General features: G+C 43.7%; 1 protein-coding gene across 1 annotated transcript; it reads right to left on the reverse strand.

Moving 5' to 3' along the window:
* Positions 1–33,974: 33,974 nt before the first annotated feature.
* On the reverse strand, positions 33,975–112,078 carry LOC147665700 (peptidase inhibitor R3HDML-like). The gene is made up of 6 exons (XM_086949590.1): positions 111,965–112,078; positions 110,967–111,294; positions 80,636–80,754; positions 77,961–78,093; positions 53,561–53,676; positions 33,975–36,459 (listed from the first exon to the last, which is right to left on the reverse strand). The coding sequence occupies exons 2-6, from the start codon at positions 111,225–111,227 to the stop codon at positions 36,327–36,329; spliced, it is 762 nt and encodes a 253-aa protein (XP_086805716.1). The 5' UTR covers positions 111,228–111,294; positions 111,965–112,078; the 3' UTR covers positions 33,975–36,326.
* Between the last annotated feature and the right edge of the window lie 32,101 nt (positions 112,079–144,179).

Below are 144,179 nucleotides of genomic sequence, written 5' to 3' on the forward strand. Positions count from 1 at the left end.
TTGCCCATCAGTCTCCAGGCCTCCGCTGTGGTGTCCACAGTGTTGATGTCACGTTCGTGGAGCCTTGGGCGTCTGTGTAGTAATATGTTTGCTAGCGGTATCGGTTCCGTGTCCCCTGCTTCCACTGCCACATGCGTCAAGAAGGGTACCTCGTGGTGCCAATAATGCGCGAATTGCGCCTGAGCGCATAAGTAGTAAAGATATAAATCCGGCACCTTGAAGCCCCCCCTGGCATACGGGAGTGTCATGGTGTGCAATTCCATTCTCGCCTGCTTTCCGGCCCAGAGCAAACTAATCACCAAGGTGTTTATATTGCGGAACACTGCCGCCGGTGGTTTAATTGGGATGTTGTTGAATAAGTACAGGAACTTGGGCAGGAGCACCATTTTAACGATAGCGGCCCGGCCTGCTAGGGACAGCGGTAGTTTGTTCCATCGTTTAATTTTATCCTCCAAGGCCGCTATAGCTCTCCCATAGTTAGTGCGTATGACTATTTCTGGGTCCCTGTGAAACCATACCCCTAAGTACTTAGTAGGGTCTTCCTGCCACGCGAGTGGGTAGTCGAGGGGTGTGGGAAGTGTGCTGTCCGTCAGTGCTAGGACAAGAGATTTATCCCAGTTTATCTGTAATCCGGAGTGATTCCCGAACTTGATGTACTCCCTCATCAGCGGATTTAGGTTTTGTGCCGGGTTCTTGACATAAAGCACCATGTCATCCGCATATAGTGATATGTGTATGGGCCGCGATGGCATCTGTATGGCTGAGTAGTGATGGTGTTGTCTGATTTTACAGGCCAGCGGCTCCAGGACCAACGCAAAGAGCATCGGCGAGAGCGGACAGCCCTGCCTAGTGCCTCTGCATATCTTAATGGGCTCTGATATATGTCTATTTATTCTTATGCGTGCCGACAGGCTGTTATATAGCATGGAGATCCACCCAAGGAACATCAGGGGAAATCCCATGCGCACTAGGATCGCCTGAATGAAGGACCATCCTATGGTGTTGAACGCCTTGGCAGCGTCAAGTAGCACTGCCACAGCTTTCGTGTCTGGAGTTAAGTAGTGGGCCAGGGCAAATAGTGTGCGGGTGTTGTGTGTGGTGGCTCTGTCAGGTATAAATCCAGATTGGTCTGGCCGTATTAAAAGAGGCATCAGTGGTTGTAGCCTGTCTGCCAGTAGACTGGCGATTATTTTCGTGTCTACATTCAATAGGGACAGGGGGCGGTATGAGTCACATTTATCTTCCTCCTTACCCGGCTTTAAGAGCGCAATGAGTAAGGCTTCTCTCATGGAGTCGGGCAGGGTTTGGGCCTCATGTGCCGCCCCATAAAGTCTAACCAAGTGGGGGGCAAGCAGATCCGCATATTCTTTGTAGAATTCTGTTACATACCCATCTGGCCCCGGGGCTTTGTTGTTCGGTAAGCGTTTGATAGTATCTGTAACCTCCTCTACCGTGACAGGCCTTGCTAAGTATGCTCTATGGCCATCCGACAGCCATGCTAGTTCCACATCTTCCATATAAGCGAGCAAGTCTTCCTGCGCGGGTGAGGGGCGTGTTGCGTATAGGGCGCCGTAGTGTATCATAAATTCCTTTGTAATCCCTTTAACGTCCTCAACCTTTTCACCAGTGGCCTTACAGATGGTCCGTATGTGTTGAGGGGCCCTCCCCGAGCATATCTTGTCTGCCAGTGCCTTGCCCGGTCTGCCGCCCTCCCCATAGCGCCTGGCCGTTGCCCGTTTAGTGACATATTTGAGTTCGTCAGAGGCGAACTGTCTATGTTCAGTCAGAAGGGTCTGTATGTCTCCCAGTACCTTGGTGTCCCCTGTGTGCGTGTATGTTTGCTCCAGTCCCTGAATGGCCTCTTCGCGTGTGCGCAGTTGTTGTCGGATGTCCTTCAGTATACCCGAGGACGTGCTAATGCATATCCCCCTGATTGTGGCCTTGAACGCTTCCCACAGAAGACAAGGGTCGTCCGTTGTCGGGCCGTTTATGTCGAAGTAGTCTACGATCGCTGTGTGTATAGTGGTGACATATAGCGGGTCTTTCAGGGCAGCCGCGTTGAAACGCCAGGTGAAGGGCGGTGGCTCATAATGTGGGACCATAATCCTTAGCAAAACTGGGTTGTGATCTGATAGCGTCCTGGGCAGATGCGAAATGTGTTGAACCCAGGTCAGCACCTCCCGTGTACCCAACCAATAGTCCAGACGCGCCCAGCTATTGTTCGCCGCATTTATGTGAGTCGCAGCCGTGACCCCCGGGTTCTTATTCCTCCATATGTCAGTTAGTTGGAGGTCTTCCATCGCTTCCTGCAACATGTGCCGTGCATTGCCATGGTGTTCCGTAGTATGTGTAGCGCGGTCTAACTGGTCTTGCTGTGTTACATTAAAATCTCCTCCCCACAGTATGTGATCTACCTGTTTTTCTGTGAGTGCCTGCCATAGCTTCCTGTAAAATCCCGGGTCATCTACGTTAGGGCCATATCTGTTACCCAATGTAGGTGCTTGGGTGGTGGCCTGGTGTGTTTCCTGTAAGAAAACTATATCCACATGCATCCTGTCAAAGTAAGCAAACATCTGCCTGATCTTTTTCGGGTTGCCTAGCCCCCTTACATTCCACGTGAGCAGGGTCAATGCGTTAACTCTCGACATTGTGACATGCATTCATCAGGATGTATCGCATGTGGTGTAACCACATTGTACGGTGTGGTGCAGACATTGAACAATGGAGTGTGTGGTGCGTGATCCGCGTCAGATCTGTGAAGCTGATATAACTGTTTGCATGTGTACGTATATTCCAGGAGGTCGCCATGCTTCTCAGACACAGTGTTCGTGATTCGGACAACCCCGGTTCCCCCTCTTCCCCCCCACCCACTTTAGCACCCGAACTTCGCCAAAGCCATCCCTTAACAAACTGTTCCCTCAATTGAAAACTCGGTGTGGGGCGCACCCTCTTGGGGGTGTCGCCAGGTTCACACATCTCCATCCACGTAGTGGACGTGGACAGACGCCTATTCCGACTTCAATGTCGTATGTAAAATCTTGCACCCCTCTCCCTCCATTTGCCTTCCCACTGTAAGAGTATGACATCGTGTACCTCACAACAACTCAATACGACATACCCCAGTCTCGCATGTCAGCGGATGTGCAGGGCAGTGCCAGTAATAAGGTCCAGCCCGAGGGCCATCTAGTGTTCGCACTCCTGGTACACACTTAACTGTCTGGCGAGTCAGTTAGCCTCTCGACCATGTAGTCTCTCTGTGTACCTTCCGGAGGTCACCTGTCCCCCAAATACTCACTGCGAGGACAGACATCCCGGGTCCCAGCGCTGTGATGTCCAGTGTGCACGCCGTTGTAGTCCCGCTGTGTCTAGCTGAGCGCCCCGGTGCAGTCACTCACTTGCCAGTCGTATCCTCCTGCGGCCCAATGTAGTCCCTGGGCTGTTCCAGGGGCACCGTAGCTTCTAGTCCGCTCCACTTTTCATTCCACGTCGCTCGTCGATTCCGCTCTGTTCTGCTCTTTTCGTTGCTTCCCTTGCTGCTTGATGAAGTCATGTGCCGCCTGTACTGTCGGCAAAATGACCGGTTTGCCCAAGTTCGTGATTTTAAGTTTGGCTGGGTACAGCATGGCGTATTCGAGACCCATGTCTCGTAGCTTCTTTTTCAAATTCTTTCCGTGCCAGTTGCACCGCCATGGTGTGGTCGGGGTAGAATTCCAGAGTGTTCCCCTGGTGAGTTATTTTGCCCATGTCCCTTGCGAGTCGTAGGACTGTGTCTCTGTCTCTGTAGTTAAGTGTCCGCGCTATTATCATTCTTGGAGCAGCCCCCGGTTTCGGTACTGGTGCCAGGGAGCGATGAGCCCTTTCAATCAGAAACACCGAGGATAGTTTGTCGGCTCCAAAGATATCTTTCAGGAGTGTCTCGATATATGTTTCCATCTTCCCTGTGTTGGTGGATTCCGGCAGGCCCGAAATTCGGAGGTTGTTCCGCCTGGATCTGGCTTCCTGATCCTCCACTTTTGCTCGAAGGGCCTCCACAGTTTTCTCCAGTCCCCCACAGACTTTCGTCGTGGTTTTTTGCTCATCTTCCACTTGCGAGATCCTCTGTTCTGCCTCTACCAGCCTTCCGTCGTGGTTCTCTATTTTGGCCGCCATATTATCCACTCTCTGCATTACATTATCCAGTTTCCCGTTCATTTCCTGCAAACTCTGCTGGATTGCGCGGAGCACCGATTCCATGGCAGACCCCTCTGCCACGTCTCCGTCACCATCAGCTTCGGGGGTGGTCGTCACGTTTTTGGGCTGTTTCCTAGCTTCAAAGGGGAGCTTTGACTGCTGTTTCTCTGGCTTCCCCATGGTTCGCTGTGGCCAAGGTGGGGTGTGCCCGGCCGTGTTAGGGCTGCTAGCCGTCTGTGTGCTTTGCCTCGCTGGTGTCTGGGCCCCCCACCTCAGGGCTCGTCTGCTCATCGATGGGGGCTGCTGCCAGGCGCGGTGTCGATGGTAATTTTCTCTTGTCGGCGAACCTGTGGCTGAGTCCTTAGCGGGACCGCGTAATCTCGCGCTATATTACCGGGTGCGGACTGGATGTGGAGCAATGTGCTGGGCTGCACCGCATCTGGGGGACCGTCATGCGTCTCTGTGCCCACGGAGCGCCGCACACCTTCCCCGAGCGCGCTGTGTTGTTGGCGCGCTATCCCGGTGTACAGCTGTCTGGTTCCCACAGATTCAAGCGCTGGACCGGCTCACCTCATGCGTGCTTTCTCCGACGTCTGCTTCTATTGCACCGTGTGCCGAGGCTCCGCTTCGCTCGCCCTGGCGGCAGCCGACACTGCCGGTCTTATGCGTTCCAGCGCCGCCGCCATTTTGGATCCGGTGGAACGCATCTCGCAAGTTACCGCAGTCTGGCTCAGCCACCGGCAAACGCTGTCCCTCGGTCCCGCAGTCCTCACAGCATCCCCATCGTGGCTTGACAATGTCGCGTGGCAGTCCACAGCATTCCGCAGGCAGCGTTTCGTCTTAAAGCCGGCAACCGCCGATCGCGGCCATTTCGTGCGCGCCCCGGTGGTGCCTCGTTTGTCCGCTGTTTTCTCGCTGTGTGGCGCATAAACTTCCTCCAATTTTATAGCATCGTGTCGGCCTCACTTTCCGACACCGGACGCTGCCTTTTGATCAGTGGAAACGGCGGCTGAGAGAGGAGAAGGGCCGTTATGGTCGCGTCTGTCCGGCGGAGCCGACAGTTCAGCCAGCCATCCCGCAGTGCGCCCTCTAGCGCCCCCCAAATACCGATTCATCTTTACCGAACCAGAAATACCCAATCTGTAATTACCAAATTCTTATTTACCGATTTGGTAAATAAGAAACGGAAAAGATGAGATTTGAGATATAGGTAACTTCTAAAATTCTGAATTGCATGAAAATCGGTATTTAAGAGTAAGTAATTACCATGGATTGAAAGCAGGTGGTAACCATGTGCAGGCCATAAAATAGGCCCCAAAATGCAACAGTGTGACCAGAATGGCGGCATTCTATGTGATAGCAAGGCGGCTACAGCTACAGGCAGAAGGAGAGAGGATCTGGAGACGGGAGGAGCAAGTCTACAGACAGCGGATCACACTCTTTCAACTTACTGAGGCTGAGATCCATGAAAGGTAAAGGCTACACCCCCACACCATCCTGGACTTGATAAGGGACCTACACCCACTCCTGGAGCACCCAACACCAAGGGCGCACGCCACACCACCACATGTTCAGGTGCTCTGTAGCCTACACCTGCTTGCATCGGGCAGTTACTGATAGCTGTGATAGGTGGTGTGTCCCAGAGCTGCCTGTCCCTTTTCTTCAGAAAGTTCCTGAAGGCCATGATGCAGAGAATGCATCATTACATCAGCTTCCCTGACACACATGCAGAACTGTTAAAGACCAAGACTGACTTCTACCAAATGGCAAACTTCCCAAATGTCATCGGCACACACATCCCAATCTGCCCACGTGCAGCCACAGAGTACATTTACAGGAACAGAAAGTGCACCCACTCAATAAATGTGCAGGTAATCTGTGATGCCAACAACATAATCACAGAAATTGTGGCCAAATTCCCAAGAAGCACCCACAACTCCTACATCCTTCAGAACAGTTGGATCTACACACGCCTGACAGCGGGGGAATTCGGAGAAGGATACCTACTAGATAAAACACTGTACCGCACCCTGATAGATATTGCAGATGTAGGTGTTGTTGTGCATGTGATTAATGGCTCTCTCATTTCCACATAGGTGATAGCGCATATGCCATCCGCTCGTTCATCCTGACACCCTACCTGAACCCATCAACCCTGAGTGAGAGACGATACAACGTGGCACACAAATCTACTCGCAACGTTGTGGAGCGCACCTTTGGGCTGTTAAAAAGCAGGTTCTGCTGCCTCCACAAAAGTAAAGGCGCACATCAGTACTCACCCCTCATCTGCTGTAAGATCACCGCAACTTGCGCAATGTTGCACAACCTTGCTACAAAGAAAGGTACAGAAGTGGAGTTAAGTGATTATGAGGACTATGATAATGAATGTGCACAGCCTGAGCCCAACACAGCAGGAGTGGTGCCAGCAACAGATGGAAGACAGAGACGGGCAGAGATCACACACAACTATTTCTAAGTAAGTAATGAGACACAGCCAGTTGTAGTATGCACACAACATAGTTTAATTTGTTGGCACTACACCAGTATACAAAGGCACAAATGTGCAAGACCAATTGTAGCCATCCATTCTGGAAGTCCTGGGTTTCTTCACCCATTCCAGGTCAGGGAGTGTGGGCAGCATCAGTTTTTGCAGCCACGCTTACTGGTGCTGGATGACATTGGCTAGCTGTCCTCACTGGGTGCGTGGGCAGTGGCAGCCCCATGGAGTCTGCTGCTCCTCTGTGTGTCAGTAATAGGGGGGGTTGTCATGCTGCTCCTACTGGTGCTCTCCTCGCTCTCACCCACATCCAGAGCAACAGTATGTGCCAACTGCGCAGTCAGCAGCACCTCAACAGCACTTGTCACGCTCACAAGGCCCCTGGAGACTTCACTGCTGCTGTGTGCCAGTCCCTCCTGCATGTTTACACATCGGAAAGTGGCAGTGGCCAGGCGGTTGACTGCCCTTGTATGTCGTTCTGCCCGCTGCCTCTCCTTCCGTCTTGCTGCCCTGTCCTGGTCAAGCTTGCTGCACATGAGCAGTACAGAATGGGACATGTCGGGTATGCCCGCAGCCATCTCTTTCATGCCCGCAGCCATCTCTCTACTCCCCTCCACCATTGACCTGATGCCCTTTTCAATGTTTGTCGTATTCTCATTCAGGTGCCTCATCTGGCGTTGTACCAACTGGATGGCCTTTCCCTGCATGCGCTGTACTTTGACCATGCTACTCTCCAGTCCACAGAAGACACTGGGACCCTCACCATGTGGCAATTCACTGCTGTCTCTGGCCCTGCAGCAACTGACACCTGTGCGGGCCCCATCAGTGCTGGACTGCTGATTGGCAGTGCTGTCCTCACCGGCCACGGTTGATGTATCACCCCCCGCCGTGTCTCCTGCTGATGACTCCATTAGTGTGGCAACTACATGACTCTTGTGTTTTTTAAACTGCAGGTATTGTGACAGCCGGTGACGCAAGCAGTTCAGGCGAGGACAGGAGTAGAGGGGAGCCAAAACGCTCTGTGGAGGCCTGAAGCTGTGGTGATGCTGGAAGGTCTTGGGAGGCTGGCTGTGCTGGTGGTGCAGCAGTTTCCTGGGTGGTACTCCCGGCACTTGTGCTCGCCTCCTGTGTGTCTTCCCTCTGTGGTGCACTGCCTTCCTTCTCCTTGGTACACCTGCGAGATGTCTCGCCTGTGGACAGAAATTCGTACATTAGCTCTGTGGTCTTGCAGCCCTGATTATACAATAAAATTCTGATCTCTGAAACACTGTTGATATTGTCTCAGCTTGCTTATCACTGATGTTTGTTGCATGCCTTGTTGTGTGGTGTGCTGTCTGACATGGTAGATGTTTCTATGACTACATCTCCCATAATGCATTACTGGTGTATGTTGCTACCTGTACTGGAGTGGGGTTAACACTACCACATAGGGGAAGGGGAAAGAGAAGGGGAAGGGGATGGGGTGGGGGTGATTGATATGCATGTTTCTTACCTTTTCTGGTGACAGCTCGGGCTGAGCTGTCTGCATCTCCCACACCACAGACGCTGTCTGGTTCGACGGTGGACTCCACCAGTGCCTCGAGCTCAGTCAGGGAAGGTGCCCTGTTCTTCCCTCCTCCAGTCAGGTTTGCCCGTTTGTGTAGCTCAGCCATTGTTCACTTAATCAAGCTCCGGAGGTCGTACCACCTCTTCTTCAGGTCGTCAATCCCCTGTGTGGTCACTTCGAAGGCATTAACTTTTGACTGTATTGCTAGCCAAATCTTCCTTTTGGCAGATTCTGCCACCAGCAGGGACTGCTTCCCAAACAATGTATTGTGTTCCTTTACTACCTCTTCCACGAGGACCTGCAGCTCCATGGTGCTGAATTTAATTTTCCCTTTTCTGTCTGCAGCTTCACTCTCAGTGTCTTCGCTTGCCATTATTTCACATTCCCAGGAGTAAAGTTTTCCAGTGACTCAAGGGCTCTGCTCTGCTCTGCTTTCACAGCCTCTCCAGCAGCTTCAGATTGCTTGCACCTGCATAGGTGTGGCCACTTCCTGGTTGGAAGGAGGGGTGGTTGCACCTGTTTGGCTGAATCCTGGGTTTTTCCAGATTTGGAATAGCCGATTTGGTATTTACTGATTCGGTATTTACCGATCGTGTTGGGGATTCGGTATTTATTTACCGAATTGAACCGATTCGGTAATTGTTACCAAATTATTACCTACATCCAAAATACCGATTTCTTATTACCGATTCGGTAAAATGCGTTAAAAATCGGTATTTAACGAACGGTATTTGGGATTTACCTACATATGGCCCTAAATCTGAACCTAAAACATAGCCTAAAGCATTTGTCATGTGGTAAACTAGGGAGAATCATAAAAAGATAACCTGTGCACCCTGCCACTGACACGGTCTGTCATATTACCTACTTATATGTCCTAATTGTATCAGTCGTAAGGCGGCCTCTGGGGAATTCCCATTGAAGTCTCATTTGTTTGAAAGCTGAGTGAACGTAGTTTAATAATGTGTATAGCTCTTGATAAACTCCCAAAACACAGATTTTTTGTGACCTAGCCATACTGATCGGACGGTGTTGACACCTCAGTCTCATAGGTTTTTAATATGAAAGGAATGTTGGGAGGTGCATCTAGCTTGACTCAGGGCACTATAGGGCGGAATTCGTATAGGAAAAACTTGAAACCAGGAAACTGAGAGTAACGTGTGTGGCCAACAGGGGTCAGTGATTCCAGAGTTGTTACCAAATGGTTTCTATGATTACCTCCATTGTCTGGAAGCGGGTAGTGGCAGACTATCCAGTTCACTTAGGAACTTGTTCAATGCTAGTCTTCTCTTGTTTGATATAAAAATTGTAAGTGCTGAGCTCATAATACCTAATGTGTAAGAGTGCGCAATGTACGAATTGCCCTATGATTCAGCAAACAAAGTTAGGAAAATGTTGTTTGTACAGTCTCATGGGTTTCCCACTGTAGCAGTGTCGGTTCTCCAAACAGATACAAAATGTAATAGGTATTGCATAGAGTAGAATTTACACACAAAGGCACACACATTTCCCTGGAACATTTGACACAAATATAATTGAGCACACTAAAACACATATAAAAATCAGATATACAGGACAGAAGAGAGACAAAAGGGATTCAGTGTTATCATTGTGGGATATCTTTGAAGAGGCTCAATCTGATAACCCTGTGATGCCAATAGCGAGTGAGGCATTGGCACCTCCCAACCATATGGGAACAGATGTACTCACACCAGCTCCCCTTGTATTGGGATATTAGAAACCAATAATAGTAGAAGCCAGTGAGCCCCCCACTAAAAAAAGGTCAGTCAGGTCTAAGCCCAAGAAATCTAAAAGCAAGCTAGCATTGTCATTAGTATAGCCCACGTTCCGAGGGAAGGGCCGCATCAACTCGACTCCCCGTCCACCAAACTCGACATGTGACACCTCAAAGGTGGGTAAAATATACATTCCCACTGGGTCAGGCAAGCGCATATGTGTTTCAGGGAAGTTTGTGACAGTTCTTGTTAATGACACAGTGATCTCTGGATATGAAGGGAGCTCCAGTCCCAGGGAACCGATGATGATGGTGGTGGGGCTACAGGATTTGCCCAGGTGGCAGAGGAGAGCAAATTTGAGGTTGAAACCAGGCTAACTAAAGCAGCACGTAGATCTGAGCAAAAGGGACAGGCCAGACGGTGCAAGGTAGAAAGTGAGAACGAGAGAATAGGACAGCACCCGCCCCTCATGAAGAAAGTGAAGCGAGGTACAGGGTGCCGTCCTGGGAAGAATCGGAGGTCAATGAAAAGCTATTAGTAGGGCTCAGAGCCACATCGTTCGGTACACATAGGCTGACCATGAGATTAAGGAGCAAGGCCACCAGGTAAGTACCCACCTGCGATGCAGGAAGATCAGAATGGCACCAGTGCGTGTTCACGAGGACGCAGCGACGAGGGTACACGTTGCTCCTCATGGGTGCACGACAACGATACCCCAACCCAGAGGGAGATAATAGCTAAAAGTGAAGGCAAGACCTTTGTGTTCCCTTTTTGCAACCTTCTAGCGGATTTTACTGAGGAGAGGGACCAATATGACAGGTCTTGGCCAATGGAGGATTGTTTGAGCCAGAGGACATAGCAGTAGCATACGACTGCATCATGTTTGAAGGAGGACACTCTTAGTGGTACTTCCTCTACATGCATCGATGCCTCACAAGATGGGAGCACTATGTTGAAGGAAATCCCATAGAGTCACCTAGCATGAGAGTGTGCCCTTTACTACAGGTGTGCAGGGATTATGTATGTGCCATGGTCCCAAATGGATAAAGAGGGGTTGAGGACAAAGTTACGGTCATTACTGGATAGGGCAGGAAAATGAATTACATGTTTCAAGAAAAACACTGCAGGTATCAATCTAGCGGTAGGAGACATGAATTCCTTGCTAAGCAGTCTGATTGGGGAGCAGACTAACACAGTGTTTGCCCAAGTTCACTATACATCATGCTAACAGATACCCAGCATGACGGGCTGCATTTAATATGCACATACACTGGATCCGGAAGTACTTCTTGACTGCCCAGATGTAAGAGGGCTAATGGTAGAGATCAGGAAGCCAGAGGAAAGCATAAGCGATTTCAGAAATAGAATGAGGGAAAGATGGTGAAATTAAACCAGACAGCAGTGGACCAATACGGGCTCACAAGGCACATTTGTTTACAATATTATTAAGAAAGGGTTACCCACTGAGATACAGAGCGGGCTGGACAGCGTAGTTGGTTTAGATACCAAACTCTGGCAGGAGATACAAGCTCATACACTCCACTGCCTTAAGAAAAAGCAAGAGAAAGATAGCGAGAAGCAGGAGAAGGCCCAAAGAGACACAGCAAAGCTAGTTTAACACAAGTTGAAAAAGACCGCCCTTGAGGGGGCAGCAATGGCCACAACCGTATAGATGGCACCAGTCACAACGGGGTTTCCACTGCAAAACATCATAGGATTCCAAACAGGCAGTCCGTGAGCGCAACTAGATTATGGTAGTGAAGACTAGGAAGGCTGGCGGCAGCCACGCCCTAGAGAATGCTACCACTGCCAAAGGTGGGGTCACCTCGTAGCGAGATGCCGGATAAAGGCATATTATGAGAAGCAAATGCAGCAGAAGTTAATGAACCATAGCCAGCCACCACAACCCCCCATGAGTGTCCCTCCTGAGTACCAAGCACAGGGTAATCTCAGAACGTACCATTTGCACAGTCGCAGGGAGGCCTGCCGGTTGCCACACAATGGCAGCAGGGATCCAGCAACTGGGGAAGCACGTGGCAGTAGCAGCCACAGTCAGGGAACCAGCTCAAAAGGGACTGGGTCCACCACCCCAGCAGGGAGGAATGACAGTGTGGGGAGGTAGAAATAATAATAAAACCAATGACCTAACCCCCATTAGTTCACCTCCAATTTTAAAGATAAACAGCACCTCCCTTGCCCCTGTTTCAGAAAAGAAAGGGCTACAAATAGCATTGGAGGCTCAACACATTTTACTCACTTACAGGAATTCTGGGCTTCTGTGGGTAGCCCTCCAAGAATTCAGCTGGTTCACCCCCGCCATCCATGAGTCCAGACAGACCTGCAGATGACTAGAGAAACCCACACAGCCTTCAAAGCAGCGGTCACCACACACCACCTCCTCCTCAAAACCACTAAGAAGACAACCCTGCAGGACAGAATAAACACCAACGCACACAACAGTAAAGAACATTTTGCCATTGTCAAGGAGTTCCCCATGCCCAACAGTGAGTCTACGGATGTGTCACCCTCCCAAGACCTCTGCGACAAACTTGGCACCTTCTTCCATCACAAGATTAGGCTTATCTATGAGAGTTTCAACACCCACGTCGCTCCCACCAAGCCCAACACTACTGCACCCGACCACTCCGCGCCCCAAAAGATCCTGCACAACTGGACTCGGCTCATCATGAACGACACTCTCAAGACCATGAAAAGCATCCACTCTGGAGCTCCCTTGGACCCATGCCTGCACCACATCTTCCACAGAGCAGCCACCACCATCACCCCCGGGCTGCGTCGGACTATCAACTGCTCCCTTGAGACCACCACCTTCCCTGACGACTGGAAACATGCCAAGATCAACCCTCTACTCAGTGCTTAATTTGTAAAGACATAATTTTATGGCCCTGGTCAGGAGGCTACTACAGCTCGCACCACACAGTGCTCCTCCCAGCGCTTCTAATTGCTGTACCAACACAATTACTAAACATCACACTCCTACAAGTATGACAGTAGAGCCCAATCCAGGCCCTCAAAGCTATAAGAATGGCTTGGGTGACAATCAATATATATTTTTAATATATATTGAATTAATAAACAACTATTCTTGTGCTCATATTTAAACTAGACAGACAGCGCCACCATGTGGCAGACTGTTTCAAGCCATGGTGTTGACAATTAAGTGCTCGTGCCGAGCACCGGAAAGCACTGGCACAAAGAAAGCACTGCCTCTACTAAAGAAACCATCCACCGACCAGAAAGACCACAAGCACTTCAGACCCATCTCCGTGCTCCGCTTCCCAGCCAAGGTCATGGAGAAGGCCATCAATGCCCAACTGTCTGATTTCATTGAAGCTAACCACATCCTGGACATCTCCCAATCTGGATTCAGAAGCAACCACAGCACCGAGACTGCACTCCTCACTGCCACTGACGACATCCCCTCCCTCCCTGACCGAGGCTAAGCCGCAGCCCTGATCCTCCTGGACCTCTTGGCCGCCTTCGACAGCATCTCACACCGCCACCCTAATCAAAAGACTTCACAATGCTGGCATTCGCAACAAGGCCGTGGACTGGATCCAATCCTTCCTCACCGAACAAACACAGCGAGTCAGACTACCTAAGTTTGTTTCCGAACCCACAAAGACAAGCTTCGGAGTTCCCCAGATTTCCTCCCTGATCCCACCCTCTTCAACGTCTTCATGGTCCATCTCTCAACCATCGTCAGGAACTATGGACTCAACATCGTCTCCTATGCTGACAACACCCAACTGACCCTCTCCCTCACCAAAGAACCAACAACAGCCAGAAACAACTTCACAGAGGAATGAAGGCCGTTGTTGCCTGGATAAAGAGCAGCTGCCACAAACTGAATTCAGACAAGACTGAAGTCCTCATCCTAGGACCATCATCCTCAGCATAGAACGACTCTTGGTGACTTGCCACTCTGGGAATCTCGCCTACCCCAACAGACCATGCACAAAACCTATGCATCATATTGTACTCCTCACTCACAATGAACCATCAGATCAACGCTGTCACCTCATCTTGCTTCCACACACTCTGCCTGCTTTGAAAGACATTCAGATAGATCCTCACAGAATCCAGAAAAATAGTCACCCACACCCTCATCGGCATCAGACTTGATTACGGCAAGGCACCTTATGCCGGCATCACCCAGAAACCTTCAGAACATTCAAAACACCGCAACCAGACTGGACCACAACATCCCTCACTGCAGCCACATCTCCAAGAACTTCACTACCTTCCAGTCAACAAAAGGATAAGCTTCTTACACACGCCTACAAAGCCCTCCATGATGCAGGACCAGCATACCTGAACCACCGTCTCTCATTCCTTGTCCCTACCAGACACCTCTGATCTTCTCAGATGGCCCTGGCCACTGTCCCCCAGATCCAGAAGACAAGAACCGGAGGAAGATCCTTCTACTACCTCGCCACCAAGCCTGGAACATTCTTCCGACCCAGCTCAGAAAATCCCTGTTGCTGACCCAATTCAGGAAGCACCTCAAGACCGGACTCTTCAGCTGAACACCTTAGCGGAGACGGGTCAGAGGCCCCCCTCCCAAAGCCTTGGGATCCTCATGGGTGAGTAGCCACACTTCACAAACCCTGATTGATTGATTGATCGGGCTGCGAAATGAGGTGTCCACATTAGGTCGGGCATTGATGATGAGTCAGTGGAAGAACAGAGTGATAAAGTTGTCTAAATCGCTTACAGAAACCAACCCCCACTCTGCTGCTAATCCCCCAGGGAGGGGGTTGCAGGGGGAACAGGGCTGTCTGACAAGGGGGCAGAGAAAAAAATAAACCTGGTTCCCAGGTCCTACAGTCAAAGGCTAATGGAATGTATTCCAACCATTTGACCAACAGGTTCTCATTTCCTCGGGCCTCACGCCCAAGCTTGACATTTCCTTCATGGTGCCCCCAAAATGCTCCAAGGCCTCCAATTCAATGGAGGCCTCCCTTTCGTTTATGAATTAAGCCATCCTCAGTCACAGGAACCAATGTTCTTCTCGCACCTAGGATGGTAAGACCTTAACACCTTGAATGCTACAGCAATTCATCCCGGATGCTGACCTCCCTTGAATCCCATTGTTCATGACGACCTCAGCTCGTCATGAGCACACAAGCAGTGTACTGCATGACGAGCTGAGCAAGGAAGGGGTTAAAACTCCATAGGCCCCCTCTCCACATGCATGAGTCAATAACCCAAGAGGCCTTGGTGTAGGGTGACCAGAGATCTTAAATTTGCCCTAACCGTCCCTGGTTATCTTTATTGTGATCTATTCCAGCAGATTGTGGGAGGCCACACTGGACTAGCCTTTTGTGCCCGTAGGCAGTCTATGTTCTGTAGCACCCAGGCATTCTGCGACCCTCTGTGATGTGAAATTTTAGTCCTACTTCAGTTTCTGTCAAATGTTCCTTTTTATTTTGGGCTTGGGAAATTTGGTCGCCCTAGTGTAATGACAAGCCCAAGACTCTAGTTGGGAGTTCTCTGAGCCTCACTCCACACAGAGAATGTGGCTGCTGAGCTGCTTAGAGAGCGACATGAAAAAGGAAGCACCCCAAACCAGTTCTGCTGTTTGCAGAATTTAAAAAAATGCTGATTTTCTGTGGAAAGAAAAGCTACTTTCTGGCCTCTGGTATGAGACCAATAACTGACCTCACAGAAGCTTTCACACCCTTCAATGAGGAATGACTGAACCATAAACTGATAGCCACGTCCCAAGGGTGTGATTATAACACCTGTAAATCCATCTTATGAACTGTCAAAAAGACCTCCTTAATGACAATGCTGTACACCTAACTTCAATGGGTAAACGTGCCTACAAGGGGTTCTTTTCTTTATGTTATCTAATGTTATTAAGCAAACATTGGTTGTAAGCTCTATACAGTAGCTTACATCAATTTATTTCAGAAGCTTAATTTAGTTATTTCAAAATGAACAAATCGACCCGAAGTTTTTTCAAACGGGGTTATGCTTTTTGAAACACAAATGTATGTTGAAAACATATTGGAGTGTACAGACAATTGTTACATATATGAACATACACCAACACATTGTGACTGAGATTCAAAAATGATTTGTTATTGTAGGCATCTCGTTATCACTGATGTGGACACCTATTCCAAACAATATGTACAAAAGGAAATTGTGTCTGATTATGCTGAAAACAAATCATTTAGTGAAACAATTCACAAAGAAAATAGATGCAATTGTCGACGTTTCGGTCTAGGAAGTGAAGCCATCTGTTAGACCATCTTCAGGACGGTATATTCATATGTTGATTGACCCTAAGAAGACTATATTGGTAATTATAGAATTGTCGATGTAGTCTGGTTCATTAAAAATCGTGTGATCAAAGTCAAAATTACAGTTAATGAATAGCTGGCGATGATCCAAGAATGTCTCAGGAATGTGAAGCACACAGGTGCTTTCACTCCTCGAGCGGTCCAAACGGACAAACCGGTTCAAGTGTCGGCGTGGCTGATCACTTCGTATAATACCGAAAGACGTGCACTGCTCCGTGTAACGATCCGCTGCCTCCGCAGGGACCCTGAGGGTGTCATTTAAACACCTTTAAATCCATCTTATGATTTGTCAAAAAGACCTCCTTAATGACAATGCTGACACATAACTTGTGCTCAAGTTATACCCACTTAACCTATATAAACGTGTCTCCCATGGTATGACCACTGCACACAGTAAGGCCCACATTTATCAATGTTTTGCATCAGCCTTGCACCATGTTAGGGGGCACTGGCGATGCAAAGCCTAAGTGAGGTTTATCAAGCCCGCACATCGCTGCCTTGCATGCTTTCATGAGTCACAAGGTCAAGACTGATTTCCATATGACCAGGTCTAAACTGGGGTGGCATGGTGAGCAAAAGAATGATGGATTTAACCCAGATTTGTTGACTGGGGGTGAATGTTTTGATTTGTTCTGCATTCCGTTCATCAATAGTGTGTCTTTTGTTGCATTACTCTGCAGCAAGGAGGCGATCCATGGGTGGAGTGTGGGTGTCCCAATGCATCCATAGATTTTGGCGCTTTCGGAGATTTACTATTAGTGGTTGAGCTGGTAATGCATCAAAATGCTATGCCTCACCAGGTGGGGATTAACGAGAAGAAATATGTATATTTCTCTCACTTTTTCCTCTTTTGACGTGGGCTGGATACTGCAGCACACGCACAAAGAGGATAATGTCTCTCATGATTGCTTTTGTGGAGGAAGTGAGTGAGTGAGGGAGTGAGTGAGCGAGTGAGTTAGTTAGTTAGTTAGTTAGTTATTTAGTTAGTTAGTCCTCTCTTTCCCCTTACCGCTAGGAGGGCCCTGAACAATGCCACCCTGGGTACAAGGAAGTAAGTAGTAAGGCAATTAAAATACCACCCACTTCGATCCAACGCTCTCATGGCTCTAAGCAAATGAGGCAAGTCATTATAACCCGCCCCAGAAGAACTTGCTTGTCTCTTCCATCCAGTCATCTATCCATTCATCCATTCCTGCTTCCATCTACCTGCTGATATCCACATTTTCACCTTTAAAACCTATCATTCGTTCATTCTATCATTTAACCTTTCATTATTCGACGATCCACACATCCATAGCAAACCTATGCATCCTTCTCAAAACTAATCCATCCAAACAGCAAGCCATCCATCCTTTAACTCATCCATCTCTCCAGCCACCCTTTAACTAACTAACTAACTAACTAACTAACTAACTAACTAACTAACTAACTAACTAACTAACTAACTAACTCACTCACTCACTCACTCACTCACTCACTCACTCACTCACTCACTGAACCATTCACTTACCCTTTAATTTTATTTATGAGCCTTTGTTTGTTGAGTTCCAGAAAGAAAAGGCCTGTCAAGTTTTCCACCACTGGTAGCTGCTAAAGCTGGGGGTTGACGATGCCCCTGCCTGGGTCCCTTACCCTCATGCCTCTATCACGCTGTTCACTTCAGTTCATGTAGCCGTTTCTGTACCTGTCGCCACTTCTGAGTGCTCTCTGGGTTAAATATCTGCAGACTGCTGCTCCATACAGTAGTAGGATTAGGGACTGCTTTGCTTGGAGCAGTGTGCAATACACAGGCTTTATGTAAGGACTTCAGATAGCTGTATTTTCCAAGTCGGTACAAAAGGAAGTTAAATACAATGAAAAAAAATCTTTAATGTACAAAGAGTGAAGTCCAAAGAATAAATTATAAAGGAAAAAAAGAATATGGAACAATATAAAAGGGAACAGATGAAGTGAAACAATCTAAGAACTGTGAAACTCTTGCAGTGTCTGTTTTGCCCTCTGTTGCATCATTACATGAAGGTAATTCTGTCTCAGCTTCTGATTTGACTCTTGGAACCAAGCATGACCACCGGCATTGCCCTCCCTAATATTATGCTACCTTGCCCACCTTTATTAAAGAGAATAATTCCTGCCATAGGCAATTGTTGAAAGGGGTGCATCAAGGACTACTGTGGATTTCTACTCACCATTCGGAAATGCAGCTCTACTTACTCAGGTACATATTTACTGGAATTGTGGTTAGGGCAGTGCAGCAAGTTACCTTGCTGTGCTGCCCTGCGCCACAGGGAAAGGGCAGGAATGCACCGTATTCATCCAACACTGTGTATTTCTTTCCTCTACCCCTGGGCTGGCACCGATTTGGCAGACTAGCACCAACGCTGGCTCCCTTGCACCAATATTTTTGTGTCAGAAGTGGCACCCTCCTCCACAAAAACAATCCATAAGGTTGTTTTCCTCTTCCTACATGTGCAGCAGAATGCAGCGCATGCAGAAAGAGGGAAGAACGAGGAGAAGAAAAGATATTTCTCCTCGTTGTGCCTCACCTACCGAGACGTAACATTTTGAGACATTCCCAGAATAACAAGTCCTTGTAAGTCTAGGAATGCGTCAAAAACCATGGGAGTTGTGTGGAAATAACCATTGCAATGGCCATGGAATACCATCCTTGCTCAGATTAAGGCATTGCATTGCTCCATATTTGTAAAGCCATTCTGCGTAGAGAGGTTTGCGTTGTGCAAGTAACACGTTGCGTGGTGCAAGCATGATGCAAGGCCCTCATAAATATGCCCCACAGTGAGCAGCCAGCATCCCTGTGTTTTCTTCTGTCGTTTCCATGCTCTGTACAGGAGAAATGGCACAATCCCTTCCCTCCTGACCATTTCTCCAAATAGGCAACAGGTAGAGCAGTTGCCGTTACAAGCTGGACGAAGACAGACTTCTCTCTTCCACCTTTTTACCAGATGCGTGGTGGAAGTGGGGTGCCTAAAATAGTAAGTCTCGCTGGGGATCTCTTGGGACAATAAGGTATTTGATCGTTCCATGTAAGCATTTTTAAGAAATGCCTTAATAAAATATGCTGCACCTGCAACGAAGTTACAGCTGATACTGTCCAACACATGCTAGGGTTAGACCTCTCTCATAGTATTATCACTGTTCCAAAACTTTCATAGCAGACTAAGCTTCATTATTCTCATCAGCTAGTGAATGAATTTGGTGCTAAAAGTGTAAAGGTTCTAATGTACTGTCAGTTGCATTTTATATATATTTTTAAGGATTTTTTATGCATTTTTAGGTTTTGCATTTTAAGTATGTATTCTACTGCTTTATTTTATAGTTTCTTTGAAATCGAATAACAATTAATTGAATTGAATTGTTGATAATTGTTTTCAACTATTCTATGCACTACGGACTAAAGCAAAAATGAAGCAAATGTTCTTTGCACTTTCTTATGTCATAGAGAGCGAAGCTCTAGTCTATATCGCCTAAAGATTTTGCACCAAGTCAAAAAATTGAACAACTTGATTTTGCTATATTTTTACTGTGTTTTCATCAGTTAGTCTAGAACGAATATGTATTTCTCCACTTAAAATGTGATAGATGGATGGATCTAAATGTGGGCAACATCAGTTTGTCCTATTTCCTATCACAAAAGCAGCATAATCATTAGAAAATCGAGTTGATTTATTTTCTTAAAAAACGTTGTTCATAAATCAGATCTTTATGTGTTAATAAAAGCGATTATCAAGCAAAATGTATTTTTTGTAAATTAAACAATATGCATTTTTAAATTTTAACCCTAACACAAAAAAAACGTATGCAATCTGGAATATATGTTGGAACTTAACCGTGGTATTCAGTAGAGGGAAATTACTTTGCTGATTTGCTAAGCGTAAAGTGTGTGTAATATTGCTTGTTACCTCTTATTATAGCCATAAACAGTTTTTCACAAAATGATTTTCAAAGTATAGACTTAAATTTGGCCAAGATGAAAACGGTCAAAATGTCCACTAGGTGGCAGGTTTCCCTAATAAACGTAATGCCCACGAATTATTAGTAAATTTAAATTGCACCAAGGTAACAGTGAAAACTACAAGAATCGTCGTGTATTTAAACTAAATGTGAATATGAAACATCTTTATGATTAAGCATCATGATGATATTAGTTATCGAAGCTTCAAGCCTCTATATACTTAAATATGTCAAACCTAAGTACCAATCCTCAGTTTTGGAAACTTGCCCATCATGACTCTAATTTGTTTAAACTTTGTGACTACCCGTTGGATCCTTGTACATTTCCTGAGGCATTGCATTTATAATCGTGGGGTCCTCATTAAAAGTGAAGAAGGAACCCCCAATGGTAATTCTGCATCTGCTTTTATGAATACCAAATCGGACGGAAATTCCTGGGTTCTGTAACTCTGCCATATTTCAAAATGTTCCTTCAGGGATGAGGATTCACGACGGAAATCCGTGTTTATGAACCATTGCATGTAGGTTTAGCTCCTTTTCCAGACCCTTTGCCTCACTGCCATTTTTCCAAGATGAGATGAGAACCAGGTAAAATATGTAGGTGTGGTTTTCCTGCACCACTTGCAACTCTGACAGGTGGACACCCGTGTTTCAGACCAAGTTGCAATTACATTGACACTTGCAAGGACAGCAATGTCCCCATTATACATTTTGCAAGGCTAATACCTCAGTAATGCACACCCAAAACTATCCTAACGAGAGTATGGCAATTCACGGTTGCTGTTCCCACAGGGGCAGATTTACAAGAAAGTGACTCAGTGCAGAACGCAAGCCATTTGGCTGCGCCGCACTGAGTCAGAAGTGGCAGATCGTCATTATTTAATGATTGTTTATGGGCAGGAAGGAACAGGAAGGAACACCTTCCTACACATAAACAATCATTAATGGCGTTGTGCTCTTTCTGTGTGTGCTGAAGAATGCAGCACACATAGAAAAAGCAAAAACTAGGAGAAATAAAGGTATTTCTTCTTGTTGCACCATTCTAATGCGTGCTATTGCATAACATTCGTTTTCGGTGCTGCCTCAGATTTACAGATGCTTATAAATCTGGGTGTTGCTGTGGAATGCCTACAGCAACACACATTGCATGAAAGGGTACCATATTTACAAATGGAATGGAATATACACTTATATTGTGCATGGTTACCCGTCCCATCCCTGCGCATTAGGATAACTAGAACGCCAGACCACTCAAGGGAAAAGGAAGGTCTTCAGCTGTGTCCTGAATTGTAAACAGTTGGATTCAAAACTAATCGATTCGGGGAGTTGATTCCAGAGTCTTGCTGCGTGAAGCGCAAATCTGCGTCCGCCAGAGCGGGCCTGGCGAAACCTCGGAACTGTCAGCAACATTTTGTGATTGGATCTGAGAGTCCGTAATACCGGAAGGCGTTGAAACATCGGGAGAAGAAGCGATGGACCATTACCGGTAAGAGATTTATCTACGGTACACATAGATTTAAACACAATTCTTTGTTGCACAGGAAGACAGTGTAGCGGACGAAGTGCTGGCGTAGCAGAGTTACGTCTCGTAACCTTTAAAAGTAGACGAGCCGCGCAGTTCTGGACCAGCTGTAGGATCTTGATAGTCCCCTGTGGAGCACCCAAATAAATTGCATTAGAATAGTCAAGTCGCGATAGAATAAGGGCTTGTACCAACAGGCGTCTAGCATCAAACGGGAGAAGAGGGAGGATCTTCCTCAGCGTTCTGATCATGCCATAACATGTGGCCGCCACCTTGCGAGCCTGTACCAGAAAGCTTAGACTAGGATCGATCCACACACCCAGACTCTTGATCTGGCTCTTCGGCAAAGGGCTAGGGCCCAGCACTGTTGGCCAACTAAGATCAAGATTAGTGGGAGGGGCTTGACCCAGTAACATGACAAAGCAGTGTTAAGCCCCAAAAAGTGGCTTAACACCACTTCCAGAAACATATAGTCGCGTCACCCATGCATCACACATTGACTCTTGTTTAAAAAATGCACTTTAATAAATGTACTGCATGCAATGTCAATGTAAAGATTAATCAAATTTCACACAAAATTTAAATAATTGTAATACATCTTCTCAATTCTAAATACGTAGTGGAAAATGTGTTATGAAAGAGCATTAACAGTCGGTCAATAATAAGTTTACCAATGTGTAGTTAAAGTAAGCAGTGAGTGCCTTAGCTATAATTGCAAAACAAGTTCTTAATTCCACACTTTCATTGCATGTTTCTTGCGGTCTGAATATTTTAATATTCTACTGATCCTCCCTGATAAAGTGTTAAAACTGTGCCTGACCCAAAATCACCTCTAGTGCAACTATTTACTGTACAAACACAATATTTATTTGACTGGCAGTATTAAATTGACTTATAGTCCCTCATTAGAATAGTCTTTTGATCGGGTGTGCTAATTATTTTGAGGGAATAACATGCAGGGTTTGCTGCTTAGTGCAGCAAAATCCACGTGTTCCAGTAATTACTGAGTATTTTTCCTTAGGTAAAATTCAGCAAGTTTAGCGAGAAAACTTTTGATTCCAGTATGTGATGTAACAGAAGTTACTGCAGATACATCATTTTTAACATGCTGCTTGTAAAGAGGCTCTCAGGAGAATAGCACATAATGTTTACAGTTAGTTTCCAGCTTAGTGTACCAATGCTGACCAATTAGAGCTGTCATTTGCCTGGCTGGGTAGGACAGGAATGTTACCATTGTGGATGGAGGCTTTAAGTCTAATCTAGTGTATGAAACGTTTGTGTTGCCTTGATTAAAATTTAATTCCAGTATGTTTCTATTAAGACACCGTTTTTAGAGGACAAGGAAACCCAAAAGGGGGCCTTTGGACCATGGGTTTCCAACTATTATCAATGGTAACACTGAGTCCCTCCGAAACTGACACCATTCCCATCTTCAATCTTACTACTCACTTGCTGACGCAAGACGAACTCTCCCTCCTTAAGAAGGGCCTTACTTTTGTTCCAACGGTGGCACCCAACTTCATGGAGTTACACACCGAACTCCTAAGATTCTTCAGGCGTGTTCGCCTGAAGGCATTTTTTCAAATCCACCCATCGCCCGAAGTCAATGCACACACTCCCTTTCGCCCTCCTTCAACCTTTTTACCATCTGCGGGTTTAATACCACCAGAAGTAATCACATTCGAGAAACTGGTTCTTAAAGACCTCACGAGCATGAAACAACAAAAAAGATTTCTACCATATAACATTACACTTAAGGAGAAACAGGCCATCTGCTCCTTGAAAACTAATGATTCAATAGTTATTAAAAGTGCAGACAAGGGGGGCGGGATTGTCATACAGGAGCTTGACTCTTACACGGCTGAAATCCAGAGACAATTAGATAATACAGATCATTATCTGAGGCTTGCATCTAACCCCACCAAGGTAATTCAGGAACTGATACGTAAGGTAACAACGGAAGCAGTATCAGAAGGTTTTCTGACAAAAAAATAATTCAACTATTTAAATGTGAAAAGTCCCAGGACCCCAGTAATATATACTTTACCAAAGATTCACAAGAATTTAAGCACCCCCCCAGGTCGCCCAATTGTATCAGCATGTGGTTCAATTTTGGAACCCCTAGGGGCATTTGTTGATTTCTTTATAAAAGAATTTGTCCCTTCAACAGCTTGCTATGTACGTGACTCCATGTCCATGATCAATCTGATCGAGCACCATCCCTTCAACCCCTTAACCGATACCCTCTGCACCATGGACGTGGAGTCTCTGTATACTAATATCCCGCAAACCGCGGCTCTGCTTATTATACAGAAGACTTTAGATGGACGTCCACGACCACATGCCATTCCCACATCATTTATTTGCAAATTACTGGAACTCTGCCTTACCAGAAATTTCTTTACGTTTCAAGGCCTCTTTTATCAGCAAATAAAGGGGACTTCTATGGGCGCGATTTTTGCCCCAAACCAGGCCATATTGTTTTTGGACGAAATAGAAAGGCAGGTAATTCTGTTACCATCTAATCCCTTCTTCTCCGGTATCATCATGTGGTGCAGATACATTGATGACATCTTCATGATATGGAGATTAGACACCAATGTACTGCGCCACTTTTTGCACTGGATGAATAACAACTGTTTGGGCCTCAAATTCATCTCCACATCTGATAACACTTCCATAAATTTCTTGGATTTGACAATCTTTCATCAGGAAGGCGAACTACTCACAAGGCTATTTAGAAAACCCACTGAGAGGAACACTTTGTTAGAATACACGAGTAATCACCCCAGGGCACTGAGGGATTCTTTACCATTCTCCCAATTCCTACGGATTAGGAGAAACTGTTCCCACAGGGAGGACTATTTTAGAGAAAGTACCATCTTGGCCAACAAACTCAAAGACAGGGGATACCCAAAGAAAATTGTAAAAAATGCCCTGAAAAGGGCTTGGTATCGCCCACGTGAAACACTGCTTGTCCCAAACCCAAAGAAAAACATGGACAGAATAGCATGCATTACAACTTTCTCTCCCATTTCTAACAATTTGAGAAAAAATGATTCTAAAACACTGGCCAGTGATTAATGCAGGCATTCTAGAAATCGAGCGAACCCTTTTCGCTTTCAAAAAAAGTAAGAATCTAATGGACCATCTGGTCCGCGCCGCGCTCCCCAGTCCTAACCACTCTTCTACACTTGAGACAGCATGGGGTCTGTCCCCCATAGTTGAACATGTCAAATGTGGTGGATGCACAGTATGTAATTTGACAATTGAAGGTAAAACGTTTGTGTTCAATAATGTCACTTTTAAATGTAACACCCTCACAAATTGTAACACAAGCAATGTAATTTATCTTATCCAATGTCCTTGCAACAAAAACTATGTGGGCCAAACCTCACAAAAAATTAAGACCCGTATTTGCCAGCATAGGAGCCGCATCATGTGTAGGACACCGAATGCCCCACATGTCCAGCCTCCTTAACAAAGAGGAATTGAAGTGCATAATAATGCTGGACTCTATTCGAAATGGACTGAACCGGACAGAGGATTGGACTTCGTTAATCTAGATTTCTATGGACTCTTTGCTAGCAGTTTTGCTCATTCAAAGATAAAGCAACTCATGACAAGTAACATAAAAAGACTTGTACATATTCTCTCTGAAAACCACACAAGCCTTGAGGTTTGAAGAAAATAGAAAATGATATAGAACCTATTGACTTTGAATGGTTTACCACTACCAGGCCGAAAATCATTTGTTTTATATTCTTATGTGTATGACTGTAGAGCACAAAAGGCCCTCACACCTCACGGTTATGAGCACACAACTGCACTTTAATCACTTTATACCACCACAGAACTCACGATAACCATTGGCCGATGTTAAAATCGCTATTGGCCCAAAATATCGCTTCCCCCTCTTTATGGCCGCTGCAACACAACCGGATTGCACAGCCCCTGGTCAGTCAATTCCACCACTCCATCATGGCCGCCAAACACAAGGAAGCTGTGCCTAGTCCTCCCTCAGTTTTGGCACTTCACCAGCCTTAACGACCCAACACAACGAGGCACACTTGATCAGCGGACTCGCGCTGTCACAGCAGAGGGAGAAGACCATCGTGTTTCTTCCTCCCATCCTCCGCCGCTTCCATTGTGAAGAAAGGTAAGCGGTTTTCCAAGTCCGCCCCAAATCACAAGCCCCAACTGTGAAGGGGATTCTCTAAATGTCAATCATTTTTACTATTTAGCATCGAGGTTGCGGACCAAAATTCCAAGGAGCCAACCCACTCCGCCAACTAACAAGGGAGAAGACCCTCGTGTCCCTGCCTCCCACCCACCGCAGCTTCCATTATGAAGCAAGGTAAGCGCCCATCTCCACCCGTCATTCACGCCAGCTTAGACCGTGAAGTGCCCGTCCTTATTGGTAAAAACAATTTTCTAACCATATAGCATCTCGCTCCCGAAAATTAAAGGAGTAAACTCAACCCCCCCACAAAGGAAGAATTGTGACCTCACGACCCCGATCTTGGACCCGTGAAGGTAACTACCCCCTGTTCTAGCAATAACAATAACTGCATGATCGTAACTAGCCCCAACTTTATGATCACTCGTTCTATCTCAGGTCTCAGACGGCTCGGCAACTGCCCGACTGCAGTCCCATGTCCAACCAAGCCTCTCACGGACTTGGCAGGTCAGTGCTCCGCTCACCAACGTTCACTACCACCCCACCTCACCTACGTCAACCGCAATCCTTCCAAATTCGCTCGGCATGCAGGATCATATTTAGGCAATTCATTTTGAATCTCACTGCTTTACCACCGTCACGAGCACCCCATGTTAGATAAGCTCTGTCTCCGCCCAACCTAAATCACAGACATCTCGCTGCCCACCATTATATGCACTAGTGAACAAACTACTAAAGAATGACCATCTAATCACTAAGTCACCGCGCCGTTTTTTCACTTTGCTACATTGAAAATGCACGCATGCATAAGGAACCACGACGAAGCATCTTGTCACTTATATGACATCACCACTCACCGTTTTTTCAGATAAATAATTCACTATGAGATGTATTTAAGAGTGGCCCTTATTTATACATGAACCTTGCTGAATGTTTTCTAACTCTATGATCTCAGGCAAATGCCTTATGTTGTTTCTCCATTTTTTCCCCCTTTTTTTCACTTTTACAGGCGTTCGTATAATTTAAACAGGCAGTGATTTAAAACAGTCCTGATGATGATCCCGGTTCATTAGGAGCCTTAGGGATCAAAACGTTGACGCTCTAAAAACAGTGCTACATGTAACTTATTGTACATATCAACCTGTATACACTGTTTGTTGAGACTTGCGGATTGATCATTTACTTCGCAAGCCACTTTTGGCTCCAAAGAAATTTCTACTTGTCTGTTAAACCTTTCTTTTTACTTACCTTTTCTCTTATTCTATGGTTTTTCTATGCTCTTGGGATAGGTACAGGATTGTGCCCTATCTAAATGTTCTTATGTGACCCCCTCCAGGTCAATTAATCTCTTGTTATCTCTAAAAATAAAATACTCCTCGCCCGGCTGGGCTTGGAAGCTAAAATATAGCACTTATTGTGGTCTATATTTTCATCTACTTCTATATTGCAACTCCTTAGGACCCCTGTTCCTTTTAATATATCTATTAAGACACCAGCATACCTGGGTGTAGTCTTACGTGGCTTTGCATTCCATGCTTAGGGACCGATTCTGATCTCGTAAGGAAGGAGTCCGAATAGTGTACAGAATTGCTTAAACCTTTACGGTGTCCTTGTTCCTGACCAAACCATCCCCCATTCCAAACGACCAAGTACAATGCGAATATTGGGACCGCATTGACCAAATCGTTTACGAACCCGATCCAGTCTGTACGACTCGTGCAGAGACGATTCATACAGCTCTATGGACTCTGTTTACAAGCGAGCAAGTACGATGAAGAATTCGGACAGCCTTCATGATACGGTATGTCCGGATTGAAAAGGCTGCCGGAATCGGGTGCCCGTAGCAGGCCCCTCCCATCACCTGGAGCCCTCCGATTCGGACCCGTATGGGTGTCCATGGGTCCCCCCGATCCAAGCATGCACAGTGTGGCAGGCACCATGGGGTGCCTGCCACAGGGTCTACGCTTTTCCCCAATAACCCTTTTTTGCTATGGGATCCTGTGTACGCGTCCAGTATACAGTCTCCCATAGAGCTCAATAGTAGTCCGAGCGAACCGAGTCCGTAAGCATGCGGCTGCATCGTACTCGCTCGGCCGGACTCCAGCACGCTGGACCGCTCGGAAAGCATTCCAGATCCGAATCAGTCGGTGATGCTTTTCGCACGAGATCAGAATCGTGCCCTTAGATGCAGCTGAAACATTGGTAACTGTATTACATTTTGGGTCACACTGCTAATTTTTTGCAGGTTATTGCTGCACTAAATAAAAGAGTAAGCTTCAGAAGATATACCTTTCTGCCGCTCTCAAAATAGCTTCACCCTTCCTTTAGTTGCCAATGGCCTAACTCATTGGGCAGATGAGGCGACAGAGCTTTAGTTAGTGCTGATTTACAGTGTAGCAGACAAGTTACTCCATTACAAACATGACTGATATCTCCTCAGCCTTATTACAAATGCATTACATCCTAAGGGACTTGTAATAATGCAGATGGGATATCTTTAAAGTTTGTGATGTAGGAGCCCCTCTGCCGAACTCCAAATCAGGCCTGATTAGAGTTCGATGGATGAGTTACTCAGTTAGAAATTGTGAAGGATATCCTGTATCCCTTATTACAAGTGCCTATATATCCAGTGGTTAAATTGTAAAAAAAATAAGTGCTGGGGCTCTTGTCAGGAGGCAGCTTTCACCAGCCCATTTCTCCTGTTAGCGCAGCCTAAAACAGAACCAACTGCTGACCATGAAAGTGGGGAGAGAATGTGGCGTGATGTCCAGAGCTGCAGATTTCGGAGCTGGGGAACCAGGTTCAAGTCTCCGTATCAGCTCAACATTCTGTGATTCTGAGCAAATCACTTATCTCCCCGTAAATTAATGTGTACTTAACTGGTGCTCATGAAAAGCTCTGATGTTGATGATTAAGTGCCGGTGCACTGCATTTATCCTATGACGCTAGTAATAATACGGATGGGATAGCTGTCAAGTTTGTAGTGGGGCACATCTATTACCTTTTCACATGTTCATTATTCAGTGTGGCACAGTATAATAACCTTACAAATGTAGCTGGTAATGAGATGAGATTTGTACAATTGAAATTGCTATCTTGGGATACACTCGAAATGACGAACACTTATTCTCCTTGTTCATGACTTGAACTTTGAACAAGGGTGAGAGCTAAGCTCACAGCAGGCACACAGGAACAATTATGTAAGGCTGGTAACATTTCCCCACAAAAGTGAAAAATAAGACAAGGGGGCATATTACCAACAACTAGCGATAATTATCGCTATGTTGGCTTAGCGGCAATATTTTTATCGCCGAGCTGCGGCGATTTGTATCGCTTAGGAACCTTGCTATTATCAAGGTTTATCTCCTAAGCGATAAAAATCGGCCGAAATGCATGAATATCGCTGAAAAGTCCGCGATATTCATGCATTACCGAGCTAATTCTCTTAGCCATGTTATCCACCTACCATTGGATAACATGGCTGAGAACTGCTCAGGGGCAGGCGTTAGCTTTTGGAGATAATTGCGCTTAGCGCAAATATCTCCAAAAGTTGGTTATAGGAGATAGCGATGTTAGCGACTGTTTCCAGTCGCTAACATCTTGGCACGGCCTCTTTGCATGTCATTAGTGATAAATATCACTGACATGCAAAGCGGGGCCCAAGATGGCCGCTATCTCCTACTAGCTGTCGCTAACTGGTGTTAGCGACAGCTAGGTAATAGGGAGATAATTTTATCTCCGCTTTCCTGGCTTTTAAAGCCAAAAAAGCGGAGATAAACCCCCTTGATAATATGGCCCAAGATTCCGTTATACTGTTTTATCGACTGTTGGGATCTTCGCCTCATTCTCTTTTTTATTACTTACCTGTGCTAATTCTCTAATAATCATCACAAAAATTGCTTGTCACTTTGTCTATACTAGAGTAGTATGTAATACAGATAGCATATCGTTGAGATGGATGCAAAGGCACCTTTCCATGGCATGCTCGTTACCCCTGGGGAGAGAGCTGTGATGTACCAGGCGTGCAGTGCAGGCCTCAACTGCTCCCTTTGCTCTCTGTACCCCATACGCTGCCCCATCCACTACACACTGCCCCTCCCTAACAGATTGGTGGCCACACAGCCCATGCCCAATTGCCCCACAGACTTGTGTTACCCCATCTCACTGCCCTTATAGCATGTTGCCACACACAGATCTTTGCAGACAGACACACAAACATACAGAAACACACTCCCCTATCATTAAGAAGAACTTTCACATGTTTAAAAAAAGGCAGACTTATTAGCTTGGCCACTCCTGTACTTTCTGGTAGGCTGCATTAACCCTATCCATGCTGACGGAACCGCTCCGTCATCAGCCGCGGTGGCGCTGTGCTGATGACGGAGCGGTTCCGTCATGGCCCGGCCGCCACACCTGCGCGGCGCTGATTTCGCGCCTGCGCGGCGCGTTCTATTGAGCGGGCGGGGCCATGACGGAACCGCTCCGTCATGAGCACAGCTCAACCGCGGCTGGTGACGAAGCAATTCCGTCACCAGCATGCACCCGCCGTGCCACCCCCCGCCCCCTTAGCGCTGCGGCGGAATAGGCGCCGCAGCGATGTGGTTAACAAGCACATTGTAGAACTGCTTTCTCCCATATTGCATTTCTGTGTCTCAAACCTAAAGAATTAACCTTCAGCAGCAGTAAGTTGGCACCCTTCTTTGATCAGAGAGTTTTCATTTATTCCCTGTGCTTCGCTACATATTGCTCAACATGCGGTAATAGCAACTATCAGAGCCCAGGCAATAACTCAAAGAATTTGTTTAGATTTATTGTTTATTTAAAAATACATAACACAGTTTATTACACACATCAACATATGCAGCGGAGTGCAAGGTATCCTCTCACAGTCTTATTCCATCCAGTGTTTTTTAGTCACTGAGCTTATTCTCATATTAGCCTTATCATTAATACTAAATTCAGTGAACACCATCATTGCTGAATTTTTCCATTACATTCAGTACATGTCACTGAGTTTATGGTGACAATACAAATCACTAAAATATACAGTGGATGACATCTGTTCAACTATACACCTATTGAGGACATCAACATTTTATAGTACCATTGTATTCGAAGCATACCATTTTCTGACCAATAAGCTAATATAAAGTGAGAAACTGTATATGTGATAACTAGCTAGCTAGATAGAGAGATAGATGGATAGATATAGATAAATAGATGGATAGATAGATAGAGAGATAGATAGATAGATAGATAGATAGATAGATAGATAGATAGATAGATAGATAGATAGATAGATAGATAGATAGATAGATAGATAGATAGATAGATAGATGTCAAATCTATCAGTGTGGGGATGGGCTATGACTTACGAGAGGTGAAGCCTCAAGTGAATCATGATGCCAATTCCCGCCCTCAACAATGAAAACTCTCTGTGCATCTACAGGTATGGTTTAAGCCATATTGTTTGCTTACATGTACAGGAGTTACCTCATTAGAAATTGCAGATCTGTAGGCTAAAAGACATTGTTTTTTTTTGGGAGACTTGCTCAACTCTGAGAAAAGTACTTCACACAAAGAAGTTAACAAGAAACTGCAGAGCATATTGTCTAGAAACAGGTGGAGCAAGGTTTTATGGCAAAATTGGTAACATTGTGCTCCGTCATTTTCAAAACGCTGGTATGCGCCGTATTTACAAAAATGTGGCACACTCCTCTCTGGAACTAAAGAAGCTGCCTAGTGCCAGTGCAGGCACTCTTGTGCCATGTTGAAAGGGTGCCTGCGCTGCAAGAGAACACTTTCCTTCACATAAAGAATCCTTACAGGTGAGTCCTGTTTCTATGTGTGCTGCAGAATGCAGCTCACATGGAAACAGCAAAATACTAGGAGAAATGAAAAATGTCTCCTCCTACATCCTGCTTAAGACCAGGTATTCCCTGGCGATATTTCTGTTGCTGCTCCATACCTTAAATTTTGGGCAGTGTAAAAAAGCAATGGGTGTTGAGCAGAACACCCATTGCATGCCCGTTTCATGCTAAGTGCTGAGTGAATAGGGGCATTATTTACAAGGCTGCGTTAAGCCATGTTAATAAGGCGAAGGACTTATCGCCACAAGATAATCGGAAAAAGTGACATACTGGTGGAGTTAATTCCTTCGAAATATGCCCCTGCACGTCTTTACTGAGGAATGAAGAAAGAAAAGTCCGGGATAGTAATTTAATAGTTTTGGGAGTAGTTTATAGAGTTCCTTTAATACACTGGGTCTCTCTTCCAGAGAAATGTGAATATTCGGAACATCCATGTTTGCTTATGAAATTGTATTTATGATTTTATTAAGGACTTGCTTAGCTTTAGTTTTACTTACAGAGTACTGTAATATTCTGAAAGGGCATCAATTAAATGAAAAGAAGTCTTCTTTTGGCCCTATGATCTAAATACTCTCCTTATATTGGACAATAAATCTGGTATATAAGTAAAATAAATCAAGCAACTCTTGTATTTTCCCCTCAAATGAATTCCTTTTGGTTTCTGTCGCTATTAGTAGTTTTGAAAGCTACAAACTTTGCAAAGCAAGGCACTGGCAGTCCTCCAGAAAGGTTCATGACCAATTGGCAGTTAGCTAATGGATGATTTGCTTTGTATGCTGGCTTTGAAATAAGATGTTAAGAGCAGTGGACTTCAGTGAGTTTTGAAGCTACTCAGGCCAGACTTTAGGTATAACATGGCAAAAGACCTCTCCACTGTGACAATACATTCTACTCTTCATAACATGGTTTATTGGGGCAAAATATATATATATATATATATATATATATATATATATATATATATATATATATATATATATATATATATATATATATATATATATATATATATATATATATATATATATATATATATATATATATACTGGGTAAAGCCTCATGTTGGTCATGATGCCCCTCCCCTCTCTAAACAATGGTAATAGCTTTTTATACTCTGTGTACCTGCATATATTGTTTATGACATGGAATTTTTTCCTGTTTACATGTTTTAACAAAATGGATTTAAACAACACCAAAATGCAGGAGATTACATTTGTGCAGTAGGGAAAAACCACATTATTGCTATTAGAAGAGTATTTCTTAATGTAAAGTATTTGTAACACACAATCTTTTGGGCAGTGAACAATGATATTTATCATCGGTATTTTAGGCTGCTGTGGTACTAAACTGTAATTCAGTCTCTGCACTGTGGAAATAAATGTGTGAATGTGTTTGTATTGGTACAGTTGCTCTAAATAACAGGAGTTGTTGGGCCATGGCATAAATAAAAATATCTGTTACCTATCATTATTGCTACTTTAGGGATGTTTGAAGCTTTTCTCTTGAACGTAATTCTCTGAAATACTTCGATTACTACACATGTGTTAGGAAGTTTTCTGCAAGGAGTTTTGCACATTAAAATCAGTAACTTCATACCCCTTTCAATATGGTTCGCTATGCGGAACTCCGCATAGTGACAAAAAACCCTGCCGAGCTCAGTAAGAGGTGATCTTCTTGCTGCTCGGGTAGAAATTCTACCCAAGTGGCAGCTCGCGCTCGTCCACTTACCATTGCCGATCGTGAGTTGGGGAGCTGATCTTCCTGCATCTCGGGTAGAAATTCTACCTGAGTGGCAGATCTCGCTCACCAACTTAACGTTGTTGACCGTGAGCAGGGGAAAAACTCACCTCCACTATGGGGAGCAGAGTTTTTTGCACTTCGCAAGCTCCGTGTGCTGAAAACTTAGAAAACTTCGCGAACTGAGCAGAGTTCACCACCCAGGTTTACTAGAGCATGAATCGGCAGCTATTGCAAAAATCTTTAAGAAAAACAAAAAATGTAACTGTGAACCTGGCTCTGGTAATTCATAAGTCAAAACTACTGTAGTCCACTCTTTACGGGGTAGAGCTGTGAGAGAATGAGAAGGCCAATAGGCTGTCAGTAATGGAAAATACATTTCCATAGTCTCTTTTGAATCTCCCTCAGAGTGCACATCTTATACTGTTTCTTATTGATCTGGGTCATCGCCCTATTGAACACGTCTTAAAATTGAGATCCATGCTGTATTGGTGCAGATTACATCACATACCTGAACTAGCCCCATTAAAACAACATCGGAGGATCTCAATTATCGCAGAAACTACCATACCATTCCTTGGTTTGTGCACATAAAAGATTCTCTGCATCAAGTAGGGCTGGTAGACCTTTAAAAGCCTTTGACTTGAGCAACTTGGGTAACAACATTTGTTCCCAAATAAAGATTGTATTGCTTTCTATGGGAATATGAACTGAACAAATGCAAACATGGTTCAACAACAGACAAATATCTGAACCACAAGTGTTCCCCTTCTTTTGAGCCTTTTCTAGGTGATATATCGTCTTTTGTGTCCAAGCAGCTTAATGTCAAATTTAGGCATGGAATGTTGTTTTCAATGGTGTTTTTTTTTTAATTGGGGCAGAGCAAATACCGGGAGTGATTGCAGCCCCCGACATGTGGGAAAGCTTTCGAAATGGTGCTGCATCTGTTTTTCTTCTGCAAAGTCCATAATACTCTGCGTAGAAAATGGATCTTACCAATTTGCCATCAGCAAGGAGTCAGGCAGCACTTAAAGGCTCTTAAAATTCTTAGAACATGCACAGATGACTTTATAGTCCACAGCATGGCCACATTTTCCACCACTGTGTGGATAATGTGGATAATGTGGAAGAAGATTTGCACAAGCCGTTGATAAATTAGGTCTTCTTCTTTACTACATTTTCTTACATGGCTCCATTCGTTCTATGTTTGTACTATTATTAAGTGTTGGCCTGCCCTTGATCTTGATGAGCTTTGATGAATTTGCTTTTATAGTTTTATTGGCAAATGAAATGTCTGTTTTTTATATTTATATTATTCATTTTGCTGTGGTTTAAGGATTTTTTCTGAAATAAGAGTACATTGTTTAGAAACTTGATTTGATCATTAAAGTGACGTTGTACCCAAATTGGGATTTGCAAGGAGTTGGAATGAGTCTTAAATGTAATGTCATATAGTGAATGATACCCAGCAAGATGTAGTGCAGCAGCCCGACAATATTTGGATAGTCCACCACAAGAAATGAGCCTCCCTGTCTGTCAGACTGATTCAGAGCCGAGCAATAATGGAAAATACATACACAGTGGCAGATGCAATGAATTTCCCAGAAATGGCAAATCCACCAATTATGAATTTGCCTGGTCAGAATAAACATTACTGTGATGGCTTTTCTACAACCACCAATTCTTCTAGTGTGAGCAGATGGAAAGCTGTTAAAATGGATAAGATAATCTGACATACACTGAGGCGAACACTGTTTGTGATATAAAAAGAATTGTGTTATGAAAAGCGTTTCATTGAAATATTTGTGAAAATTGTATTCAAATGTTGGCATGATGAGACAGGCCTGTGTGTTCATGGGATGAGACATGTGGGTACTCACAATGTAGATGGTCATAGGAAGTACATTTCAGGTGCCCGGCCTTGCAGGTGAATATTGAGCATTGTCAAAAGTCTACTCATCGATTGACAGCCAGTGAGAAAACCTGTGATTATGGCAGCAGATTTACTGCATTGCTGCCATAGTTTTGATATCAAATGGATTTTCTACATTCTTCACAGTGAGGTGGGACATGCATTGACAATGGTGTATAGTCATCATGCAGCATTTTATGTTTGCCCCTTCATAATTCTAGAATTGAAATTATTCTCCATCTTAATAATATAAATTAGATACAAAAATAATACCCTTTCCAAAGCACTGTTTTTATATCCACCCCTCTGTGACACTATCTCAAATGGCACCCTATGTATGCCTACCTCTATGCGATACTAAAATTACAAAAAAACATAAGAACTCAGTGCAAGTCAGTCTTTTTACAACTTCTACGAACTGACTCCACATTTTGACATTAAAGCATATTTCTTTTTTTACACAAATGAAAAATAAATGAGTCATCTTATATAAATATTTTCTAGCTTTTACAGGTATTATACATGGTAAATACTGTAATTACTTCTTCGTGCATAACTCAAAATCAGTGTAATACTGATATCTATATATAGGGTAGCATTTAAATTCTCTCAAAGAGAAACTAGATCATGGAACAATACAAATACATTGATTGCCCCAAAACAAAATGAAGAAACTGGTGTGTGTTTGGGGTCACCAGTGTCTTTAAATTAACTGTTAATTTGAAATGTGCATGAGCTGGAATTTATAGAATGTTATTTCATATAAATTTATGAAAATTCACAATACTTAAAAAATTGTGCTACACTTGAATACATGTTAATTCTTCATAAGTCAAAAACATAATTAAGCTACTAAAACCAGTTGACTTTGTTGGATTTCGCTCCTGAGAAGCAAAGGTTGTTGCTGCAAACACCACCATAACTCGGAGGGCAAGCTGAACAAGGTCTTCCCATCTTGTAAGGGGCTTCTCCTATCCAATTGCCTCTGAAAAATACAGAAATGGGTACATAGTTAGTGGTGCTGCTAAATAATAATGCTTTGAGGAGAGTTTTTAATCTTTTTTGTTTTAATTTCTTTATACTTGTTTATTTTTTTGCAATGGAGGCAAAACAAAAGCAGATACATCAGCATATTATATTTTTCAATACACATACAGTCTTATCACCAGGGGAATAGAGCACAACAGGGAAAAAAAGAAAGGAAAAAAAAGGAAAATTTATTGCATACTAAAGTGCCACAGAATTTAACAGTCAATCTTGACTCATTCCATGTCAAACCCCATTAAATCTCTGCATTGACTTTAAGCCTCTAACTTTAGCCAAGGTCTTCTCCCTTTGAAAGACCTCCATAACAATAGCCCACCATTCTACTGCATTGCAAGGTCTTGGGGAAATCCAAGCTCTGGAGAAGGCTAATCCACAGTCTTCAGATAGCTTTCCCTTTTTCAGGAAGAAAACTAACTATGGTAGTCGCACAATACCCGATCACCTATTTCTATGATGACCTTAATGAAAAGTGGGATTATAATGCTCTTGAAGATTTTGTAAAATTCAACCTGTATCTGATCTTCACCTGAGGCTTTACCTGAAGGAAGTGAAGACAGAGCCGTCCGTATATCTTCTGACAATATCTCTGAATTGAGCTGGGTAACATCCTCAGCTAATAATGAGGGGAGTTGTGCCCTAGCTAGATAACTAGAGACCTCCTCTACCATTTTTGGATCTGACGAGGCATAGAGATCTTCATAAAAAGAAGCAAATTGTGTAAGTATTGTATGAGTTTCTGTATAAAAAACATTACCCACACCTTCAATTGCAGTAATTAAGCTCTTAGCCTTATTATCAGCTATTGTATAAGCTAATATCCTGCCCACCTGTTGGCTATATTGATATTGCGTAGAACTATATTTATTATAGGCAATAGCCACTCTCTCCTTGAGTATCCCTACTACTAACTCTCTTGCTTCTGTCAATTTAATGTAAGCGTGGGATTGATCTCCATCTTGTTGTCTAATAGCCATTGCATGGGACAGTTCTAAATTAGTTAATGCTATGCGAGCCGCTTTAATAGAGGCCTCCCTAATTTGTTTTTTTGCTAGTATGAATTGCTGAGTGATACCCCTAATAAATGCCTTCTTAGCATCCCAAGCCATATAAGATGAAGAGGTATTGAAAATAAAATGTATAAATTCCGCCAGCAGTTTCCCCATATATGAAATATAATCATCATCCACCAACAAGTAATGTGGAAAAGAAAAAGAGCGCCTTGACTTTATAGCCGGTAACTGTTGAATAGATAACAAAATGGGGTTGTGATCATACGTAATCTTAGGGCAGACCTCCATCTTAGCTGTACGCAATACTACGCCACTAACCCAGGCCATGTCTATCCGTGAATATTGTCTGTGCGGATATGAGTAATGTGTAAATCCTGGGAGATTCGGATATAAATTCGTTATATAAGCATGCAAGCTCCAAAATTGATGCTCGTACTTTCGGCATTCTTAAAGTTGACCGCCAGGTAGTAGAATCAATAATTTGATTCATAACTCAATTAAAATCACCCATGACTAGCAAAACCCCTTGTAGTTCCAATAAAGTTAGCATGAGTGTATTGAACACCTCAGGATATTACACATTAGGCCCATAAACAACAGCTAAAACATATTTAATTCCAATAATTTCAAGTTGAACAATAGCACACCTCCCCCTAGAATCAGCTAGCCCTTTATGAGCTGTTTATACAAACGTCCTACTAGCCAAAATAGCAACACCCCTGATTGAGCATGCAACTATATTGTATCCAAGCTATTTAAGCAATGCCCAATCTTTATATGCTGAGTGAGTTTCCGTTAGAAATATAAGATGGGGTCGATACATCTTTAGCTCCTCATGCACCAGTTGACGTTTATGTCTGGCATTTAACCCAGATACCTTTCGACATAAACATTTTATTATCCCGATAGTATAACTATAAATACTTCTCAATTACTAAGTACTCCTACAATACCACCAATTAAGAACACCCCCCAAACTCAAAAAAATTCAATTCAATGCCCCCATGCTTTTTATCCAACAACAACACACCTAGAATAACCCCCTTCTCTGCGCCCCTCCCAGCACCCCCCATCTACAGAAAGGAATCACCCACCTAATTGCTACCAAATAGACAGACTTGGAGGAAGGTCGCACACAGAGTGCCACCGAGCCATTTGTCTTACCCAGTTGACCAGAAACAGAGAGGAAAAAAATAAAAGAAGGTATATATAATCTAAAGATTCCCTGCAAATAAGGAGATCACTAGTAAGAAAAAATAATCTAGATTTAAGTAAGAAGACAGAAAAAAGAGAAAAAAAATAAGGTAAAAAGAGGAGGAAGAAGTTATCAATTCTGATTATTTGGAAGTCCCCTGTCACCATTTGTTCAGAACTTCTTGGGCCTCTTGTTCAGTGTCCACCTTTAATAATCTTTAAGCGTCCAGGCTCCTGCAGATAAACTTGTGCTCCTTCAGTTTTTAAAGTGCCCATGAACTGACGTAGCTTCCATCGGCTGTCCATTGTGGCCTTACAAAAATCGGATCTTACAAACACTGAAAAGGAATCTAGTCGGATAGGAGAAGTAGGGTTAGCCTTAATACAGACCCATTGCCTTAATAAAAAGTTTTCAAAGTGGATTAGAAAAGACCTGGGGAAACGTCCTGAAGGTTTATTAGAAAACAATGTTAGCCTACGTGCATGTTGAATCTGGCCATACCAATCAGAAAAATCTGGAAAGATTTTCTGAAAAAGCTGAATAATATATGCACGAGAATCCACGCCCTCCATTCCTTCTGGGACCCCAAAACGTCAAAGATTATTTTGCCGTTGGCGATTCTCTAAATCCTCAATTTTTACTTGCATCGATCTAAGCTTGATGTCATGCGCCTCTGAGATTTTAACTGCAGTATTCAGATGATCTTCTGTGTCAGATACCCACTGCTGCAGCTTCGTCATATCAAATGTAAGAGAGACAACATGGCTTTTTACCTCAGAGAGAGATTGTTTGATTACAAAGCTATCAGCCCTCGCATGAGTATAGTGATCATGAGCCTCTGCCATCTGTGCCTGCAGTTCATGAAGAATAACTGTAAGTGAAGCCTCATCCGGTGTTGCCTGTAAGCCAGTTTGGTCATGTCCCTCTGTGGGCATAGAAGTAGCTGAGGAAGCCAAGGGAGAAAGATGTACAGTTTGTACCAAGCTGCTAGAACCACTGCCACTAATGTTGAGATCCTTCTGTACACAAGTTGCCTTTCCTTGTCCGGCAGCCGAAGGTCCCTGAAGTGTTTGCTTGGGTTGGATACTTGTTGCTAAGCCAGAACCTGAAAGCCATGAGATTAGGTTCTTAACTTCTCCCTTTTTCGTAACCCACTTCCGAAGAGGGCTATTAGTTGAAGCTCATTTGCCATAATTAAAATTGCACTGTTTATCAACTCCCTTTTCCTTATGCAATCTCTGAGTCTTAGGTTTAGCTCCCCCTTCCTTACATCTAGATAATGAATCTGCAAGTTCAATAGGCACTGTCTGTCCTCCTTCATTGTTGATTGATCTAGTAGCCCAACAATCATTAGCAGTATTAGGAGCATGGGGACCCCCCCTTATCCCCAGTACTGATCTCTAGCGAGCCATCATTGATAAGAAGAGAGGAACTAATAGGGTATTGTAACTGTTGCGGTGTAGAAGTTACTTCCACATCCATATCAGCTTGTGGAGGTTCAGAATCTGTATCTAGCTCCATGTCTAGGTCTGCTGGGTTCACTATGATAGCACATCCCTGGGGCAGCGCCTCCTCCTGTTGTTCCTGTAGAGCTAAACTAATATTCAACGGTGCAACTATTTGATTGCCAGATCGCGTTTCTGAGAGGTCTCCTAACAATTCATTACTAATGATAACCATATCCCTGGGAAACATTGCTGTATCTATTTGTTGCATAATACCTATATTTTCAGGCTCATATTGAGAAAATGGTAGCGGTAATTCCATAGCAGTTCTGGTTTCAAGATTCACAAGCTCTTTGTTCCGAGCAAGTAACAATACTGACCTCATCAATGCCTCAACCATTGCAGTCTCTGGGAGTAAAGCAGCAGCCCCCCCAACCACCCAGGTTAATGACTTCAGAGGTTTTTGCTGACTGTAAAAGGTTCAAAATATGGCAGCCAACTCTAGAGGTAGACCGTATTAGGTTACCTTTAGTTGAGAAAAGATGCATGTCTTTCTCAGCATCGGATACTCCAACCGTCTCCCCAGCTACATCAATGGAGCACGTCTCAGCGCGGCCATCTCTCTGACCGCTCACCTTCGGTGGTCTATTCACACGCAGCTGTGCCGAGTTGATTGACTCCAAAAGCACACAGCCCCAGGAAAACCACAAGAGCGATGAACATCGTGAGTCTGTCAAGCCACGTCGGGCCAAAAGTCAAACCTGCGACAGCTTCTGAGTGATGGTCAGGATCATGCAGGTAAGCTCACGTTTTTTTCATTCTTTCTTTAAAAAAATCTCCCTCCTCCTCCCTTTTCCAATCTTCTTTGGTTTCTTCAGTGCAGTGTTCTTTTTCTTCCCCCACTTAGCAATGGAGCGTATGCATAGCGCTGCAACATGGAATGGGAGCAGCTCTGTGTGTGAGCTTCACAGCAGCGGCTTCAACCCACCATCTTCCTCTTCTCAACCCCCAGGGAATAGTTTTTAGGAACAAAAATGAATCGGAGAGTTTTTAATCTTTCAACTGTGATGATTTATTAATTCAAGAACATTTCAATTGGTTTCCTGCCTGTGCATATTAGTATTGCAGAAGAAACTGCCAGAGTATGTCAGAACATTTACTCTTGAAGTATGTATTCTTTGCTCTGGTGCATACCTTCCTGCAAATAAGCCTATGCAAAAAGTCACTAGTTCCTTCGAGATTGCAGACTAAACCAGGGCACTCACACTCTATCAAAGATAGTGATTTTTACACCACGTGGTAGCCAAAATTGTAACTTAGTTGTTTTCAACTGACCCTCTGTTCAACCCTGATGGAGGTCCCATTGTATTTGTCACAGCCAACATATGGTGGGGATGCCCTGAAATAGACACCTAAAGTCCATGGTCTGGATTCACAGATGTTTTCATAGATCTGAGAATCAAAGATTCACATCTTTGATATGTGTAGATTTCCACATAATTGCAAATTCACAAGCATCCCCTGGGCAGTGCATGAATTTGTTACACAACATCAGAAATTGAGGTATTAATTACCAACTCAATAAACACACCCGCAATGCGTCTCAACTCAAGTCTCAGAAAAACTCTTCTTAGTCCATAGCACCTGCTGCACTAGCAGCAATCAATTCCTCTGAGAAATGCAGCTTAGGTTCAATTAGTATCAACAAGTATTAAGTAAAGCACACAACACAATAATAATCCCTGTACAATTTAGAAAACTACTGAACACTGTAATAAGTAAAAAGACAGTACCATTATTTAAAATTAATAAGGGGGAGTAAAGATATAAACTTTTAAGGCAAAAAGCAGCAAGAAAAAATAAAGCACCATAGAATATCAACACTTCACAGTTGACTGGGACCTACATGAGATATCAGACTGGCTGCAATTGATCAAAGGTCGGATACCCCTTAGTGTGTTGTCCAGGCCAAAGTTTTTAACTTGCAGAAATTAGGTACTTAGCCTCTGAATTAGAAGTCACAAATTCTTCAGAAGGGCAAGGTCCAAGACTGAGATCGGTGGGGGTGTCTCAATATCTCATTATCATATTTCACGCCTATGAGCTCCCAGTGAGGCTTTTGATTTTGGGGTCAAAAACTCCAAATGGGAAGAAACTGGATTTCGTAGCCACTCAGGTATCTTTGTCATTCAGAAAAATGTGCCATTTTGCTACAATCCAAGGTTTTACCTTTGGACTGAGCCACTTTTTTGGTTCTCGGTATCCCACAGTGTTACATGGCTGGAAGCTGTAGTTGGACAGAGCTCCACAAGGATGAATACTTTCAAAGTGAGCTACCACAAAACCTATGTTCTTTTTTTTTAAAAAACATATTTTTATTAAATAAACACACCAGGCAATATATCTTACTGTAAGTACATTTCTGGGCAAAAGCATCACTACCAATTCCACGTGACAACATTTTTTACATACCGCCCAAAATCCACATGACAAGGCATGGTCCAGTACATATTTATACATTGCAGCATTATAAATCCCCCAATTCCCACACACAATAAAAAATAACTTATGATTAAAGTCCCATATACTGTACCCAGTCCCCCATATCTTATCCCACTTCTTTGGGCACCCTCTTCCCTTGTATATCACATTCTCAGTAGTGCAGCACCAATCTGAATCTTCCTGCCATTTCAGCACACTTGGGGGTTGGCTCGCCCCCCATTCCCTTGCTATGTTCTATTTAGCTACTATGCTAGCAATCATAAGCCATATCCTAGAATATTTTGGCCATTTTACCTCCCCCGTCACACAGAGGATTTGCCACCCCACCTCACTTGGAAACACCTGCTAAGTTACTGCCGACAAGACCTGGATGGCCTTTTTCAAAACTGTTATATCTTAGGGCAGGACCATAAAATATTAAAGAATGTACCCGCTTCCCCACAATTCTGTATGCATAGATCAGCATCCCTCCTCCCTATCCGATGCAATAGCACTGACGAGGTGTATGATCTGTGTAGTATGAGCAACTGTGTTAATCGAAATCACGCCTGTATCGCCACCACCCATGGTCTCTTTATTGCTTCAATCCAATCATCATCTTCCAACATTTCTAATCTCTTGTCCAGGCCTCCCGAAGGGGCAATAAGATGTCTGGGGAGTTATTCATTCGTTTTTTTTATACCAATGAAACCGCCTTTTCGGGTATGGGGTCCATGAGACTTCTATTCTCCAGTGGGGCATATTCTGCTATTTGATCTCCATCCAGTACAAGTTTCATTAGCGCATGTCTCAATTATAGGTATCTTAAGAATTACGTATCTGACATCTGATACTTCTCTTTTAAAGTCTCGAAACAGTTTACCCCCTCTCAAGACATCTCCCAGGAAATCAATCCCTATAATTTGCCATCACCTGAATCCTGCTAACCTACCCAATTCTTTTAGGTGAGTGCTAAACCAGAGTGGCGTACGCTCCGTCAGCCTATCTTTCAACCCCAGGAACATGGTGGCTCACTTCCAAATCTGCACCATCACCCTCCTATGCATGGGTAGCTCACCAATCCCCCTATTCCAATACAACACCACTAAGTAGCCTCCCTCCACTATCACATGTCAGTCCATTCTGTAGGCAGGTTCTTCCAGCCTCGCAAACACCCAATTATTAATAGTCATCAATTGCGCTGCCCAGTAGTACTTTTTAATATCAGGGATCGCTAGGCCTCCTTCATAGACACTTCGCCGCAACTTACATAACGCAATTCTGGCCTGACCTACATTCCACAAAAGTAGCCTCAACTCAGAATCAATTTGCCTAAAAAACGCAGCTGGTACCTTACACGGGGTGTTCAGAAGAACATAAAGGAACCTTGGCAGCGCCATCATTTTGAATAATGATGCACGTCCCATCAGGGACAGTGGTAGTTTCCTCCAGTGCACAATGTCCCTTTGCACTCTATCCAATTGGGGGAACAGATTACTTCAAAATCTGCACCATCGCCTTCGTATGCATGGGTAGCGCACCAATCCCCCTATTCCCATACAACGCCACTAAGTAGCCTCCCTCCCCTATCCCATGTCAGTCCATTCTGTAGGCCGGTTCTTCCCGCCCCGCAAGCACCCAATTATTAATAGTCATCAATTCGCTGCCCAGCAGTACATTTTAATATCAGGGATCGCCAGGCCTCCTTCATAGACACTACGCCACAACTTACATAACGCAATTGTGCCCTGACCTCCATCCCACAAAAGTAGCCTTAACTCAGAATCAATTTGCCTAAAAAACACAGATGGTACCTTGCACGGGGTGTTTAGCAGAACATAAAGGAGCCTTGGCAGCGCCATCATTTTGAATAATGATGCACGTCCCATCAGGGACAGTGGTAGTTTCCTCCAGTGCATGATGTCCCTTTGCACTCTATTCAATTGGGGGAACAGATTATCTCCCAGGAACCGAGTGTGTCCTTTAGATATTATTATACCCAGATATTTAAATGTCTCCCGTATCTCCAACGAGCGAGCACGAGTGGGTAATATCGGCACTGCGCCTGCCAATACATACAATAGAGATTTGTTCCAATTTATTCTATATCCTGAGTAGGTTCCGAACAGAAGAAAGATGTGCATAATTCGATCAACAGAAGACGCAGGATTTGTGATATATAGTAGTATGTTGTCTCCATACAGAGATGTCTTTTCAACCCAGTCTCCATCTCCGCTTATTCCTCGGATAAAAGGGTCCATCCTAACCCAGGCCGCTAAGGGCTCTGGTTCCAGCGCGAACAACATGGGAGAGAGTGGACTGCCCTGCCTCATACCTTTGTGTAACTATATGACCCTTAAGGTGACTCCATTCACTCGCACCCTCGCTAATGGGCCCTCATAGAGCAGCCGTACCCATGCACAGAAGCCTGGACTAAAGCCAAACCGTTCCAACACCGCATGCAAGTACGGCCATTCTATATTATCAAAAGCCATACAGGCATCTAGGGACAGCAGCGCTGCGTCTTCCCCAATTTCAGTCCCCGTAGCTTACAATACCCTGTATAATCGTCTTAGGTTAAGCCTTGTGGTTCTATGGGGCATAAATCTGGATTGTTCTGTGTGTATCACTGAGGAGATGACCACCCCCAACCTATTTGCCAATACCTTAGCCAATAGCTTAACTTCTACGTTGAGCAAAGATATTGGTTGGTAAGACCTGCAATCATCCGGTGGCTTACCCCGCGTTGATATCACCACAATTGTGGCCAGTCTCTGGTCTATTGGTAAAATGCCATCTTTGAAGGCTGTCTTATACATGGCTAGCATGCGTGGGGATACCTTATATGCTGTCCCCTTGTAGAATTCTATAGGTATTCCGTTCAGGTCAGCCGCTTTACCCACGAAACCTATTTTCAGAGCGAAAGAGAGATCTGAGTGGGTCAAGCCTGTTTCGTTTTGCTGCTTTGTGTTTTACCTCCTGGGCATACCTTGGCAACCTACGTCAGTTCCACAGAGTTAAAAAAATTCCAAGTCCTACTTTCTTAAACTACTGGGAAGTTTACTTCTGGCCACTCCCACTCCCAGAGCCTCCCAGGTGCTCAGGGCAGACTTCTATGTACCAGGCAGCTGTCACCAGAGATGCTAGAAATTCCTTTCTCTTCAGTAGGGAAAAAGTTCATAGGTTCCTGTGCATGCTGCTGTCATCTTATCAGGAATATTACCACTCTCAGCATGCATCGCGCGCCCCTGAGCTCATCAGCTCGCAGCTCGTGGGAGCCTTTTAAACAGTCAAGGGGGGTTGGGCACGCCGCAGACTGAAGAGAAAGGAATTTCGAAACACGTGTATAGGGATACGGGCACTGGCCATGAAATTTGACAAACCAGCAACTTTGAAAACTACATTTACCATGATGCAAAAGGTAATTTCGTTGTGCATGTTCGCGGCGTGCCCCACCCCCCCTTGACTGTTTACCACCTTGGCTGCTAAGGATTTTTCCCGCTGTGCGCTGGAAAGTGATATATACCATTGTTTGTGACAAGGTCAACTCGTCATAAGCACAGGGCAGGTAAAACCCATGACGAGTTGACCATGTCATGAGCACTGAAGGGGTTAAAAGGCTCCCACGAGCCGCGAGCTGACAATCTCAGGGGCGCGCGACGCATGCTGAGAGTGGTAATATTCCTGATAAGATGATGGCAGCATGCACAGGAACCTATGAACTTTTTCCCTACTGAAGAGAAAGGAATTTCGAAACACGTGTATAGGGATACAGGCACTGGCCATGAAATTTGACAAACCAGCAACTTTGAAAACTACATTTACCATGATGCAAAAGGTAATTTCGTTGTGCATGTCCGCGGCGTGCCCCACCCCCCTTGACTGTTTAAAAGGCTCCCACGAGCCGCGAGCTGACGAGCTCAGGGACGCGCGACGCATGCTGAGAGTGGTAATATTCCTGATAAGATGTAGGCAGCATGGACAGGAACCTATGAACTTTTTCCCTACTGAAGAGAAAGGAATTTCGAAACACGTGTATAGGGATACGGGCACTGGCCATGAAATTTGACAAACCAGCAACTTTGAAAACTACATTTACCATGATGCAAAAGGTAATTTCGTTGTGCATGTCTGCGGCGTGCCCCACCCCCCTTGACTGTTTAAAAGGCTCCCACGAGCCGCGAGCTGACGAGCTCAGGGGCGCGCGACGCATGCTGAGAGTGGTAATATTCCTGATAAGATGACGGCAGCATGCACAGGAATCTATGAAATTTTTCCCTACTGAAGAGAAAGGAATTTCGAAACACGTGTATAGGGATACGGGCACTGGCCATGAAATTCGACAAACCAGCAACTTTGAAAACTACATTTACCATGATGCAAAAGGTAATTTCGTTGTGCATGTCCGCGGCGTGCCCCACCCCCTTGACTGTTTAAAAGGCTCCCACGAGCCGCGAGCTGACGAGCTCAGGGGCGGCGACACATGCTGAGAGTGGTAATATTCCTGATAAGATGACGGCAGCATGCACAGGAACCTATGAACTTTTTCCCTACTGAAGAGGAAGGAATTTCGAAACACGTGTATAGGGATACGGGCACTGGCCATGAAATTTGACAAACCAGCAACTTTGAAAACTACATTTACCATGATGCAAAAGGTAATTTTGTTGTGCATATCCGCGGCGTGCTCCACCCCCCTTGACTGTTTAAAAGGCTCCCACGAGCTGACAAGCTCAGGGGCGGAAACGCATGCTGAGAGTGGTAATATTCCTGATAAGATGACGGCAGCATACACAGGAACCTATGAATTTTTTCCCTACTGAAGAGAAAGGAATTTCAAAACACGTGTATAGGGATACGGGCACTGGCCATGAAATTTGACAAACCAGCAACTTTGATAACTACATTTACCATGATGCAAAAGGTAATTTTGTAGTGCATGTCCGCGGCGCGCCCCACCATCCTTGACTGTTTAAAAGGCTCCCACGAGCCGCGAGCTGACGAGCTCAGGGGCGCGCGACGCATGCTGAGAGTGGTAATATTCCTGATAAGATGACGGCAGCATGCACAGGAACCTATGAACTTTTTCCCTACTGAAGAGAAAGGAATTTCGGAACACGTGTATAGGGATACGGGCACTGGCCATGAAATTTTACAAACCAGCAACTTTGAAAACTACATTTACCATGATGCAAAAGGTAATTTTGTTGTGCATGTCTGCGGCGTGCCCCACCCCCCCTTGACTGTTTAAAAGGCTCCCACGAGCCGCGAGCTGACGAGCTCAGGGGCGCGAGGCGCATGGTGAGAGTGGCAATATTCCTGATAAGATGGCAGCAGCATGCACAGGAACCTATGAACTTTTTCCCTACTGAAGAGAAAGGAATTTCGAAACACGTGTATAGGGATACGGGCACTGGCCATGAAATTTGACAAACCAGCAACTTTGAAAACTACATTTACCATGATGCAAAAGGTAATTTCGTTGTGCATGTCCGCGGCGTGCCCCACCCCCCTTGAATGTGTGTGAACACGCCTGCAAGGGAAAAGTCATGCAAGCAAAAGTGTAATACAGTATTCTATGCAGGATGGAAAACAGGCCTATGAAGGGCAATTTTAGAATATTAAGTCAATGGTGCACATTTAATATGCGTGTGCACTTTAAACGCTGATTAATATAACTTGCTAGTACACTAGATTCATATTGCTTATGTCATATAGTATATCCTTTAATAAACATGTGTAAGAATGGCTAGGAGCTATATTTTATATGAAATATACATGAAACATTAGTGCACACACTACATAAATCCATTGTCGTTCGTAGAATAAACACACTCTAAATACGTGAGAATGGTTTATTAATCAAGTCTCCAAAGAATATCTCATTTACTACGGTTAAGGCACACAATGCTATTTATAGATTCTCTAATTCTACAGTGAATTCTCTTCAATAATGATGTCACGTGTAACATCTTGAGTGAATGTCATTAGGCCACACAGGAAACGTGCTAAACGAATTTTATGCAATAGTGAGGTGCAAAGATAGAGTAAACATTTTCTCTGCTCCAGCTCACTCTTTCAGATTCTTTGGCATTTCTGATTTCTCCCTTTATCACTTTTTTACAGTCTTTCTCTTCCTCCTTGTCCCCCCCCCCCTTTTGTTATTTTGGCTCTCTTAGTTTTGGTTGAAAGTCTAATGAGGAAAAATAAATGCTGGTCCCCAACAATGAGTGCTGTTGAAACTAATGGCTCACATTTTAACATTGTCCTCTCTTGGGATGTTGTTTTTTTTAAACTCTTTCAGAGTGGTCTAAAATCTGCTTTTCCTAATTGGGCATAGCCTGCCATAGCATTTGCATAATTTGCATAGAGCTAAATCATTAACACTAGAAATTCGCTACTACAATTAGGAGCTGGATTATCTCTGTACAGAAGTGACATTGAGGGTCCAGGGTACCCACTTAACCACTGGAAATCGCAATTTCAAGAATAGGTTGAAGAAGAATCAAGCTTCTGTAAAAGAATTACAGGCTCTCGTGCCAATTAGCCCGGTACATTTGCAACCACGGGAGGGTCTTCTTGCTTCTTCTGTATTCTGCTAATATTGCATACATTGCGCACAGTAAACATAGACCATATTTGCCAACTTTGAAGTTCTGTATTAGCAGCACTTCAATGTTATGGGAACCTAACATACTTTAAGCAGTTAGACAGCTAAGAAACAGGTCCATTTTAATAACACTCCTAGGCAAGTTCTTAAAGCCCACAGAATCTTAGCTAGTTCTTTAATAACAGTAGAGCTCATTTTTGAAGGACTCAGAATTTTAGCTACTTCTTTAATAAGACTCCTAGGACTCATCATTGAAGGTCCCAAAATTTTAGCTAGTTCTTTAATAACAGTCCTAGGATTAATTCTAAAAGTCCTCTGAATCTTAGCTAGTTCTTCAATAACACTCCTAGGAATAATTCTTTAAGCACTCCAAATCTTATCTAGTACTATAATAACACTCCTGGGATTCATTCTTGAAGGACTCCGAATCTTATCTAGTTCTATTATGACACTCCTAGGATTCATTCTTAAAGCACTCCGAATCTTAGCTAGTTATTTAATGACACTCCTAAGATTCATTCTTGAAGCACTCCATATCTTAGCTAGTTTTCCTGAATTTATTTTGTTGTCATTCATTAGTGATGACTGTTTTGTATTTAGGAAGGATTATTGCCCAGGTAGTGGTGCAATGTTTCACCAGCAGGTCCAACTTAACTAAATTGCATTGGTGAAGGAGTTGGGTTGCAAGGACACTTGCACCAGCTGAAAGTAAACAAATAACGACTTCTGAACCAAGTGGCCAACGCAAACGTTACTTGAAAAAGTGAAAAGCACACCAAGGCAAAACTTGCTACAAAAGAAGATGAAAACCGACAATAAAAGAATGGTATTCGTGTCAAAGTACTCATCTGCTTCAAAAGACATTCAAAGGATAATCTGCAAAAGATGGGAAATCATAACAGCCGAAAAAGACTTCGAAACACTTTTCCAAGAGAAACCACTGTTCGCATATAAAAGGTCGCAGAACCTTAAAGAACTATTGAATAAACCCAGCATTGACGAAACGACATCAAAAAAGACTTACAAGGGAACTCAAAAGTGCTACAATTGCAAAAACTGTAACAACGTCATCCTAGGAGATACCCTACTTCACCCGCGCACGGGTGAAAAAATACAGTTGAGACACACAACAAATTGCAACTCGGAGCATGTGGTCTACTCCATAAAATGTCCTTGTGGATTATTATATGTCGGCAAAACAGATCGAAAATTGAAACTCAGGCTGACAGAACATAAAAGTCGCATCCGCAATAAGAATTTGACTGCACCTCTTGCAAAACATTGGATCGAAGCAGGGCATTCCATTGCCCAATTGAGATTTCAAATTATTGAAATTGTTCCTCAAAGACCAGACATAGACAATGCTAAAATTCTAATTCAAAGAGAAACTTTCTGGATTCGACGACTGCAAACCCTTACCCCGAAGGGTTTGAATGATAAACTGGATCTGCTATGTTTCTTATAGGTACCTCAACTTCATCGATCGCTAACCTCCACATTTCCAAGCAATACTCCAGAACACTGACCTATCACATATAGTCACACACTTTTAACAAGGCCCTTCTCTTAGTCCCTAACCAGTCACCGTTTCTTTTGGTTACCTTTATGTTTCCACAACAACATCTCCTTCATTCAATACAGGAAGACAGTCTACCTAGATTAAGCATGATTCCTTGTCTTAGAATGTAAATAGGCAGGAAATATTGGTTTTATATTATCTTTAATCAATAGTAGCTACTGTCAACCAAGATACAAATGACAATGATACGCTTAAATAGTAAGCACCGACTAGTTTGAACCTCCATATTCGCACCAAACTCTTGTTCTCTTTTTTCTTTTTTCGTTTCCTTTTATTCTAATTTTCCATTATTGTTGTATAATATGACAACGCCCAAGTTGTCATCTACCCTCCCAATCATTCAACAATGTTTCATGCATCTAAACAGATTACGTTGGTTTCTGAGACACCATTCCAAGATGGCGTTTCATGCAAGCGCCAGAGCGCTAGTTTATTCGAATACAAATGCCTCATATGCTAATTGACGGAATTCATCGTCATACGGTTTTTATTAACTAGCCGTCAGTTTCTATACACGCATCCACTTCACATATGGCAATATCGCATTCTAGATAATCTACTCCTTATAGCTCGCATCTCCGCGATATAGTCCGTTTTCTATTCTCATGCAGTCCAACTTCCCATTAAAAGAAGGACTCATCGTGTTCACGCGTACGCTAGCCGAGACGCCGAGACAGGATTCTCTAACACTCTACTTCGGTAAGGCTCGTTTCCAAACCTTGCGCTTAGCTCGTTAATCGCAATGCGATCCCATCAGTTTGTACACTGACCAGGATCCTAAGATATACTTCCTTTATCTCTCTTGGCAGGTCTCTTCACTTTGTTGAGCACCCGCTGAGTCTGAAGCGCCATTCTTAGGACTCACAGGTAAACTCCGACATTATTTGGAGTTTCCATTTTCCGTCGTCATTTTATATGTGCCGACCTTTGATCATAATTTTGTTCATTTCCACATAGGCTCTCTACGTTAAAGTCAGCATACATAAGGTGAGGTCGCTTTTACATCTATTAACCTCATGATTAATTCAACTCCAAGTTGTTGTCATATAAATAGCCCGTTTTTTTCACCCCTAACCCCGCCTCTCACTACTTTGTTATTTTTGCAGACTATATCAACCCAAGTGCACAGGTAATTTTAACCCCCAATTCAGTGCCTATGAACGCACCATATTGTTCATAATAAATCACCATATTCACACGCAGTTCTTCCTTATCTACAGATCTTTTCGATCTTCATTCAGAAATGTAACTTTGTATTACTCCTCCATCTAGCTTGCGGTAAGAAACATAAATAATTTAATTACTTACCCTCATTGATGATAGTGCATCATTAGTAACAAGATTCCTTTATTTTCTTCTCTTTTCTTTTTTACATCTACAGACCCCTGACGAAGGGGCTCGCGCCCCGAAATGCATTGGGTGGAATTAAATGTATTGTCACTGTGATGTATAAATACATAGTAAATGACAGTTATGTATATGTTGACTAATTTATATGCACTTTAAACAAATGTAACATGGATATAAATGTTATGCTGATTTAAGTTAACTCATTGATGAAACTTGAAATAAATGTATTAACGACCAAATCGTAAATTGAGTAGTGCGTGCTGGTGTCCTGGTTCTCAACCAGGCCTAACATACTTCACACGTTATAGTTTGCAGGCTATATACCAACACAGCACACATACCGAATTAACGCTCTTAAACTGATTCTAAAGAGTGCAGTTGCCCTTCTAAATTCAACGCAAACGTTACTGCATGCCCCTGTGGGCCAGTCCATATGTTGCTGAAAAAGTCAGTTTGTTGTTGTCCCGACCACTGGTGGTCATCACATTTTTCTTTTACCGCTTTCTGAGCTGAAGGTGTCCTGTTCTACATAAATCTCCAAGCATGGGCAGACAGGTCATGGAAACCATCTAAGCACATGGCAGTATTTGCAACAATTGACAAGATATAAGGTGCTTTTGAGGTGCTTACATGTAAGATAGACGTCCTTTGGAGCTATACAAATGGAAATGAGATAAATACATTGTGCCTGATGTTCAAAGGCCTCCACCCTGTTGGCGGTGGGCCTGAAAAGTAGCAGGGTGTCTCCGCACATGGGGCGGAATCTACGCAATGAGAATCCTTGTGGTGAGGCCTCCGCCAACAAAAGTGTGGAGCCTCTTTGTGAATCAGTCCCATTATTTCTACAGAACATTTGTTAATGTATTGCAAGCTTTTAAGCTTAAATGAAAAACATCATTTGTCTAGGACCAGTGGTAAATGAAACATTTTAAACAAAAATACACAGAATATATGCATATCTGTTAGTCACCTGTTTCTCCATTAGATTTTGCATATAATTGTCATTTTTAAATATATCTGTGAAGACACAAATTACCGGAGGAAATGGGAAGATCTAGACAGGGAGAAGTTATACATCTTTGAAGCATGTCTTTGAACCTCACTCACCTCAGGTCAACAGGTCCCTCATTGGTCTTACTCTGTCCACCACCCTTTTAACAACAGACCTCCAAAAGAGCACGCAGGGACTTGGAGGCTTCGGCCGGGGTATTATAGTAGTATACACTGCCATGTTATGTTATGTTATGTTAATTAAATTTATTGAGCGCAGCGGTTACCCTGGGGTGTCCTGGCGCTATATATTGCCTGGCCGTGTTAGGGAGAGGATCATTGAGTAAACATACCATATTTTATTTGAATGTGAACTTACTTGATGGCATAGTTGCAAACTAAATAAACAGCTCGGCGCCACGTGCTTCCCCAGACGTTCATGTTAGCGCAGGTGTGAACCGCGCAGCCCATTCGGTTGGTTGAGGCCCAAACCATCTGCAAAAAACACATTTGTGGTTTATTGTATTTTAATTTTATTTAAAAACTGCAGATGCAATTTAAAAACAACACGGTTCATCCTGTCTACAACATTCTATCTACAAGTATTTTAAAAATTAAACAAAAACTAAGATTTATGTTTTCATATCATAGGTGTTCAAAAGAGAATTCATTGTTTCCTTGCAAAAACAGTTCCACCCAGGGTTTAAGCGGGATGAAAAAACTGGGGGGTCTCTCAAAGGGGCGTGGCAATGTAATTAAGGACGTGGCTTAAAACACATAAGCTTAAAATCTGAGCTTAACATAGTGTACCACCAACAAGTCAGGGCTATTGGCTTTGTCAATGGTTGTTAGTTGCATAAGATAAATAAGCAGATACTATGGATTGTATATAATATTGAAAAAGCTTCCACTTAAAGCCCTGGTGACACCACGACAATGTTGCTGCTCCTGAGTTTCAAAAAGAGAAAGGAAATCCAGAGAGAAAATGACTCTCTTTAAAGGATTTCCCTTCCCCTCCAACGCTCACCTAGCATAACGTCATGCCGTAACTTCTCCACTAGTGAGGAGTGAGCAGTGTGAGCCCCGCACAGCGCTGTGCCTGATGTCACTGCAGTCCGGAAAAAAACGGACCGCCTGTGCCAGGGCAACAAACAGAGCCCGATATAGACCAGTTTCGAGACCCACTTTAAAAAACTGCCGGTGCCCAGCACCGGTGGGACCCGGCCCACTTAAAGCCCTGGTTCCACCTACACACGAAAACTCCTAGAGGTGCATAACACCCCTGAAGTTTAACAAATTGTGTACAGTTGTGATTATTATTTGCACCTTGATGCGAAGTAGTGCAAAGCAGTGCAGCGTACTACTGTGCATTACTATACGTAATTTTCCATCTTCCCAAAAAGTTTTGCACTGGAAAGTAATTCACGAATCAACACTTAGTGCTACTTTGTGTCCCTTAGGCGTCTTAGTGCTTGCTTGTTGATAAATTTGCTTGAAGTGCAGAGTAGTGGAAGAAATAGGTATTAGATTAAATCAAGGCGAGGCAGCCTTTGTATTTGGCAAAGCTGGCTTAATCAGCGCTGGCAGTGAGCTCATAAGAAAATGTTTGGGGCCCTGCAATTATTTATTTTGTGAATTAAGTACTGACAAAGCAATTCCGGTGTTTTTCTCTCTCGGGGATCACACTGCAGATAATACAGACTGAGATATGAACCTCAAGCTCCCATCAGATGGTTGACATAGGGCTTTCGGAAAGAAAACTACAGTCAGTTCCGCAAGCCACAAATGTTCAATTTTTATGCGTGTCCTCTCACATCACTGTCAGTCATGGCTGGCACCACTAGAGAGTGGTTGGGCGGGCAAATGGGTGGGGGACACATTAAATAAAGAAAAAAACATACTTAACTGCACAAACGTCCTCCGCACTCCGGTTTTCATCTTCTTGTCTTCACCTCCAGCGCAGGACCCTCAACAACTCCCCAACCAATCCTGGTGCTGCTCTCATGCTGCATGAGAGCAGCACCAGGATTGGAGGGAGCAGCCTCCTGAGGACACTGGAGCCCTGCACTTGCTCCGACCCAGCTGTTTTAAGACAGCTAGGTTAGAGCTTTCAAAGTGTGCATGTCGGGCTGGGGGTCACAAGACAGCCGGTCAAAGGGACATGCACACTTTGAAAAGTGCACAGGCAGCTCACCCTCCTCCATGCTGCTACTACGTAACAAGCCCCACCCCATCCTTATACACGGAAGATGAAAAATAAAGTGGTAATAAATGAACTTTATTAACATTTTATTTTTAATCTCTGGTTTTATTTTGGTGAATTTCGGTTAGTGGAGCAACGCTCCTCCGCTCAAATGGACGAGCCGCCCCTGCAATGTGCAGCACAGACAGGAGCCCACGTCTCCAATATCTGCAAATTATTTTTAACATATCTATAAACGTTCATCTGAAATAGCTAAGCATTTTGCATAGTTTCAGATCTGTGCACCCACGGTCCGGTGCCATGGTGCGTGGTATCATTTAATGTGCTAAAATAGTTCAGTAATACTCAAGTCAGTAATGTGTAAATGTTATAAAACAAAATAGCCCAGCACACTTTTGAGTATCAAACGTGTTAAATACACAGTGAAATGGATTTACAACAAACACTTGTTTTCCCAAGAAAAAAGATAATGTGATCTTTTGATATTGAAGTTCATTCTTTATTCATGTTCTTTTTAAAATTTGCAACCGCCAACGCGTTTCGTCTTCAATCAGACTTCTTCAGGGCTCAAAATATAGGCTATGCTCATTCGTAAAGCTGTTGCCAGTGTGTTAAATCAATTGATTTGAAACTACGTATGTCCAAACAATTATATTGTATCAGTTCAAGGGCTCGCTGATAAAAGTGTGTCGGTGAATGGTAAACAGACAAAATATCGACTACAAAATATCGAATGGACATAATATCGAGTACAAAATATAGGCTGGACAGAATATCGAATGGACAGAATATAGACATCAAAAATATTGTTTTGAAGGTAAGTAATGTAATATCGAATTTTAAAATATAGATTGTCAAAATATCGAAGTACATAATATAGGTTAAGAAAAATATCGAACTTTTAATAATATCAATTTTTTTATAGTGTATTTTATGTGTTAAAAGTGTTTATTTATGTTATAATGTAATTTCATTAATGAATTTAATGTTATTTAAATTTTGCATAATTTAATTCTGTAGCGGGTTGTGGGTTTATAGGGGAATAGGGTGGGAAGTAATTTAACTATAATTAATTAAAATGTAAATGTATTTATTGGTATTTGTTTATAATTAATTGTTAATTAATTTTTATTCTGTAATTAATAACATTTTAATTGCCAATACATTTTATTTATTGATTAATTGATAATTATGTTAATTTAACTAATTTAATTTTTGTAGCGGGCTGTGGGTTTATAGGGGAGTAGGGTGGGAAGTAATTTAATTATAATTAATTAAATATGTAAATTTATTTATTGGTATTTGTTTATAATTAATTGTTAATTAATTTATATTTAGTAATTAATCATATTTTAATTGCCAATTAATTTTATTTAATTGATTAATTGATAATTATGTTAATTTACGTAATTTAATTTCTGCAGCGGGTTGTGGGTTCATAGGGGAATAGGGTGGGAAGTAATTTAATTATAACTAATTACATATATTAATTTTTTTGTGTATTTATTAGATTTTAATTGTTAAGTAACTGTTTAATTACTAATTAATTAATTGTTAATCTGTAATTAATTAGTGCTAATAGATAACTAATTGTAATGATTAAATTAAATTAGTATTTGTAAATAATTAATTATTATATTATATTAAAGTGGTAATTACTTTTAATGAATTTTTTATAGATATTAATATATATATATATATATATATATATATTTAACTAATATATGAAGTATCTATTTTCCCTACTGTTGCACTCACCGGAGTGGGAATAGTAATTTTTACCCCTACGCTATCCAACGCTTTCCCTACTGTTGCACTTTCTGGAGTAGGAATAGTAATTTTAACCCCTACGCTATCCAACGCTTTCCCTACTGTTGCACTCTTTGGAGTGGGAATAGTAATTTTTACCCCTACGCTATCCAACGTTTTCCCTACTGTTGCACTCTCTGGAGTGGGAATAGTACGTTTTACCCCTACGCTATCCAACTCTTCCTTACTGATGCACTCTCTGGAGTGGGAATAGTAATTTTTACCCCTACGCTATCCAACGCTTTCCCTACTGTTGCACTCTCTGGAGTAGGAATAGTAAGTTTTACCCCTACGCTATCCAACGCTTTCCCTACTGTTGCACTCTCTGGAGTGGGAATAGTAATTTTTATCCCTACGCTATCCAACGCTTTCCCTACTGTTGCACTCTCTGGAGTGGGAATAGTAATTTTTACCCCTACTCTATCCAACACTTTCCCTACTGTTGCACTCTCTGGAGTGGGAATAGTAATTTTTACCCCTACGCTATCCAACACTTTCCCTACTGTTGCACTCTCTGGAGTGGGAATAGTAATTTTTACCTCTACGCTATCCAACGCTTTCCCTACTGTTGCACTCTCTGGAGTGGGAATAGTAAGTTTTACCCCTACGCTATCCAAGCCTTTCCCTACTGTTGCACTCTCTGGAGTGGGAATAGTAATTTTTACCCCTACGCTATCCAACGCTTTCCCTACTGTTGCACTCTCTGGAGTGGGAATAGTATTTTTTACCTCTACGCTATCCAACGCCTTATCTACTGTTGTACTCTCTGGAGTGGGAATAGTAATTTTACACTTCCGCCATCCTATGGTAATAATATTGGATATTTTTTAATTATATTATGTTACTATATATATATATGTTTTAACAAATATAATTGTTAAAAAAGTTTTATAACTTTACTTAATTATTTAATATTATAAGGTAATTTAATTATTTTTAAGTATATTTTAGTAAATAATTTTTAATATTAATTTAATTTAACATTGTTTTGAATAAAGTCGATATTTTTACAAACTATATTTTTGTAAACGATATTTTTTATTCGATATTTTTGTACTTACCTGTTTGTCGATACAAAGTCGATATTCTGTCTGTCGATATTTTGTCACCCATATTTTTGGTAGTCGATATTATGTCCCTCGATATTATGTCAGTGATCCCGGTGAATATTACACCCGTCTCCGTGCGGTCATCTGGCTCAAAAAAGAATCTTTTCGAGCCAGATGACCGCATGGAGACAGGTGTAATATTCACTGAAACACTTTTATCAGCGAGCCCTTGAACTGATACAATATAATTGTTTGGACATACGTAGTTTCAAATCAATTGGTTTAACACACTGGCAACAGCTTTACGAATGAGCACAGCTCAGCTTATATTTTGAGCCCTGAAGAAGTCCGATTGAGGACGAAAAGCGTTGGCGGTTGCAAATTTTAAAAAGAACATGAATAAAGAATGAACTTCAATATCACAAGATCACATTTACTTTTTTCTTGAGAAAACAAGTGTTTGTTGTAAATCCATTTATTGTGTATTTAACACGTTTGATACTCAAAAGTGTGCTGGGCTATTTTGTTTTATGGTACTAGAGAGACCAGGTAGGTTCCTTCTGGTTTCTCTATATTGGGACCTAGGGGATTGTGTCCCAAGCTCTTTGCACCTTGTTTCTATATGACATAACTCTTAGGGACGTCAAGACTGGTGCAGAAATCTATGCTTTGATCCCCAAACTTGTATGACATATAATGTGGAAATGTTATCTTAATACCTCGAAATCCGTGCTCTTTGAAAGGATACAAGAACTCATTTGTAGTTTATATCTATCATTTAGAACCTTTGGAGATTCCAGGTAGCTGAATGTCATCATACTTGTTTTTAGTGCAGCATTTATCCTATTGCTCTGAGCAACATGAGTGTGTTTTTTTCTAGAAATAAACTTCCACTTACTTGGGGATCGCTATAAAATAAATACCTGCTGTAGGCTCTATTTTTTATGTTTAAGAATGTCTGCTCCCAGAAAAGAAAAGAAATAGTTTGGCTCTTAAACTTTATAGAACAAGGGCTTAATTTGTGGTGGGTATTTGTATGCGGTGGCCACCGGCACGTAGTTTTGGGGTCGCCGGATTTTTCATCATCTTACTTTGACCCAGAACAATTGAGAGAGAGAGAAAGGCAGCAAAGGGGAAAAAAGGAACAAGGAAAAATAGGAAACCATTGATAAAGGGAGAAAGCACGAACATAAAAAATCTGCAAAGCAAGATAAAGTATCATGAGGGGTAGATTGGTGGAAAAGATAACATTCGGAGGACTGAAGTCTTGGTATTCTGAAACCCCGGGATTCAGCAGCCCAGGCATTTAGTTGTGTCGGGTAAGGGCTCCTAAGAAAAACTTTAGACAGCTGTGTGGTGAGCTACCTGACCACTATCGGGGCTGACCTTTGCCCCGGATACTCGTGCATCGCCCTCTGGCTGGGTGCGGCAATAAGTAAAAGGGACGGGGACCACAAGTGGTCTTCTTCCCGCACTGAGACACCAGTGTATGTGCGTTATTTCATGATCAGTACCAGGCCCTGACAGCTGCCTGACATCATATGGGATCCCGGAACACATGGCAATGAGGGCTTTACACACGCAGAGCAGCCAGACTCCTGCAGCAGTATCGATGCTTGGAACCTGCGACCCCACCGTGTGGTTCCTTGTCGGCGCGGAGGTGTGTTTATCAAGGCCCGCAAATCTTGTCAGAGCATCAGGCCTGCTGAAGAGTGCTGACGTGGCCACCCTGAACAACTCAAGAAGGGCATCCAGAGGCATCACGGCCATGGTGGCCCCCTGCAAGCACACCCTGTCCAGTAAAGACTAGTCTGGAGGGAGGTGAGCTTGCTTCAGGTCCTAGTTCACCCAGGGCCATTTTTAAGGACACCAGTGACTGGAAAGGCTAAGCCAAAGCTGTGGAGGGTCGTGTTCTGTTCAGGACAGCAGGAGCACTTGGCACATGGACTACTTAAGGGGAGGAGGCAATAAGGTATTTAAGACACAGCACAGGCATATACAGTGCCAAGGGGCACTGCCTGGTCAAGAACCATTTGGTGGGCTGATCTGCATTCACTTCATCAGTGTCATGGCAGATGATGCCAATGCTACGTGTGCTCAAGGCCTGCCTCTGCGACCTGTACCTCAACAACACACCCTGGAGGATTTTCTGCAGCCATTCCGTGAACTGAGTGATCCGGCAACAGCTGCGCCCAGGTGGAAGATGTGGGTTGGAGGCTGAACAAATATATCATGGCCACCAGCAATAATGATGGTCCAGTCAAGCGTTCCCTGCTACTCCTCTATGCGGGAGAGGAGATCTACAAACTGTTCGAGGTCTCCCTAACACAGGAGCAGCGGATGACTACAAAGCAGCAGTGAGTACCTCAACACTTATGTTGCCCCACACCTAAATCCCAAATTTGAATGCTTTAAGCTCCTCCAGACACACCAGAGTAAAGGAGAATCAATTAACACTTTCTATATCCACCTTCGCAAGCTGGACAGCATGCATGCAGTGGACAATCAGCCTAAGGAGATCAGGGTGCAGTTCATCCGGGGGTGCAGAAAGACCCTGATATGCCTAATATTATGACAGCCCAACATCACCTTGGATGACATGCTCATCATGGCGCGGTCACATGATCTCTCATTCGTGAGGGCCACAAGGATGGACATCGACATGTAACAAACCACTCGGCAAGACGTACAGTGTTAAAGTAGAGCATGTGGATGCCATCTCCGCAATAATTAAAACAGCCAGGCCCAAGGTGAGTGTGTCAGCACCATCAGGGGTGTAATGCACGAACTGTGGCTGAGAGGAACACCCCCTGGAAAATTGCCTGCCCCAGAGCAGGACAGGTTTGAGCTGTGGTAAGCCTAACCACGTTTCCATGGTGTGAAGGAGAGGACCAAGTGGCTGAGGAGTCCGTTGGTGGTGAACAGCAATAAAAGCCATCTGTCAGCTCTCGCTGGATGGCCCACTACAACAGGGAGTGGCAAAGTGCCAACACGTGCAGGAGAGTGGCCAGCAGAATGAATCACCCTCGGAAAAAGAGAAGGAGGTCTTCCTCATCTCAGTCACGAAGCATCTCAAACGGCACTGGAGGCCACAACTCCCCTGCGTGATCCAAATAAGTGGATCGTCTGTCAAGGCCTTCATTGATGCAAGGGCCTCCGTGAACGTAATGGGGGTGCAACAGTACTGAAGCCTCCATCTGAGACCTGCCCTGTCACCGTCAAACATGAAGATCTACACTTAAAGTAGGGAAATGCTGCTGCCGCTCAAGCAACTCATGAAGGTGTGTGTCCGATCAAACAACCAGGATATCACTGCAGCTTTCCATGTTGTCAACAAGGAAGCAGACGCCCTGCTGGAATGTCACACAGCCAAAGACTTGGGCTTAGTGTCATTCACCCAGAACGTGCAAGCATGCCAAGTGGATGAGCTGCTGGACCAATTCCCTGGACTTCTCAAGGGATTAGACTGTCTGTGAGCACTGCCAATTAGCCTGCACATCAACAAAAAGTCAAACAAGTGGCACTACATCATCCCCGTGTGTCTTTCCACCTGCAGCCGCTGGTAGAACAAGAGATGGACAAACTGGAGATACTTTGGGTGATTAAAAAAGTATCTGGCCCAACACAACACCATGAGTGTGACTATTGATGATCATCGAGGAGCAAGAACAACCTGGCAAGTTATGCCTATGAATCGTCATGCGCCTCCTGATCAAGGCCATTAAGAGGGAGAGGCACATCACGACCACAATGGATGATATTATAGCGGATCTTAATAGGGCCAGATGGTTCTCCAAATTGGATCTCCTTGCTAGATGCCACGAGTTCCAGCTGGATGAAGGGCGCAAGTAAATCACCACTTTCTCTATGCACTTGAGCCTGCGATGCTACAAATGCCTATGTTTTGGGATATCGTCTGACATGGAGGTATTTCAAAATGCAATAAGGGAAGTGCTATCATGCTTACAAGGTATAGTGAATGTCAGCAATGACATCTTGATATACTCCACAACGGCGGAGGAACATCATCAGTCCCTGAGGGCCACCCTGTGTGAGTATGGAATCACTCTTCACTGGAAACAATGTTCTTTCTTCCAGATGAACATTGAGTTCTCCGGGTTTGTGTTCACACAGGAAGGAGTGCAAGTCAACCCAAGGAAGTCACATGTCATCAAATAAGCCGCAGTGCCATGCAATGCCTCAGAGGTATGGAGATTCTTAGAGATTACCACCTATTGTGGACAATTTACCCCCAGTCTGGCAACCATTGCAGAGCCCATGAGGGTGCTGATGAAAGCGGATGCTCAATGGATTTGGGGCCCCAAGGTAGTGGAGGAATTCTAGAAAGTGAAATCGGCAATTTTGAGCAAGGCGATCAAGTCCTACTTTGATCCCAAAAAAAGGCCAGGGCTGGTGGTTAAAGCAAGCCCGGTAGGACTCTTGGCATTGCTCATGCAAGAAATTGAGCCTGGAAGCAGAAGCAAGATATGCACAGATCGAGAGGGAGGCCCTTGCCATAAAGTGGGACTGTGGACATTTTCACTAATATCTATGTGGGCGTTCATTAAGTATGGTCACCGATCATCAACCACTAGTGCTGCTGTCCAAGGGACTGTGACCCATCCATCGCTGTGGATTGAACGCTGGGAAACACAGCTGCAGCACTAACAATTCAAAATGGTAAACAGACAGGGATGCAGGAATCTGGAGGATTTATTATCTCAGCACCCTCAGCAAGTAGACAGTGAGATGGAAGGGAGGCTGGGTACACCAAGGAGTATGTCCAACTGGTGAGCCATGGGACTTGTCTAAGGGCATTGAGTCTCCTGGAAATCAGTGAAGTGACTGTAATGATGTGGTACTCAAGCTGTACTGTGTGTTGAGTCATTAGAACTGGTTTCTGTTTTTTCTTTGTAAAATGAAAATGGAATAAAGAGAAGAAATTGAGGAACCTTCTCTTTTTTTGTATATGGACTTCATAATTGTTCTTATTGACCTAATTTTGTTGGGTGTTGGTGCGTCTGTGCTTTTGGTTTAGATTCTGGAGGCACTGCAACAGGTGTCAAGGAACTAATTTCTACAAGATGTGAACAATTGGAGTGGTCCAGACAAACAGTGGCTCACGCAGTTTTGGAGGGTCCAACACACACTTTGTGCCATGCAAGAGGGTTTCATTCTGCAGGGCCACAGAGTAGTCATTCCAGAGAGCCTGACAAGGCAGATTGCTGTACTGGCCCATGGTTGACACCAAGGGACAGCAAAAATGAAATCTCAACTGCAATGGAAGGTGGTATTCCCAGGGCAGGTGGCGATGGTGGATGACCTCGTACGGCAATTTGCAGCATGTCAAGTCAATAGCAGCCCGGAGCGCCTGCACCCGTCATAATAGGGGAGCCGTGCGACACTCCATCCCCATAAGTTAGCATGGACTTTGGCTGTTTTTTGGATCTAAGGATGATGATGATCCTTGTGGATAACCACTCGAAGTACCCCATTGTGGAACTCATCGAGTCAATGGCGTTCACAAATGTTGCCCCAGTGCTGTAGAAGATACTGGCCCTGTTCGGCCTTCCAGAAGAAATCAAGATGGATAGTGGAACACGGTTTCCGGGGAGTGAGTTCCAAGGCCTGCTAAGCCAACTGGGGATAAAACACTGCCGAATTACACTGCCGTGACCACAATCTAATGGGTAGACTGATCAATTATTGCGGACACTAAACGTTCCTGCAGAAGTACCAAGGCACGCCACATTTGTACCACGCAGTGCCCGCCGTGGACACTTATGCTGAAGGGTTACTACTTGTGGGACATAGCTCCAGTGCACACAGAATGGGTTCAATCTGAGTATGATTCTGAGGTCACCCAAAATAGGCGGGTGCAAAACAACATGAGAGCCAGTGCCAGGAGGAGAGCAGCTCACTGCCGACTCACACAGGGAGATCAGGCGCTCCTCAAGTTTTGCAGGCCTGGCTAGATGTTCAGAACCCCATTTGAATTAGGCATATGGGAAGTTGTCACAGCCACAGGAACGATGGTGACTGCTCTAAAAGGGGAAGAGACAGCAACTCAAAACATCTCTTGGGTTAAGAAGGTTAAAATCTCAGGCCACGGGGAAGGTGAGGAGGTAGAAGTCTGGGAGACAGGAGTCCTCACCGTGACAGAGAGGCCCCAAGAACAACAGAGAGGTCACTCGTCTTGTGAACAGGGCATGTCTGAAGGGCCCCTGATGGAGTCACAAGAAGGAGGTTTAAGCAGTTCCCAAAATAAACATATATGATCTTCAACCCCACCCAAGCTGAAACAGAGAATGAAGTGAGCCACCTGGCCACTATCGGGGCTGACCTGTGCCCCGGATGTACCCGCACGTCACCCTCTGGCCAGGCGCGGCCAGCGGCTACAAATAAAAGGGCTGGGACCACACGCTGTCTTCCACCCATACTGAGACCCAGTGTGAAATGAAATGAAATGAAATGAAATGAAATGAAAATGTGATTTGTAGAGCGCTGCTGCTGCCCTGAGGCGTCCAGGCGCTAAAAAACAGAGAAAGCCCTCATAAGGTTACTTTGTTAAGCATTGAACAGGAGGGTTTTTAGCTGTTTGCGAAAACTAGTCAGGTTGGGGTTGTTTCTCAGCGCAGAGGGAGGGTGTTCCAAAGTTTGGAGACATTATACGAAAAGGAGCGTCCTCCTGCTCTGGCTCTACGGATTCTGGGAATCTTAGCCAGGAATGCCGTTGAGGAGCGGAGGGACTTGTTGGGCCTGTAGGGAGAAATCAGGGAGCGGTTGATGTCTGGGCCTGTTTCCCAGAATGTCTGGTGGGCAATGCAGAGCGCTTTGAATTTTACTCTGTCCCTAACAGGTAACCAATGTAAGGTCTTTAGGCCAGTTTTTATTGAGGTTCTCCGAGGGATTCCCAGCAGCGCCCTGGCAGCACAGTTCTGGGTGCGTTGAAGCTTTTGTAGGGTGTAGTCTGGTGCTCCTAGGTAGAGGGCGTTGTTAAAATCCAGACGAGATTGGATGAGGCCCTGTATGATTATCTGTTTGGCCTCGAGGCGGAGGAGGGGAAGGACTTTTTTGATCACCCTGAGGAGGCCAAAACAGGTGGCTGATATCTTGGTGGCCTGTGTGTTAAGGTTCAGAGATTTATCGAGCCAGACGCCTAAGCTTTTGATGATGTCTCTGGGGGGTGGGGCCACTCCCATGCTTAAGGGCCAGATCAGCTCTTTGGAGGCAGGGGAGGCTGGGCCCAGGAGCATTAGCTCAGTTTTATCGTCATTGAGCTTTAGGCATGAGCTCATCATCCACCTCTTTATGTCTTCCAGGCAGGCCGCTAGGTCTGGTGGCGACTGGAGGCCGCTCTTCTGTGCAAGGGAGACCACCAGCTGGGTGTCGTCCGCATAGGAGATGATATTGACACCATGCGGACGAACAACCCCAGCCAGTGGCCTCATGTATGCATTAAAGAGCGTAGGGCTTAAAGAGGAGCCCTGGGGGACTCCGCATCCCAGAGGACGCCTGGATGAGCGGGATGTGCCGTCGAAGACCTGAAAGGTTCTGTCAGATAAAAAAGATTCGAACCATGTCAGGGCATCTCCGGTCACTCCTAAGTCGGCAAGGCGGGTTAGCAGGATTTTGTGGTGTACCGTATCAAATGCGGCACTTAGATCGAGGAGGATCACTGCCACTGATGGATGGGTGACGGTACAACGCGTACCGTCACAACGCGTGCTGTTACAACGCGTCTCTTACAACGCAAGTCGTTACCACGACTTGCGTTGGGGGCGCGGATATCGAATAGTATAATTTACTATTCTAACACCAGTCCCCGTGGACACTAGGGAAGGTGTTGGAATAGTAAATTTACTATTTTTAATCTTCTAGCGCCCTCCAGCGCAAGTCGTGGTAACGACTTGCGTTGTTACGGACGCGTCGTAACAGCATCGCGTTGAAACATCCGCGTTGTAACGGATGTTTCCCCCACTGATCCTCCTCGATCCAGGATCCGTCTTGCCTCCTCGGTTACAGCCAGTAAAGCGGTCTCTGTCCCATGTTTGGCGCGAAAGCCTGTTTGGGAAGAGTCGAGGAGGTGGTTATCCTCGAAAAACGTTGTCAGGATGGTATTGACGTGTTTCTCCAAAATTTGTGTGCATTATTTCATGATCAGTACCGGGCCCTGCCAGCTGTCTGACATCATACTAGGACCCAGTTCAACCTGCACTCATTTTTGTTACAAAATAAGCAATGAGACATTCAGTTACTGTTTTAGATTCAATAAGGTCAAAAGTCACTTAGGCCAAAGGTGGGGAACCCATCTTGCCTTCCCATGTATGAATTTAGGAATATCATCAAACAGCCTTGTGTTTCTGGTTTGCATCTTAATGCTCTTTGTGCAGGTAGGTGCTACTGTTTTGCCTCCTGGTCAAAGTATATTCCCTTTACCCCATACTACCAACCCTATAATCTAGTTAAGACTTATTTTGTTATGTTAGGCATTCAATCTGGTATGCAGCTTCATGACAGCATTCAAGATAAAATTATCTGTTTTCTCAATTCTGAAAAAGATCAAAATGTTGGATTCTTTGCATAATAGATTGTTTACATTGGTGACTTCAGTAAGACAAATATTTTTCATTGCAGCTACAGAAGACATGCATTCATAAATTTTAAAAGTTATGAGTCTGATCGTCTTAGTTATCTAGTATCAATAACAAATTTTTAAATAGTTCTGGTTTTCCTCTTAGATTCCTTCATTTCCATCAGATTAGGATCACCTCTCTGGCTTTGAAAATCAATGTCTTGAAGAGATTATATTTTTGCATTTAGGAAATATTTGCTGATGAGTTTGTAAAAGAGGCAGACAGTAGGAATCACAACTACACAGCAGATACGCCAAGGAATGGTCTGTGGGTTTGATTTCAATTTACAGAAAACAGGCCTTATAAAAGACAGTAGAGAACATACAATCTGTACAAAGAGTCGTAAAGGTAGAAAGAGAAGTTGTAAGGCAATCACATGAAATAGTCAAACTCAAGGCCTCGAAACAGCCCGAAAGGGAGAAGAAGATGCAGAATTTTGAATGCCGGGGATAAAAAGTAAGAGTAAAACTGAGATCAACTGAGGGAGCAAGCCATTACTAGAGGTCACCTCTCTAACGGAAAGTGAAAAAAACTCACTTGGCTAGTAACTGGAGGGAGGGAAATAAGAAAAGGTGATGTACGTTATCGTGCACATAAGATGATAATAGTGGTTGTGTACGTGCAAGAGAAATGAGAAGGGGTAGAATATGACCAAGGTGAGGGAGCTGCTGAGTAAGTGTTATTAGAGGATCCCCTGGCACTGTTAAAGTACAGAAGGATATGCTGGAAGTATTAAGACATTCAGAGAAATGGATTGTCCCACTATTCAATGAAAGTGCTAAATAAACTGCAAGAGATTTGAGAATGAGCATCCAAAATATGCAGGGAGATGCAAGAAGCCAAGTAAAAGAGCCTTGGATTTTCGATATTCATTTAGGTATTGGCAGGCTGCCCTCCAGGTGGTGGTGCAGATGAGTCCCTTGCCTCACAGCACCTCAAAGATATCCACCTGCTCTACTTAGATATTCCCATTATGTTGGCGAGAATCATTATGGCTAAAACTCTGCTACCTTCCGGTCAGAACTACTTTAGTCATATTGAAAATCCAAATATAGTGACATGGCTTGGCAGTCAGTTGTTATATTTTATCAATCTTGAACACAACCCCTGAAGGTTAAGGCTTAATTTAAAAAATTTTAAAACAAAAAAATCGATCGCCATATGTGCTTTCCGCCACCACTTGGCTCGATTGAGCAAGCCTTACCTAGAAATCCGATCAGGAAAAATATAGATTGGCATGGATGCCGTGACTGAGGCAGGCTGCCCAATGTAGGCCTTTGGGTCATACATTTCCAATGGGAAAGCCGGATAAGGCCCTGCTGTTATAATCATAGCAGTATGTCCACATCTAAATATGTAGGGTATCATTAGAACACCAAATAACATGCTTAATATTATGACAAACATGTAAATGGGCAAAAACGTGAGGTCTTTTGGAAATGCAGTATTATAACTATAAGATACATGACAACATCAGGTGAAAACCCTCATGTTAATTACATTGGTGGTAATCACAACAATGACTCATTTAGCTCATCAGCTATAAAAGCCACAGATTTGGCATTACCACCTAAATAAGTAAATGTCTCTTTTTGCACGGCCCCCCTCAAAAACTTTGGATGGATGAGTTGATATGTTGACTCTGATAGTGCACTGAGGCCAGCTAACCAGACCTCAGTCTCAGTGCTCTGACTCCTAAAAGTATATGTGTGATTGGCTTACACCCAATTGGCATACCTTTACTTACTTATAAGCCCCTAGTACCTGGCACAAGGGGTCCCCAGGGCCTGTACGTTAAAGTGTCCCACTTGGGCTGCAGACCTTATTGTGCCACCCTGGATATGACAACATGAAAATATGACTCCCAGCTTGCCACTGCAGACTGGCAGAGTAGTTTAAACTGCTGAACTCGATTTTGTCATTAATGTGATGACAAAGTCCAAAATTCACTTATTGAAACTTCCAAGTCACCCTTAAAGTATGCCTATTTAGTCCTAAAGTAGGGTAATCTATATTAAAAAGTGGGGCAAGTATTTTCATATGTCCTACCAGTAAAAAAACATCATTGTCATTTTTCCTCTAGAGAGGCTAGTAGCACTTTATCAAGGACAGGGTTACACACTGACATATCAGCTGTGCTAAAGTCTGAATTAGACTACTAAAGTTGGCATTTCAAGGTATCAAATGAATCTCTGCATTAAACCCAACTTGATGATAAGTCAAAGTTAATGTGACATAAGCAATTTATAGAAAGTTGCCACAGTTGCCCAGGTTTCCCAGTGGCCATTTGCAGATGCTGGCCACTATATAGGTTTCTGCTCTCCTTAAGAGAAGTGTGAACAAGAGGCCTGCTGTTGGGAAAATTGTTACCTCTCACTGGCAGGAAGCCACACAGGGTGTGAGCCCACAACGTGAGCTTCAAAGGGGAAGCCACGTTTGAAGGGCAGATGCACAGAGGGGATGCTCTTTTGTTGAGGTTGACAGTTTGGCATCAGAGACAGAGAGGGGAGACCAGTTGCCAAACTGCTTTTTCGGTAGGTGTAAAGCCCTCAGGTAGCCACACCTCTAGGGTGGGCCGCCAAGCTCCAGACACACCGAGAGATGGATGCACCCATCTAGGGAGTGGGCAGAATAGTGCACTGTAGGATAGCTAGATGCCATACTTTGGAGGAAGTCCTAATCAGACAGGAAATTACCTGGTAGCCAACTGGCTAATAATCACCACATCCCCCAAGGGCACTTTCCAGGTACAAAGCGGGCACCCTTGGCACCTGGACCTCAGATCACATCTGGACTGGACAGAGAGAACTGAAGAAGGACAGGAAAGCTGTTCCTGGGACCTGGCAAGAGAGGCTGCACCAACTGCTTGACTGCACTTGCTGATCCTTGGACTAGCAAAGAGAAGACTGTGTTTGTGGTCCCTGGATTGAGGACAAGTAGCTCCCAAGCTCCAGACAGAAGAGGTGGTCTGCAAGAGTGAGCTGACTGATTTCCTTTTAGAACCCCAGCGCCTCAAAAACTGAAGAAGCCCATTCTGGCAAGTCAGTAGCCACAACCACTTAATCACCACTGACCACTGACACATAGTCAGGGAGACAAAGTCTCAACACTCAAAAGTTTCACCTGAGTCTACTGTACCTGGGAGAGTAATCAATGTGCAGTTTTGTTGCCTAAGGCATACACTAGCCTTCACCAAAGAGAACCACTGTTTCACTTGTGAAAGGAGAGCAGTAGTCCAGAGGCAATTGGGCTTTTGCTAGACCAAAGGGACTTCGAGGGACTTCACTTTGGATGCATTATTTGGACGATTAGACAAACTATTATTACTTGTCCCTTATTTCATAGAAAGCTGAAAAGTATGCTCTAAGGCAGAGCTGCCCACAATACCGACTCACAAAATTTCACACATTATCTGTGTCTATTCATTTCCAAATCAAGTCTCCACCCTTGAAGGTAAGGTAAAATAAGGTCCATGTCTGTGTAGTTTCTCCAAATGACCCCTTTTTTATTATTTTTTTGGTTCTCTCCATGGCTTGCTAGAGGTAGAGATTAGCTGTATGTTTTTTCATGCAGGACCCACCGATCATATTTTGGGGGGGGTAAATAAGCAGTTTTTGTAATTGATTCCTTTTGACATTTAATTTCCCTTTGCTTTGCATAGAACTCTGATGATAATATATCGTTTGTTAACTGATTTTTAGCAGAGAGAAGGCAGGGATACACACAGGCGTCCAAGCAGAAACATTTGCAAACTGCACACCTGATCTGACAGTTTTGTCACAGACGGATTGCCTTCAGTGATGCAGGGCCAAATTGTTATGGCCAATAAAAAACCTTATAGAAACATACACACTGTGGGAAAACTGAAGCAAAGCTGGTGCTGTTCAATCTAAATACTGTGCATCTGCGCCCCAGAAGGTAAACCCCTTCTAAAACCAAGCCAAAGTTCATAGAGGCAATAAAAAACAGTCACGTGGAAGAAATATGAAAATTTGGAACAGTAATTCTACTTTTCTTCCAGACAGTGTGCCAGTAAAATGCTCCATCATATGGCGGCTAATGCTGGATAAGTCTGCCCGAGGAAGCAGTACACTGCCAATGAATTCAGCAGTAAGCAAACCGTATTACTACCAGGAATGCAAACCTTGCATTTGTGTCTAGCTCGTCCTAACTCAAACCAGACATTTTGATGAAAAAGGCCTCCATCCTTCAGTGCAGCAATAGCTGTTTAACAGATACCACCTGCGCCTCTGAGCAGAAGGCACATTTCACAGCCATGCACAGTAGCGTTTTCTTTGCACTAACATTCCCAAACTTCTGGCAGGCGCTGAATTCCCACTGCTGCATCCTCCCCAGAGCCACTCCCTGAAGTCAACATTTATTTTTGAAAGCAGGCCCGTCTCTTTATGTTAAGAATCTGCCAACACTTTCTTCCAGAAAAATGTTTCTTATACATAGCTGTGGTGGATGGCAAGCCACTGTTTGTCGCTTAAGTCAGAGATCTATGCTAAGGGCCAGATGTATCAAAGGGTTTTACCCATTCTGTGTCTATGGAAAAATGTGTTCATACATATGACCCTAAATGTTCTTTGCAGTTTCTGGGTACAGCCAATGGCCGCATTTCATTATGTGGGACACACTAATATAATATATTTTAAGGCCCATGGTAGAAAAGAAATTTAGGGCCAGATGTGCAAAGCATTTTTGCAGTTACAAACACTACAATTTAGAGTTTGTGAATGCAAAAATGCTTTTTCTACCAATTCCATTTTGAAAGGTTTAAACTTTTACGGACTACTAAAATGTATTGCGATTCTATACCTATTTAGTATTATGAAGGGGGGGCGTGTAAGGGGTTCCTTCTAAATGCCAATTTGTATATTAATGTGTCAATGTTTAGCGACCATAATGAAACCTTCCTGACTCCTGAGCTGGCATGGTAACCAATTTAAGAAAGGGAAGGGAGCCCCTTCGCTTTGGGAAAGTGTGTTCAAATGTAGACAGTGGCCCAATGGACCACTGCTAACTCTCAAACAAACTATGAAAAAGTCAACTTTTTTTTGTAATCGCAGCACTATTTCCTTTAAGGAACACATGGTGCGTTTTTTAAAAAAAAGGTTTACTTTATTTACAGGCAATCACAGACATGGCGGTCTTAGTTTGACACCATCTGTGTGATGGGTATAAATCTGAGTGAGTTGCAATTTGTGACCTACCTTATTAATATTCATGAGGTAGGTCTGATTACTATCCACTCTAAATCGAAATTATAGAAACTGAACTAATAATACATTAGTCGGTTTGTAATATTCTATACTGGTTACAAAAGTGCTGGTTGGTACCACTTTCCTGCAACCAACATTTAGGACATCTGGCCCCTTAATGTATGAACATATTGTGTGCAGTCGCGGTGGGGTGGGGGAGGGGGTGCGGGGAGTTGACGTACGACGACAAAGGAAACTTTAAAAAAAAGAAAACCATGATTTTCTTTTTTTATTTAAGTTACCGTGATCGTCATATGTCGACTATCCCGCCGCCCCGCCCTACCACTCTTACCTACACGGGCCGCTCCCGACGTGGTTAATTTAAGTGTCATTGCAAAATTGTATAGGATGTGCACTAAGTATTATTGAATTGTCGTTTCAGAACTGAAGGATTTCCATATTTTATACAAGAAAGTTATCAATCAATCAATCAATCAATCATATAATTTATAAAGCGCACTACATACCTGCAAGGGTTTCAAGGCGCTGAGGGGTAGGGAGGAAGGTAGTGCTGTTGCTACTGGTCGAACAGCCAGGTCTTGAGTTGTCTCCTGAAGATTAGAAGGTCTTCGGTTTGTCGTAGGATGAGAGGGAGGGTGTTCCAGGTCTTGGCGGCGCGGTGGGAGAAGGATTTGCCTCCGGCTGTGGTTCTGAGGATGCGTGGGATGCTAGCCAGGGAGAGGTCTGTGAAGCAGAGATTCCTGTTGAGTACGTAGAAGGAGAGTCGACTGTTGAGATAGGCTGGGCGGGTCTTGTGGAGTGCCTTGTGTGCGTGGATCAGGAGCTTGAAGGAGATTCTTCTGCTGACAGGGAGCCAGAGCAGGTTCTTCAGGTGGGGGGTGATGTGGTCGAGGCGTGGGACGTCGAGGATCAGGCGTGCAGAGGCATTCTGGATTCTTTGCAGTCTGTTGATGAGCTTGGTCGGGGGTCCGGCATAGAGGGCGTTTCCGTAGTCGTGTCTTCTGCTGACTAGGACCTTGGTGACTGTTTTCCTTGTGTCTGTCGGGATCCAACTGCAGATTTTGCGGAGCATACGGAGGGTGTTGAAGCAGGAGGAGGAGACAGCGTTGACTTGTTTGGTCATGGTGAGTTTCGAGTCGAGGATGACTCCCAGTTTGTGTGCGTGGTTGGTGGGTGCGGGGGGGGTCCCCAGAGATGCGGGCCACCAGGAAACGTCCCAGGCTGAGGGATTGGGCCCGAGTATGAGGATCTCTGTCTTGTTTGTGTTGGATTTGGCAGTGAGGGGATCCTTGGCGGGGGAGAGGGTCAGTTGCGTGTCGTCGGCGTAGGAGATTATGTTGAGGTCGTGATGTCGGGCGATGCGTGCGAGAGGTGCCATGTAGACGTTGAACAGCGTCGGGCTGAGGGAGGATCCCTGCGGGACACTGCAGATGATCTCGGAGGCTTCGGATTGGAACAGGGGAGGCGGACTCTCTGGGTTCTGCTGTAGAGGTAGGAGGAGGTCCAGTCCAGGGTCTTGTCTTGGATCCCTGCGTCATGAAGTCGTGTGCGTAGTGTGCGATGGCAGACGGTATCGAAGGCAGCAGAGAGGTCCAGGAGGATGAGGGCCGCCGTCTCGCCGTTGTCCAGTAGTATCCTGATGTCGGGGTCGGTGCTGTGGTTGCTGCGGAACCCTGACTGGGAGGTGTCCAGGAAGCTGTTGCCTTTGAGTTAGCGGGTGAGTTGGATGTTGACTATCTTCTTGATGACCTTAGCTGGGAACGGAAGCAGGGAGATAGGCTGGAAGTTTTTCAGTTCGCTTGGTCCGCCTTGGGTTTCTTCAGTAGGGCGTTGATCTCGGAGTGTTTCCAGCTTTCAGGGAAGGTTGCGGTTTTGAAGGAGAGGTTGATGATGTTGCGTAGGTGGGGTGCAATGGAGCTGCCGGCTTTGTTGAAGATGTGGTGTGGAAAAGTGTCAGACGGCGAGCCGGAGTGGATTGTGCCCATGGTCTTCATTGTGTCTTCGATGCTCACGTTGGCCCAGGTTGTCAGGGGGTCGTCGTCGGTGGGGTGAGGTTGTTCCGGCATGTTGGGGCCTGTTAGGGACATCCGGGGGTTGAAGCTATTGTGGATGTCGGCGATCTTGCGGTAGAAGGAGGCGAGGGAGTCGCACAGGGCTTGTGATGGTGGGATGTCGTTGGAGCTGGGGTTGGAGAGATCCTTCACGACGTTTAAGAGCTCCTTGCTGTTGTGTGCATTGTTGTCGAGGTGGTCTATGAAGGAGGTTCTCTTGGCGGTCCTGATGAGGTGGTGGTGGTTGCGGATGGCATCTTTGTGGGCTGTGCAGCGACTTCTCGCTGAGCCATATGTTCTCCAACTTCTGACAGGTGCGCTTTGACGTTAGGAGTTCCGGGGTGAACCAGTTGGCTCTCTTTCTTGCTGGTGTCTTTGAGGGTTGGTTTTTTCAGCAGGGCTAGGCCATAGTTGTTGGTTATCTATCTTATGCAACTAACAACCATTGACAAAGCCAATAGTCTTGGCTTGTTCTAGGTGTAATGTTATTTGTTGTGTTATATATGTGGATGCAATGACAGAAGCAGCCAAATACCAGTTGGTGGCACACTAAGCTAAGCACAGATTTTTAGTTTACATGTTTTTGAGCCACGCTCTTAATTACATTGGCCACGCCTCTTCGAGAGACCCTCCAGTTTTTTCATCCCGTTTAAACTCTGCACAGAGGGATCTTGTAGCTGATTTGTTCCCTCCTAGAAATGGTGACCAATCATGTACCCATGCCAAAGGAGGCAACAATCAACTATATAAGCAGATTATTGGAAAGGTGGTTGAAACCAATCACGTTCAGAAGAGAGAGAGAAGCTCAAGATTTAAAGGCTGCAGGTATTGAGTCAAATTCTTTTGGTGTGGTGAGATGATGGGATCAGGTATCATAGAAATGTGAACAAATCACAAGGACAATGTATTTTAAACAGACAAAGAGGAAGGACTAGGACACTGAAATTGAGCGTAAGTATGCACTAGTCCTGAGGCCATGAGGATCATGCCTTTTCCCTCGTCGAAGTCATCACCGCTTGCTGTTTTTCTGGTGACCTCGGTTGGAATTTGTCCAAAAACAACACTTACGGGAAACTCAGGAGCAACTATTAAAAACAGATGTTTCTACTATTACTATCTAGAAGCCAGGAACAGTCTGAACGTTTGTTGTTATTGCATTGACAATGAGGAGCTCCCAGTCTTCACTTGAACTTTTCCTATCATGCAACTGGACAAATTAAATGTGCTTTGCCAGTTGCTTCTTATTTTATGTTTATTCTCTCTTATATTATGCTTCCAAACTCATAAACATGATAGCAGTAAGAACAGCGTTATTATAATATGAATATCAAGTGAATCAGTAACAGCCACAAAATTAAACTTGGTAGAGTACTATTACTACTAGTATATGTCTTCAACCGCTTCTTCTCCCTATTATTCTTTTTATTATTAGCAACGTCAGTAATATTGCTATTATTATGATTATTATTATTATTATCATCTTCTATAATAATACTATTACGACTACTAATATTAATAATAATAACGAAAATAATAATAATAGTAATAACAATAATATAGACTAATAATAATAATAATTATTATTGTTGTTGTTTTTGTTATTGTTGTTATTATTATCATATTAACAATAAACCATTGTACATTTCTGTAGCACTTGTGTCCGAAGTATTTTACTTCTATATATCTATGTCTGTTTGCGGGTGCATCCGTGTGTGTGTGAGTGTGCACATGCTTGTGTGTACATAGAGTGAAGACAAGGGCAGTCCATGAAGCTAGTTAAGCCTGGGTTAACCATGGAGAATTCCCCAAGCTCACACAATGATGCACCGTTTCAACCATTTGTAACAGTTTAGCGGGAACACTCTTCCCTGCTGGTCCACACAGAGCGGCCTGGGATCCTCCCCTTGCTCTTCATAAGACGGAAGCCCAATAAGCCAAAGAAAAATGTAAACAAACTTGTTCCTATTTTCTTTGGCTGATTAGACTTCCCTTCAGCACATGCAAGGGAGGAGCCTGAACGGCCGTCTGCTCCTAGCGAAGAGGCAGAGGGAGGGCCACAAGAGGATGGAGCCATTGTTTTACCCAAACATTCAGGTAAGAGGCTTCCGGCACTCTATGACCAATCAGTGTGGATTGGTTTAATATGCTGTTGAAAGCAGTGTTTGATGGATTGAAAGGAAAGGATGATGAGTTACCAGGTGTTGGCAGGCATGAGAAAGGGCAGGATGCAGATGGAACAGGATAAAGGGATTACACAGTGCCTTCATTCAGGTTTGAACCAGATGGGCATAGAGGAACGGATGATAAGGCACCGTCTTTGGTGGCAGTGAAGGAGATTGAGAGGTTATTTTTTACCCGGCAGCAGATGGAAGAAGAGGCACTGTAGTTGTATCTGTTTTTCTCCTAGTTTTTGAGGCTAGGAGGTGTAGTGATGCTGGAAATAAATAGTGTTTGTATGTATGCCAATTTCTTTGAAACATTGGCTGAAGTGCATGCAAGAAATAAGTATGTAGAAGACACAAAAGTTAAGTAAAAACGAAATATGAATCCACTGGATGGGCAGAGGTGTTAAGAGTTGGGACTAGCTAGTGTCTCATTTGGGACCAATTAAATGGCCACGGCCTCACTTAAAGGTTCCAACAAATCCCTTGGACAGAACAATTGAGAGGAAAGCGATGGAATCAAAGACTAGAATGGAAAGGGGCAGTGCCGTTGGAACCAAGGATTCCTGGGTATGGTACATAGACAGAAGGATACTTGCTAGGAAATGTCAGTCCATTTGGAAGGCAGAGACATTATGGGGAGGACCTTCGGAGAGGGCCATTTTCCAACAGGTTTTGAAGGAAAAATCTGCTGAGATGTGTAGGTTGCGTTCCTTGAATACATATGGGCTATTTTTCTTGGCTGCCTAAATAACTAGCCAGGCCTATACATGGCTAACAAAACACACAATTATTGGGCGAGGTTGTTGGAGTTGTCCACTCTGTGGGGTTTAATGCTCTAGGCATCTTGGAATTCAAGTCCCGGTGTAAACTCGACCCCAAGAGCCAGGTAAAAATATGATCAGGAAGCCCTCCATGATGTCCCTTTCCAACCCTACAAAAATGCAATGGAAGCAGATGTCTCTTTGTGCCCTGTCTTCTAAGTATGTGACAGTTTGATAAGATGCCACACTTCTTGTCCCAAGTTGTGAGCGCTGTGTAGCATGGATTCTAAACTAGCCACTGCTTTTTTCCTGCTTCTCAAGTTGGGCCTGGCAGTTCGCAATATCTGCACTGGTGGAGCATATATCATTGAATGTGTCTCCCAGTTTGGACTTTAGGTTAGAAACTGCTGAGATTACCAGTGTATTTTCTCTCAGTATGCAACAATAAAGTGGTCCATGTGGGGGAAGTGTAGCCCTGGACGACAATAGTGTTATACCAGAAATAAATGAGTAAGTTTCAGTTATTTGTTTAGTGCATGTATTTATACATATCTCATTTAAGAATATGAAAATCAATGTGAACAGTATAATGTAATACTTGTACAAGGTGCTCCTAAAAGGTGACAGTACTGTGAACGTGATACATGCTTTCCACTCTCTTGTACAGGGCCAAAGTCTGATGATGAAAAGTAAATCCTGATATCTAATAACTGAGTGCTGGCGCTAACCGCCTGCAATCAACTACACAAATTAAGCACCGCATTTCGGCATTGCCGGTGGATGCACCTACAAGCGCGACTCTGGCCTTTTTCTGCTTCTGTGAGATTATATAAAATTGGTTATGAGGCAGATAATTAAGAAGTATTTCCAGTTTCAATACCTGGGTGTAGTGGGTACAAACAGAACCACTGCATTTGCTGGGACAGCTCGGATTACATTCCCGTGGATGAGGAAAGGAGTATTGTTGCCTCTCTTCATACCAAGCTTTAACCAAATCTATAATCGATCGATATCTGAAAATGATAATACAAGAATCAATTGCACAGTTGATAATATTACATGACTAGTATTAAACACATGAAATGTACAAAACAAATGATATCAAACCACGGTAGTTAGCGGGCTCTTGGAGTCACATTACTGAATACTCTGGAAGTGATCCTTGGGCCTGGTTTAGAGTTCGGCGGACTGAGTAACCTTCTCACTGAACACTAAGGGGCTCATTATGATCGCGGACGTCCTTGAGTCCGTCCGCGACCATCGAGGAGGAGGGAACCTCCGCATGGCCTGCGGAGTTCCCTCCTGTCCAATTAGGATGTGACCGCCACCCTGACGGTCACATCCTCTATTTTTAACATTGCGGCGGGTGCGGCTTCAAGCTGCACCCGCCGCAATGTTAAAAATGCATGCATTGCATTTGTATGCAGTAAGTGGCAGGCACCACGCGGTGCCTGCCGATTACTGCATACAAATGCAGGGGGGTACCATAGGTACCCCCCATGTGCACCCCCCACACCCCCTTCACCCAGGAGGCCCGCCTTGGGCCCCCGCAGTGAAGCTCCGTATGCTTTTCCACGGCGGAAAACCCGCAGTGGAAAAGCATTTCTTTTTGGGCATCCTAATATGGCTGGCGGTGTCTGAGAGACACCGCCACCATATTAGGGCTTTTCCACCGCGGTTGTAAGCCAATCGCGGCGGAAAAGCTGCGGACAGAAACCAGGACCCACCAGCCATCCTAATGTGGCGGTGAGTCTTTGGTGGGTCCGCTGCGGTTTTTCCGCATTCTCCGGGCCCGGAGGATGCGGAAAAACCGCAATCCTAATCTGCCCTTAAATATGGTCCTTAGGCACTTGTCTAGCCCCTTCTATAATAAACATTATGGCAGGGCAACTCTTGCTACTGTACCATGTAGAATCTGTGTACCCTTAATTTGTATGGGGGTGTGGTCTATGTGAAATAAGTGAAAGACATCTCTTGAAGCAAAAATTATAGCTACATGAGATTTGTGACTGCTGAGTTGGGTAAAGGAAGTGAGATTATCACAGTATCTTGTGAAAACTTCAATTGATTTTGAGAGAAAAACTAAGTGCCAACTGTGTAATACAAAACCATAGTATTTAGAAGAAATTTGGAATAAATCTTTATGAAAAACCGTTTTAACAAGAATGTGTTTATTGAGCACCTTTAGGCCCAACCTGGGCAAAACTTAAATGGAGGGAAACTCAATACACATGCCATTCAGAGGACTTGTGCTCCTAAATGAACTGAGAGTGGCGGCTGATCCGATACTAGGCCGTGAAATACATCTCTGGACATTGCCTGCAACAGCTCTTGGTCCAAACTTTTCGAAACACTCAAGCCTCCAAATTCGGAGCACTTTCCATATCAATCCAAGGTCTTTGCTTTTTCCCAAACTTAGGGCCCGATTTAGACCTAGGTGGACGGGTTACTCTATCACAACAGTGACGGCTACCACGTCCGCTGAAATATAAATCCCATAGGATATAATGGGATTTATAGTTCGGCGGACAGTATACCCTTCACCATTGTGATGGAGTAACCCGTCCGCAGAGCCCTAAATCAGACCCTCACTGTTTGCCCCATGCTGACATGATAGAATTTTACTAAGCGAAAGTCTTTAAGTGGGAAGATCATTTGTTGTCACTACATCTTTTTATTCTGGTTATGTTAAAATCTGTGTAAAATGTTCATCATGCTCAAATATATTGCATCATTAGTGGAATTAATTTTTGACTTGTTGATACTATTCACCCAAAATGTATCCATTTATATAAATGTGATCACCTTTATGTTCTGCTGCTAGATAAATGTAGAGGCTAACATGTATATTTCATAATACACAGACAATGCAGCATATGATGGATTATGTGGCAAATTCGGAAAATCAATAATTATTCAGAAAATGCAGAAATCACAAATTGCATGATACAGTGGCCCTAGTTGTAGGCATGTTTTGGTTTTGTCAGTGTTATTCACACTACTGTGCCTCTAGGCCTATTACAAGATCTGCCACCTGAAGCTGTGTCAAAAAAAATATTCTTTTGAGTTAAGAGTGAAAAAATCCCGTTTTAACACAAAAAAAAATCAAAGATCAAAAGTTGCTAAAAGGACTGCAACAGGTGTTGCTGCGCAGTGGAAGGCCCTTCGCAAAGATTTACTGGTCACCTTGCTGTAGCTTATTTCTGCATTTGGACGTCAATGTGGTACTAATCAAGTGAAACCTTTGTCCATATAGCGTTAACGTGTGTAAGAATTCAATTCCAAAATAAGGACATTTTAACATAACGTGTGCCGCATTATGCTGCGAAATTTGCCTTTTATTGCCACATAATTTAGTCAGCTCTGTCGCATAATTTGGTCCTATCCTGCTGAATAATTCCATTGGCCCTGTTTAGATGTTATACTGAACTTTGCATTACATCCTCGACATCACGCTGATCTGGTTAAGAGCTCCTTAGCAATCTTTGTTGTGTCCTGTTTTAGACAAATCAGAGACATTCTTAAATGTGATCTCTAAGAAAATGCTGCTCTTACCTTCCAGATTGGACGGACAGATTCTGGCCAAAGAACCTCATAACATGGGCAGGACCGTGGTCCCATATACACTTTGATGCCCAGGATTCAGCAGACCTTGCAAGTCGTTCATCCCACATCTAAACGGAAAAAGATAACAGACACATTAAAGCAATACATATTCAGTGATAGATATTCGAAAGAAACCCACACACAGACATGGACTGATGTGCCTACGGATATCACATGCCAACACAGACCTCTGCACTCATTTACATAGACCAAAATACATACATTCGTGTGTATAGACCAGCAGACATATAGGCCCAGATTAACATCCACCCACAAACATCTCTCTCTCTCTTTCTCGCACACAACACATAAAAACACAGAACAGTGTACCTGCAGGTACACATGCACACATACACACACTAACGCAAATGTATGCACATATTCAGAAAGATCAACATGCATACAGGCCTTCATGCACACAGAACAGCAGGTATACAGGTACACATGCACACAGACACACATGCGCACATGGCATAAACACGTAGGGCCTGATTCACAGCCCTAACTTAAGACAAAATCCTAAACTTACTACTTTTGGTATTCACAGAAGTTAGGATTTTGTTTTAAGATTGTCTTAAGACAGACTTAAGACAGACTTAAGTTAGGATTTTGTCTTAAGTCCGTCTTAAGTCTGTCTTAAGACAACATCCTAACTTCTGTGAATACCAATTGTAGTAAGTTTAGGATTTTGTCTTGTTAGTTCTGTGAATCGGCCCCATAGCCTACACATGGCAGGCACCAATAGCCACACGTGGAACACACCTATTATCTCACCCATTTAAACAAACATAGATACAAGTTCATGATTACTGGCATACAACACATACAAATAGACACACGTGCACACAGTGGACAACGGATACATGGTTACATGGGTTGATGGATACATATATGCATGAATTGGAAGGACATATAGATAAGCAGATAAATATATATGGACTTGCTTGTACCTATGTGAATTTCATAGCTCAAATCTATCTAAAAAGCAAAAGGTGATGTACAGGAGGGAAGTTTATACCGGGAAACTGGGGCAAAACAAAGGAGAGTATGACTGAAGAGAAGGCAGAGTTGAGAATAAAGGGAAGAGGTGAGAGGAGTGAAGTTTAATCAAATCAACTGGAGAGCACAGTTATGGGGAGAAAATACAGTCAGAATGATGAGTGGCAGGTGGCAATTCTCTTCAGGGGATACCAGTAACTGTCCAGCCACCCTGTGGCCAGTATGCAGTGACTATGATGGGTGTATAGATGTATAAAAGCATGGATGTATGTAAGCCTGGATGTATGTGTGTAACTGGATGGATGAATGCATGGGTTTGGGTGGCTAGATGAATGTATGAATATGTTGGATAGATAGATTATCATATTGATGTGGGTGAAAGATTGGATACGTGGGCATGTTCTGGGCAGAGACCAGATCTGCATTCACTGCCTATATCGTGCAGGGTGTCTAGCAGTGCTGTGCCTGCCAGCATTGCACATCACTTGCCTAAATAGTGTGCCAAGCCTGAATGCAGACGTCTGCCTTGTCTGACATGTTTTATACAGTCATTCGCTCCTGTCTGCCCAAAATAAGAATTTCTGGACCTCTCCTCACGAAAACTTGAACCGTGCCATACGTTCATACTGTTAGCTACCTTGCAAACTGTTTGCCAAGTATTCTTACTGTAAGCTTTAAAGACAGCTTTGTGGTGTATGCCAGCCATTGGCTGACAACCCTAATCAAATGCTGGCTTTAAAGGGAACAATGTACGAGTGGTGTTTTCTTTATTTGGGTGTGGGGGCGTCGCACCACTGTCTGTTTGCCCCATATTGAATGATGTTTGCTGACTCTGTTAAAATGTTTGTAGCTGTAGTGCCACAGCATGACTCGGGTAAAGTTTTCCTCAAACAGGAGAGTGAGATGGGCAGACGTGTGGGGGAAGGACTGGGAGCTTGAGTGACAGGTCAGCTGCAGGGCCTCCCTGGGGTGAAGTGCGCTTGTTGGATTGGATGGGTGTGTGTACTGCCCAGCCCAACATGCGCACTTGTACCCTCACCGATATGGACAATGTAGGGATCCCAGGGGATTGCTGCCACAGCCCCCAAGTCTTATTTGGAGCGTTGGCAGAGGCTGGCCAAGCCAATTCCGGTGCTGCTCTCATGATGGTTCCTAACATAATCAGCAACGGAGCAGCATCTAGATTTGCTCAGTAGTTGGGGGTGGGGCTGAGGGCTTAGCTGGCGGTCAGATCACTCACAAGTTTGATGCACGCCATGCCTGGGGGTACGACATTGATTAGAGAAGCTGGTCAAGCGGCTCTATAGGTCAGATTCCTTTTCCACGCTGCCAAGCATGAACTGCCCTAAACGAACATGTATGTGCAATTGGTTATTGAGAATGGATTGGTGCTTCTGAAGCAGAGCTAATGGTAGAGTCAGGGCCGGACTGAGAACAGAAACCGGCCCTGGCACACTGCTCAGCTGCCCCCCTTGGGGTCAGGGGGAGTGCAGGTGAGCAGTTTGCGACGGCCGGTTTTGGCCGATTTTGTTACCGGGCCGACATTGCCGACCCCGGTAACAAAAACGGCCCCCCAGGGGCCCAAAACTGGCCCCACCCTAGCAGCCTACCGGGGTAACGCCCGGTGCCCCCTATGGCCAGTCCGGCCCTGGGTAGAGTCAGTCACTTGCCACCTATAGTCATCCAGATTTCAAATAGAGGCACATGTCAGGCAGATGCTTTCCTGAATTCTCATGATTTACTTATGGGTCAGTCTGCCTCCTGTATGAAATCCTGGTGCTTACAAATGGGATTAAGTACAATTCATAATGGAGGAGTAGGAGGATTTGTAGCGGTTTCATGGTGGCTCTTGAGCACATGCGAACAATAAATGGGCATGGCTTCCTCATTGCACCCATCAGTGGTGCAGCCAGCCCGTGGATCACCCCCACTGCCATGGCATGCCGGTCCTAAAACAGCCCTTTTCTCGACCTTCACAAGGGCCTGCTTCACACTGAGTCTCTTTAGTGCCGAGTCTGATAGGGCAGCAGGTATCCTGCCTGCACCCCCCCCCCCGGGCCCCATAACTCCAAAAGGCCTCTCACTCACCCCGGACCTGGAAGAATAAGTGTCTGTGATCTTGCCATCTCTGCTTAACTGCTTCAAGCCTGAGGCCCGAGGTGTTATTGGTGCCACTTAATGCGTCCTGGATGCCCCTTACGCTGCTCTCCCGGCGGGCCGAGAAACCCATCAAGCCATCCAGCGCCGGTGCCCAGTTGAGGTATCTTGTCCTCCTTCCAACTGTGCCCATCCTCAGGCCTTCATCGGAGGGTCACAGAGCTCAGACAGAAACTGGTTATCTTGGTCATGCCAAAGCTGCTCCAATCTCCTTGCAGCTCTTTTTAGAGATAACTCAAAATCTAACTCTTTTAGCTTCACTTTCAAGGAACATTAAATATATGAAGAACCGTAAAATCCATGTTTCCCACCCGAAATTCTATTCCTCGAGTCTCTTGTTACTCAGTCAGAACTATACTTGAACACTGTCGACTCACACCAATTGATAACTATGATTATGCACGCTATCCACTCATTATTTCTAGTTTATACCAGCTTAATACCTTTACTTATACCTTTTACATGCTTTTATACCTTTTCTGATCCCAACCACCACGTAAAGCACTTTGTTAATTTACGGAGTGTTCCTTGCACTGTAGTAAACCTCAAATAAATAAAATGCAATAATATAGCTATGATCAGTGTGCAATGTTTTATAGCAACATTGACTAAGTACACTTTGTGAGTAATGATGTACCCTTGTGATGTACTGATTGGTATATGGCCGTGTCCAAACTGGAATGGCATGGTGAGGAAAAAAACACATGGATTTAGGCCCAGATCTTTGTAGTGGGGTGAATGTTTGACATTGCTCAGCATTCCGTCTATCAGTTGCTCTTTTTGTACTTGTCGCCCTAAGTGGAATGGATTTGCCCAGACGTGTGTCTTGTGCTCTCCGTAACACTGGAGTTAACCTAGCCAGTCTGATGAGGGGTGATACCCTGAAACCAGTCCCAGGATGTTTGTTTCTGGTCCAGGGAGGCCCTGGCCTGGACTGTATGCCTTGGGAGCAGGGTCATGACTGTTTTGCATATGGCTGGGTTCAAACTGGAATGGCATTTTGAGCAAGAAAACAATGGATTTATGCCTGGATCTCTTTACTGGGGTGAATGTTTGACTTTGTTCAGCATTCCGTCCATCAATTGTTCTATTTGCATGTGTCGCGGTACTCAGCATTGTTATCTCAAAGTCTGTTACGTAGTTCTGTGGTTATACTGAATAAGCAGCTACCTACATCATTATCATATGAAATCTCTTTATTGATGTCATACCTACACTTTCACAATTGCCTTATTATTCTTCTAGTTTTATGAAATTTACTTTAAAATGCACCTTTTGACCACTCTTTTTTAAAACTTTTCTCAGGGGAGAACCCTCCCAAACCCTCCTGATGACGCTCAGCTACGCTCGCTCGCCACAAGTTACTAATCCCAAACATTTACACCGCCCAACTTTCAAATGTCATCAGCCACCACACCTGTGAACTCTGCCAGCCCTTCACTCTGCATGAGTGTGCTATGCCAGCCTTTCAACTTGTCAGTTCTGAAGACATTTCCACACCGTTTGCCAGGCTTGCACATTGCTTGTAATCTCTTCTCAATGCCAATCTTAAAGGTGGCTTTGCATTTTAAAAGTGTATTAGCTGAAGACAGGCTTGCACACTGCCATGCCTGTCTCTATCACCCTCTGCACTGCCAGCACAGGGGGCAACCTTGCGCTTTTCCTTTCCGGTGAATTACCATCAATGCACGCTTTTGCCCAGCCATATGTACTGGCAGCCTTGAAGAAAACCTTAAATTATGTTTGTACTGCACACTCCGAACGTCGCACAATGTCTGAAATGGCTGCTGGCTGCCAGCCTAACTGCATTCTTTATCTCCTCCAGCCTTCTGTGAAGCCTGTCCTGAAGTGAACTTGTTCTCTGATGGTACAATGCAGTGCCAATCCTGCCCTCAGTCTGCCAGCCTTGTGCAAAGTAAGCACAAATGGCAAACATTGGCCTTATTTTCTTTCCCCTCTGTAATTCAGACCCTTGTACTAGATGGGTGTCCTTCTGCACATACATCTCTGATTAGGATGGGCCTTTGAAGAGACCCATGGGATGAGTAACAAAATGAGTAGAAAAATATTGTACACTTTGACCTCGACTTTTTCTTGTTTTTCGAGGAAAGCGCTTCCAAATTAGACTCTAACATTGATCGTGCATAGTATCATTAAAACATGGCTTAACTCAGCTCTGGATCATTTTATCCCCATTAGGCCATCCAGAGCTAGGAAACAGACTTCAGGTGCTTGGTTCAATGAACCATTAATCACAGGAAAAGAGCTCTGCTACAAACTTGAGCGCACTTGGAGGAAAACCTATGATGCCACAGCAAAATGAATATTGATGGATGTGATCAAAGGTTAACACAAAATGGCTAAGAAGGCACGTGCCAACTTCTTTGCTAAAAAAAATCTAAATTAGTTGCAATCCAGCTAAGGAAATGTTGTCTTCTATCTCCAAGAAATTAATCAAGCCAGAGGTGACTTCTGGGCTGTCTGAAGCTTCCCACAGCCCCTGCAATAAACATACAGATCATTTTCTTAATAAGGTTAATGAAATCTACTCCCATTGGAAAATAAAGGAAGTTACTGAGGTGCCAGACTCTCCAATGAGGATGACTGATTTGGCACAAGGGAAGACCCTGGACCAACTAGCACTAGTAGAGAATGATCTTATCTCTGCCATAATGCACAAGGTTAAATCAGGATCCCCAGAAGACCCACTGAAGCCAGAATCCATTTTACAATGTCAGAAGAGTATTCCACCGGTTTTCCTGGAACTGCAAATCTTTCTCTAAGTACTGTAGTGGTGCCAACTGAATGGAAACATGCTAAAGTTATTCCTCTCCTAAAAAACACCCTTGCTACATACTGCCCCATCTCCCTTTTACCTTTCCTATTGAAGTTTGTGGAAAAGCACATGAACAATCTCCTGACAAACTTTTTAGAGCAAACCCAAATTAAATCATTCACAGAATGAGTTTTGACCAGCACGCTGCACAAAAACTGCTTTCCTGACAGTAACAGTGTCCTTGCACAACACTGCGGACATGTGCAATTCCCAGTCACTGATCACCCTGGACCTAAGTGCTGCCTTTCATTCTGTCTCCAATGCAGTTTGTTACGCCGCCTCAGTGAATTAGGGGTGCGGGGCAAAGCTGGCTCACCTCCTTTCTAAAGGACCGGTCTTTCTTAGTAATTTCCCCTCCTTTCGCATCCTCCCGCTAGCTCATGGTTTTCTCTGAGGGCTCTGCGCTCAGCTCCGCTCTTTTCAAAATATGCATCAGTACTTTGGCTGAAAAAATCCTTTAAAATTTCATTGGTGTTGATAGAGCAGGAAAATTTAGCTTAAAATAAGTGTCTTAAATTGTGCAATCTATTAACATGAAAATACTTAAAGATTGAAATAAAAGAAAATCTGCCTTTCTTTAAACGTACACATTAACGTGTAGAATGACCTTTTTTGTCGTAAACACTAATTTCTATCGTAATTACATTGTCCTTTATTTTTGCCATACCCTATCTTTCTTTTCTATAACTTTCTTCTTAAATAAATAAATGCTTTTAGTAAATGCTGAACTGTGCTGTATTAAATAAATAATTCATGTTAGACTTCATTAAACATGTTATCTTAGTAAAATGTGCTGACTTTAAAAATGTATTTCTTTCCTTCCTAAGCTACATGTTCTCATTGTATTTGGCTAGAATTTAGCTGCTTCATGTCAACAATAACGAATACGGATCCAATTAAGTGAAGTTGTAACTAGAATGTTTCTGCTTTAGAATATTTCAATGTCAAACAGTGGAGTTCTGAATAGCTAATAGTTTAGACTGTAGGGTTTTGTTATGACTCGGAGTGACTCTAACACACATGAATGTCAGTAACTAAGTAGACATTTAATAGATTATACCTTGCAGACTTCATAAATTTATCATCGGAATGATGAAATTAGCAATGGACAATTGAACAATCCTCTTCCATTGGTTCGAGATAACCTAACACCGGTGTAGACCGATACATGCGTTTTTGTGTTTAATATACGTGTTGCAAGTTAGACTTGTACGCACTCCCAACACTTCTTCCTGTGAGCACGCTCTGAGAGCTTTATGCTGCCCAGATTGGTCCGGGGTATTTGCTCCATGACCATCCTTTCCTTTAGCCTTTGGCCCTATTTACTGGGAGCTACTGCTGACAGTGATTGATTGTTTTACTAGATTAACTCTGAACAGTTGTTACTAAGACTGTTTGCTGATACTATTTAGAAGCGGAGACTCGGACAAGTTTCTAGAACTATTCTTCAAGAGAAGTTCAAATACAAGCTGATTCTATTTCAATGCTACTTCAAATCTTGCTCTTTTCTGCAAGGACTCTTCAGGAGTTCTTGTAGGCGAGGATCTGCTAGAGTAGAGTAAGGATAGCAAATATTTCCTTTGAATCAGTGACAAAATATCGAGTGACAAAATATAATGTTCGCAAAATATCGGGACATAAATATTGATGTAAAAAATATCGACATCCTGGGGTCGATTCCGATTCGGGAAAAACCGCTCCGAATAGCCGTTCGGAGCGTTTTTCCCGTACGAATCGTACCCTGCAACGTCCCCCGTACGTACGACGAAGTACGATTCGTACCAGGAGCCGTACTCCGTACGAGTCGTACAAGACACCGTACGACTCTAATCTCCGTACGATTCTCCCTCGGAACATGCTGTACGCGATATCTGTACGGTTCCCGGCTGGTTTTTACGACCCAGCAAGTACGATACATGTCGGGTACGCACCGTACGACCCTTTTTCTACGGGAGCTGAAAACAGCCGTAAAAGCAGAGTTCGTGCCGAAACAGGTACGGAACGGCCCCCCCGGGTACGGTGCGTACCCCCAATGTTCACAGTGGTACGCACCGTACCCCTGCGATCATGGGGTGTACGAGCCGTACCCCCATTGTACGATTGGTGTATGAGCCGTACCCCATGTACGATCGGTGTACGAGCCGTACCCCCATTGTACGATCGGTGTACGAGCCGTACCCCATGTACGATCGGTGTACGAGCTGTACCCCATGTACGATCGGTGTACGAGCCATACCCCCATTGTACGATTGGTGTACGAGCCGTACCCCATGTGCGTACACCGATTGTACATGGGGTACGGCTCGTACACCGATCGTACATGGGGTACGGCTCGTACACCAATCGTACATGGGGTACGGCTCGTAAACCGATCGTACAATGGGGGTACGGCTCGTACACCGATCGTACATGGGGTACGGCTCGTACACCGATCGTACACTGATCGTACAATGGGGGTACGGCTCGTACACCCCATGATCGCAGGGGTACGTGCCGTACCCCTGCAATCATGGGGTGGTACGAGCTGTACGCGGTGTATGTAATCGTGCGCTTTTCCGTACGAATCACCCTTATCTGACGTGGACCGTACGAATCGCGTCCTGATTCCCCGGTCCGGATCGTACTCGTCGGGTCGTACGGCGTGTGTACGAGTCGTACGGTTCACAGTCTCAGCCTTGCAATACGTACGGATCGCGACGATTCGGACGGATTCACGGAATGCGGATCGTACTACGCGACTCGGACGGGCGGGTACGATTCGTACGGAAAGGGCTACGAATACGAAGCGTACAGTGGATTTTTTTACCGGATCGGAATTGAGCCCCCTATCTTCATACTAGTAAGTACTAAATTATTGAGAAAAAAAAATAGTTGTTAAAAATATTAAAGCCAAAAATATTGTTTTTTTTAAATGTATACAAAAATTTTGTAAAATAAATTAAATAATATATATATAACTTATTTTTTTTAGAATTATTATAAAATGTTAACAATTATAAGTAATAAATGTAATGTAAAAATAAATAAATTAAACATACATATATTAAATGTAATATAATTAATAAAGAATTATTTTAATATATTATAAAATGTTAGAAATATATAAAGAAATTATAAATACATATATATACATGCACTTGTAACATAATATATATATATATATATATATATATATATATATATATATATATATATATATATATATATATATATATATATATATATATATATATATATATATATAATAATAAAACTACATTTTACACTACATTAAGTGCAACAGTAGGGAAAGTAGTGTTAGATAGCGGAGGTGAATAAATTACTATTCCCACGCAACCGAGTGCAACAGTAGGGAAAGTGTTGGATAGGTGAGGGGAATAATTTACTATTCCCACTCCAGCGAGTGCAACAGTAGGGAAAGTGTTGTATAGCAGAGGGGAATAATTTACTATTCCCACTCCAATGAGTGTAACTGTAGGGAAAGTGTTGGATAGCAGATGGGAATAATGTACTATTCCCACTCCAATGAGTGCAACAGTAGGAAAAGTGTTGGATAGTGAGCGGGTAATAATTACTATTCCCACTCAAGGGAGTGCAACAGTAAGAAAAGTGTTGGATAGTTTAGGGGTAAAAATTACTATTCCTATCCAGGGAGTACAACAGTAGGTAAAGTGTTGGATGGTGCAGGGGCAAAAATGACTATCCCCACTCCAGCTAGTGCAACAGTATGGAAAGTGTTTTGTATAGTGTAGGGGTAAAAATTACTATTTCCACTACAGCAAGTGCAACAGTAGGGAAAATGCTGGATAGCGGAGGGGTAGAAATGACTATTCCCACTCCAGCAAGTGCAACAGTAGGGAAGGTGTTGGATAGCGAAGGGGAATAATTTACTATTCCCACTCCAGCAAGTGCAACAGTAGGGAAAGTGTTGGATAGCGGAGGGATAGAAATTACTATTCCCACTCCAGAGAGTGCAACAGTAGTGGAAGTGTTGGATAGTGGAGGGGATAAAACCAAAGATTACAGCTATTGAACCTAAATCCTCAAATTACTTTCCACCGTCCACCCCAACAAACACCAAAACACACACCTAAAAATATTTACGCAATTTCCATAACTTATTTTAATTATTAAAATTAATAAAAACTAACAACAAATCATTAATATTTTTTTTAATTCTTCCCAATATTTACAACCATAAACCCCACAAATCTCACATCTAAAATTATTTGACAATTAGCATATTAAATATTTAATTAATCAATTACCATTAATTAACAAATAATAATTAATTATAAATAATTTACCTCCCATCATATTCCCCTATAAATGACACCACCAATGTTGTAAAACATGACACGATTAACGTAATTAATTAACAATTAATTAGTTAATTTATAACAATTAACAAGCGAAAGAAAAACAATTAATTATACATTAATTTACACAATTAACACTATAAAATAACATTAAATAAATATTATATTATAAATATTAAAAAAGGTACTAAAATTAAATTAAATCCCACCCTACTGCCTTATCAACCCACAACCTGCTCCTAAAAAAATGGCAAAATTAACATAATTACCAATTAATAATATTAATTAATAATACATTAATTACCACAATAATAAATATTATATGCATAAATAATAATTAACTAAAAAAATATTCATTAATTAATTATAATTAAATTACTTCCCACCCTATTCCCCTATAAACCCACAACCCACTACGGAACTACAATTAATAACTCCAAAAACTGTAATTCATATATTAAAAAACAAATGCAATACTTAAACAAAAAAATAGAACACATACATTTAAAATACTTACCAAATACATAACACTAAATAAAAAATGATATTTTTAACAACTATATTTTTGCATATGACATTAACTACTTTGATATTTTTTTAATGATAATAATGACTTCGATATTGTTAATAACGATATAACTTACCGTAGACTCGATATTTTTTACCACGATATTCTGACAGTGGATATTTTCGTACTTTGATATTTTGCACTCAATATTAGTGCAAGTCGACAATAAAACCTCGATATTCTGACTGTTTACCATATCCTTTATGGAAAATGCTGTCATTTTCTTCATTGACACTAACCAACACTCTCTTGATATTTCTTTAAACTGATTTATATAATTGCTAATCTGAATAAAGATACTAAAATACTAAACTCTTATTGACAAATAAAAGTTTTTGAACTAATTTAAAACGTTCATTATAGACTGGACATAATAAGTAGTGTTCATTGAGATGATGTTGACTCATGCTCCATTCTACAGTGGTTGACCTGAAGAAAAGAAGGCGTGGAGTTGGCGACCACCTTTGTAAGTCACAGGTTGAACTGATTTAAATAAAAGTTTTTTTCCAGGCCAGCAGTGTCCTCTGCCATTGATACTCAGCTAATTATTTCTTTGTTCTCGGGTCAGCCGGTGACAGTGAAAATTAAAAAAGTGTCTAACAGCTGTTGCTAACTGGATACACGAAAATTGCTTAAACCGTAATGCCAGCCAGACTGAGATCCTTCTTTTGGGCAGACACACCCACCTATGGGAAGTCCATTGGTGGCCAGAAGTGCCTCTCAAATCTAAGACAGTGGTTAACAACCTTTGTTTATGGATGGAGGACTCGCTACCCTTTGAAACCCAGGTTAGAACACTAGCATGCCACTACTTTGGCATCTTCGGAAGCCTAAAATACATCATAGGATTCTGTACTTTACAAGTTTGACAACTGATTGTTCAATCTGTGTCTTCTCACGCCTAGATTATTGTAATAGCCTCACCCTGGGCGCCAAAAGATCAGTCTTGAACAGACTGCAGGCCATCCAGAATGGTGCTGCTAGGCTTCTATTCTCCCTCCCCAAATTCTGTTTGGCCTCTCTGCTGTTTTCCAAGCTCCACTGGCTTCCTGTTGAGAAGCGCACAAGGTTTAAAACACTATGCATTTCCCGTAAGTTCCTCTATAAAAAGGAGTCTGTCTTGCTTCTTTGATGCAATTTTATGCCCCTACAAGAGCCTTGTGTGTAGCAGACCTGGGTCTTGCCTCTATATCCCACCACAGATGAGCCAGAATGGATGGACACTCCTTCCAAGTCCTAGCCCCAGCTTTATGAAACTTTATGCCGCCTTTGCTAAGAGAGACTCAACACCATGAAGCTTTCAGAAACAACTAAACACATGGTTGTTCTTCTCCTAAGCCTAACCTGATTTTCTGCTACTGCTGTCATCCTACCTGCAACTAGTGCCGGGAAGATCCATTCTGAGGGCAGCCGTGTGCTCTAGAAATCTTTTTACCACAAGGTGACTTAATGCTGTCATGTAAGGAATGTCAATAAATTGGTGATTAACTTAGGATTCCATTGGTGACTAAATTTACGGTTCTGTGAAATGCAAATAGATGCTGTATAAGATAAAAAAAATTGAGATGGGTGTATAGTGCATCACTTGGATGTTGACCCTACTTGGAGTAAACTCAAGGCTAGATGTATGAAGCATTAGCAAACCGGTAACCAGTCGCAAACTGGTTACCGATAGCAAAAATTTCATTTCAAATATACTAAAAGCATTTGTTATGCTGTTTTACCTAAACAGTACAAAAGGGGGTGGTAATGGACCTAAGCTACAAGTTACCGAATTGGAATTTTAGGGACCAGAGTTTGTGAGTCGCTTTTACCAATTTCTTAATACTGATACATAAATTGTATGTTTCAACCTTTCGCAAAGACTGACAAATTGCAAAATGTGGATTTTGCACATGCAAATTGACATCAACTCTAATCAGGTGTTAGCCAGGTGCAACCTATATAAAAAGGCCCAAAATGCATCAGCGTGTCCCACAATAGCAGTGCTGTACGTAATTGCGAGTAGGATGCGGATTCTCAAAGGTCTTCAAAGAAGGAGGAGGAGACACGAGCGGATATTCAGAGTGAGGGTTACACTTTTCCAACAAACAGAGGAGGAAATATATGATAGAATACAGGCTGAGTAGTGTTGTTATTTTAGATCTAATCGCAGAAATAAGGCCTCACCTTGAGAGAAACACTCTCAGAAGCAATGCCATAACCACCCATGTGCAAGTACTATGCTCACAACCACTGGCGTAACGAAACTTGATGGTGTCCCCCTGCAAGGTACGTAGAGGGGCCCCCTTCAGACTCAATCGGGAGCTCTCCATCCAGAGTACTGTGCTGAGGGGGACCCATGGAGCTTTGGGGCCCCTCGCACCACAGGGGCTGTGGGGGACTGTGTTACGCCACTACTCACAGTATATTTTAGCCTCTGGGAGTTACCGAGGTGTCATTGCTGCTGTAGGTAGGATATCACAGAATCCCCTTTCTAGGTTTTTAAAGGCTTTCCTGGATGTGATGGAAACAAAAAAACTCGCACAGCTTAGGAATTGCAGTTAGCCAAATTGAACGTTTACCGCATTGCCCTATTTCCTCATGTAATAGGATGTATTGATGGAACCCATGTTCCCATATGTCCTCCATCTTACAATGAGTACATATTTAGAAACAGGAAAAACACTCATTAACTCTGTATTCAAATGGTGTCTGATGCAAAATGTATCATAACAGATCTTGTTGCAAAGTACCCTTGCAGTGCACATGACTCATTCATGTTAAAGCATAGCGGCATATACTCACTGTGCGGTGCCTGGCGATTTCTGCATACAAATGCATGGGGGTACCATAGGTACCCCCCATGTGCACCCCCCACCTCCCCTTCACCCAGGGGGCCCGCAACGGGCCCCTGCAGTGAAGTTCCACATGCTTTTCCACGGCGGAAAACCCGCCACGCAAAAGCATTTTTTAAAACCCATCCTAATATGGCTGGCGGTGTCTGAGAGACACCGTCACCATATTAGAGCTTTCCCGCCGCTGTTGTAAGCCAACCGCGGCGGAAAAGTAGCGGACTGAAACCGGGACCCACTAGCCATTTTAATGTGGAGGTGGGTCTTTGGTGGGTCCGCAGCGGATTTTCCGCATCCTCCGGGCCGGCGGTGGCTTCCGCCGGCCCAGAGGATGCGGAAAATCCGCAATCCTAATGAGCCCCTTAGTCTGCAAAACCTGAGCATGGATCAGTTCCCAGTCACAATAATTAAAAGCATTTAACTAGTGCCAAGAAGCCTTGGGGTAGCCAAGTGCTTTAAAAAAAACTGGAATATATTAAGATGCATTACAGGATAGATAATTTTATTCTTGGTACCACAAACACTTCAGATATGCAGCTCTATCGCACACATTAAACTGAGGCCTAAGCAGCTGTTATTAATGGATTTGATATATCACTAGCGTTCAACTAGATCACACATATTCTTAGAGTTTATCCTCTTGTAAAGCGTTTAACTGTCAGCTGAACCTGCCCAGGAACAAGAGCAACGTTTACGAGAAAAAATCTAGTGGAAGAAGCAGCTGTTCTGCTGTGTTTAAATAGGTCCAGGACTCAAGGTTTGCACGTTACCATGCAACACTTATAAAAGAAGACATTAGTGTGGGAAACCGGTTTAGAAATGTTTGATGGATCTGCAACGGGTCATCCTACACTAATTCTGAATTCCTTTTATCAATTTGCATAGTGAACGCGGCAACAACTAAGGATCGAGATGTAAATAGGCGTACAACTCGCAGAAAGAAAATCCAGATTAGTATGTTTTACTCTTAAACAACACAATCCATGCTTTCTGGTCCGCTGCTACTTTCCTTACCAGAAAGAGCCAACAATTGTACTGTTGCGAGTCACAGCACTCTGAGGTGTGCTCAACATCTGACATTTTCCATTAGAAAGTATCACCATCATTTATCTCAGTGGACACTTTTGTGAGTTTTAAGGTCGCAGCTGGTGGAGGTTTGGAGATGTGGGATTAAAAAGTGCAATTTTTGCAGAAGAGCCCAAGGGAAGAGTATTTTCCCAGTTTGGGGACCCAAAATTTTGAATTAACCATCGATACATTTTTAAACATCTTCCGACCAAAAGCCCATTCAACCATGGACAGCATTTTAGGAGGAAACGGGGGACACAGATTGAGTACACTTTACAATATGGCTTTGTTGTGAGGCTACTAAACCTCTCATATTCCTTCAATCCACTCTAGCTGCCTATTCCACTAGACACTCTAGACCTCACCCAGCAAAGACCACAGGTAGCACAGCCAGCGGCAAGACTCACTACAGATGTAGTTGCTGCTGAACAACGAAAAAGATTAGAGGCCTTTCCATGGTTTGCTGCTGCTCTTCTTTTGAATCAGCAAGCATCAACAGCTGCTGCCTGAAGATGGAGGAAAGTAAGTCTGAATGAAGCACCTTCAGGGAAGGTACTGCCTAATTGAGAAGAGAGTGACTAGCTGGAAACAGACTAAGCCCATAAAATTATATATCTGAATGGCACACCCACTGCCCCATACATCCTTGGCACTTCCCTATAAATCCTTGGTTTGGTGTTACGTTTGAGGCCTTGGAGCTGACATTGGGTGACTGGTACTCATGAGACTGATATATCAGCCCCCTATATTACGAGTGCATTAATGCACTTATAGTAAGGTGGATGGTATATCAGTCACCATTGTGATGGAGTACCCTCCTGCCAAACTCTAAATTAGGCTTGAGGTGTTGGGTATCCAACTCTGAGCTAAATAAACGCTGGATAACAAGTGAGGTGAATAGTCAAAAGTGGTAAAATCTTTCCTTTGAGATGTTAGATCTGGGTTTCTTGTGTCCTGTCCCTAGAAAACAACTTTCCAATTGGCATGTTGTTTTGGCCCTGGTGGTGCAGTCACACAAGTTTAGGGAAGTTATTCTAGGTGGTGAAGAGCGTCGCTTGTTGAGGAATTGACTTAACGCGCTGTATCCTTCCATCTTCGCCTTTTGTTTGTGCATAATGGGCTCTTTGTGCCCTCTAGCATATGCTTGCTTTGAGCCACGGCACTGGGTGGTGAGGTACAGTTTCCATTGTTCATTGTTAGTTGGACCCAACAACTGAAGCACCACATCTTTACTGGCTGGCTGCCTCTGCAAATTCATCTTAGTGAGGTGGTCCACAGGCCTGAGGAAGCCAGAACACCCATGTGACCATGAGGATGGGGTCTATGTTGATGAGAAGACCCTTCCACCAATGTAGGAACCATCAGAATGGACACGGACGTCAGACTTTCAGCTAACAGGATGTGATCTTCAACTGGGACCTACCCACCTGTACCTTACTGATGAGTGTGCCACCACCTCCTGTTACTCCTCTCTTCCCTTCTCTGCCATGACTTCATACTTCGGCCAAAACCCTTATCTTTGCAATCACAGTTACCCCACCTTTACAACCACTGGTACCCTTTCTACATCTGACTGGAGGATAAGCTTGCATTGGTGCTTCCTACGAGACAGGCTTCCTTTGTTAGTGTGGAACAGTTGCACTGCCGGTTGTGATGAACCTGCCTAGGTTGCGCGAGGTAAGCGTGCACTGTTCATGCCAAAGTAGTACCTGTTCTATGGTATGTATATCTTTGGCACTTCTGCTGTTGCTGCTTGGGCTGCACCTATTTTGGATTTGTGAGAAGGATGTGCTGGTCCTGACTGAGTTGCAAGTGTGCGATGTTGATGCAAAACCAATTTTCCACTGCTGATGCCATGTGGTACCTGATTTGTTTGTGTGTATTTCTTTATGTGTGAGTGTAAAGTTTACCATGATACTCGCTGTGATGTACTTCTCCCAGGTGTGTATGTATGTGAGGAACCATGAACCTCGCCTGCTTGTGCTATACACCACCCTGGGTATGTAACGGCATCTTAATGCTTCTAGTGCGTTGTGCACATTCTGTGTATTTGGATGCATGCATTATGCTTGTCTATTGCGTTACTTCTCTGTGCCTGTGTGGGAAACTTGCACTGATACCACATGTTAGACATGTACCTTTCCCTTTGAACATGCTTGTAATGATAAAACCACTAGGGAAGTAATAGCAGGTGTGTGTGTGTGTGTGTGTGTGTGTGTGTGTGTGTGTGTGTGTGTGTGTGTGTGTTTTTGTGTGTGGGTGCATTAGAGTTTTGCAGTTCTGCTGCAGCACTTGCTAGATATGTACCGGTTCTTTTGCTAAAATAGCTTGCACTGTTTCTATCCATGCTGTGCCAACCTTGTGTATTGTTGAAGACTGGCAAAAACGTTTTCACTTCACAGAACAAAATTGGCATTATCAGTTTTTGTTTTATCATCTGTTTATTCGCAAATTGCCAAAACAGCTTTGCAGTAATGGGAGAGACGAGCAATGGGTTAATATTTCTCTTTAAATTCAGCATATTTTCTGCTCTTTGGACAAATAGGGCCCACATTTTTTTGTCTTAAAAAGGTTGAAACAGGGAATGTGTATTTTGGTTTCACATTCATGTACCTAGAGCAGACTAAAGACACAAATGTTTGTGAGACCTATGTTATAAACATATGTGTATTAGCATCACATGAAAATGTCCTCAGTTTCTCCACCTAGAAGCGGTAAAGAGGTGATTTGCTTCTGTAAGGCTTAGCACGGTCGACCTACTATGCACACACGACTCTTAGGAAGATGAACCAACGGGTATTGAAATCGAAGATCTGCTGATTAAATTCTGACCTCTGCATCAGGCACCACCATCTCCAGCACACTGCTCTAAGCTTTGATAAATGCTCAGTGGCTGCTGCTCTATTCGCGCGAAGAAGCACCGCCCCCTCCACCAGCAGCAAATAAAGCGATAATAAAACAGTTTTAAATCTGTTTTATTATCGTTTTATTTTAATCCCCTGGACCTGCCCCCATGACTCTGACGGGTCTTGGGGCGGGTCCAGGGGGTGACACTGCTGGTGGGGGAGTGGTAGGCACTCCCCTCATTGCGTATGAGGTGTTTGGCCAGGGGTCTCGGGCTCACCAAAGTCTCATACACAAAGAAGCTCTCTCCAGCTGCATTGCTGGGTCTGGAGAGAGCTGGCACAGGCTTCCAGTCTGCCTGGGGGGCAAGTTGCCGGCGCTCAGGCCAATCCTGACGCTACTTTCACGCAGCTTCAGGATTGGCCGCAGTGCATTCCGGGAGCTTGTTCCCAGAAGACAGAAGAGTGGGAGACGGCGGCGAGCAGGTACGTTTATTCCTTTGATTTTTTATTGTTCCCCGACCTAAACCCCTTCCCCTCCACCTCCCTCTGCCGGCACAACCCGCCCCGCAACTTTGACAGCGGACAGGTTGCTACTGAATACAATACAGCCTGTCACCTGCAGGATAAAGCAGACAAAGCAATAGAAAAATGAAAAACTAGAATTGTGTTACTGGTAAGAGAGCACGTGACCCCAAAATAAGACACACATCTTTCCATGGGAAATTTAACCTTTGGTTCTTAACATTTAGATTTCTATGGACCCCCACTGAATCATTACTGGAAACTGGTGACCCCGACTAAGCAATTTCTACAAATTGATCTTCATGATAATACACAAAAATATAGAACCCAGTATACATCAAACAAATGCACAAATTATGAAATACTGTATTTGTTTCACCAACACAAATAAACAAACATCGAATTTTAATTTAGTGGGAAGGTAAGACATTCTTAAATCTTAGTTTTATTTCTGGAAGACGAAGCAATATGCATGACACTATATATTATTATTTATTTTTCTAAGCAGTTGTGGACCACCTCAACAGGCTCTCAGCTTAGGCACGTCTGTTCTAAGCCATTCTATTGGCAGCGAAGCACATATACCATCTTCACTGTATCACTAGCTATGGAAAATGCTATCTAATCAGTAAATGCAAACATCAACAGCTGATAAATTAACCTGACATGCTCTCTACTAATACACACGTTGTAATGGTACGCGTTGTATTGGTATGCATTGTAACAAGTGCTATTCCTCGTACATAGATTGCATCCTATAACGTGCATGATGTACATGGGCATACACGCATGTGCGGCACTCACACACAAACAAATCTCTGCAGCTGGTGTATTGACCCTCAAGCTGCTTTATTCACGTTGGCGCCTCTGCCCAGCATATACACATACAAATATCTTTGGCAAATGTTCAGTCCCTTTATCTACTTTATTAAGAGTTAACTTGCAGCCTGAAGGAGGCAAAGTTCTCTGCAATATGTGCTCACTTCACTCATCAATTACCACCTTGTTCTACCCTCTCAGCACTGGATTATTAGTGCATGGAGGAGGTCATTGTGGAGGTCTAATGTGTAAACCCAGTAAGTGCTTGAGTCCTGTCCTGATAGTGCAAGGCAGAATGGCAGTGAGCTGTGAGAGAATGGTGTGGATTCTGGGAGACCATTGAATGTCTCAGGAATAGGATGACATATCAGTGCATCGCGCAGGTCATTATGACTCCTAAATAGCACTAACTTGAAAATGTTGGCATGATTGGAGAACATGAAGCTCTGGTCTGAACATGACCTTCCATGTCAATGAATCCATCGCGGCCTACCAACCTAACCACCTTCCCCACCTATAACATCACCCACCACTGCTGGACCAAAACTGATCAAAGAGTGTGTGCTAAATAATACTCTGCATTCATCCAGATATTAGAAATATGCTAATCGATTTTTGAGCCTACTATCGATTATATAAGCATCTATAGACTCATGTGTAAAGCGAATGATGCAATAGTCTCAATTTACAAAAGAGCAGAGATAGTAACTTGATCAACGCGGTGCAAGATAAACTAGGCGCTCTATATTTGTAAAGACAAAAGGAAAGAAGGGAAAGCATGGCTGTGATTGGTATTCACAATTTAGAGGAATATTTGAGGCTTAAATTTGGAAAACTGCGGCAAGCAACAAGGTGATGGATGTACTGCTTAAATTATTCTCAGCCACTGGTGATCACTCAGGGTCACGTTCCAGTCCATTGTGTATCATCCATTATAGCGCTCTAGAGAGAGACCTGCCAATTGCAAATCCTCCTAGGTCTTCCTCGAATAGGAACTGCTAGCCAGGTCCTCTCCAGCTGGGAGCACAAGCAACCCCCTACTCCATCCGTGTCTCTCCGTTATCTAGCGATGATGTGCCCAGTAGATTGGCAGGCTAGTGCTAGCTGTCCTTTGTCAAAGTATTGGCTTCGCTCTGTCTGCTCCAGCCTCTCTCATTGGTAACTCAATGAAAGTTAAATCAGGACAATGTAAGCGCCACACACAGAGTGGCCAATGCCGTGGCTCGTTCAGTTACTAGAAGGAGCAACATAAATAAAAGAAGCTGGAAATGCTAGAAGCCAAGGGAGTTATTAACCCTCATGGGAATCCAGGGAACTCCGTTTATATTAGAGCATTCTGAATGCAGTGGTTTCAATGTGTAAATTAAGTCCATTGGCTTGGGGCAGATGGCGGCCCCTATGTGTTAAACGGTTTTCAACTTTTTAAATTTCCAAAAATGTAATTTCATATGTTTGTCATTATTGATCATGAATATTGAACATGTGTCTACAGAAAATCCACGGAAATTAATATCTGTCCACATGTTATCATTACCTTTAACTGATCAAGAACACTTACTTGTTTGAAAGCATGGTATGTGAACGATGGATGTGGCTCATTGAAGACAACAATTGCATCCTCCAGCTTCCATCACTGGACCCAGATCTGGGTCATACTAGTTGTACTCTGCGTGTCATTGGACTCAAGCTGCACTTCGCCGATGAGGCATGAATGGGTTAAATACGAGTTGCTTGAGGTCCCATGTGGAGGAGGCATGGCCTGGCAGTTTGGTGGGACTGTTCCTTCTGGAGCAGGACCAAGTTTGATTTGCATACACATGGTTCCTGTTCAGAGTGACATGGTGGCCAAGAAAACAATGGACTGGAAAGCAGCCCAAGTAACTAGAAGTGTCTGAAATGCATTCAGTCTTTCCATCCATCACTTTCTTGCTTTTCTAAGGACAACCATAGAAGACGAAGGTTTATATTTACTGCAGTGTGTTGTCAATTCATGTGTCATTAAATATTTTTATTTAAAGACAGTAAATTATATGAGAATATATCGTAAGAGATGGAGTCAGAGGGTCTGCACCTGAAATCCAGAGTTAAAGACCGTTCTGTATAACCCCTAATTTCCATGTGACCTGAATGTGTATGTAAGTACCACATCAAATGAAAAGTTGTGCTGTAAAACATTCAACAAGATAGAAGTACTGACTTTGTTTTCTGTATCAGTTCCAAATTCTAAATGAAAATTATTTTACAATGTTGGCCTGCAATACAAGAAACTAAACTTCCTCTACTACCTGTGTGTCCTTTGCTGACATTCTGTAGTGACACATTTTAGTGTGTTCGGAATTTTTAGGTTTTCTTTCTGTTATGTGTTCTTGGTATTGCATGAACTATGCGAAGGAAGCAGCTGGCTGGCCGGAGGCTACAAGAATAAATCTAGTTTAACAAAGTTCTGATGTGAATTGAGTACATTATGTTGGCAAGGAAGAGAAATCAAAGCCTTGTTAAATGTCAGGGAGAGGTCAAATACAGCAAATACAACAGGATTTATTGACGTAAAAGAGCTCTCTGCCAAAGTCAACGCTGGTATGACATAGCTAGAAGATACTAGATATAAGTGTTGAGACTCCATCTTAAAGGTTTCACCACAGGGCAGTCAAAGCATGTGAACTAGCAACCCATCATGGCCAACAATCTTTCAACAGTTTAGCAAGTAGAGCATGATGGACATTGGCGTGAATTTGGGGTCGCCAGGGGTAGTATGTGCTATCTCTGGCTTGCCTTCTCGTACAAATAAATGTCTCTGCTCTTGGTGCCATTGGTATCAGAGGACATGAAGGCAACAGAAGCCATAGAAACCAAACAGGGCTATAAGAACAGCGTTTATTTTCTTTGAGTTGCATTCCTTGCCATTTTATTAGCCTCTTAGCAGCAAATATACAGCAGTTGCAGTGGCATGACACAGGCTCCCAAAACCCCAGCGGTGCGGGCCCCCCCAACCTCCAGGGCCCCCCTCAGCACAGTACTCTGGCCGAGAGCTCCTAGTTGATTCTTGAGGGGGCCCCCATCCACGTAACTTGCAGGGGGGACCCTCATGTTACTTTATGCCAGTGGGCTGTTGACTGGCTAAGACTGGGTCAACGGGACACTCTTTGATGTCCTCAGTGACCAACGTGCTTGGGTAATGTCACTTCTGTTACTGCTCCATTTTGGAGAACTGCTACTCATGTTGGCAGGGACCACCAGGGCAGATGCAAAAGGATGTTAGCCAGTGGCACTTATGCAGGCATAAGAGTTGCTAGTATAACTGCAATAATGGTAGGAGGCACACAGATCACCAAATTTATTTGTAATGCTCAAAGGCTTGAAGTTGTGATGTGCAACCCAGAGGCACGCTCCACCCTTGCGTGCAACAAGAGTTGTTAGTTCCAACTCACAAAGACTGGTATATGACTAAAGGCCTGATTACCACCCCCTTTTGTACCGCGTGATTGCAATCTTGGCAGATGGGCTACTCCGTCACAAACATATCACATATCCCGTCCTCAGTATTACAAGTTCCATAGCATATATTGGAACTTGTAAGACGGAAGAAGGAATATCCATCATATTTGTGACACAGTATTCCATCCGCTAAGATCATAATCCGGTCCTTAGTGTGGTTTATAGTGCTTACGATTTACTCATGAGCTTCATGAGTAAGCGTTAAGTATTCCTGGCTAACTCCTGGCTTACTCTTGGAATTCAAAAGTACTACAAGAGTAATTGATGGTAAAATATTCGTGAAATAGCCCCTTGGTGTTTGCCAGACTGTTCAAAGCTGATGTGTTACTGAGAATAATCGTGATTTAGGATCGATTCCTTTAAAGGATAAGTTACACCCTACATTAATGACCCAGAATTGCATTCTTCGTGCCACAATGCTATGGTCCTGTTCTTCCATATCTGCAAAACGTTCATTGAAATGGTACTGTACCTCCTACAGATGCTGAAAACGATATAATATTGGAAAGATGTAATTAATTTGGTTTTATGGGACAGATTTCTATGAAGCAGGACTGGGAGAAAATTGAGAAAATGAAAGCAGTGAGTGGAGGAAGGTAAGCTGTACTGCAAGAGTAGCTAATGATGGCAAACCAGTGGGTAAGATATTGGGGACGCGGATTATGAAAACGGACTTTGGTAAGCATTAGGCCATCCTAAAAGATTCTGTGCAGATGTTTAGGTATGTAGGTCTTTTGGGTATGGGACAAGGTGAGGGAAAGGAATGTGCAGAAGGTGGCATGGGAGGCTGGCAGGATGCCAGGTATTGTGTTCTTTAAACGGGGAGAAGGGCAAGAGGAGGGAATGAGAGAGTGCTGATGGGGAGGGCGAGAGGACAATTAACACTTATTATTTGTTTGGATGTGAGAGCAAGGGTATTTTCAAATGTGGATAGGTGGGTGAAATGTTTCATATTTGTTTGATGGAGGGGGGGTTAATGTCATACGCAGTGGGGCGAATGGCAGGAGACCAAACCATTTCTTTATATTTAAGTGTGATGGGGAATTTAATGCATAGGGTGGCTGGCTGGAATGCACAGACATTAGATTATGCACGAATCACAAATAATTCCTCTATCCCTGCCTTGTTCATATTAGCTAAGTAAGAGAGCGAGGAGCGTACTTAACATAAATGTATACACATGTAACTCAAATAAATAGGAATTGTCAACTAGGTTTCCTAAGTGACATCATCGAGAACTCTAACTTAGCCCTCCTAGTCTATTTATGCCACTCTGAATATTTCTGTCAACCACGTACCCACTATTTACTGATACTCAGCCATACCTCTATAAGCTATAATGGAAGCATTTTGTTCATTATTTCTGGTGTCAGGTAAATCACCTTGCTGCAAACTAAATCTCATTTTAAAAATCGTTGATATGGCTTGACTCACTTCCCACTTTCACTGCCTTAACAAAATTACAATTAAGGCCAGCACTTTAATAAGGTAATATAAGCCAAAAGCCACAGGGTGTCACTACCAGGTTGCACTTAATACAATAAAATTGCCTTATTAGCGGTAGGGATATCAGTAATGGGAAAAAAATGATATTCTCGCAGCGAAAAAACGTTGTTCAAAATACATGGAATACTAATGTACCCGTACCATTTTCTGACCATAATAACTTATGTATACTAAGGAAGTTCTGACAGCAGATATTTTAATTCTGGATTTTTGAATAGCATATCATAACTTACTTTGTTTGGGTTTTGTCTTCAGCTGTACCATATAAATAAATAACCACAAATAAGTATTGTGCCATAGCTGCTTTTCTACATGTAGAGTCTGTTTAATCTACCCTCTTTTAAATTAGGAAATAAAGGGCCATCTTTGTACTAGATAACAATGTTATTTTGTAATACTTTTCTAAGATGGCCGTCACATTACTCCTCAACACAATAGGCCCATTGACGTCAATTCATCAAAATGTCTGGGGTCGCGGAAGTGACATCGCAGGCCATTTGACCTTCATTTTGACTCACGCACACATGCTTACACCTACTAACCCATTCACATACTCTCACTCACATAAACTCACTCTCAGCCTCCAGCATGCATACAACATTCATTTAACAGAATGTACTTACCGTAGCTTTCAGATAGGGTTATATTCCAGTGAATGTACTCCATTTTTATTACACTAATAGTGAATATTATTATTCACTATTTGCATAATAAAAAAAATGCACACAAACCAGGCGAGTGGAGCTTCAACCAGCATCTATTAGAAAGGGCTGCCCCTGAGTTCTAGACTCTGATTTTGCCATTTCTGAGGCCATGGGTCGCAAATGCAGTGCCAGGGGTAGCAAGAGGCAAGCCTGGGGTCGCAGCTGCGACCCCTGGTGACTCCTAAATGACGACCATGAATAGACCTTGTTCACAAAGGTACATTTGCATGCATAGATATACTCATGTGTAAACTGATTCTTACGCTTATTAGTAACTTTGACTTTCATGTCCCACACCCTGAAACCAAGTGTCGGAGCAATGTTTATCAGTGTAAGATGACTATTAGTAACTGTTCACAAATAGGTAGAGGTCTCCACAACCGGGTTGGATAGCTCCCTATGGTAATTTATAGGGAAAGTTACAAATATTTATTAAGCTTTAAAATAATTTAGTAAAAATATGTCATTGGCAAACATGGGAACAATAATTTAATATTGTTTTAAACCTAGAACAAATAACCCCAAAAAAATGTTACAGGTCATCTTTAAAGTATGTTAAAAATAATACATTTAAATATATTTAGTTAATGTATAATTATTTATTTTAAGATTTACTTAAAAACTATCCACCTACAGTAAAATGGTTATTTCTTGCTTAATATGTATTAAAAAAAGTAAACCTTATGTATACAATTAATTTGAATTTAAAAAACATGCCCCTAAAAATAAAAGTTACATTTATTTTTACATTTAAAGGTATAGTGAAATATTATGAATTTGTAATATGATGTATTTTTTTAGTAATAAATAAAATGTATATTTATATTTTAAAAGTTGAAATAAGTTAATTTATTTTTACATTATTTCCTATTTTAAGTCCCTGCCTCCATTATTTTCTATAGAAGTGTGTTTCAGTTTTAGTGGCTTGACTTCCTCCTTGCCTAAACTGAAGTACACTTAAGTCTGTTTTGGGACATTTCCAGATGTATTAATGTTAGAAGCGCAGTTTGTGAATCGCAATGGACTTATTCTTTTGTAGGTGGTGTTTATATGCCCCTAAGCCCCCTCCTTAGCCCTCCCTACAACCCTCCTACCCCAGCTTAAACCTCTCCCGGGAATGCTTAGTAGTAAGCATTCCCCAATTTCCAGCCCATCCCTTCCACATTAACCTAAAAATCTCCTGCGTACGTATGCAGAGATCTCTGCAAGAATGGCGAAGTAAACCTGCAAACATAGATAGAAAAGATAGGAGCGGCGGAGGTCTTCGCACACAGGTTAGTGAACAGCATTTTCTAGTACGTGAGTTGTACTATTTTAGCACTACTAAACGTACTAAAAAGAGCAGTTTGTAAATAGGGTCCGATATGACGCTTGTGATTGGAATCTTGCTAATAAATAAAATATTTTTTTATGTAGACTCTAACTGCTATTGGCTTTGGGATGCTTGCTTTGGAATTCTGAAAGCAGCTGTGGTCCTTGCAGGTAGCAGCGGTGGGGTGGTGGGGTCGGGTGAGGGGGGATTTCGAGGGACAATGCCGAGGGGCAAGACATAAATAATTAATTTTCCCCTCGGCATCGTCCCTCGAAATCCTCCCTCACCCGGGCCCACCGCCCCACCGCTATTACCTGCACAGACCGCGGCTGTCTGGAAGCACTGCCAAAGCCAACACTGACTTTGTGTGTGTTCTAGTATATCAGGAAGGGGATTCAGTGACTAAACACACTAACATCTGTTGTGGCCTCAGGCGCGCAACGCCCATTGGGCTCAATGGGCTTCAGTCCCCCTCCCCCCTGTTGTGTGTGTCAGGCCGGCTGAGACAGCTTCCCGGGCACACAGACAATCACACCCGAGTACTTCACAGGTCATTAAAAGAGCATTTACCTACTAACAAGGTTATGTTGTGTTTTCACCCTTTCTTAGAGCCCCTGCATCTCCACTCTTCATATTGTTTTCACCCTTTCTTAGAGCCCCTGCATCTCCACTCTTCATATTGCTGGAAGAATCAGATCCCCTTCGAAATCCCCCCGCCTCGAAATTTGTAAATGTAAATGTAAATGTGTAGGCATTTATATAGCGCACTGCTACCCGTAGGCGTCCTGGCGCTTCGACCGCTGCGAAACCCTTCCTGGCTTCCCTGAGAGATGGTCCCTTAATGGGTATCTCCAGGTCTCTAGTTGTGCCTCTGTGTGACCTGCACATAACAAGTCTGAATCTCAGCAAGGCCTACTCTGCATTCTATCTTTTTTGTAGACACATTGAGACCCATTAAATTTGGTAATATTATAGAACACCTGTTATTTACCACGCTTAGGGTGTGAAAGATATTTGAAAACAAACTATTAGTATGTTCAGAGTGCTTCCTTCTTTACAACACTTCTTTGTTCATCAAAGGATTACATGTTTGATTTTTATCCACGGTTTTTGATCGGATCACTAGAAAATTTTATCATCTCCATTGAATATTGTTTAAAAAAAAGGAACTTCATTTTTTAAGCAATTTGTAAAAACTCATAAGATATAGTCACTGACATTTCAACCTGTGTTCCCCCAATAAGCAATTATTTTATTAATTCTGTTAGCAAAAGCTTCCATGTGAGAGGAACACCAAACCACAACAGCTCAAGCCTAAATACTTATAACAGTGTAAACGAAATCCAAGGCAAAAATACCTAGAAGCCTCATTTGAAATTAGATGCAGAAGCAGCCACATCTGGTTGTTATAAAAAAAAAAGGAATCCAGAAAAAAATTCAGGTGCAGAGCCAGCACGTCCAGAATGCGGTGATGTGTACCAACAAATCTCTTCGCACGTGTGTGTTCTACTTTAAAACACGGGCTATTTAGCATTATTTATGTTGAATTTCGGAGAAGTGTGGGTCGTAACTAGCACTGCAGCGACGTGGGTCAGTTCCATGTCACAAAAAAGTATAAAGACACCCCATCTACCTAAATCTCTAAACACTGTTTTTTAATGTCAAAACTATTTTTACGATTATAACTATTTTTTTCTGAGCCTGCTGCGTTGATTTAAAACAAGTATTATTTTATGTTATTTAGGTGTTAAGAGTGCGCTTTCTGCAGGTTGCCACTCTTAGTATAAAAATAGTTGCAATGCATACGCCGTTTTGCAAGTGCGCGGTATTCAATGTTCCTAGTCCTGAGGCTGACGGGACATCCGTCACGTTTGTGGCGAGTAACTCGTCCGCCGAACTCTGCATAAGACCCAAAGTTTGGAAACTCTGAGACACGCCTTGAAGTTTGCAGCTGTTTATCGTACACTTTTAACACAAGGGATATTTACTTTGTCTATGTGAAGTGAACATGGGCGAATGCATCGTAGATCAACTCTCCCGGAAGTTAAAGATCAGCTGCTTTACTGAGTTGTTTTTACTTATTTCTTGAGTCGGTTGTTGAAGGACACACTGACAGACACACAGACAGCAGACGTGAAGCGGTGGTGATGAGAAGACCAGTGGGCAAGAGGCAAAGGCAATTTGAGGAGACATTGACTACAACGCAAGTAATTGCAGAGCAGCAGGAGCGAAAAGACAAAGCAGTAAACAAGCACTGGTGAAATCAATTGGTCTGTTAAAAAAAGAACTAATGTGCTGCCGCATTGATGAGGGATTTGTGTGTCTATCTGTGTGGATAGTTCAGTGGGGAATGTGAAACTGCGTGATAGGCTGCATGAATAAATTGATGAGTGGATCGTTGGATGGATCAATGTGTCTTAACAATATATTCTCATTAATTCATCCATCCACGCACACAGTCACCCAGCATTCATCCATCCATATATATTAACTCAGATAACCCCGGTTTCTGTGATTGGTTCGACCTTAAATACATGAACAAGCACAGAGAGCCTGCCCATCAGTTGCCAATCACGTTTCACTAAATAAGAAGGCAGACCTGTTGGCTTTGGCACTGCTTGTTGATTTTGACACACACTTTGACGCAAGAGTGGATCCTAGAACATGAAGTGACATTAAACTTCATATTTTCCGCCTCTACTAATGAGTACTTCCATTGCAGAGCATCGTACAAAAGTGCACATCTGCATGAATCGCACACTCATCCGGTTTTAAGTTGTTTTTAAAATACAAGAAGCATTTTCTATGCTCTGTGGTAATGGTGAGGGTAAACATATTCATTGGAAATGAGGGCCACATCTGTCTATGTTCTGTGGGATTGTATACCTCTGCCAGAGCTCTGTCCAAGCACCTCATTTCAACTACTAAAACCCATTGCTGTTCCAGTAGGCAGGTAAACAGATAGCTCCCCATATGTATTTCAGCCCAATCATGCAGCAGCACCTGATGCTATTCCACTATCACACCTGGACACACACACACACACACACAACACACACTGATGCAAAGAACCAGCGCCTCCATACAAGAATGTTGGTATCAGCCTTAAGGCACTGCCACTAGATGGCACTCAGGCTGACTGTGTCTACACCATGGATGATTAGTCAAAGAACATAAAAGCAGGGTGGAGTCCCAGGCTAGTACAATTAGTAAGTCAGATTTTGATGAGTTATGATGCATTACGAGACCTCTGACAAGTGACAGTATCTTCACCTACTCACATACAAACGTATGATTAACGCAGTGTGGGTTAACACATAGGTACAAAAAAGCATCCACGGTAAAGCCAATCCCGGGTAATCGCCATTAAAAAATATACAGGTCTTCGTAAGACTGTCCGAATTTCAAGCAAACTACCCTGAAGCATTGAAATAACGTAAGACGAACTATACATGTATCCCAAAATATTATAAATTACCTTTTTATCAGTTTTACAAAGAGATATATATTTTAGAGAATATGATTAAACCTAAATGGACATACGGTCTTGAAAAGTCAGTTGCAGGACAAATAATCACTCGTGGCCTGTAGTTTAGAGAGATCTGAGTATGTAAAACATTTCCATTCAGATTAAATTTCGTTTGGAAATCTAGACATTCTGGTATGAATCCATCCTTTCTGGGCATTACAAACCATGCACATTGTCTCAGTGATTTGTTGGTGAGGAAGCTTCATCAACTACACAGAAACCTGAAGGTCACTTTTTATAAATTCAAGGCCTTTCATCCTTCTGTTGTTAAGGAATCCTGATTTTTCCCTGCAGCCACTCAGGTGACAGCGGAGAACGACAGTTCAAGCTGCTCAGATGCATCACCTTCTCTCCCTGGGACCAGAGTTAGGGGAAAGAGTCTTGTAAGGCAATGGGAAACTTCCTGCCCCAACACAACACCCCCTTTTTAGCTTGAATTTTTTTATTGATTATCCATCAACTTTGCTCTCAGCAAATTTGGAAAACTTTTGAAAAAAATTGTGATTTTGCGTCATATAACTTTTCGCAATTTTGCACAGTCTTGATTTATGGACAAACTATACTTGTATACAATTTGCCAAAACTCACCCATGGATGACCAATGATTGACCATGTTTTTGGCAGAAAATCTTTACTGGATGAGTGCTATTGAGTTGTGTAATAATAGCAACTACCATGTTAGTGCTTAGAGACAATTCAGTTTTATGAGTGTTACAGAAATTTAGATTATCATTGCTATTACTATCATTTTTAACTCTTTACTCACCATGTACTCCATGTTTGCTGCCGGGGGAAAGACTTGTGATCTCACATGGTTATGGTAGTCCAAGAGAGCGCTCATGTCCCGCAGAGAAATGTAGCGCCTTCGTCTGATTCGTGGAAACCCACTGCCATATGTAAGGTCTGCCTCAGTTCTGTTGGTTGGATAGAGCAGTTCACTCGCATTGGTGAGCACCAGCGAACTGGACTTCTGTATGACCCAGAGTCCCAAGCCAGTCAAGTACAGATGGATGTGCAGCAAAGTCATTTTTGAATCTTTTTTTTGTTTTTGTCTTCTCAATGCTGCAGATCTTCTTTGCTCCACTCTAGTGCTGCTAAAGAATTATAAAAAAAGACACATTTTATATTTCTGAAATACTTTGATGTAGCTGCATTCTATAAACTTATAAAACATCTATCAAATATTGGTAAAACACGTTTTAGTGAAACAAATATGTTAAAAGGATTTCCTGTGGAAAAAAAATGGAACCTGAATGAACTTTTGCATTTTTTTCCACACGTTTGACCAGAGTTCTTTGAGTATTAATGCAGGTGACTATTTTTTTTTAAAGTTTAAGTTTAGGTGACTATTTTTTAAATATACTAATTTATTAACTTTTTTTTTATAATTGCATGTATAAATTAATACATAACACTGCAAATCAAGATGGTATATAGTTTTATTTTTTAAATAACTGCCATCATTATATAGGTGCTCAATTGTTTATTATAATACAGGAAAATAAATTACATTTTTGGTACCTTTTTTTCTAATGCAGACAGACAGAATCTCCCATTAATGATTAAACTCTCAAACTTTTAAGGACCAATAAACTAAGGTTTCAGATGAAACGTGCATTACCAGAAAAACTAAAAAATGAAATAGAACATAAATACTACGGGTTTTCAACTTCTCGCATGCATGAAGAAGACCTTAATGGGAATCTGGCAGTTATGCGTTTAAAGTTGTGAAGAATAGGGAACAGATGTCCCGGCTGTACGTACCTCGCTGCAGAAGCCAAGAGCTGCTGGGCTGCGCGGGGTGGAGACTGGGACGACCTTCGCCTGCAGCCTGGTCAGACACATGTGGCAGAGAGGTCGAGCCGAGCCTCTTTCGAGCACTTCTGTCAGAGACATCTGACGCAAAACGTGCATCCTTGGCTCGTCCCCCCGGCGCGCGCTGCCGCTGGGAGCGTCTCCCCATTGGTGATTTACTGCTGGTCTCTGTTGACACGCGCGGGCGCTCTAGGTTTCCGCGCTTGTTGCGAGCGGTGCGCGGCGCGCAGAGGAGAAAGATGAAAGTTAGACAAGAATGTGTTTGTTTGGGGGCTGGAGAGATGGGCGAGTGACGAATTGCGGGGGTTATGTGAGTGGGAAAATGTGGATGGAGAGATGTCGAAGTGACTGGTCACAAGGAGAGGTGAGTACATTGCTGTATGCAAAAAATTACCATTGTCTGCATGACTATGGTCTTATCTAGCGCTCAGCGCCTATTTTAGGCCCCTGCAGTGTGTAAAGTGAATTAATTTAACTTGATAGCTGATTTCTATTTTATTCAAGAAGCGCAGAGACAGACAAACCTTGCTCGTTGTTTCTGAGCTTAAAATAAAACACAAATTCAGAAAAAAATCAGCCTAAATGAATTTACTTTGTGTACTGCAGGTGCATAAACCACGCACTCAACTCTGTTCAGCCAGCAAAGTCCATTAATACCTCATGTTTGACACTGAGAAAACTGTTGTTTTTGTCATCATCAGAATTCCTAGCCCAACCTGAAAGATGGCCTGAAGGCTATATGGTGCCACATTATGTACCTACCCATTCACCTATGCACGCAATCATCTCTACTTTCTGATTAAAATAGTTAAACAGTGAATGGCCCTAAACTTTTTTTTTGGACTTCTTATTATAGACTTCTTTTTGTGGCTCAGAACTAAATTCTTTGGAAGTCACTATACAATACCACCCCCTTTTGATTAAACAATGAAATGGAATCCTATTGCTCATTTGTCAGTGACATCTAAGATAAGGCGAAGAGACGTAAGTGTCAGTAACTGGAAAAGTTTCCCTTATAAACCACAGTGAGCTAAACAGGGTAGGGTCCCCTAAGTCATATGGGCAAAGGATAACTTGTCATGTACCACCACTGTTGCCCCAAGAAACGACCTCCTTACCACGACCACAGTTGTCCACTGTTTCAAGTAATTACCTCATTAGAGCCATCAGTGTTGCCTGCAGTCTTAACTATTCAAATACCAGTTAGAAATTCCGAAGTACTCAGACAATCTTATACAATCTAGGCTGAGGAAGGGTGTAAGGAACCTGGAGTTCCATAGTAGACAGCCGGGATCAAATTCTCCTTTGTGCGGATTGGTCTAAGATCTAAGCCCCAGTACTGATTACTTGCAGCTTTCATTTTTACTGATTTCTCCCTATAAATACAGATAGACACAAATCTGTTATTCTATCTCTATTTATTTATGACATTTGAGGAAAAAAAAGTTAAATATGCTTTTGATTAAACTTTCACTAGGACTTCTAGACCAATGGCTGCACAGATGAGGAATGAGTGTAATGGCAAGTTTCTCTTATGAAATATCCATGGTTTTCAGTATTTAGCCACATTTTTTTCTTTTGTGATAATTAAAGTTGTAAAGTATTTTTCCAGATTTATTTCTATGGCACTTGTTCACTTGCGCTAGGATACCTACAGGGTTTTGTGCTGTGTTTATAAATAGCCAAGAACAATGAAGCAATATAGTGTTACAGATGCCTGCCTATGGCTACAATGGTTGTTTAAATTTCTTATATATTTTTTTTATTGAAGTCCTTAATAACAATACAAAATTATGAATAATATACAACCCATCGACATTTCTAAAACTTATTTAGCATAGAAAGACATTTACATAAGCCTGACAGATAAAACATATACCATACACCAAGTATTGTAGCAAAGCAATTAGAGTCACAGTAAACATGTAATATGCTGTAAAGCTTATAAGAACTGCTCCCTCCCATAATAACAATAATTCCTCTCAGATTTAATCAAAAAATGTCCCCAGATCTTATCAAATCTTCTAATACTCCCCACTCGCAATGAAAAGGTCCGCTCACTAATTTTAACCCGTTTCATCTTTTGTAACCATTTATACATGAATGGAATCTCCTCTGTGCACCATTGTTGTAACAAAAGAGATCTAGCCAATGCCATAGCGATATATAGCAATTTCGCCATCTGGTCAGGAAAAGAAAGCTCAGGATCAAAACCGTACAAAATTAATTTCTCATTCACTACGATCTTGATACCACATTCAATCTGAAAAAAGCTGAAATCTCTTCCCCAAATTTTTCAATCTTAGCACCATGAACCATGACATGTGACCAGTTAGCTGGAGAATGATGGATACATCTAAAACAATGTGGAGAATAATTATAATACATTTTGAAAATGGAAGCAGGTGGACGATAAAGTAACCACTTACTAAAAAATAACATTCTCCGCCAATTCGCCCCTCGTAATGTGCTAAAATTAAATCTATTAACGACTGACCAAACATTCAAAGGATTGCCTGATTTTCCTGATCCTGCCATTTTTTAATCGCTTCTGGCTAAGATCCAGCTTCCTGCTTTGGGCAAGATGGCGCTTCCATACCCTTGGTTTTCTATCGGGTACGTCCATACCTCCGGTTTTCTATTGGGTACGTCAACTAATAATTCATTTATTAATTGGTTTCGTTGATCTAACTGAGTAATATCCAATTGAGAAAGTAACTTATACACAATGTTGGATTATGAAGCCTTATAGTGCTAAGTACTTGCACTCTTTGTTTTCTTCTTAGCTCCAATTTCTTTTAAGCTAGCTGCATCCTTTCCGATGATAATTCCCCAGATAAAGGCCTTGAGTGAGTCCCAAATGATGTTTAATGGAGCGGACTCATAATTTCGAGTAAGACATTCTTTAATCTCTACCTTCATAGAATCCAGCCATGCTTCATCACTCAATTATTGTTTGTTAAAGACCCACTACTTGGGAGTTTTTACAGAATTTTCTAAATGAATCTCTAAGACTAACATATCATGATCAGAAAATCCATTATAGAGAAATCTCTGCTAACTAAAACAAAGATTTCTAGGGACTAAAAAAAAATCTATACGAGAGGAGGACTTGAATCTACCTGACCAACACGTAAACTCTGCTTTAGTTGGAAAGTTCATATGCCATTGATCCTGCAAATCAAGAGTAACTCCGTAGTTTTGGAGAATTTTCAAAGATTTAGGTTTTAGTTGTCTTCTTGTCTGAGTAGAGGAGTCTATTATCGGATTGATAAGAATATTAAAATCTTCCACAATTATCACATCACCTATAACAGTCAATAAAGATTGAAACAGCTCTTCATATATCTTAAAGTTGTCTTCAACCGGCCCATAGAAGCTAACAAAGGTTATAGGTCTCTGTCTATGTTTAACTGTACATGTAACCCAACACCAACGCCCAACTGATCACTTTCAGAATTTATAACCTCTGCTTGAATATTTTTGTTTAAAAAAATAGCTGTCACTGTATGGGGCGCAGAGGTTGAGGAGAAATCTCGGTACGAAGCCCAGGCCCTAAACATAGAGAAATCAGATAATTATATGGATGAAATATGAGTTTCGTGTCAAAAAAAATACTGGGGGGTTTTCTGTTTTAATCCACATCTCTATGGCCCGCATTTTCTTCTGATTATTTAAACTATTAACATTAAATGATACCACTTTCAGTTGTTCCTTGCTAGTCATCAAACTAGTTTAACAAAGTTTGCAGTAGATTCACCCTCATAAGAGAACATAAAAAACGTTGATCAAAAAATAACCAAACCAACAAAATAAAGGACTTCATTTTTTCCTTGCTTTTGCTCCCTACCCACCCCCTGTGACCCTCCCCCCTCCATAGTGGTCACTATACTTTATAGGTCTTGTTTATTAAATTCTGTTAGTATGCCTTCCAAAATTGGGATGTCTTCTCCTTTGACTCAGCCTTTATAGTTGTCCTTGTACATGGCATCCAACTCTAATTCTGCCCAATATGTCACTGCCCTGGCCATTTCTGCACTATCAGGCCCCGTGGTGTCTTCCATGACATTTCTATACTATGTTCTGCTAAGAACAATGCTAGGCTTAAGAACTTATTCCCCAGCTTCTTCTCCTTGGAAAAGTTTCCCAACTTACAATATTTCAGATCTAGCATGGATGTTCTGGTTAGAATGCACTTCAGCACTCCAAACACTGTGCTCCAATAAAACATTATTATCAGGCAATTCCACACCATGTGGGGGTTGTCAGCTTCAGGTGCATGACACAGTAAACAACTCCTATTTGCTAAAATATAAAGAAGGCCTTGTCTCTTGAGCATCAAGCACAAAGAGTAACTGCTATAGTTTAAATCATGACTCCTGGAAACCCAAAATGGATATTCTAGTACACCCCCCACTCTCTGTCTGTAAACTCAATACCCAGTTCTTACACCCCTTTATACTCATTCATTCTTACTCACGTGCATTCACTTTTAATCTCATGAATGCTCACTCATGCATATTTACTGGCTGTAAGGAAAGTGCTCTTTTTGTGTGATCACCCCTTCCTCCCAAATTTCAGGACTGATGCTGCTGGTTTTTCAACTCTGCTGCCCAGGTCCCAGTGCATGTGCTTGTATCCCTCAAAGTGTTTGCTCAATTGGCTAATCCCTTATTGACATATTTAACTTACCTACAAATCCCGATTATATGGTCCAAACTGTACCCAGGGCAGGTAAGTTGAATGTCACTAGAGGACGGCAGCATTCAATTGTGCCCTCAGTGCAGTGGCAAGGTAAAAACATGTCTCTAGGTCTTCCACTGCAGACTAGTAGGGCAGCTCTTAAATTTTCAACCCAACATGGCAAAATAAATCTTTCGCCAGGTCCAAACATTCCTTTTTAATAATTATAAGTCACCCGTAGGGAAGGGCTTAGTAGCTCATAAGGCACGATGCTAAACATTGATATGTTTATTTTATGTTTTACATGGCCTGACTGTATAAACTTGCCATTGTCGTAATCACTTTAGCAAGGCTGGTTTTCCCATTGGCCAACATGGGGTTACACTAGCCCAACTGTTAAGTGCTAACTCCATTTGCGACCATTAAATATATTACTTTAAGATATCAAATATATGTTACATTAAACTCAACATACTACTGAAGTCAGTTTTAAGGTAACTTGTAATATTAAGGTGACTTTAGAAAGTCACTACTTTCTTGCCCCAAAGTTCTAATAGCGGTTGCTGATTCACAGCAGCAGTTGTCAATCAATACAGCCTGGTCCACTCCTGGCAGAAGGTATCAATGGCTCACAGGAAAGGGGATCAAAAGGGCTATTGGTTTGTGGAGGTATGGCCTCCCTCCTGATAAGATGGCCAGAGAGCTGTGTCACAAATGGGCAAGCTTCAGTAGGCTAGCTGCATGTCACAGGCAAATGCAAGGCACACCTTAGCTTCCCCTCTCCTTTGTGTAGGTAGACAGACTGGCATTTATTCCAGATGGGAAAACCTGTTTCTGAACTGGGATTCTAGGAGGCATTGCCCATTAACTGGACACATCTCTGGGGTGTGCCCATAGTTATGATCAACTGAAGAAAGATTCTGACACCTTGGATTTGGAGTTGGGCAGAGAGATGCACTGTGGGATTGTTTAATTGCCATCTCCCAGGAAGTGATGTAAGAATGGCTAGGGTTGGCCATGGAAATTTTTACCAAATTTTATATGGAGCCATCCCCACCCACAAACTCAAAATTGGCAAAAAAGTGGCACCCCTAGCTACCAGCCTCAGAACACTACTGACTCCGAAGAGCACAAGTAGGACGGCACATGCTGAACCTGTGGACCTTAGAAAGGAAGGTGCACTTTGCTGAACCAAGACAGGATTCCAGAAAGAAATGAGGTGTTCCTGCTGTTGACTTCATGGAGAAAGAGACTCCCAAGGGCTGGACCTGCTCTCACTTCTGCCAATGACAAGTGAGTGTATTTGAATAGCTAATGGACTAGCCTCTTGAGGCACAAAAGGTGAAGAAGTCCTGCAACTGCAAGTGCCCAGCTGACCAGTTACCACTGAACTTGCCCTGGACTCCGCTGGTGCAGCCTGTGAGATCAGGTTCTAGCACCTAAGAGGCGCCCCCAGGTACTGTACCCTTGGTTGGTGCTAGAGTGTACTCCAGGTGCAACTTGTGCAGTTGAGAATGGTGGGGCGGGGTGGGTTTGAGGGTTAATTCGACAAATATGATGACGAGGGAATCTTAAATACAAAAAAAGAAACCACTTGCCGCATCAAAGGTAAGTGGTTTCCTTTTTTTAAATTTGTTTCCCTCTTTTTTTCATTTAAGTTTCCTGCGTCGTCATATGTCAACTCCCCGAGCCCGCCCCCTACCCTATTGCTCTTACCTACATGGGCCGCGCCTGGTGCACTCTTTCTTCCAACAGGACTGCAATGGTGAACCTAAAAATAAAAGATAAACATTTCTGACACAGAATCAGAGGCTCATATACTAGAGCAGCTTTACTGGTATGCAGGAAACCTTGAACTCCCATCGAGAACAAAGTTTCCCACTGGACTGCTGGACGACATCTGTCCCACTGACGTTGATCCCAACTCTGGATTTAAGCTGCTAAAGACCCCCAACTAGCCAGTCAACCAGAAAAAAAATACTAAAATATTTCTATATGCAAAGGTAAAATTTAGAACGGGACCAATTCAGCCTCTGCATCCGACCCACACTCCATCTCAGTTGGCATAGAAGGCTCATAGACTAGCATTACAAGTAAAAAGCAAGTTTTGATTAAAAAAACGTAACTAGACTTGATATAGAATATTAACATTTTCACTTGGTGAGGGTTCACAACCAGCCTAATTATTAATCCACGATCTCACATTGAAACTCAGGCCCAAGTTTACTAAATCTTTGCACCAGGTTTGCATCACTTTTTGGATGTAATACTAGCGCAATGCGTTAAGATAGGATTTACTATCCAACACAATTCAGAATTTGCATTGGATAGTATCCCACAATAATGCAATGTTGTGTTGTACTGTGCTTTGCATTACTTTGCATCAAGGGGGGAATTCCATGAGTGATGCGTGGGCAATCCCAGTGGTTTAAGTGGGTGGCATCTGAGGGGCACAATACGCCCTTTCCTTTTTAATTTAAGAAAAACAGTTCCTCTACTTTTTTTTAAAAGACAACTGTTCTGGATTAGTTCCAACAGCTGAAAGGCTTTAGCTGAAGTGTAGAGCAGCAAGTCTCCTATGCTGTTAAATGAAGGGATGGGCAGACAACTAAACAAGCCTTCTTGCAGGGTGCAAGCCTGAAAGAAATGTAAAAGTGTCAAACTGGTCAATCGGCAAAAGTGAACGGTGCTTGGAAGCCAGTATTGGCTTTAACTGATGGAATCACTTAAAAGCTTTCTGCTGACACATATGAATTCTATTTTAGTGGTGTTGCAAGGGAGTTTCCAGCTGAGTTGTGAAGTGTGTGCTTTTAAAAGCCAGTTAGACAAAAATTTGCAATACGTACAGTCTGGGTATTTCTAAAATCCATATTTTTAGAAACACTTTTTTTTCTGAGTTTTACATAGCACAAACTTGACCCAAAAGTATCAGAGCGCTTTACATGAGCACCAGGAGATTAAGGGATTTGCCCAGAATCACAGAATGTTGAGCGTCATTGCCGAGACTCAACCCCGGTTCCCCAGATTTAGGATCGACCGCCCTACCCCTTAGACCACATCCTCGCTCACTTGTTTATCTGAAACCTTTTTTCACATTTTATAGCAGCCTATTTTATACTGTGTCTAATGCAAGTTTAAAATAATGACTTGCATTTGCATGATGCTTTCTGTTACAGACTGGGACTGAACATACACAAGTCACTATAAGTCACTATTCTCCATTGCACCAACCAGGTTTCAATTCTGTGGTTCTCTGGTTATACACACAAACCTCTACATTGAATAACTAATAGAGGTTTCATAGTTTCCCACTAACTAACTTAACTTACATTTATTTTTCATTTAAGTTGTGTATTATTTCATATGTAGTTACCTGAAGGTGAAAAATAGAAAAATCTACAGAATATTTGTTTTTTAGACAACACCTTTGACCCTGTCCCCACTCTCACTTGTTCTGACCCCCCCCCCCCCCCCCGCATGCAGAACCACAGTTTCCATTAATGCACTTCAGCCTTCAGGCTGTCACATGTAACCACTCATGGGTTTTAACGCAAATCCCTATCCACAAACTTTGGTAGTGAGGAATTTGCACAACATCATATGCCGCATTGAGGCAGGCCTAACAAGGAGAAATTATTTAATTTCACCTTATGTTTCCTAATTCATCTTTATTGTATAGTACACATACAAAGTGGGAAAAGGTTTGCAGCATAGTTTTTTTAAAGTACACAACCTGTGCTTCAGATAACGCACACACCCTACGCTATAGTGCAGGGGTGTGTGTTTGTTGGCACATGGCTGACATATGACATATTGTTCTCTCTCACTTTGATGCAAGACAGCACATCAAGCAGGTGCAGAGTTGCCAAAGAATAGTAAATGTGACACTCTCCACCTGTTACTGTTTCTAACACATTCACTAACACACTCATGCTTACACATACGGACACACAGTCTTACATATACACATTCTCTGTCATATAAACACACTCTGACCCACAAGCACACACAAGCACACACACAACATATTCTTTAGACAATTTTTACTTACCAGAACTACCAACAAAGGTCTCAATCCCCCTAAGTGTGCTCCATTTTTTTCTTACACTAATAGTGAATAATAAAATGCTATTCACTCTCAGTATGATACAAAATTAGGATAAAAATAGGGAACATGGAACCGCCACTATGTTCCTGGCAATAATTTTGCCACCTTTGAGGTAAATGGTCACAATGGCGGTGGCAGGGTGAACCCTGGCAACCTCTAAATGACGTCAATGAGTCACAAAGGGTGAAAGGGAAACTGAAAGAGTAAGATTGAGAGACAGGGGTGTAGGGTGGTGGAAGAAATAGGCACGAGATGGATTTAAAACCCAGCAGCCTTGTTATTCTGCAACACCAGCATTGGCCGAGAAAATATTTGGGCCAAGCACTTGTGTGTATTCATATACATTTATTTTTTGTACAAATTATGCACTGGACCCAGTAAACAAGTAACTTCTAACTTCTTAGATCCTAACTTCCAGGACCTTGCTCTACACACCCCTCTGCTAATGTCTTTCTTTTCACAGTCCTTCCCATAAACTACCAGCAAAATGTTTGTGGCAGTTAATCACTCTCCACTAAAATGCATAGAAGTTTGAAGTCTGCCAGCCCTTTATACTGGCGAGTTGATAAATTTAGGATCTTGAGTCGCTAGATAAAAGCATCATATGTTATTTAAAGTGCTAAGAAGGAGAAAAACTCTAGTAGCAAGCGATAAAAAAGTTACTATTGTACTTAAGGAGACAATTTGGAAGTATAGAAGTAATCTAGTTAATCACACTAATTCTTCACTTCACACCATGTCACATTTAGATGTATCCACTCAGAAATCGCACCCAATACCAACAGCTGCGCTTGGAAGTGGATAAAAGATGAAATGTTGGCACTTGTGGAAAAACACAATTTTTTTAAAGTCGTCGAACAATTAAGCACGCTAACAAGACGATTATTCTTTGTTCTAGTGCTGTACTGTGAAAACGTGTGGTTTAATATATTTTGACAACAATTGCTCAGACAAAATTGATGAAAGACCAGACAAGGCATCAGATTTCAGTTCCGCTCTTCAGTCATTAGCAGTGAATGGAACAAGCCCAGGACAATGGCGGTGACGTCATAGGTTGTGTTTCCATGCCCTCCCCAATGAGCCAATGAGACAATCGAAAAGGATGTCTTTATTGCTGAATGAATTAACAAATGGCCCCTTTCGGTTGTCTTAACGTGGCCTTTTGTTCTGACAGACAGCATAAAAGGTTTGAGAAACGTCAGCAACTTATTCGAACTTAACATTCCACTAACAAGGAAAGAATGAAAACGTACGCAGGTTCATGCCATATACTTACCCATAACAATGGCGCCCGTCTGTTCATTGTTCTGTTGACCTTTTACCTCTATCATGGCCAGTGCCCGAAAAGAATTGTAGCTAAAAATAGCTATCATCACTGGACTTGGTTATCTTAAATAGACTATAGTGCTTTGTGCCCTACATTCCATTTCATTGCTCATGGATTCTTAGAGCGCCAATGGCACAAAATATGGTCTCCAACCGCTGATGAAACCAGAAAGAAGGAGACGGGAGACTTAAAACAGCAACGTTTATATTTCTTCCTAATGGTAGAGGCTGTTAAACTTTTGCCATTTTATTCCACCTCTCTGATGTGTGACAGAAAGGCTGCCCCCCAAAATCCTGTTGTTATTTACCATATTATAAAGAAATATTCACACTAGAAACAGTAAAGGATTGTATCATTTCTCCCAAAATTGCATAATCCTCGGTATATGAATATCCATACATTGTGTAAAGTGAGGGGTTCTCTTGTAAACGTGCCCGGTGTTCAAAAGTAAAGTGCATACTTTTTAATCATGCATACTTTTTAATCATGCCTAAATGTAACTGACAATGCAAGTAATAAGGCGAACCCTTTTATCAGCATCATAGACTGCACCAAAAATAAGCTGCTATATCGAACACTAACCTCAGTCTGTACAGTTTACTTACTGGAGCTAGATTGTATTTCACCACTTTTATCATAAAGTCACAGCACATTCCCAAAAAAATGTGCAACTAAATTTACTATGCATCAGTTAAAACAAACACACATTTCCCAGCCATAGAAGTTTGCTTATTCACGGAACCACATTTTCTCACCCTGAGATGTGTTCTGCAATTAAATTTTAGTTATTGGAGAGCACGAATTTGGCTCTCTGGTGGTGAGCCCCCATTTAACAATTTAATTGGACACGAGTCTCTCTTAGACAGGACGTATTAGACACATACATCCAGTGCAGCAAATACAGTTATGTAGTTAACAATCCTTTGGCTTCTAACAGCACTAACTGTTAGGACGCTCGAAATTTACCAGAGCGAGTTTATGGGAATTACGCTATCTGCTAGAGGCAATTCGCGCACTTCGCGCATTTTAATGTAATTTTATCGTTTATGCTGTTAACATCATTTTTGTTGTGCAGGTACCTCTGGGGTTGCGCGCTGGGCGTTTTCTGCGCTGCACTTACTCCCCTTCTTTACCACTCGGCCCTGCAGGAGATTAAAGTCCTGCCGGGACTCGCAGTTGGCCGCCATCTTGGGTGAGGAGGGTCACTAGGCGAGCGGTCTAGCGCTCGGAGCCTCACACCATCAGCCCTATAAAATGGCGCCCCCTCACAGGGAGCGCAGCGGACGGGCGCAGCGGGCACGCCGTCAGCGCGCCGAAGTCGCGCCAGAGTCCAGCCCGTCTGTGCCCGTCCGTGGCCAGACGGGCCCAGGGCCCCGGGGCGCTGTCCTTCCTATTACTTACTCTTCCACTACACTTCGTGGCTTGCAGCACCCCCCTTGCGCCCTCCAGTCTACAATCTGGGACCGCCTTGTTACTCTTGGTATCTCGGCGGATACACCTTCTCCCAGACTCATCTATAAACCCCTGGTGGTCTCTACTTCACCTGAAACCTCTATTCGTATACTCTACCTCAATACTCGCTCCCTTCCCCAACACCACGCTGATATTTTTCTCTTGCTGACAGCTGAAAATCCTGATGTTTTACTGCTCACTGAGACCTGGCTTTCTGACCTCTCCCTTCCTGATATCTTGGCCGCTCTGCCCCCTAACTATTATATGCTGAATGCCAACCAGCCTGCAGCCCGCCGCGGCGGGGGGGTAGCGGCAATTATACGGAAGGACTTGACATTCATCGCGTCTTCTTCTCTATGTCTTTCTGAGGTTGACAATCTAGTCATCAGCTTGGCAACGGAAGTGGGCGCTCTGACTCTCATTGTCCTATATCCTCCTCCTACCTCTATGCCCCTGTTCCCTGCTGTCCTCAGCGAACAGCTCGCCGCCTTGATGGCCTCCTCTGCTCGCCTCGCCATGTTTGGCGATTTTAATTATTGGTTTAACCATGTTGACGCAGGCTCTCACGCTACTGAATTGTTCGAGGCACTTTCTAGCCTAAACTTGACCCAGCATGTCGCCACCCCCACCAACACTGGTGGCCACATCCTTGACCACATCTGGACGCAGGGGGTATCGCTCATCGGGCTGAATATCTCCCTTTGCGTCTGGTCCGACCACTTCATGATCGACTCGTCCATCTCTGTAGAGGGTCTGGTCAAGCCACCACTGCGGGAGGGCGGGATGGCTCGGAAGTGGAACGCCCTTGATTCCTCTGCTTTTCTCTCCTTTCTTGCGGAGACTCAGCCCCCTCCCAGTAATAATTCAGGCGTTAACACTTTGGACGCCAACATTGCCCATTGGCTTACTACCGCTAGTGACAAGTTTGCTCCCCTATCCTGCTTCCCTCGCTTCCGCCACAGTAAATCTCATAAATGGTTTAACCCAATGCTAAAGTCACAACACCTTGAGCTGCGCCAATTGGAACGCAGATGGAGGCGTAATTATCTCAGCTCAGACACGGAAATGTATGTGCTCGCACGGAGGGCATACAAAAAAGCCATTATTACAACCAAGGCTGCCTATTTCTCATACAGAATATCTACAGCTCCCAACCAATCCAAAGAGATATTCAAGGTCCTTAGCGAACTAACATCAGACACAGGACACTTTCGACCCTGCCCCCTTCTGCAGAGTCTTGTAGTGCCTTAAACACCTTCTTCATTGACAAGATTCTGGCAATTAAAAACTCCATTCCTCACTCCTCTCCTTCAGTAGTAGCTGCAGTCCCGTCCATCAATACCCCTACTTTGGCCTGTTTTCCTATCCTTGACCCCGACTCCTTAGCCAAGCTAGCCACTCGGGTGAAATCGGGTTCCCCCAAGGACTGCTGCCCCCCCTCTGTGTTTCGTGACATCTGTCACACTCTCCCGGATTGCATCTTACCTTTACTTAACACCTCCCTTATCTCCGGCACAGTTCCTAAATCCTTTAAGGAGGCTGTACTGGTGCCTCTGTTAAAAAAAACCTGGCGCGGACCCAGCTGTCCTCGCTAACTATCGGCCCATCTCTCTCCTGCCCTACCTGTCAAAAATCTTGGAGGCACACATGACCACCTGCCTCTCGCAATTCATCGAGGAGTCCAACTTTTTAGAACCGAACCAGGCCGGCTTTAGACCAGCCCATTCTACCGAGGCTGTGCTCCTTGCCGTACTGGACAACCTCAGATGTAATGCTGACAGAGGCCGTCCCCAGGCACTGGTCCTATTGGATTTGTCGGTGGCATTCGACACGGTGGACCATAACATCTTACTCCACCGTGTCGAGTCCGCCGGAGTCCGTGGGCCTGCTTTGTCCTGGGTTAAATCCTTCCTGGAGGGCAGATCCCAAGCAGTCAGTCTGGGCCCCTTTAGCGCCACCAGTGCACCTTCACCCTGCGGGGTTCCTCAGGGTTCTTCCCTTTCCCCTCTCCTTTTTAATTTGTACCTTCAGCCTCTTATCCACTCCCTAGGCAGCTGGGATGTCACCGCATTTAATTATGCGGACGATTTACAAATTATTTTCCCCCTTTCCTCCCCTGACGCCATCACCAACTTCAAGGCGGTCATGTTACACATCCAGCAGTGGATGAACCAAAATCAGCTAAAGCTCAACCCTGGGAAAACTGAGCTCCTCCTTCCTGGGAGAAGCGCTTCCCACTGGGGCCCGCAATTTTGGCCATCTGAGCTTGGCTCATCCCCTTCCCCTGCTAGCTGCGTAAAGAGTCTAGGCGTCATATTTGACTTTGAGCTCACTCTTAACCACATCGATGCTAGTGTTATTTTCCTCCTGTGCTGAGCTTTTGGTTTCCCCATTGTTCATGACAAGCTCAGCTCGTCATGAGTGTATGGAGGTGTACACCATGACGAGCTGAGCTCGTCATGAGCGTCCAAGGAGTTAAGGCTCAGGTGAGCGCTGTAACATCTTCCTGCATATTCCAACTACACAGGATTCGGAAAGCCGCCCACCTACTGACCCCTGTAGCTCTACTACAAGTTTTAATAGCACTGGTGCTGGCCCGTCTGGATTTTTCTAATTCTTTGTATCTCGGTCTCTCTAAATCCTTGCTGTCTAGGCTACAGATTATTCAAAACCAGGCTGCCAGACTGGCGTTTATAATCCCCAGATGGCAGTCGGCCAAACCTTTACTACATCAATTACACTGGCTACCAGTTAGCGAAAGAATAGCCTTTAAGGTTGGCTGCCTGGTTTTCAAAGCCTTGACTGGTCCCTCTCCTGCTTTCTTGAAGTCCCTGGTTACTCCCTACTGCCCCTCCCGAACTCTGAGGTCCACTCATCTCCAGCTTTTAGTCACTCCCCGGTTCAAACTCACTAAATTAGGTGGCCTCAGCTTTTCCCACCTGGCCCCCAAATTATGGAATTCTTTCCCGCTCTCACTCAAATCCTCACATTCTCTTGTATCATTTAGGAAGCCCCTTAAAACTCTGTTGTTTTCACATCCCCACTAAAATCCCTCTGTTCAGTTTCAGTGTTCCTACCAGCGCCAGGAAACTCACGGTGACAGTGCGCTTTTACAAATACTCATTAACATAACATAACATAACATAACTACAAATATGTACAAAACCGACATACCTCCACATCAGCACGGGAATGTCAAATACGTCAACCATACATTGTTCCCAACAATCCAAGAGCAAAGATAGGCCTCACAGAAAAGCAACATAACACATTAAGGAGAAAATCGTTTATGCAAATAGAACAGTACAGCAGCATCAAACTGTCTGCTATCACGTCCAACTAACAGCACTAGCCTCCAAAATTCACTAACCAGAAAGACAAGAAACATACTGAAGTATTCATTCACTCAATGCACAAGCTCACAGATTTGCCAGATGCAAGTGAACACATAACTCTCAACAACATAAATCATTAACTCCCAGCTTCATTAATAGCTAAGGAGAAATACACATCACTAACACAAAAGAAAGCATTAGACAGAGCATCACCGACACGCCCACAAATGCTCAGACACACCACATAACCAGCACAATCACACACAATATACCTAACCCAGGCAATGGGTATCCTTCTGATGGAAGATAGTCATAAACAAACGGTAAAGCACTCCAACCACACTCAAATTATGCACACATAGTTCAATCAACAGGAGACATCAAACTAATATGGCCACTTAATGACCTCCTGCAGTGCAACCCAATGCATAAACTTTCCTTCACAGATTGTAAACAACAGTCTTAGGAACGAAACAGAATTAAAAAAAAAACCAAATACCTCCTCATATGACAACCCACACTCCAGTTTGCATAGAAATCCAAAATCATTTGGAAACACAATCTACACAGCCCATACAGACCATAGTACTGCAAGGTCATTCTAAAGGCAGGGGTGTTTATACACATTCTAATAACAAACGTATAATTTCCAAACATCTAAAAAATTGCTGTTCCCTGTCAATTCAATTAGATAAGTCAGCCACATCTAAAAGCAATGCGAGTGAGGAGAACATTTAAACAGAACAGTACAGTACAAATATGAATTAGGTTTCCGTTTTTAGTGTAGCTCTTTGCAAGAAACACATTTATTTTAAAATGATGGAAGGTGATGATAGAGGTATTTCTCGTATTATGCAAGTAGCTGAAGATCTTTAGTTTCAAAAGCATTTCAAATCTTTAGTTAAAAAAAACTATTTTGAAAACTTTTAATTTAAAGAGAAAATCTGAATGCCAAACACTGACCATTATCACTACTTGACTCTAGCACCCAAATTGGCTAGAACTGGAGTTCAAATAGTAAATTTGTCCTGGTGATGGGTCCTGAATCAACATAAGAACATTTGCCTCTGAAGCTCCCTTGAGTTTCTGGGTACACATGCACGAGCAGTCAAGGTGTATATCAAAGGAGCTAGTTTTGGCCAAGTCTAGGTAAAGTACAACACAACTAGTTCAGTGTAAAAGGCCATCTAGATAATGTGTTAACACATAACATTAATAATATCTTAATATATAAAGACAAATATTTCCAAGATAACCAAGCCCAATATATAAAGCTCTAATGGTCACAGAGATCAAATATTTGTGAGCTCTAATGCAAACTAGATCAGGAGGCTGAATTCCAAAATTAATACAGTATGGTAGAGTTTTTAAGCAGGCAATGTTTTCAAAAATAGCTATAAGCCATCAGAATACTATAGTAGTTACTTTTTTAGCAAGTTAGTGATAACTACGTTTTGTGTTCAAAGAAGTATGAGAATATTTGAAACAGCTCAGAAACAAGTGAAAGCGATGGAAATTCACAATGTATTTGATGTCCTGGATTGGAAGGAGGCAGTGGCTCGGTGTGTGAGTGCTAGTCTACTAGAACCAGAGAAGACTAAATTATTCATTTTAAGAATTAGTGGGCGGTTGGAAGCCTGGGGCAAAGGTACATGTCACTACCTGGAGACCCAAGTTGCTCCAGGCCAGAAACTTCTCCACTGGTTCAGAGGACCTGCAAGAATGCAAAAAGGGAGAGATATTTTCTGGCCCGAAGCAAATGGGTACAATCCCAAAATATATAAGGCACATTAGGGTCTCTTTATGTCTAAATAGCTGATGAGCAAATATGGTGCTGGACCACCATGCACAACAGGTTCAATGACAGAGAATTAAAAAGGTGGTCCAGAAAAGAGTCTTCTTAACAGGCATCACCACCACCTTAAGCGGCAGGTTTCTTATGCCCACACGCATCAAGCTTTTTTGCATTCGCAAACAGCACGAATCGCAAAATTCGTCCGTTTGCGAATGCAAAAACCTTTTTTGGGATGCATCATTTTTTTTTCATTTTTCGCAATCTAAGAAATCGCAATTTTTTGCGATTTCTCAAATTGCGATAGCATTTAAGAAATCGCAAATTTTGCGATTTCTTAAATACTATGCATGATTTTTTTTAAATTGCAAATTCGCAATTAGGAAGGGGAAAATTACCATGAAGTAAACCTTCATGGTAATTTGCAAAAAGTTTCAAAAATGCATTTTTGAAATTTATATTTTACACACACACATGCCCTTGGGACATGTGTGTGAGTAAAATGTACTTACGTGATATTTCAGGGGTGCAGGGGGGGTCCTTTGGACCCCCCCTGCACCCTTGAAATTGCATTCTCATTTTGCGATTCCTTAATTGCGAATTCGCAAAATGAGAATGCCTTCCCATTGATAGAGGCCCATAGGAATCAATGTAAAGTGATTCCTTATTTGCGATTCGCAATTAAGGAATCGCAAATAAGGAAAATTAAGAAATCGCAAAAACCTTTGCGAATTCTTGATGCATAGAATTTGCGATTCCTAAATTGCGATTCCTTAATTTTCGCTATTTAGGAATCGCAAATTCCAACAATGATTCATGTGGCTGTTAGTGCTTCCCTCTGTTTGATGCTGATTAGAGGTAAAACGTGATTGAAAATGCTCTATCTGTGTCTCTGAACTCATTGAGCAGGCTAAGATCTTCCATACCGACAAGGGCAGCAGCAGTAAGGCAGGTAAGTAAACCTTTAGCATGGCTTTCATGTGCCAACATTTGTCACATTGCCCCCACAATACCTGGGCATGAAAACAAGTTAAACAGAAGCTACAGGATGTTGTGGTAATAGATTGAATATAAGTTATTTCCACAGTGACTATTTAGGTTACTCACTGGTGTCTTAGTGCAATTTCTCAAGCCATAACTTATTTTTCTCATTGGGTAGCGTAATAATCTTCACTCTAGGTACTGGTACTTGGATTATGCATTCAGGTTAACATTAAAGATAACAATATACATAAATACCAAATTAACATGGGGAAAATAAGTGCCTAACTTCTACAAGCAACGAAATTAAGGGAAAATAAATGTGACAACTATAATCTTGCTTCAATCTTCCAGTTGGTTTAAGTGATGTGGCTGTACTCCTTATTTATTTTACAGTCCACATAGGAGGTAGTTGTTTGGTTAGTCTCACATGGAGGACAATCCTGTTCTAATTTTTTTAAATGTGTCTCCAAAGCATTGCCTAATGTGTTTAAGATTGCATGACTTCCAGGGCCGGACTGGGAACCAGAACCGGCCCTGGCAAAGTGCTCGGCCGGCCCCCCTCCCCCCCTCCGGGAGGAGAGGGGAGGGGGGAGAGGTGCGACCGCGCCCTGTGACAGGGCCGGTTTTCGGTCGTTTTTGTTACAGGGCCGTTTTTGCAGCATAACGGGCCTGTAACAAAAACGGCCCCAGGGGCCCAAAACCGGCCCCCAACCATGCGGCCCACCGGGGAATTGCCCGGTGCCCTCAACGGCCAGTCCGGGCCTGATGACTTCCCCAAAAGGTGGTGTTGCTGTGTTTCGTTACCTGAAGCTCTAGAACATGGAGAAATGGGAAAAGTGGAGAAGTGTGGCTCAATGGTTAGAGCGGCAGACCCTGATGCAGAGGTCTAGCCTGGGACCAGCGTTCAGTTCCCCGCCTCCTCAGGTCTTGGGCTCAAAAATTCCATGGACCTGATAATTCTCGCCTCAGTGCCTATTCCAATCATGGAGTCCCACTCTGCAACTCTGGGCAATAGCTTGCTTAATCTCCACAACGGCCCCCACAACGTTAAGGATGCCTGGCCTCCACCTTGGGGGTGCCCAGGAGTGGACACCTCACAGGGAAAGCCAGGATGGGTTCCACAGCGGTATTCGTACAAGCGCCTTGAAACCCTTGCGGGTGAGTAGTGCGCTATACAAGTATCAATTTACATTTTTACATGCAGATCCAGTAGTGACAAGTAAAATGTTTCTGTGGGAGATTACGTTTGTCAATGGTTCTGAAACTGTTTTTACCTTGAGGGCCAAGCTGCCTGTAATGCAGTCCCAGCTCTGATGAAAGTTCCAGCAGGGTAAAGGGTGCCATTAACAGTGACTATGGGGTCTGGCAAATGTGTTGCATGTTCATCACTTGACTGTGCCATGCATGCACATAAACAATGAAAAGCAACATGCATCATAGACACATGTGCTGGGGTGTATCTGTTATTGCCATCCATAGTCTTTTGAAACTCTGAGATCATGCCATTCATCTATGTCTCAGACATTTTGCAGGTGGCCAAGGCTATTGCCATAATGTAAATGAATGGCCGCATGCAGAGGTGCACAAACTGTGAATGGGGTTTCATTGTCCATACACTTGCTAAGTTGGCAACACAGGTGTGTGTTGAAGCTGTGAATGCTGTAGTCCACTGGAGTGTGCCTTGGAGTCTTCTAGGGCAACAGGAAAATGCTGAGTACGCCAGTCAGGGAGAGGTGGTTACGCCCAGGTAGCAGTGAAAGCCTTTGACTGCTTGGGAGCATGAGTCTGAGGAGAGAGCATGAGCTGGGGTTAAAAGCAAGGTCTGTCAGCTTCTGGGTACTTAGCGGTGTAGGCCTACGTCCATTTTTGTGTGTTGCTCGGAGTCACGGATGGCGGGGTGCGTTGCCGCAGGGGGAATGGGTGCACTCTGTATGTGGTGGAAGGCACTGGCTTCTGTGGGGCAAGGGAGGAAACATGGATTGTCAATGATGGCTGCAGGGGTGTCAATACCTCTTTCGTGAGTAGGACAGTGTCTTCTATTGTGTCTGGTGCACCAGGGGTTGATAGGAGGTGGGCCGGAGCAGTAGGTGAGCTACTTTGACAGCTGGGCGCTGGGGACTGAGCTGGCCAGGAAAGAAGCCAGTGGGATCTGTCTTCTATGCGCTGTCTGCTTTGGGCAGAGCGTGCTAGAAGTAAAAGGTAAATGCAGTGTTTGTATCTCAGGGCAACTGGATGGATTGGATCATGCGTGTTGGAGGGTGAAAGGTGCCGCTCTGGAGGCAAGCCAAGGGAGTTCTACAGAAGGCGAGTGCTGTGTTCTGATGTTTGCTAGGGTCTGGGGGGTGACTGTAATGGTATGCATATTGCACAGCTGAGAATGAAGTCCATATGGCTGTTCAGGTGGGTGAACCGAAACAGATAGATGAGACTGCGAGTAGGAGGCGACTGGGGCCGGTGGGGAGAGTGGCTGCACATATGCATGTGTTGCTCAACGGAAAGTGCAGACTTGAAGGCTAGACTGGCTGGTGTAGGAGGTCTTTGAAGAAAGCTAAATTAGTGCTGGGCACCTGTAAATGGGAAGCATGGTGACTGCACTTACTCCAAGTGGTGCAACAACGCTCCGTGTGGCGCTTGGGTGCTGTGGTCGGGGTCAAACATCCCTGATAGGGCATATGGATACTGCTCTGGATGTGGACTGTGGAGTGGGAGAAGGAAACAAAAAAACCCTAAAAACTGGGATAGATCCAGGTGGGATCGAGCAGTAAGTGGAGTCCATGCTTAATTGTGTGACTGTGTAGTTCCTCTAGGTGCTGGGCCGGTTTTCTAGCATACTCCACCTAAAGCAGATGGCGCATCGTAGACAGATCCCTCTAGCTTCTCCTTTTCCTGCCAGCTCAGCCCCTGGTGCCCAGCTGTCAAAGTAGCTCTCCCATAGCTCTGCCCCATCTATTGTCAATAGCAGGCATTGTCCAACTCACAAAAGCAGTATTGACACTGCTGCAGCAATAATTGACAATCCATGCTTCCTCACTCACCCCACAGAAGTTGGTGGCTTCCATCACATGCTGAGTGCCCTCCTACCCCCTGCGAAAATGCACCACGCACTCCTTGACTCTGAACAACCCACACCAGCGGACGTAGACCTACACTGCTCAGTCCCAGATGCCAGCCAGAGTTCAGACGGAGATGTAAGTTCCCTTAAGACACTCCATGTGCTTCTTCAGCAGAGAAACCATGCTTTTAACCCCAGGTCAAACTTTCTTCTCAGACCCACAAAGACACCAGTGAGTAATTTAAGTAGTCACTGTGGAAATAGCTTGGGTACAATCTGTCACCACAACATACCACACCTACTGTTTAACTTAAAATGGTTTTCAAATGCATTCCCTGCCAGTAATTAGGTGTGGATCCAGTGGCGGGTCACCCCACTGCTCAAAAAGAAAAAGAAAATGACAATAACGTATCATTATTATAATTTTATGTTTCCTATTGTATTCAGTGGCTCTGTTTCATGTGGGCCGTTAAAGGCCAGAGCAGGGGAGGAGTGGTTTGCACTCCCTAAGTGCGCATGACAGTTCATGCGCACTTTGTATGTTCTCCACCAGAGTGTAATGCACAGCCCTGCAGGGAACATGCACCGGCTACTTGTCTCCGTATGAGCGTCAAACCAAGGCCCTCAGACCAATTGGCTTAGGGGAGCCTGGGTGCTTCTTGCTGCCGGGACCGGTAATAGGAAGAGGGAAGATGAAGGTAAGTGCTTTTTTCTTTTTTTTCCTTAACCCCTCACCCAACCGCACCCCCATCCAGTAGCAGCCGCTACTGTATGGACACCATTAATTGGGCTACTCTTAAACTGAAAGTGTTAGGTGATCTTTATTCTCTCCACAAGTCTTTTTAGGTAACTTGAAAGCATTTTGTAGTCTACTGCCTATATCCATTCCAAGATGGTCGACATGTAGGATGCACCATAATTAGAGGAGTATTAAGGAGGACATTTGGTCAGTGGAATATCCTCCATATTTATAGTTTCCTTCAGAAATTGGTGGATTTTCAGTTAGCTCCAAACTTAAACTAAGACTAATGGCGTTTTTGCTGTCCATGTACACTCATTCATAGGAACACACTGGTGCATTTACTCATTTTTTATCACCCAGTGCCCACTTATTAAAGCTCATCTAAAACAAGATGTCAAGCTAAATGCAAAATGGTCTCAGATAAGAGATGTGGGTAGAGGTGATAGGTGACTTTTTTAGATATTTGCATAGGGTTATGATGAATGTATGTGAGCTTATTGTTTAGCAAAATTAACAATTCCAATTTGTATATCTGAGGGGGATAAGTCTCTATATTTTATTTCGCAGTTCGCTCTGGAATTCCAGTTTCAGCGGGTACGTGAAATATAAAGTTGTATTCATGGACCTCTCACGTCAGACGTCTAGGAACCATTCCAGCTCAACCCACAATTTATTTGAAAAAGATCGATGATCCCTTAATCAAATGACAGCACAGATGTAATTTTAGCTGGAAAGCCATTCCTTTTGACATAAAAAGCACCGGGCAAACAGAAATTCTGGGGAACTCATTTAACTTGGCTACTGTATCCCAGATGACTAAATTTAAAGTAAATATGTCGGGTGGCAAAAAATACCTGTGACTGTAGCAATTGTCAAATTGTAAAAATTTTCACTTATGCTAGAGCATCTGAATTTGGACTTCCCAGATTGTACTTGTGTGGGTACACTTTCTGATTAACATTTCTGAATTTCACTGACTGTCAGAGCATATGCCACATTTAACAGTAAATGTTAAGTGACACAATGCAATTGTGGATATTTCCTTGATCGGATGCAGTGGGATGAATGCGGGATGAAGATTCACACACACACACACTTACACACACCCATTCAGAAGCACACACATGCAAATACACACACACCTGTGCATTCATTAAACGTTTAATGAAGCCCTTACCTGGTGGGCACAGTAGTTTAAAGCAGGTATGCGGGTGGCAGGGGGAGAGAAGCATGGTGGCTCTGGAAGGAGCTGAAGTCTTCAGGAAAGTGAGAACCAGTCGATCCTGTCATCTACTCTCATTGGCTAACCATGTCAATGGTCAGCCAATGACATCTTAATCGGCCCCTAAATGTAGGGCTGGAGCAATTTCAGAACAAATCTAGCACATGTGATGGACTGTGGATCCTTTTTTGTGGTAATAAATCTTTGTCACCAGAAGATGTGTCTGGTGCCTTAACTTTTGTGTAGACTGAGAGATAGCTCTCAGTCTACACAAAAGGCGTTCCCTTCCAAATAGCAAGTCTCAAAACCATGTACAAATGTTTCTCGACAGCAATTGCGATCGTAAAACACTAGCAGTCACCACCTACTTCAAGCAGGTGGTAATGCATTTGCATACGGGAAGGGGGCCCCTTCCTCTTTGTAAATGCATGCAAAATAATATTTTAAGGGCAGGCAGTGGTCCCAGGGACCACTGCTTGCCCATTAAAAAATGAAACGAAAACGTTTCATTTTCTTTTAATGCATCCCATTTGCTTTAAGGAATACGGGCTGCATTTAAAAAATAAAAAAAACTGCTTTATTGAAAAGCAGTCCCAGACATGGTAGTCTGCTGAGCCCAGCAGGCCACCATCCCTGGAAGGGCAGGCATTCCCAATGGGCTTGCAAATTGCAAGAGACTCATTAATAATATTGAGCCGCGCAATTTGTGACCACATTGGGAATCGCAAACACTGCCTGGGAGTATGCAGTATTGCCCCATTGTTGTTTCTTCAGGGTTAGGGGAAAGTGGTGTGCCCCCTGGACTTCTTTTTCCCACTTCCAGAGTATACGTTCTGGAAAGGCACCCTTCAATAGTTTGGCTATGTAGCCTCTGGGATCTCCTCCTTCGATGCCTTTGGGGATTCCCAATAATCTCAGGTTATTTCTCTTCGGCCTGATCTCTTGCTCCTCAAGTTTCCATACCAGGTTTAGAGCTTAGGATCCTGGGATATACGCGCAACCTCAGTTTCAAGAGTTTCGGTGCATGCCTCCACCATAGTCATTCTCTCTGAAATCTCAGAGCAGGTTTTGTTTATCTTTCTGACAGCGGCCAGCAGTTTTTTTTAAAACTTGGTGAGCCCAATGATTGTCGTTCCTGACCTCCTCTTGCATCTGCTTGATAGTGGCCAGGATAACGGAAGGTGAGGGTTCACTCGCATCGCTGTATGCTGGTCCTGCTAAATCTTCAGTTGGTCGTGGAAGCTCCCCTGTAGTTAGCCCTTCCGCTCTCACCCCTTGCTCATCTAATAGTTGTATTTATAAATAGTCCCATCTTAGCATGGGGGTATTTTTAGGAGGTGATCATTCATGTCATTGGTTCAAGTTCTTGCTGCTTGTAGTCTGTTCCCAGTTCCAAATAAGACTGCAACTACCAGCACGGCCTGTCACACACCCCTTACACAAACATACCCTCCTGGGACAGGCAATGGAGTGCCCCACTGTCACAATGGTCATGTAACACAACCAAACCAATACAGATTTGCAGAAGCATCCAAGCAAAAATGCAAGGGGCAGATTCACAAGTCCCTTGCGCTTCTTCCACGCCACCCTAGCATCACCTTTGTGATGCAGCGGCGGCACAAAAGTGGCACCATGGTGCTGTGTATTTACAAGGTGTCGCATCTGGGAGATGTGTCACGCTGTAAAGCCCTGCGCCAGAAGTAAGTGTTCTGGGGCGGGGTGGGTGGGGCGGGGGGTTAGGCGTTCTGGTACAGAATCGCCTCCCAAAAGTGGCTGAGTGAAACCTACAAGATTTCACTCAGTCACTTTAAAGCACATGCTGCATCAATACCCAGTGCATGCTTGAAGCAGGCGTAAGGATTGATGCAGCATTGTGCCTATAGGGCCCCACAGAGCATTGCTGGAGCTGCGTTGGGCTGGTGACGCAACTCCAGCAGTGCCCCACTTCTATGGCACAGATGCGTGATGCAGCTGTGCCGTTTTTCCCCCATGGTGCTCCGCATTGTAAATGTGTTGCATCCATGCTGGTATAGATGTGGTGCACAATGACTGGCCAATCCCTGCTGATATGCAGGGCTGTGCCAGTTATTGTAAATATGCCCCCACATGTCAATGACTCCTGAGCATAGATCAATCTGACCCCACAACATACCCATCCACAAGTGAACATTGAGGACAATCCAAAGCATAGAAAACTACCAGGTGGAACAGTGCCAACTACAATGTGTATGAAAAATGGATGTTGCATTAAATTACATTAACATTGTCTCTCACACCCGTAGGGCAACGTGCGGAATCTACCCCCAACAATGGGGGAGATGAATCACAGTCCCAGGCTCCACAGGACCCTCATCCCACAGACAGCGATGCCTCTCACCACTCCACGGATGACCCCGACCTACCTGGCACCTCTGGTGCCCAAACCCGTGCAGCACCTTGATCAGGAACATCTGCGCAAACCACCACCACCAATCCTGCCACATCCCAGCAGACATCTCGGAGCCCTGCCCATAGTCAACAACTGAGCCAGTCTGACAATGAGGGGCAAGGTTTGCCGGCACCCAGGAGGTGGCAGACAACACCACCACTGCCATCCCTCAGGGGTCCCGTCGACCCGATGTGCCCACAACGGCACGCCAGGCTGGTGTGGGCAGGGGTGGTGGGGGTGGGAGTGGCGACAGGTGGAGGCGAGAACCTGACCAGCCAGCTGTAGAGCCCGGTATGTCTCAACTACGCAACATCATGGAGGCATACCGGCGGGACACCAGGGAGTTCAGCCAGGTACTGGGGACCCTCACAGAGATCAAAAACCTGCAGGCCAAACTACACGCCAGTCAACAAGAAAACCAAGGACAGATGGAGGCAAGACTGGCTGAGCTCCTGGTGGTGCAAAGGGACATAAGCCATTCACTCCATTAGATCGCAGACAACATGGAGCACCCTCTCTGTGTCACCAGGCAAGAAACATCTAAGCGAAGACCACGACAAGGCACAGGGAGGAAGGAGGAGGAGGAATCGTCTGACAGAGCGTCCCATGCATCGTCAAGGCCTGCATATGAGGGTCCCCCAAGGAAGTCGGGTCATCCACGGAAATGAGAGTAAGAGGCAGCGGGCCATGCGCATCTCCCATGTCACCTGGTCTGGCACCTTGACCTTGTGTGCAACAGCATCACCTCATTGACTGTCCTACTCTCCCACATGGACTTGCTGGTTGCAGTCTGAACAATGATGCCAAGCACTGTGGTCTGGCCTCTGTTGACTCAAACTGCAAGTCATCACATCTCCCTCTGTGAACTTTGGATTCCCGGCATTTATGTACAGCAACTATCACTTACTCATGTTTCACGCACAAGACAGACAAATAAACAAAACAATCACAAGTAAAATTGGTGTTGCAGTCATTTAGCATGCGTCAACAACATACGTGTGGGGATATGTCAAAGTATGCCAGAGTGTGGTACAAAAAACTCAAGCCATCCATACACTGGGATTTGAGTCTGGTCGAGGACACACATAGGTCACAATGTATCATCAAATACATACATGGAGTGCAATACTCACCCATGATGGTTTCAAGCTGCTGAGGGGGGTGGGCTTGCCATGCCATACTGCTCGGACAGACAGTTTTGGAAGAGTTTTATGAAGGAGTAGAGGTCATGGGTCATGTGGAGGTGCCCAGGGAGGTAGTACCAGGTCTGTTTGGTGAGGTGGGAGAACTATCTCCCACATGCAGTTGTACTGTGGATGTGATGAATGGTGCCCAGGTCAAGGTTTTCTGGACGGAGTTGGGGCAATGGGGTGTTGGATGGGAGACGTCCATGTTCGTCTTTGGGGCTGGGGTTGTGGAGTGCCTCCTGAGTATGGCTGAGGAGTCTGAAGGTGATTCTGCAGTTGACATTGAGCCTATTGTAGGTATCGCAGGTGGACAGTCATGTGGCTGTGGCAGGGGATGTTGAGGATGAGGTGTGTGGATGCACCCTGGATGTGCACAAGTCCTCCTGAAGTCTGGCTGTTGCTCCTGCGTAGAGGGCGTCGCCGTAGTTGAGTCGGCTGGTGTCGTGGACCTGGGTGAATGCCTGTCTTGCTTAGGAGTGGATCTATCTGAAGATCATTTGCAGCATGCGGAGGGAGTTGCAGCATGAGGTACAGATTGTGTTGAGTTGCATGGTTATTGTGAGCGAGGAGTGTACGATAAATACCTGCTTGCGTACATGGGCACTGTGTGCTGGTGCGCTGCCCAGGCTGGTGTGACTCAAGGAGTTGTCCCAGCTGTAAGGGGACAATCCTCAGATGATGACCTCAGTCTTGTCCAAGTCCAGCCCCAGGTGTCTGATGTTCATCCATTCGTCAATGCACCTCATGCCCTCTTGAAGGTTGAATCTGGGAGTGGCTGGGTCTCTGGTGAGGGTGAGGAGCAGCTAGGTGTAAATGGCATAGAACATGATGATGAGGTCGTGTGCGCATGTGATGGTGGAGAGGGGGGTTATGGAGACATTGAAGATTGTGACACTGAGAGATGAGCCCTGGGGCATGGGCCCAATGACCCCAGTGTACTACGTGCTAAAGGGGGGAGGCAGACTCCCAGGGCCTTGCTGGTGAGGTACTTGGCGATTTCATCCTGGGCCCTCCTCTGGATCCCAGTGTTGGAGATGTGTGATCTGACAGTGTGGTAACACATGGTGTAGAACGCCGTTGAGAGGTCGAGGGGGTGAGGGTGGTGGTCTCACCATTGTTGAGAAGGGTCCAAGATATCGTTGGTGGTGGCAATGAGGGCTGTTGCAGTGGGGTGATGACAGTGGAAGATGGATTGGGGCGGGATGCCTGGGGGTGTTTGCTTGGAGGGAGATGGTCAGTTGCTTGTTGACAGTCTTCTTGATTACATTTGCCGGGTAGGGAAGCAGAGTGATGTTCCTGCCGATCCTGCTTACTGCCGTCCGTTGTTAAAGAAGGGCCTGGGTCTCTACATGCCTCCAGCTCCCATGGAATGTGGTGTACTCAAAGGAGACATTCATGACGTGCCAGAGGTGGGCTCCAAGGATGGGGTATGGTGTGATTGAGATGTTGTGTGGGAAGGGTCCTGAAGTTTAGCCGGAGTGGATTGTGTACATGAGCCGGGTGGTGTCTTTGCTGCTGACGGGAGTCCAGGAACTGAGGGGGGGTATGTCCTGTGGATAATAGTGCTGTCTGCCTCTGTGTGGCGAGGCTGCCGTGTACGTCCATGAGCTTGCAGTGGTAGAATGTTGTGAGGGATCCCCTTGGCCTTGCAAGGGTGGGATGTCTTTTGGATGGAGAGCTGGGGGTTAGATAGTTCACACACGATGTTTATGAGCTCCTTGATGTTGTGTGTGTTGGTGCCTATGCCCTACCTGAAGAATGTCCTCTTGTATTTGCTGATGATATGGTGATGGCTGTGTGGGGCTGGTTTCAGGACTGAAAGGTAACTGATGGTTGTTTGTTTCACAAGGTTTTCACGAGAGTCCGGCTAGACCTGTATGAGTCCAGTAGGTGTGCCTTGTCCCAGGTGCCTTAACTGTTGTTGTACTTCACAGGAAAGTCTGCCAATGTGGCAAGAGTGTTGTATCAGTCGCTGATCCAGTGTGAGAGGTTGCAGGGTGTGGCGCTGGCGTTGGTTGGAGTGTCCTGGGTGAGCGTGCCACACAGCTTGCCTGTGGTGACTTAAGTCAAGCATCTCTTGGGCATCTGCAGCAGAGTGTGGGGCTGTGTGTTGCTTGTTGGAGAACTGGATGCAAATGTTGATGTACCAATGAAGGATGGTGGTGTGGTTGTCCTCCAGCCAGAAGTTGCTGTCCCCCTGCCACATGTAGTCTGTGTAGGTGAGGGCCTGCGTGCTGATGTAGTTGTTGATGGTTTAGCGGAATTGTGAGTGTAGGCCTGGATGTCTATAGATGAGTGTTAGACTGAGGGTGGTCAGGGGGTTGGTGTGAAACCTGAAGTGCAGGTGCTTCACAATGCTGAGTGTGTCCCTGTTGTTGTATGTGACTCTGAGGATGTACTTCAGAATGAATTGCAATTCATCCTCCTGGATTGTTGGTGGGTTCCTACGGGTGATCTTGTATCAGTCTGTGATGGCAATGTTGAAGTTGTGTACTGAGAATGCGTTCAACCAGGTTACTGTAATCAAGGCGTTGTGTGGGGCTGTTGTGTCAAAGAGGTAACAGAGTCCAATGGCGTGCTGGTGGATGGAGTGGGTGTGCAGTAGGAGGCACATGACCAGGTTGTATGGACATGGTCTGTGAGGCGGGGCAGCGCGGTATAGGCAGTAGGAGTTGCACACGCAGCATGTGAAGCTGTCGTGTGTGTGCTTAGGGGTTGCCTGATAGCAGGTGCTTGATTTTCTGGTGTTCATTGTTTGGAGGGTGGCTGGGGCATGAGTCTGTTGTGTTACGTCGGTCATGCAAGGACCAGAGGGTCTTGCACTGTGCACGTTGCAGGCGCTGACGGTCCTGCCTTTGGCACGGAGGTGGCAAAACAGTGGCACAGACAACCAGCTGCTTGCATTAGGAATGGGTGGAGGGAGGAGCATCTGGGAGGCGTGTGGGTTACAGAATCAGGGCACTCGGTGGTGCGGTGCCGCAGGGGAGGCAGCAGCAGGAATGAGTAAACACCTGACGGCGTAAGGGGTGAGACACCAGGCAAAAAGTAGCACACAAAGACAAGGAGGTTAGAAAGGCACAGTGTAACAGGTGTATGGAAAGAAGGAGTGTCTAGTTACTCATGGGTCACTCAAAAAAAATGGATGCAAAATCACCAAAAATGACGTGCACAGGATCAGGCACCAAAAGGCCAAGCTGCGCACAGGACACACAGCGTCAGCAGGTGTTGCCTGCCCGTTGTGGGTAGCAACCTGTACAAATACATACACAACCAAGTACTTCATGCACAATAGGGATCATTAGCCATGAAGAACTGCATGCATGTTGGCAAAATACACATACTCCCATATGCACAATCTTTGTCAATTATTTCATAGATGACGCATGCAAAGAGGCAAGAGATCTGCGGTGATAGTGATGAGGCACATTGTACTGTGTTGAACACATTTACTACACAAACGGATCAAGTATGTGTTGAGGCCATGCTGTATGAGCCAATGTCCATGGCCAGTGCCATTGCTCAGAATAAATTAACAGTCATGTAATGAGTTTACCTGTGCTACTGATGAAACAATGTGCACAGGACTGCCTGTGACTGTCAGGGCCTTGAATCCTCTGAAACATGCGATGCTCAAGGTGGTCCATCTCCCGATAGCCCCTTGGTCTGAGTAGAAATGACAGACTCAAAAGGGTGATCAGGCGAGGGAAGGAAAGGAAGGGAACAGCAGGTAGGGAGATCTGAAACAAAGGTAAACAAGCATAAGGATTCAACACTTCTTGTCACTGAATTGCAGAATACCTCAGAACCTATACTGTAACAGTTATACATGTAAAGGAAAACAGCCACTGTATCCTAGTTGGGATCACAGTAATGAAAGAGCTACTAGATCTGAGGATCAAACAAGGACATTACTACACACTTACAAAGGATGTTCCATACGTTTACATGTATTTATCCAGCAGTTATCAACATACCCAAACAAGTCTTAACAGCCAGGTAACTGGGAAATTTGAGCTTACTTCTGGACGAGCTCTACAAGCCCCTGCTGTGAAAACAGAGATGAACAATGCACATGAATTCAAAGCACATGGAAAGGTCATGAAACACCATAACACACCAAAGATCATGTTGTACGAGTTGCAATATAAATGGCCAATAATATGTTCCTGGTCCAAGGATTTTGAAAGTAGCACAGGGATCCCAGAAGACACATAAAAGGAAGCAGAGTATTGCAGCGATATGAAGGGGGTATGACGCTCTGCAGGCTGCTTCAGGGCAAGTTAAGCCATGCGGTAATCCTGAAAATTACAGTGTATGAATAAGGTCCATTAAACAGAAATTCAAAAGCGCTGCAGCATTACTCACACAAAGCCAACAATCCGAAGTTACCCCAGGGAATCAGTGCGGGTCAAGAATGGAAATTAGGCATCCCCCGCAAGAGCCTTAAGAAGCTCGTCCAACGAGAGAGGGAATTAGGTAAACACAAGGAAGCTCCGCAAGAGCCAGTCGTCGGCTCATCCAACTGGGCTTTCATATGCCTAACAGAACAAGCTGCTGGGCCGGAACTCAACAGAGATAGTAATGAGGAACAATGGCACAAAAGCACCCCTACCGTCCCCAGGATATGCAGCACATCAGAGGAGAATCCTGGAATTTACGGCACGCGACTGGTGCCAAGGAAGCGTTTACATTTGCTACAGCGCAACATTGTGATGTCATCAGCGCAACGTTCTTGGCTTCGTGGGAATAGAAATTTCTTATCAACTTACAGAGAAGGCTTGCAAAGCAGTGTTCTCCACCGGCCCTGAGGAAGCGACGTGACAGTGACATAACATACTGGCACAAATGTATTTATTTATTTTATTTTATTTATTTAAAAGGTTTTATATAGCGCTGCTAGACCCAAGAGTATCAGAGCGCTTTACAAAGTAGGTCAACATATCGGGATAAGAATAACAATGTGCAGAATACTCACATGGGTTAAAACCTAGCATTCAAAGGAGCGATGAGGAGAAAGAAACCGAAAGATCACTAAGGGGACGTTGAATGTTGGAATTTAAAAGAGAGATGGGCGTGTAGAAAGGGGGAGGGAGAATAAGAGAAGAGGGAGAGGGGTGGGTATAGGAGTGAAGCAAGAATGGAAAAAAAGAGTGAGCAGGGTCGGAATCAGTAACATTAGGTACCCCAATATTTGTTGAGAAGTATTTTGAGCCTTTTTTTGAAAAGAGGGTAAGAGGGGTTGCAGCGAAGATCTTTGGGGAGAGAGTTCCAAATCGAAGGAGCATTACCCGAGAATGCACAGGATTGGGTCTTTTTACATTTGAGTCTTGGGGGGATCAGGACAAGTAAGTTAGTGCTTCTCAGGGATCTGGAGCACCCTGATTATTGTAAATTGATTGAAAGGTAGGAGGGAGTGTTGTGGTGAAGAGCTTTGTGAGTAATGCATGCAATCTTGTAGGTGGATCGACCTTCTATTGGGAGCCAGTTGAGTTTTTTAAGGACTGGGGAGATGTGGTCAAATCTTTTACAGTCAGAAATAAGTCTGGCAGCTAGGTTGAGAACAGATTTAATCGGAGCCAGATGGATTTTAGGAGTGCCAGCAAGTGTGGCGTTACCATAGTCAATCCTGGAAAGGACAAGTGATTGAACAACGATTTTGAAGTCATCAGCTGGAATGAAAAGTTTAATTTTTTTGAGGTGGTGTAGGGTGAAAAGAGCAGTTTTGGCTGCATTTTTAATGTGGGGGATGAGAGTAAGATTCTGATTGATGCTGATGCCTAGGGATTTGACAGAATTAGAGGTGGAGAGGGAGCAGTTAAGAGCTTTGATGTCATTCATCCAGAGTTGAATGG

Source organism: Lissotriton vulgaris, unplaced genomic scaffold (assembly GCF_964263255.1).
Source record: "Lissotriton vulgaris unplaced genomic scaffold, aLisVul1.2 SCAFFOLD_260, whole genome shotgun sequence".
NCBI lineage: Eukaryota > Metazoa > Chordata > Amphibia > Caudata > Salamandridae > Lissotriton > Lissotriton vulgaris.

Coding starts and splice junctions, on each gene's coding strand:
- LOC147665700 (XM_086949590.1), bottom strand. CDS start 111,227: ATGACTTTGCTGCACATCCATCTGTACTTGACTGGCTTGGGACTCTGG. Junction 80,755..110,966: donor CAGCAAACATGGAGTACATG/GTGAGTAAAGAG, acceptor TTTTCCGTTTAG/ATGTGGGATGAACGACTTGC. Junction 53,677..77,960: donor TTTGTACCCACTACACCCAG/GTATTGAAACTG, acceptor TGTTTTTTGCAG/ATGGTTTGGGCCTCAACCAA.